Source organism: Ictalurus punctatus, chromosome 1 (genome assembly GCF_001660625.3).
Source record: "Ictalurus punctatus breed USDA103 chromosome 1, Coco_2.0, whole genome shotgun sequence".
In the NCBI taxonomy this organism is placed as follows: domain Eukaryota; kingdom Metazoa; phylum Chordata; class Actinopteri; order Siluriformes; family Ictaluridae; genus Ictalurus; species Ictalurus punctatus.
Window position 1 is genome coordinate 4,700,129 of NC_030416.2, and position 116,627 is coordinate 4,816,755.

The 116,627-nt window shown below is 40.3% G+C and overlaps 6 protein-coding genes across 10 annotated transcripts; 5 read left to right on the plus strand and 1 right to left on the minus strand.

The window, feature by feature from the left end:
- Nucleotides 1–24,210: 24,210 nt before the first annotated feature.
- Nucleotides 24,211–35,290, minus strand: LOC108278538 (terminal nucleotidyltransferase 4A). The gene is made up of 13 exons (XM_017492020.3): nt 34,321–35,290; nt 32,619–32,742; nt 30,530–30,576; nt 29,939–30,059; nt 29,728–29,835; nt 28,349–28,477; nt 28,001–28,214; nt 27,474–27,600; nt 27,023–27,126; nt 26,786–26,934; nt 26,578–26,706; nt 25,309–25,455; nt 24,211–24,992 (listed from the first exon to the last, which is right to left on the minus strand). The coding sequence occupies exons 1-13, from the start codon at nt 35,010–35,012 to the stop codon at nt 24,822–24,824; spliced, it is 2,262 nt and encodes a 753-aa protein (XP_017347509.2). The 5' UTR covers nt 35,013–35,290; the 3' UTR covers nt 24,211–24,821.
- Nucleotides 35,291–41,355: 6,065 nt separating this feature from the next.
- Nucleotides 41,356–56,745, plus strand: prpf3 (PRP3 pre-mRNA processing factor 3 homolog (yeast)). Of its 3 annotated transcripts, none has more exons than XM_053679509.1 (18): nt 41,356–41,581; nt 42,083–42,529; nt 43,077–43,232; nt 43,426–43,556; nt 43,741–43,896; nt 44,501–44,569; nt 46,273–46,544; nt 46,800–46,918; nt 47,525–47,712; nt 47,894–48,060; nt 48,293–48,375; nt 49,033–49,176; nt 49,282–49,381; nt 49,960–50,073; nt 50,617–50,735; nt 51,165–51,242; nt 51,660–51,721; nt 52,612–56,745. In XM_053679509.1, the coding sequence occupies exons 3-18, from the start codon at nt 43,088–43,090 to the stop codon at nt 52,759–52,761; spliced, it is 2,097 nt and encodes a 698-aa protein (XP_053535484.1). In that variant the 5' UTR covers nt 41,356–41,581; nt 42,083–42,529; nt 43,077–43,087; the 3' UTR covers nt 52,762–56,745. The 3 variants fall into 3 exon arrangements, with proteins under 3 accessions (XP_053535484.1, XP_053535487.1, XP_017336780.1); XM_053679512.1 differs by having other exon boundaries at nt 42,184–42,529; XM_017481291.3 differs by lacking the exon at nt 42,083–42,529 and having other exon boundaries at nt 41,358–41,581.
- A 7,116-nt stretch (nt 56,746–63,861) lies between these two features.
- Nucleotides 63,862–72,257, plus strand: LOC108272974 (C-C chemokine receptor type 8). 2 transcript variants are annotated; one of them, XM_017481885.3, is made up of 3 exons: nt 63,862–63,955; nt 70,325–70,398; nt 70,747–72,257. In XM_017481885.3, the coding sequence occupies exons 2-3, from the start codon at nt 70,346–70,348 to the stop codon at nt 71,768–71,770; spliced, it is 1,077 nt and encodes a 358-aa protein (XP_017337374.1). In that variant the 5' UTR covers nt 63,862–63,955; nt 70,325–70,345; the 3' UTR covers nt 71,771–72,257. The 2 variants fall into 2 exon arrangements, with proteins under 2 accessions (XP_017337374.1, XP_053535502.1); XM_053679527.1 differs by lacking the exon at nt 63,862–63,955 and adding an exon at nt 67,356–68,275.
- Nucleotides 72,258–82,466: 10,209 nt separating this feature from the next.
- LOC108272986 (C-C chemokine receptor type 3) lies at nt 82,467–86,565 on the plus strand. Its single transcript, XM_017481905.3, has 3 exons — nt 82,467–82,680; nt 84,531–84,604; nt 85,070–86,565. The coding sequence occupies exons 2-3, from the start codon at nt 84,552–84,554 to the stop codon at nt 86,076–86,078; spliced, it is 1,062 nt and encodes a 353-aa protein (XP_017337394.1). The 5' UTR covers nt 82,467–82,680; nt 84,531–84,551; the 3' UTR covers nt 86,079–86,565.
- Nucleotides 86,566–96,717: 10,152 nt separating this feature from the next.
- Nucleotides 96,718–100,673, plus strand: LOC108261821 (C-C chemokine receptor type 1). 2 transcript variants are annotated; one of them, XM_053679515.1, is made up of 3 exons: nt 96,718–96,844; nt 98,629–98,700; nt 99,151–100,673. In XM_053679515.1, the coding sequence occupies exons 2-3, from the start codon at nt 98,648–98,650 to the stop codon at nt 100,181–100,183; spliced, it is 1,086 nt and encodes a 361-aa protein (XP_053535490.1). In that variant the 5' UTR covers nt 96,718–96,844; nt 98,629–98,647; the 3' UTR covers nt 100,184–100,673. The 2 variants fall into 2 exon arrangements, with proteins under 2 accessions (XP_053535490.1, XP_053535494.1); XM_053679519.1 differs by having other exon boundaries at nt 99,166–100,673.
- A 9,986-nt stretch (nt 100,674–110,659) lies between these two features.
- LOC108254854 (C-C chemokine receptor type 4) lies at nt 110,660–114,796 on the plus strand. The gene is made up of 3 exons (XM_017450269.3): nt 110,660–110,760; nt 112,634–112,707; nt 113,178–114,796. The coding sequence occupies exons 2-3, from the start codon at nt 112,655–112,657 to the stop codon at nt 114,190–114,192; spliced, it is 1,068 nt and encodes a 355-aa protein (XP_017305758.1). The 5' UTR covers nt 110,660–110,760; nt 112,634–112,654; the 3' UTR covers nt 114,193–114,796.
- The last annotated feature ends 1,831 nt before the right edge of the window (nt 114,797–116,627 follow it).

Below are 116,627 nucleotides of genomic sequence, written 5' to 3' on the forward strand. Positions count from 1 at the left end.
TCAATCGATATGATAACGGACTGTTATATTAGGGTAACACTAACGTCCAGCTGCTCATTACAGATGGCTTATTTGATTGCTAAATAATTTGGCATCGGTTTTGTGTTGACAAAGGGCTTGTTTTTGAGAGACATTCAATTAGTTAGTTAGTTAGTTAGTTTCATTCCTCTTATACTTATACCACAGTGATTTGCCAAAAATTTTAACGTATTAATAAACATCATACTTTTTATCCATTTACAGTCACATTCAATGTCGTGGAACATCCACAAGACAAGTTCCTATTGTCATCTATAAAAAGTCATTCTCTCGTCACACTCCTCTTTTTGGTCTCTCTTTTGAAGTTCACAAACATATGAGAAGCCATGCATAGAAAACTTACTGACAGTAACAAAGCACCGGCACTATAGACTCCTTCCATAAACGCTAAATAAACGTGTCCATACTGAAAACTTCACCACATCGATGGGGTTTTTCTTGGTTAAATAAAAATCAGACTTTTTAATCTGTTTATTAGAAGTCCCTCTGAATGATAACCATGACGTATCAGAACAAGCACCTTTAATATATAAACCCGATCATTTGAATTGCAGCCAAGCTCTGTTATTATAGAAAATGAGTCAACACTTTCTGAACAATCAGATCTGAGATTTGCACAGTGCCATGGTATGAATCATTATAACGCATTAACATAATTAAAATACGGTGCTCATGTTGAACTACACTTGCTCAAATTGTTTTATGACTTATCTCGTGATTTATTTTGACTTTTAGATTAGTTAAGTGCTCCCACATTGCATTGCATTCAACTGAGGTCGAATCTTAACTATTTTGCTACAACAACAACAAAAAGTTATAAATAGGTCAAACGACTCTCCTGAGAAGTGAGTATGAGCAGAGGTTGTTGTTTTTTTCCCCCAGTCAAATCATTTTTATTTGTTTCCTTCTATTGAGATATGTTGCCTTGTAAAATCTAAATGAAGCCTCATCTTTCCTTCAATTGTGTGACGTATTTCCATAGTGTGTGTGTTTTTATGCATAAAAATTAAAGCACAAAAAAAATTGGTTTAAAAAAGTCTAATTATGTGTAGAATTTTGAATTTTGATCCACAGGAATGTCACAAGTAGCAGTCCATAAAGTGGTCATGGATAAACAAACAAACAACGAGAGGCTCGTTGTCATCCTCTGTTATTCCACGCAAAGATAAGTAGAAGCACAAATACATAATCAAAGGGACAAACTAAAGTACACACACATAGAGAAGTGTGTATGAATACAAGGAAACCCTCAGGCACCCAAAGAACTCTTGAGGAACCCATTTTTTTTAAAGAACTCAAAGAATTTATCACACTAGGCTGAACTTTATGAGGTGGGTCATGAAAACTGGAGTTGATGATGTCTGGTATAGATATAAATACGCCTCATGATGTGGCTTAACCACTAACCACTTAACACACATCAATTACAGTTAGAGATTTAGCTCAGCTGCTGTGATTTCAGCCTTCTCCCCGTCAGGTGCACCAGAGCTCTGTTCTTCCTTAACAGACCATGTCCATCCTGGATATAATCAGCAGCTAGCTTGTAGCTGTTCGGTGTAGCCCTTTAGGTGTTCAAATTCGAGAAGATACTGTTCTAAGATATACGGTGGACACCTAAAGTCTTCACATGCACCGTAAAGTGGTGGAACTAGGCTTGTAAAATGAGAATGGCTGTAACAAATATCGTTTGGCAGTTGTTCCTCACAGCTTCGTTTTTTCATATAATATAAACGTAGAAACAAAACTTAACATTGACGGACTGTTTCCCCACTCTATGGCTCATCTAATGATATAAATAACAAGCAATTAAAAGGATGAATGAGGAATTTTAATAGGGAATTTATGTGAAATTTAAAACAGCACAAGGAACTGGAAAATTTTGCATTTAAATGGATCGTAATCACTGCATATTTATCTAAATTGCATTAAATCACATTAATATTAACCAGCCGAAATGAAACATGCTGAATATTCAAATTTAAACTTAACCAGCTGGAATAAACTGTGAAACTTGCTTTTAATGCTCTACTTCTTTTTTATTATTATTTTTTAAATTTATTTTTTAATGAAGCTATGTGTTATATGTTTTGCTTATTTTATTCCTCTCCCATTGTTATCAGGCAGTGGTGGATTGGTATACTGTCTAGAAAACTAATGCAGATGAAGAATCGCGACTGAGTCACCATCGATGTTGATAAACTGTATTTTAAACCACGATATCTCAAATGCAGCCTGTATGAACAGTTAACCTAGCTCTTCTGACCACAAATACCGTAAGTCTACAGCCGACCAAGATTGACTGAGAGATGGATTTCTGGAAGAGGTACTTTATTTATGTTGCTTAAGTAAAGATTAAAACACTTGGGGTCATTCTGTTCTAGGAAAATAATCCATAATGGTTTAGTATGATATAGACTAAAGCTACTGTTGACAGTTACTGTTACCACATTGAATTTGATTCTGTAAAAAAAAAAAAAAAAAAAAAAAAAAAAGGCAAATAAATAGCACCTAGCAGAAAACAGCAACCTATCAAAGATTCTTTTAAACACCTTTTTTAAAATGTTTATTATTAGCCCTGGATTATGTAGCTTGGTCGCCATACAAGTCCCAGTGAATAAGCTGTTATTATAGAAATTAATGCATTAATGTTAACCTCTGATTTGAATAACAGCCGGAACTACTGTTAGACTTGCTGTTTTAAAAAAAACACCTTCTGACCAATCCGAAATACTGTAAGAATTCAACAGCACTGTGGTATAATTACGTTGTTGTGAATTATTCTTACATATAAAGACAATATGGTCTATTTTCTTTGGTGAAATTGGGTAGGGAAAGAAAAAAAAAACAGTAGATGTTCTCCATCTACAGTTTCCATGTGGTAGTGCAAAAAGTGTTACAGTTAAAGGGTACAAGTATCACGAGTCTATCCTAACTCATAACACCCACACTTCGTTATAAGGTACTATGTTGTACCTTAGGTATTGTATTTACCTTTTACTTCAAGTTTTAACACATTTGCATAGACACTTATGAGAAACTCATTCAAACTGTATATGCTATATCTCTGTAGCAGATGGTGATTTTTAATATTGCCCCACTTATACAGCGTTGAGAAACAAAGCTGTAGTCAATTGGGTTTAATATTCGCTGTGCGACTCTGTAAAGTGCACATTAACGTCCTCAGCAAACAAACATGTCTGATGGGAAGGAAGTATCTCTCTGTGTTTGGTACGCTTCAGCAAAGTTAATCATCGACTTGGAGGGCACGAGACAGACGTTCAGGGACCGCACCGCCGCCTCGGCTCTATTTTTACCTCATTACAATGACATCGCTTAGGAATTCTGTTTGCTTTCCTTTTTAATTAAGCTTCTAAAGTATATTGACCTCCGTCATGAATTCGAGATTAATTAATCTTCCTGATGAGTTTGGTTCCGAATCAAGGATCCTAGAGTGTGATGGCTTTGCATTAAAGCAATTTACCACACATTTAAATTTAATTACAGCCTCTGCACACGCAACTGAAGGCCGTTTATGATTAATGTTAAGGAAGGATTGAAGACCTTACAAGCCGATATCAGGGTTCTCAGCATGTCATCGTATCTGGTTATGAATTGAAAGAAAAAAAAACAGAACATTAAACACCACATAACGGTGCAGCATGGATTCAATTACTTTGATTACAGAACTTGCTAGAATTTTTTTTTTAACGGACTGATTGTTCTGAGCCTTCAGTGTAATGAAGTAAGAAAGGTCACCTGATATTATATTTGATTACGTATTATTACATGTTAAGAAATGTGAATAAGCACTTGATCACTATGAAACAAATGTCACATTTTTCCATTTAACCTCCTACTGTTATTCATTACAGAAGTTGTGAAATGAATAGAATATACAGCCAAGACACTGACAAGGTCGGAAATAATGTTTTCTGCTTGAAATGACAATTTAGTTCAAAGAATCCGTCATTTGCAGCAGTTACAGTCTTGCGGAACTTCTAGCTGAGGTAATTTCCCTCCATGCTTCCTCAAGTTGGATTGGCTGGATGGACACTTTATGCGTACCATTCGGTCAAGCTGCTCCCACAACAGCTGGATCGCGTTGCGTGATTGTGCTGGCCAATCCATTACAGACAGAATTCCAGCTGAATGCTTATTCCCTGAATAGGTTTTGAATTGAATTTTGGAGCAGTGCCTTGGGTCATTGTCCTGTTGTAGGATGAAATTGGTTCCAATCAAGCACCGTGGCATGGCATTTCAATATGGACTGATAAGCTTATTTGGTCTAGACAGATGGTGTCAAGCACTCCTCTGGAGGTGTATTTGTTTTGCACCTCACAAATGTTCTTGTCTATGATACAAACACCTTAAACTTAGATTTGCCTGTTTATGACATCCAGTCATGTCTGTTTTCCTTTGCTCACTTTAACCTTTTCCATCTATTGGCCAGTCTGCCTAGAAGACCAGCATCCTGGAATCACCTCTTCACTGTAGAAGATGAGACTGGTGTTTTGCTGGTAGTATTTAATAAAGATGCTAGCTGAGGGCCTGTGAGGTGTCTAGTTCTCAAACTAGAGACTCTGATGTATTGATCATTTATCATTCACAGTCTGGCTCCCACTTCTTTTTCTATCCTAGTTTGAGCCAGTTTGTGATATTCTGTATAGGGAATGGTGCACACTTTTGTTGGATATCTTCGATTTCTTGCACACAATGGCCTTCTTTTCTCAAAACAAAAACAGACCGTTGAGTTTTGGAAGTAAGCTCTTTCCTTTCTGGCCATTTGGGGATTAGAAGCGATCCCAAAAATGCTGATGCTCCACATACTTAAGTAGCCTACAAGAAGTCCACAAGGGTGCAGTTGTGTTAACACACGATGACTTAGACTTTTAATATGATAACCTAAGAATAGCTAACACAATGTGCCATTGGAACACAAGTGTGATGGCTGTTGAAAATGGGTCTTTGTATGAATACATATTCCATTCAAAATCCAGCTGTAATAGTGATTTACAACATTAACAATGTCTTGCTGTATTTCTGATCAATCTAATGTTATTTTAATTGGGGGGAAAAATGTGATATTCTTTCAAAAAACATGGCCATTTATGAGTGATTTGTGGTTTAATCCTCAACTCTCCCATTGGTTTAGAATTATATTTGACTAGATTTGCATTAAAGGTGTCCTGATAAATGACTCACCTTTAAGGTAATTAGAAATTTTCTGTGGATGTGAAATAAACGTCCTTTTTTTTTTTGTCCACGAAAAAAATATGCCAATTATTAAACATTAGCATGTGATAATAATCTGTTATGGCATCAGACATTATGGTAGCTATCATGACAATTACATGTAATGATAAAATGATGTCAAGTTTATAGCCTGATTATAGTCATGGATCAGGCTTCAGGTTTTATTAAATAAAACTTGACGAGTGTTTCTATTTGTTTCTTTTTTTTTTATTTATACATGCATGTTTTGATTGTTTACAGAAGCCTGAATATAGGCCTAGGCAAATTTTTCATTTATTTATTTATTTTGTTCTTTTGTTTGTTTGGTGGTTCATAATTTTTGCCAATTTAATTCACATATGTTTTTCAGTCGAATAACACAAATTTTAGACATTTTTATGTTGCATAGTTGAACTGTAGGATGCAGCTGTTCAAACAGCTCTTCGTTTTGCTACGTGATTGTGCGTACTCCCATATTACCCACAAGGCTTTTGGGAGATGATTTAGGTATAATTATCCGGTATGCACCTTCTGTGAAGCCTGTATTCATACATCATTATAATTGTGTTGATGATGCACTCAATGACTTTTAAACTATTTACAGTTGCAATCAAAGTTATTCAACCCCCATTGCAAATCACGTTTATTGTCACAATTTACAGTCTTTCAGCTGTTTGCAATGAACACATGAAACAAAAGCAGTTGAAATAGTTCAACACGACGAATGCTTCATGCGGTTTCCCCAAATTCAACTGAAAATGCAACTTATAATGACTTCGCCAGTTCCAAAATTATTCAACCCCCTCATGGCAACGCTGCCTTCACAATAAATAAAAATAAAGACTTTGTATGGAAAAAAAGTAATGAGGAACAGCATGAGGCACCAATTACAAGTGTCACGTCAACATCCCTTTTTCGAAACCAAAAACATTTATTCCTTCGTTTTTCAAAGCAAGGACTAAGAACACAATTAATTAAACTATGAAACAAGGAAGTAGAATTAATGTAACCATTAAGGTAAAGGCAGAAGTATAAGAATTCCACTTGTCACAAATTGCAAGACATCTGAGACATTTAACTAGAAACAGGTGTGAACACTGATCAAGGATTGTGGACAAGATGGGGTCACTGCAGGAATGTGTTCATGAAAACAGTCTATCAGTGATGGCGTAATGAAGTAGAGCTACTGTTACCATGGCACCCATGGTGATGAGTATGTACCATGTGCGTGTATTTGTATCCATTTATGTTTTGGTCCTGTTTCAACCCCTCGTCATGCCATTGGTTTAAATCCCAAATACTATGTGCAACCTTTTAAGAAAGGGAAGATTAAAGTCAATTAAATTGTACTTACAGTGCCCTCCACTACTATTGGCACCCTTGGTAAATATGAGCAAAGAAGGCTATGTCATTGCTTTGTGCTAACTCCCTTTAGATTATAGCTGAGTCTTCTCCTATAATGCCTCATGAGGTTGGAGAATACAGTGGGGGAAATAAGTATTGAATGCGTCAACATTTTTTTCAGTAAATATATTTCCAGTAAGGTTACTCACATGAAATTTTCACCAGACTTTGGTATTAACTCAAGAAATCCACACATATAAAGAAATCCAAACATTAAAGTCCATAAATAAATTTAAGCGTAATAAAGAGGAATGAAACAGGAAAGAAGTATTGAACATGTTAACTGAAATGTATTTAATACTTAGTGGAGAAGTCTTTGTTTGTAATGACGGCTTCAAGACGCTTCCTGTATGAAGAAATTAATCAGTCGCAGTATTCAGGTGTGATTTTGGCCCATTCTTCTAAGCATATTGTCTTTAACTCTTGTTCAATTGGATTCGAGTCAGGTGATTGACTGGGCCATTCTAACGCCTTGATTTTTTTTTCTCTGAAACCAACTGAGAGTTTGTTTTGGATCGCTGTCCTGCTGGAAGTCCACCCACGTCTCATCTTCATCACCCTGGTGGATGGCAGCAGATTCTTCTCAAGAATCTCCCGGTATAGGGCTCCATTCACTGTTCCTTCAATTATATGAAGTCTGCCAGTACCATGTGATGAAAAACAGCCCACACCATGATGCTTCCACCTCCAAACTTCACTGTTGGTGTAGTGTTTTTAGGGTGATGTGCAGTGCCATTTCTTCTCCAAACATGGTGTGTAGTATGACAGCCAAAAAGTTCAGTTTTGCTCTCGTCTGACCAGACTACACTCTCCCAGTATTTCATGGGCTTGTCCAAATGAGTTGTAGCAAACTTTAAACAAGCTCCGACATGCCTTTTCTTTAGTAATGGAGTCTTGTGGGGTGAGCGTGAGCAGTGGAGTGCATTGCCTATTGTTTTCTCTGTGACGATGGCACCTGCTGCCTCCAAGTGTTTCTGGAGCTCTTTCCGAGTGGTCCTTGGCTCTTGGGCTACTCTTCTGACTATTCTTCTGGCTCCCCGGTCAGAAATCTTGCAAGGAGCTCCTGTGCATGACGACGGAGTGATGTTACTTCCACTTGCAGATAACGACCCCAATGGTGCTTACAGGAGGATTCAGAAGTTTTGAAATATGTCTGTATCCAATTCCATCAATATGTTTCGCAACAATAAGGTTGTGAAGGTCTTGGGAGAGCTCTTTGCTTTTACCCATCATGAGATGTTTCTTGTGTGACACCTTGGTAATGAAAAGCCTTTTTATAGACTATCAATTTACTAACCCAGCTGATATTAATTTGCACAGATAGGGGGTATAATTACTTTCTAACTACTTACAGATTTCAGCTGGTTCCTTGCCTTACCTTGCCTTGAAGAGCTGCTTTTCTTAGCGTGTTCAATATTTTTTTCCTGTGTCATTCCACTTTATTACACATAACTTTATTTATGGATTTTAATGTTGTGAATTCTTTATATTTATGGATTTCTTGAGTTAGTACTGATGTCTGGTGAACATTTCATGTGAATAGCATCATAGGAAATATATTTACTGAAAAATTGTTAACACGTTCAATACTTATTTCCCCCACTGTACATGGCAAGGGATCTGAGAGCGTTCCTCCATACAGAATCTCTCCAGATCCTTCAAATTTCAAGGTCCATGCTGGTGGACTCTCCTCTTCAGATCACCCCACAGGTTTTCTATGGGGTTCAGGTCAGGGGACTGGGATGGTCAGGGCAGGACCTTGATGTTGTGGTCAGTAAACCATTTTTGTGTTGATTTTGATGTATGCTCATGCTCATTTTCCTGCTGGAAAATCCAATCACAGCCCATTTTAAACTTTCTGGCAGAGGCAGTCAGGTTTTCATTTAATATCTGTTGCATTTAATATCTGTAGTCCATGATGCCATGTATCCTAACAAAATGTCCAGGTCCTCTGGCAGAAAAACAGCCCCAAAATATTAAAGAGCCACCACCATATTTAACCGAGGGCATGAGGTACTTTTCTATACGGCTACCTCTCTGTGTGCACCAAAACCACCTCACCAAATTACCAAAAAGCTCTATTTTGGTTTCATCTGACCATAGAACCCGATCCCATTTGAAGTTCCAGTAGTGTCTGGCAAACTGAAGATGCCCGAGTTTGTTTTTGGATGAGAGTAGAGGCTTTTTTTCTTGAAACCCTTCCAAACAACTTGTGGTGATGTAGGTGACTTCAGATTGTAGTTTTGGAGATTTTCTGACCCCAAGACACAACTAACATCTGCAGTTCTCCAGCTGTGATCCTTGGAGATTTTTTGGCCACTCGAACCGTCCTCTTCACAGTGCGTTGAGACGATATAGACACGCAGCCAATTCCAGGTTGATTTATAATATTTCCAGTTGACTGGAACTTCGTAATTATTGCCCTGATGGTGGAAATGGGCATTTCCAATGCTTGTGCTATTTTCTTATAGCCACTTACCATTCTATGAAGCTCAACAACATTTTGCCGCACAAAATGTCTGTTAACAGTACACCTGACCTGATCACACCCATATGTGTTTCTTCCCCACACTGTTGCCACATAGTTGGAAGCACACAATTGTCTACTATGTCTTTGTAGGTAGCATTGCAATTTCCCAAATACTGCCCAAATATGTTCCAGCATGACATTGCCCTTGGTCACAAAGCAAGCTCCATGAAGACATGGTTCACCAAGGTTTGGAGTGCAAGAACTCCAGTGTTCTGCACAGAGCCCTGACCTCAACCCTATTAAACACCTTAGGGATGCATTGGAACACTGACTGTGCCCCAGGCCTCCTCGGCCGACATCAGTACTTGACAGTAGTTGTTTGTTCACTCTAATCCTTCAGGATGCCTGGACATCCAATGCGGTTACGAGCAAGCACTAATTGTGAGCTAAAGGGTCATACAGGTTTATGGGTCTCATATAGCCTAGATATATGAATGGCATATATAGACCAGCTGGATATATGTTCAACAGCTCAGTATAAGATTAAAACATTGGACAGACTGAGCAGTATTTTTGCTACAAATTGGGTCTGAACAAGATAAACATGTTCCAGTTCCATATGTGGAAGCTCAAAAAGCTGTCGGAGTTCTGAGCGGAGACCGTGGTCCTAACAAGAGCACTCGTGCCTTGCTGGAATTAAATAGGAGGACATTACTTAGTAGCCAATGTCTAATGTCCTTTACACATTCCTCAACTTTATTTAATTGGTGTCTGCCATCTGGGTTTGCTGAAACTCACAGTCATGTGCCATTAGCATAGCAGTCTATAGTTTGAAAACTGACACCATGTTTTCAAATTAATGAACCCAGCAGTAGCATACAGTGCTGCTAGAAAGTTTGCGAACCCTTTACAGTTTTCTGTATTTCTGCATAGATTTGACCTAGATTTCATCTAACCCGTTTAAAGAGAACCCGTTTAAACAAAGGACACAAAAGCGTTTATTTATTTATTTATTGATATATTTATTGAGCGAAGTGATCCGGCATTAAATATCTTTGTCAGAAAAAGTATGTGAAATTTATGCAGGAAAGCAGAAGTATTGATTTAGAGAAATATAAACGGTATATGGCGTATAAAGGCTTGTTTAAAGTGTGTGTTAATGAGGTACCTTACGGCTTGAACATAGGAACAGCATGGCAGTGACAAAAAGAGAGAGAAAGAGAGAGAGAAGAACTGCAGAACTGCAGCTGTTTCACTCCGACACCTTCGACAAAAACCTAGCGGCGGAAGTTGACTTTCATGACTTTCGTTATGGGAAGTGTAAAACACGGTCATCCTGACAATAAAATCTGGGGAAAGGTATGATGGTGTCTAGACTGTACAGAACATTTCCATGTATTCGAGAAAGGAGCATGTATTTCTGTCCGATTCCCCATTCTTATTCAGACAGGAGACAGGAAATACAAAACTGTCTCTGAATCAAAGAGGTGTCTCTTTGATCAGGACTACATAGGATTGTCAAATCACATATCGATCGACAGCGCTGTCATTGTGGTTCTTGTACACGTCACTACTCCCTTCCCCCTCCTCCCAAATTCTAGTGCTACTTTTCCCTTCTCAGCGTAGCTTATTAAACTTCCCGCAAGCTAGTTTAATAAGCTACAGTAATCAGCCGAGCACGTCACTTCAACATGCAGAAGCTACATGCATCAGGTTTAATAAAATAGATTAAATATTAGCTTTACCGCCCTCTCATTTAACTGCCAAATATCACGCAGTGGCTTATTAACTGTTTAGGGTAGAGGTATTCAGACTGTGTGTGTGGGTGGGCATAGTGGTGCAGAGGAATATCAAATTCTTTATTTTAATATTTAAAAAAAAAAAAAGGCTTGAAATATTTCACTTTATGTGTAATGAATCTAGAATATATGAAAAGTTATACTTTTTGAATTAAAATACGGGGGAAAAAATGAACTTTTCCCTGACGATATTCCAATTTTTTTGAGATGCACCTTTATATATCAATGTTATTTGTTATATATATGTTATTAATGTTATGGTTGATAAAGATTTCTAACGTTTGTCCTGGAAAAGTGGTTTTTGAAAAAATATCTCCAGTTACCTTTGGCAACTGGACATAACCCTAACCCCTAACCATAACCACTAACCCTAATCCCTAACCGCTAACCCTAATTCCTAACCCCTAAACCTAATCCCTAACCCTAATCCTAACCCCAACCCTAATCCCCAACCCCAATCCTAATCACTAACCACTAACCATAACCTTATATTTTACTGATAATCCTGAATATACTGTATGGACACGGTTTGTGGAAAACTGTGGGAAATGGTCACATTTGGTCATGACGGGTGGCAATTAAACCATTTAAATCTCTTCCATGCATGCATGCTTACACGCACACACACAAAAGCACTTGTCTGTGCTACTCATTTCAGCACTTCATCAGCATGTTAACTTTTATTTCATGGCTTTCAAATCGTATCGTGAACCAAATGTGGAAAAGATCGAAGAGGGACGTGTTTCTGACCTTCATGCCAACTCTCTGGGGATGGACACACACACACACACACACACACACACACACACACACACACACACACACACACACACACACACACACACTGTTTTAGAGTTTTAGAAACCAGAGATGCACAAAATCCAAGGAGCCTTAGGTATAACAGAAACAATATCAACGGCAAAATAATAATACGAATACAAAGAAGAAGAAGAATGGGAGAAATTCCGATTTATTTATATAAATGCTCTTTTTTATTTCTTTGTATTTATAAAAAAAAAAAAAAATTAAAAAGATGTGCAGACACTTTTTACAAGTCTCTTTTATGTCCTTCTCATCTATTAGTAATGCCTTAACCAATGTCAGAATTCACTGATTATTTTCCGATAATATTACATCCTCTTAGACCACAGCAATTTCCCAACAACTGTACATTTTAATTAAAGAATGGCATTTTGCGCTTTTTTTTTTTTTATCCTTTTATAGTTACATTTAACATTGTGGAGCGCCTGTGAGAGGAGTTAACAATATCTATAAGCAGTCCTTCCTTCGGCATCCATGCTTTTTTCTCTCGATCGCTTAATACAGACCTGCAAACTCGCAAGAGAAGAAAAAGGTGACATGTTTACGAACTAAATCCCTATAGGGGGGTCTGGGGGAAGCATTCTGGTGCACTCTGACAAAACAATAAATGGAGAAGACAACACTTGCTTCTGGAAAAGAACGGTCCAGATATCATCTGGGCTTCAGAGCTAATTTTTTCATCGTCATAAATGTTTGTTAAGGCTGATCCCAACTGCATCCGTCAACTTTAAATAATTCCGCCAGAGCCAGTGTTTTCGTTTAAAGCAAAGACTCCAGAACACTCACTGATCGTAAAATAGGTCCTCTGTCCTACACGACACGTGCAGTGGCAGCTAATAACATGATATAGGACCAAGGTGAAGCTCATACGCTAATATTAAAAACCCAATTGTTGTTTTGCGACTTTGAAGCCTAAAGCTGAAGAAGAAAAAACGCTTCACTAATTTTACATAGCTAAATTGAATACGTTAGCAAACAACACCGATCGTGTCGACACGTCACCACGGTCATTAAAACACAGTGGGTCTTGTTTGATTACGTGTTCGTTTTTACTTCCCTTGTAACTTTCGATAACGACAGACGTTAAAATCCAGACAGAAATACGGATGCAGTGGGAGTTGGTCTTAAACTCAGCAAAAGTATTCCCATTCATTCTGAACTGACTGAAGTTAGCTTACGTGCTAACAAGCTCACCAGCAGGTTGGGAAAAGTTTGATGGAGTAACCTTAGGGAAAAATGTCTCACGACACACCTGACTTACTTACTAACTAACCGACAAAGTAACTCGATTTGACACAACCGAAAAGACGTCTGTTGTCTCTCAAAAATTAGCCCATTTACGATTCTTGTGAGGTTTATTGTGCTTGCATGACCGCCATCTTTACACTGGAATACTCTGGCGAGGAGTTTTAGCAAGGGAAGGAGTCGCAGAACCTTTTCCGCCTCCAGCCATCCGCACGCAGCTGCCGCATGCTTGAGGAGCTCCAGGAAGGTCTCCGGATCGTCTGTGGAGGCCATCTTCATGAGCGTCACGTGTGGTACAGTGGCAGGGGATACAGCTGAAGATGCGTTGGGCCGCAACAGCTTTTGGAGTCCCGCCAGCTCTTTCCCTTCTCCTGAGCAAGGGCAAAGAGTGCTTGGTGTCAAGTTTGGTGGATGGTGGAAGGGAACTGAACGATCTCAGTTTCCATGGCTGCGTCGGAGGATTCAACAGATGCCGGGTTTCAGCACTAGAGTAGAACCCCGGTGCGTAAGGGTGTGGAGGAAGATTCGAGAGACAGGTGGAATCTTAACTGAGCTCCAGGCTCACGTTTATTCAGACTGCGCTTATCAGCACTTATTCAAAACTCAACAGAAAACATTTTAAAAAAAACATGCGGCCTCCACTTCATCAGGTTCAAGTTCACGTTTCTCGTTGTGTGTAAGTGTGTGAGTGCGTCTCGCAAGTTCTGCCAAGTGGCCTCGGACTCCGTCTCTCTCTCGCGGGTTATAAGAGCAACTGAAAGCACAAAGAGACGAAAATAAGTAGACTGCCAATCATGAGACACAGGTGAGAATCATGACACATTACCTGCTAGTTCAACCCGCCCCCTCTCCATCCACAACTGACTCTCGACCACGCCCCCGCCACCACACTGACACATCATTATGTTATTTTGACAAGACATAAGGAATTTCCTTCAAGGTTTGGCTTCTCTCATATTTTCAAACTAACTGACCACAGACATTTTCCCCCATAACCTTTTTACCCATCTTTCCTAAGGGTGCCAATAATTGTGGAGCTGATTAACCATTTACAAGTGCTCTACCATTGCTTGAACGCTTATAGATGTTATAAAGATCAAATGTTTGCCCCTACTTCCACTTTTAAATAACGTGTCCCAGAATATTCCCTAATAATTTCTGTGTCAACCCCCCCCCGCCCCTTATAACCGCCTCCAGCCTCATTCATATCCTCTGAATAGCTTTTTATATCCTCTTAGATGTAATGTTCTCCTTTTAGTCCTCTAACATTTTAAGAATGGAGCCTTACCTAAGAAGCAAGCAATACGTAGGACTGAGCATTATATTTTCGAGTCCACATCTTGAGGTACTTATTATCTTCCCTTTTCCGGAGTATTCTCTCAGCCGTTCCTTCTGAATCGAACTGAAAAGAGCTCTTTTTTTCCTATTGAAAAATCATTGACTCTCCCACCTTCCTTTTTTTTTCTTTACTACAAAACGTTCCAATTTCTTCCTCTACTAGACCAGTATATAAGGCTGGACAGCGAAATTGGTTGAGGCAGTTCTGCACTCTTTTACTCTGAAGTAGAAAAATGTATATGAATTGTTTCTGACAAGCTGACCAGATGGGAGAAAATTACATTCGTGAAGCTCAAGACGTTAAAAAATAATAATAAATAAATAAATAAATAAAGTGCATGAGAAATTGCATAATTAGTTCATTTTCACAGTCACAGGCAGTCTGTGTAAATGTGTTTCGGACTATATTAACAACAGGATATTCTTTTGTTTATTTGACAGAATCCAATCATTTAGGCAGGGCACAATACAAGCATAGACGAGGGTTGAAGGCCATGCTCAATGGTGCAAACTTGGTTTCTTGACAGTTTCTGGTCTTAGACCTTTGACTGCAAAAGTGTTATAATTAAATTCTTGTATTTTATTTTCAACTGTTGGTCAGTTAATTATCGATATTATCAATTAGCGATCATTTCTTTCTAAAAACAAAAAAAAAATTAATTGCTTATTCTACCGCAGGTTACGAGTCCATCTAAGACTGTCATCACATGCCTGCTGCCCCAACTGGTATTGCAACTGACCTCAGCCCTTCATCCAGCAAGTGGTAAGCCCAAAAGTTATTTCCACGTTGACATTTCAGGAGTAGTATGCTCAAGACATTACCTTGGTGAAAGAGTTTAAATACATTGGGACTGACAGCCCAATCGAGTTGTTGGCAGCAGTATTACAGTTGCTGTCCAAGTCTGTGATGGTAAAGCAGGAGCTTGATCCTTGGAAAGAGCTCTATGTTTCCTGGTCAATCTACATCCCTGTTCTCACATACAGTCGTGATCTGTGGGTAGTGACCGAAAGAATACGGTCACTCAACACAGTTGCTGGGATTACCCTCTCTGATAGGGTGAGGACCTTGACACTCCAAAAGAGATGCGGAGTAGAGCTGCTGCTCCTATGAATTAAGGTGGTTTGAGCACCTTAAAAGGATGCACCCTAGTCAGCTCCCACTGGAACTGTATCAGGCACATAAGACTGGACAGAGACTCAAGGGTAGACCTAGGACCCTATGTGATATAGAGTCTATATATCACAGTTGGCTTGAGAACATCTGGGGATCCCTCAGGCTCAGCTGGAATCTGTGGCTGGGGATACAGAAATCTGAGCTGACCTTCTCAGCCAAGTGTCAATATGACCCACAGCAGGAAAAGCAAAAAGGACAGTGACTGAATAAGGAGGGAAATGTTTAGAAGGCCTGCTTGTGTGCTAGTCTTTATACATTTCTGTAAAGCTGCTTTGGGACAATCTCCATTGTTAAAACGCTATACAAATAAAATTGAATAGTCTGGGAAAACCCATCGGATATTACTGTTGTTGAATTCTGGAAAAGAGCCAAGAACGACGAAGGTCAAATGTTCGGCTTTTTGACCCAAAAGTCTCCATACATAGGGGACTATGCATGCCAGCACCATACCAGTTGTGCCTTTGTCAGGGGATGTTCGTGGACATCCACTCCTCGGTTGGTCCATAGCACTTCCAGTCTTTTTGGACTTGTTAATGAGTTCGGCAGCAGCGTCGTGTGTGATGCGATTGCCATGTTTCTTGTTCAAGTCCGTCGCAACCTTGTGACAGCTTCCCGATCCAGCCATGAGAGCGATTTCAATACGTTCCTCTCCTTTCTTCAAAGGCGTTCTTAAAAGCTATCTGAAAAATATATATATATATGTAATATAATATCAACTAAGTATGAAACATTTTATTTGGAAGACTTTTTGCTAAAAAGTGTTCATTTCCCCTACGTATGGAGACTTTTGGGACACGCTGTAACATGACATGGAAATGTTATTGTTTAGGCTACTTTACCTCCGACAGAGACTGATGCACATAAGGATGATAATCAATGTGAGAACTTACAGAACTTAATCATTCTTTCAAATTGAGCAGTAATGCTGTTTTTCACCGAAGTAGATTCAGTTCTAAATGTTGATGTGGGTGGGGATATCTTTCAGTGAAACTGGAATGAAAACTTTTTACTTTAGGGAGTAGACATTTTTAAAACGTTACTGTCTAATTGACATAGAACAAAAACATCAACATTTCACCATGTCAAGGGTTTCGGATGATGTTGTCCCACCCCTAGTGGACCGTCTATTATTTTCCCATCACATTACTACTGCTGTAATTCAAAAACAAAGGCAATGTTTACGCTCATTTATGTGTCAAAAACTCAAGAATCTATTAAGAGCTTGCGTGGCTTGCAATTGTGCTAGCATGCACGCCTGCGTGTTTAAAAACGGAGCTTGATGAGGTGAGGGTCCCACATTGAGGATGAAAATCGAGAGCTGTCTGGAGGTCTCAAACTGAAAAGTCTGCTGGGATGGAGCGTAATACCTTGCGAAATCGAAGCTGGCAGGCCATTACGTGCAGAGAATTTGCAGAAGACATAGAGGCACCATTACACAGGGCGCAGGTGGCCGAGGGAGCTTGCAGGTAAAAGAAACGTGACCTGAGAAGCATGTTGTGACTGTAATGACTTTACAAGACACTGAATATCCGGCTGAAACACTGTGTGTCATTCATAAAAAATAAATTAAAAATACAAATAAAAAAAAAAGGATGACTAAGTCAAAAGTAGGACACACACCACCTCGGTCATGCCTGGAAAATATGTGTTAAAAGTCACATCATTCGATATTTTTTATTACATATATTTTTTTTTAAATCATCTTAAGCAAGAAAAGATCGATTGATTGAGCTTATGAGATTAGTATAAAAAATAATTTCCAATCATTTAGCCTATATCTAGACATTGTACCAATTTAAAGTAACATCATGAAGGGAAAATAGATCGTACTACTTCTTCAAGAATTTAGCCGATATCTCAAAAGAAGCAACATGATTGGCTGCTTCAGTAAGATTTTAACTTCGACTTTTAACCTAATTTAAAAATCACTACATAAACATCTAGATGTAGCTTCATAGTCATTGTAGAACAAATATACACATCCATATATATACACACATTATATATATATATATATATATATATATATATATATATACACACAACTGTACATTCAAAAAATTTTGTTTTTTTATTCATTTTTATATATAGCAATATTTAATGATTAAATTCAGCTTATAGGATTTTTTTCTTTTTTGGTCAGATGCTAATTTAAACTAACATGGCTAAAATGTTTATATCACATCACATGTACATTGGGGAAGAATAGACATATATATATAATAATAATAATTCGTCTTAATTCTATATTATAATATTAATATAATTTCTATTATAATCTAAATGATCATTTGTGACCTACGGAATAATCAGTTATGTGACCTTTTGGATTAATTAGGTTTGAGTTCATCTCTTCTTCATTTTTTTTTTAAAGGGTTTAAGGGTGAAAGTCTGACTTTTATTAATAGCTGGTAAAGCAGCTGATGTGAATTTATTGAATGCATGGGTTTCTTTTGTGCCCTTCATAAAGTATCATTTACTAGCTGATAGGAAGCAGATATTAAAACCATTAGACCTTGAACAAACAATCTTGGATTTAAAAAGACAGTTCTACCGAGGTCACGCTGATTAACTGGCATTAAGGAAGCATTAAATAGGCACACAAATGAAAATGTACCTGTGAAAATGGACTCGTCTGGCTTCCTTAAGTTGCAAAAAGTTGGCAATGAGAGTTCATTTACGGGAACAATTCAGAGGCTCGGGAATAAACTATTCATCTTCGGTAACCGCTTTGTCCTGCTCAGGGTTGCTCTGTATCCGAGCCCTGCCGGAAGAAGAAAGGAAATTTTTACCACAAAAACACAAACACAAGGACGCTTCCATATGCTAACAGAGTAAATGATGTTGGTAGAACTCGTATTTAACTACAGTATGTGGAAATGTTTCGATTTCTAAGCAACCAGGTGACTCGATAAGTTTGTTTTTATAAATATAAATCATTTTATAAACTTTTTTTGTGTAAAAGGTAGTTTCATGTATGCTCTGCAGTCTGGTTCATTTTCATACCATGTTGCACATAACTATAGTGAAAGATATTTAATGACTTTAAAAAAAAAAAAAAAAAATTTTAAAATAAAATACATTCATTCATCACATCCTTTCCCCATCAGTGAATTACCTTTTGAAAAATCAGAAAAGTCTACACACCCCTGTTAAAATGGCAGGTTTTTGTGCCGTAAAGTCAAATTAAACCAAGATAAAACACATCATTTCACCTTTATTGTGAAGTTTATAAACTAAAATGAAAAACATTAAGAATTTTTTTTTTTTTTTTTTTGGGGGGGGGGGTTTAAAAATGAAAAAATGTACAATAACCTGGTTGCATAAGTGTGCACAGTCCTCAACGAATACTTAGTTAATGCACCTTTGGATTTTAAACACAGCATTCGATCTTTTTGGGAAAGAGTCAATCAGTTTGGCACATCTTGACTTAGAAATATTTTGCCATTCCAACTCTATGTCAAATTGGCTGGATGTCTTCTGTGCACAGCGCTCTACCTTGAACTTGTTTCGGTAAAGCCATTTGTTTGTTGATCTGGAGGTTTGCTTCGGGTCATTGTCGTGCTGAAAGCTGAAATTCCTCTTCATCTTAAGTGTTTTAGCAGAAACCTTAAGGTTTTGTGCCAAAATTTACTGCTAGTTGGAGCTATTCATGATTCCCTCCACCCTGATTAAAGCCCCAGTTCAAGCTGAAGAAAAACAGCCCCAAAGTACGATGCTGCCAAAACCGTGCTTCACCGTGAGGGTCGTGTTCTTTTGGCTGTGGGGTTTGTTTTTATTCACGCCAAACATATATTTTGGCCAAAAATAAAACTTCGATCGGACTATAACACATTATGCCACATGGTTTGAAGAGATTTGAGGAGTGTTTGTTTATTTATTTTTTGGTTTAAAAAAAGGCTTCCATCTTGCCGCTCTACCCCATAGCTCCGCGATACTAAGAATTCGGGAGATTGTCGACACGTGCACGGAGTAACCAGTACTTGTGATGTTGCTATAGGCCTCTTTGCAGCCTCATTGACCAGTTTTCTCCTGATCTTCTCATCAATTTTAGATGGACGTCCTGTTCTTAGTGGTGTCACTGTCATGCCATATTTTCTCCACTTGTTGATCTTTACAGTGTTCTATGGTATATCAAATGCCTTAGAATTTTTGTGTGTGTAACCCTCTCCTGATTGATATTTTTCAACAAAGAGACTCCGTACCTGCTGTGTAAGCTCTTTGTGGCCCATGATTTTTCCAGTTAGATGTTACTGAGAGGAACAGCTGTACTATTTGAGGGTAATCTTTAAACTTTAACTGATGGCAGGTGTATACTAATTAATGTTCAACATGAGTTTGAATGCGATTCTGAATACCTATGGACATTTTTTGTTTTTCCTTCCAAATAAATCAAATAAACGCAGCCTTCTCCTGCACCGTTTCACTCCTCATAGGTAACGTAAGTACGATCTGAGCACATAAAACGATACAGAAGTCTCAGTAGTGTGAAGAACGTGAAGGGATGCTGCAGCAGGAACAGCTTCAATAGCACAACAAATCTCAGAGCACCTCCCAGTGGACATAAAGGGACTTTACAGCTTTCGCCGTCGAGAGCAGGGAACACATCCATACTGTACACAGGAACAGTATACACCCACAGTTAATGGCAGGTTTTTGTGCTGTAGAAAATAAATAAATAAACCAGGATAAATCCCGTCAGAACTTGTTCTACCCTCAGAATGAAATTACAATGTATATAAAAAAATAATAAAATACATTTTAGAGAAAAATAGGAACACCCTTTTATGATTGAGGATGTGGTTGTGTTAATAATGAATCAAACTCAATCTTATGTTCAAAAGAAATGATCATACAGCAGTCATCAACGAAATTATTCTGATTAACCTCAAATAAAGACTGTTTCTACAGGATTTTCTTCACATCTCAGTTTCATCTGACTGCTTAAGCCTTAAACAAGCTCACAAAGCATGCACCGTATCTCACTCGTTGAAATGTATCGCTCAGGAGAGGAGTATAAAAGAATTTCCAGAACATTAGATGTACCATGGAACACCATAAAGGCAAAATCATTGAGTGGAGAAAAATGGGTCACCCTAGTGACATTACCAAGAACGGGACGTCCCTCCGAAACGTACAAAAGGACAAGGCGAAAACGTATAAGAGAGGCTGCCGAGAGACCTACGGCAACGTGAAAGGAAGTGCAGGAATATCTGACAAGTATTGATTACTCTGTGCATGTGAAAAGCAGCTCTCATTCTTCACGTTTGGGCAATGGAGCAAGGTGGATACACATAAGCCCCTTTTCACCAAAAAAAAAAAAAAAAAAAAAAAAAAAAAAAAAAAAAAAAAAAAAAAACATTCAAGCTCAATTAAATCATTTACATTTATTCGTTTAGCGGACACTTTTATCCAAAGCGACTTATAAATGAGGAAATACAAGCAAAGTGATACATCAAGCAGAGAACAATACAAGTAGTGCTATTATACAAGATTTATAATTGAGTTCTAGAAAAGCAGAGTAGAAGTGTAAGAATTTTTTTTTTTTTTTTACATTTAAAGGGGGGTGGGGCATGTGTTCACAGAAGACGGGGGTTTTTAGCCTTTTTTGTTTGTTTGTTTAAAATATTGACCGATTCTGCGGTCTGGATTGAGGTTGGAAGTTCATTCCACCACTGAGGAACAGTGAGTGTGAAGGTTCTGGAAAGGGACCTTGAGCCACGCTGAGTAGGCGCTACTAAGCGTCGGTCATTAACCGATTGCAGATTGCGTGAGGGAACGCAAGCCTTCAGGAGAGTGTTAGGAGGTAGGACGGTGCTGTTCCAGATAAGGTCTTGTATGTGAGCATCGAGGCTTTGAATTTGATACGGGCGGCTACAGGAAGCCAGTGGAGGGAGATGAAGAGGGGTGTGACATGGGTTCTCTTGGGCTGGTTGAAGACGAAGTGTGCGGCTCAATTCTGAATCATCTGAAGGGGTTTGATGGAGCTGGCTGGGAGGCCCGAGAGTAGTGCGTTGCAGTAGTCCAGTTCAGATATGACAAGAGCCTGGACTAGTAGTTGTGTAGCCTGTTCGGTGATGTATAGTGTCTGATTTTCTTGTTATACAGAATGAACCTACAGGACTGTGCAGTTGTTGAAATGTGGTCTGTAAAGGTCAAGCGGTCATCAAGAGTCACTCTAAGGTTCCTGGCTGTCCTGGTTGGCTTGAGTGTGGTCGAGCAGAGCTGTACGATGAGGTTGTGGATGATTGAGGGGCAGGCCGGGATGACGAGAAGCTCCGTTTTTGCCAAGCTGAGCTTAAGGTGGTGTTCCCTCATCCAGATTGAGATGTCAGACAGGCAGGCGGAAACGCGTGCTGAGATGGATGGATCACGAGGTTGGAAGCCAAGCCATGTGGCAGAATGTGTTATGGTCTGATGAGAGCAATTGCAAGAGGTATGCTTGGTGCAAAAATTTTTACTTTTTTATTTTTTAAAAACACACCACCGATGGGAACACCATATCTATGGTGAAGCATGGTGGTGGTAGCATCATGCTTTGGGGCTGATTTTCTTCAGCCAGAACTGGGGCTTTTATCCAGGTGGAGGGAATCATGAATAGCTACAAATAGTCAATTTTAGTGCAAAACCTTCAGGTATCTGCAAGCAAGCTTAAGAAGAAAGGAAATTTCATTTTTCAGCATGACAATGACCCAAAGTATACATCCAAAAATCAACAAAAGGAACGGCTTAACCAAAAGATCACCGTTTTTGAATGGTCTATCCAGAGTCCAGACCGGAATCCAACTAAAATTCTGTGGGGTGACCTGCAGTGCGCTGTGCACAGGAGATGCCCTCACAATTTGATGGATCTAAAAATATTACTGCAAGAAAAGAGTGAGAAAATATTGCCAAGTCAAGATGTGCAACACAAAAAGACTGAGTGGTGTAATAAAATCCAAAAGGTGCTTCCAGAAAGTATTAGTTTATGGTGTGTACACTTATGCAACCAGGTTATTGTAAGTTTTGTGGTTTTTTCCCCCTAAAATGTTTGTTTTTCACTTAATTTCTATACATTGTAATTTCACACTGAGGGTGGGAAAAAGTTCTGACATGATTTATCTTGGTTTCTTTTTTTAACATCACAAAACTTGCCATTTGAACAGGGGTATGTAGACTTTTCATATCCACTGTATGTACATACTGTATGTTATACTTATGTCAACATTATGTTACAATGTCAATGCTGCGACGGGGGGGGGGGGGGAGATTATGTACAAGAGAGAAAAAACAAGAAAATAAAATGCAATTAACAAAATGTAATATTTCATGTTAAAATATTAGGAACGTTAGAAACCGTACATACAAGTATATGACAGAATCGGAGGAATGTGGCAACAAAAAAAAAAAAAAAAAAAAAAAAAAAAAGGGAGCTAAAATTCGTTCATAAAAATAAAGATGCATGGTAAACTGTAAACAAACTCCGAAGCAAAATATTGAATGGGACATTAATACAAAATGATTTACACCATCAATTAAATAACCTTCAGGAAAGGAAAGACCCGATAGCCATTTGGTCATTTAAGATATTTATTTTAAAAAATAATTGGTAGAAAAATATTTACATAAAAATATTCATGAACCAAAAAAAGGCAATAACCCAAAAAAAAAAAAAAAAAAAAAAGTTTACATTCATAAATCAGAAATGATTACCGTGTGTGTGTGTGTGGGTGGTGCCGGTGCTCTCCATCACCATCTTTGGGACAAAAATGCTACAAGAATGACCTTTCCCCGAGAGAGATCATGATGACTTCTCATGTTGTACATGGATGAGCACTCGCTATGTGAAATATATGTCAGGAGGAAGCCCCGTTCCATTGTTTAAAAAAAAAAAAAAAAAAAGAAAAAAGAATAGGAAAAAAAAAGAAAAAGTTAAAAAAGTGATCACATAATTTGGCTAAAGATCATGTGTGACCAAATAGAAGTTACAAGTCGAAGTAGAATTACAGTGACGAAACAATAACAATGACGATGACGATAACGGCCAACCGGCCGCCAAGACATTTGCATAGAACAGCGATGGAAACGCTGGATGTTTTTGGGCCTAGTGGTTCTGAGGGACACTGGTACAAGACGCACTTTCATCCTGGTGTACTAAAGGTTCGGTCCAAATCACACTGCGCATTTTTTTGGCACAAAATGAATAAAGGAATTGTACAGCACGAATCTTTGGTGCCACCTGCTGGTGTGGTATTGGAGAAGTTGTAATCCGGAAAGCCAATGGGAGCAAAATTACTGGAGTTAAAAACTACTTTTCAAACGGTCTGCCAGGCTAAAGTGAAAGCAATGCAACCGTCACAAAGTGGGTATCTTAACCGATAAAATGAAAAGAGGACTCACGGCTAGTGAATTATTCGCACCACCTACTGGTGCGGGAAAAATATGAAAAGCCAATAGGCTAACATGTCAGGGATGCAACCTTTTCAGTGTGTGTAATTCTACCTACGAACGCTCAGATTTGCCATTATTTCATTGTGTCGCAAATGCAAAGGGGTGGGGGGGAGGGGAGGGGATGTTACAGAAGAAAGGAGATGAGATTATCAATCACCTTTTGCAGAAACATTCAAACCAGTCTGATGCAGAAGATAATCATGGTTATTCAGGTAAACAAATAAAATCAAACAAGACTTGGCATGTTGTTGGCAAAAAAAAAAAAAAAAAAAAAAAAAAAAAAAAAAAAAAAAAAAACACACAACATAAGGTACAGGCTAATGTGACGTAAGGAACACTTTGGCCCGGGATTTTGGCACAGAGATTTCATCTCGGTGGCTCCACCTGCTGGTACAGAGTTGAACTACAGCAATCTGGCAAGCCATTGAGTGCAAAAGTTAAATTCTCAAACACACTTTGGATTTAAACATGATAGTATAGCAGTGTAGTAGAGATGAAATGTCACACACCCGGCCTTCATCGGCTTACATTCATGACAACACAAAACACACAAAAATGTAAACACTGAAGAGTAGTAGTAAAAATTAAATTAAACTAAAAAAAAAAAAAAAAAAAAAAAAAAAAAAAATGTAACAAATTATATAAAAATACTCATATTGCACGAGTTGTACTAAATTCCAAATACAGCTTGGCTGCAATGAGAACATTTAGTGTTTGGCACAAACAGGGGGGGAAAAAGGGAGAATTTTAAAATAATAATAAAATAAGAGTACATTAAAAAATAATAATAATAAAAAAAAAAATAAAAAAAAATGGCAGTCACAGACGACACTGAGCCGCAGCTTGGACTGTGCGTAGACAGGAAGTGCTACCTTTGACCTGTGGCAGTTCTATCTGCTGAGGCTGGAGGGCGCCGTTTCCCTCCTCCTCTGTGCCATGTGTTTCGGTTGTGCTGTGGAAGGCTGGCGCGAGGCGCAGGCATCGAAGCAGGCTCGAAGACACCGGGAACCTTCGGGCCAAACCTCTGAACATTATGAAACTAGAGATGATTCAAACAAAAAAAAACAAAAAAACAAAAAAAGAACTAAGTAAATAAATAAAATGCATTCCTTCTCACTTACCTGAACATGACAATGAGAACATATTTAGCAGTGTACTTAACATAAGAAAAGTGCTATATTTAATATTGTATTTAATTTAACGATCAATATTATGGTTAAAAAAAAAATTTTAAAGTTCAATTTCATGGTGTAAATAATATTTAATGTCATATCTAACAATATTTTGTACTCGTATGTAATATGTAATATATAGATTTATGATTACAGCTGTGAGAAGCCCGAGTGAACGCTTACCTTGGGCTGGTTCTGGAGGCCAGCAAGCGGGCCGAGGTAGATGGGCGAGGACAGCCGGTAGCCGTTGCTCAGTGCCACACACCCCTCCACACACAGTGGTCTGCCTGGTACAGGTGGGGGTAGAGACATGGGGAGGGGCTTCCGCACCTGGGACACCAAAAGGAAGCTATAAGGGTCTTGCAAACCAGACATCTACAATTAGATAAAAGTTGTTCATCCATGAATGTAGCCAGGAACCCGAGGTGGTGGTGGTGGTGGGGGGGGGGTTGACCGATGGATGACAAACCACAGACACTTTCCAGTAGCCTATGCCACCCCTGGCAGAAATTATGGAATCACCACACTTGGAGGACGGTGATCACCCGGCTTCTTTACTTCACAGCAAATAAACAACTCATAATATGACGAAACAGTTTTTGTTTAAATAGCTGAACATTCTGGCTTTGTGAAATATCCTTCAAACAAATTTAATTAAATTATTTTAATTAATGGCATATTTTTTTTCCCCCAGATCAAGTAGAGGAAGAAATAATAAATAAATAAAATAAAGTATGGAGTCACCTTGTAATTTGCATTTCTAAAAACAAATACCAGAATGCAAATGCAAAAATTAGTCTAAAAAAAATGCTAATTAGTCTGCAGTTACAGTGGCATGCAAAAAAATAAAGATATTCACCCCACCCTTGGCATTTTTCCTATTTTGCTGCATTAAAACCTGTAATTGAAATGGATTTTATTTGGATTTCATGTAATAGACATGCACAAAATAATCCAAATTGGTGAAGTGAAATGAAAGTGTTAAAAAAAAAAAATTCTAAGAAAAATTTTAAATAGAAAAGTGGATACGTTTTCACCCCCTTTGCTATGAAGCCCCCAAGTAAGATCTGATTCAACCAATTACCTTCAGAAGTCAGATAAATCATTCAGTAACTTCGACATCTGTTGCGTTTTTTTTGTTTTACCCGAGATTTTCCTTCCACCACAACCCCCCCCCCCCGGGACGACTGTACTGTAAGTTCCAGCGATATGAAAGATGCGTCTACTCTGCTTAAAAATGAAGCAACACCATACTGCAGTAATATTGTGCTTTATCAACAACCTCTGGTGACTTACTGGAATAGTCTAAAATAAAAATAAAACACTCTACTATCAGATCGCAAGAAGGACATCGCGAACATGCGATTTTATGACCGGACACCTACAATATGTAGGAAAGTGCACCCTGCTGTCCTTACTGCAGAACTCTGAGAGAACACAACACAATCCTACCTGTCCGTTAGAGGAAGCGGTTTCAGGCGGACTTGTCCCGCTTTGTGGCCTCGGCAGAGTGCTGGGCACAGGGTATGCTGGGAAAGTTTGGTGCGGGGCTTTGTGTCCAGATTGAACGGAGTCAGAGTCCTGGGGGAAATAAAGACATTTAATGTGGGTATATAAGCAGGCCTTTTTGGATTACAACCATGCAGTAGTGGCAACGTACGATGTCACTTCCTGAGAGCGAGGAAACAGAAGAGGCTGAAGATGATGAGGAGTGCTGCTGGGGACTGGATAGTGACATGAGGGAATCGGCACTTTGTGGAGACACAGAGTCCCTTTGCTGCTCCTCGGAGTCACCGCCGAACTGGACGACTATTAAACACAACACACGTTACTGTATTAAAATCAAAGCATTCTGTGTGACGTCAAAACACTGTCAAGTCTAAAACTTTACACTCACTGCAGCGGTTGATTCTGGCATTGTGTCTGTCCCCCCACTTCTGAATGATCCACTCCCTGTAGTTAATCACTTCCTGGGTCAGTCGGAGGATCCGGCTGAGTGTGCTGAAGGAGACATTTACGCATTCGTGTTTGTCAATGAGGACGTGTTACTGGAAATTTATTCCTTTCAGCCAATCGCTGCCCTTGGAGGTCATTAATATGCAACTTCGAATACTTCTTCCACCCACTCGCGAGCTGCTTGAAAAATCCCCCGCTCACCCAGTGCTGACAACTCTGTGACTTTGTTGCTAGACCTGGCAACTTTTTAAAACAAGTTAAAAAAAATATTTATTTTTTTTTAAAAACGCGAGCGAAAAACTCGAATTTCTTTAAACGTGTGCGCGCCTTACAACAGGAATGCAGATAAACAAAGTGGCTCTGCTATCTCTATTACTCTGCAAAATACTGACCTGTCGTTGTCCTTGTTGGGATAAGCGCGGGCGAGAGGAGACACGGCGTGACTCAGGACGATGTAGGCGTAATCGAACACGCGCTTCACCTGCAGGGCGCCGTAAGAGCTGCGGCCCACGTCGTTGCCTTAAAAACACAAACCAAGATCCAAAAAATTAAGTCGGTTAAGTATGTAGCCTACTTAAATCCTACTTACTATACATTCTGTTCAACCATCTTTAAAAAAATAAATAAATAATTAATAACAATACTAATAATACTAATAATAATAATAATAACAACAACAACAACAACAACAGCAACAACAGCAACAACAGCAACAACACCTCATTTATTTGTATTGCATATAGCTTTATGTATATTTAACATCTAATAAAATTATTCATTGATATATTTTTTATTAGCATGTGCTTGTTATTTAACTACTATTAAGTACAATATTGCAATATGTTATTTATTTATTTACAGTAACCCTTTGCTTAATTTTTTTCATCTCTATCAAAATAAACATGTACGTCCTCCGTACCCGGTAAGTTGGGATCTTCGATACACAACATGGAGGGTCGGTGGCCACTGCTCATGGCCTTCATCATCTCCTCCTTGGCGAGGTACGCTCCTCCGTTCTTCACACGGATCCCCGTTTTCAGGTAGTTGAAGTGGCGACCGTACAGCTCGAAGAACTCGATCAGCAGGATGCCCAGGTTTATGTTGGTCGCCCGGCAGTCGATCCGGGGGTGGAGCTAAAATGCAATTCGGACCAATCACACAGACGTTAATAAAAAAAAAACATTATATTAAGCATACAGCATTAGTTTGTGAATTCCCCCACCACACTTATGAAGATGCCATTGCTAATTTCCGGGTGTTCTTTTACCTGAAGGAAGCTGATGGCCATTAATATGAGACAGTAGGAGCTGATGCCTCCTGTGAACACCTCGTTTAATTCCCACTGCAACAGAAACTGCTTCAAAACGAAGATCAGGTACGGCAGCACGGTGTACTTCTGCAGATGCGAGAACGAGCAAAGGGATTTCGATCATCAAGCACAATGATAAAGGATGAGAGGCTAAAACAAAAGTTGATTTCTGCCTTCTTAGTTTTAGTATCATCTCTTAGTTTGATCATTTCTGACGTTATTAGCATATTAAAAGGGAAAGAAGAAGAAAAAAAAAACTAATTCTGAAGCCATTAGAACACATGTGTGTGTTCATGTATACAAATGCACAGACACTAATGCACTCAAATCCCCACACTAATAACCGTCTGGTAGATCTACAGGCTGTGAGGACAGGTAGTGGTGGAAAGGTTCAATGAGAAACCAGAGAAAATGGTGTGTGTATGTGTGTATGTATGTATGTGTATATATATATATAAAACACATACATATATACATACACGCATGTAGTAGGGGAAATAAGTGTTGAACACGTCAACATTTTTTCAGTAAATATATTTCCAGTAAGGTTACTCACATGAGATTTTCACCAGACTTTGGTATTAACTCAAGAAATCCACACATAAAGAAATCCAAACATTAAAGCCCATAAAGTTAGTTATGTGTAATAAAGAGGAATGACACAGGAAAAAAGTATTGAACACGCTAACTGAAATGTATTTAATACTTAGTGGAGAAGCCTTTGTTCGCAATGACTGTTTCAAGATGCTTCCTGTATGAAGAAATTAATGGGCCACAGTATTGAGGTGTGATTTTGGCCCGTTCTTCTAAACATGTTGTCTTTAAATCTTGTTCAAATGGACTCAAGTCAGGTGATTGATAACTAACACCTTGATTTTTTTTTCTCTGAAACCAACAGAGTTTCCTTTGCTGTATGCTTTGGATCGTTGTCCTGCTGGAAGCTCCACCCACGTCTCATCATCATCCTGGTGGATGGCAGCAGATTCTTCTCAAGAATCTCCCGGTAAAGGGCTCCATTCATCGTTCCTTCATTTATATGAAGTCTGCCAGTACCATGTGATGAAAAACAGCCCCGCACCATGATGCGTCCACCTCCAAACTTCACTGTTGGTATAGTGTTTTTAGGGTGATGTGCAGTGCCATTTCTTCTCCAAACATGGTGTGTAGTATGACAGCCAAAAAGTTACAAATTTTAGACTTATTTCCTCGCCACATATACACGTTTATACATATAAATGATGTCCAGTGCAAAACATAAAGTAAAAAAATAATAATAATAATAATAAAAAAAAGTTAAGAGCAGAACTAAACCTGCAAGCCTTAAAGCCATGCTTCACCTTTAAGTGGTCTTTGATGAAACGCGCCGCTTTCACAGCTGTCTCGACGTTAAAACTTATGTCCACCTTCACCTCAGTCTCTCGGTCCGTCAGCTTGATTATAGGAACCTGAGGACACAGCCAGACAGGTGAACAAAACAAACAAAAGAAAAGAAAAGAAAAAAAAAAAAAAAAAAAGACAAAAAGCGCACAAAGCTGTAAAGTGGCGTACCGTGGCTTTGTCCAGTATTTTAATGGAGAACGGTTGGGCGAGGTTCTGCTGCCTCAGAGCCTGATCGAGCTGCTGTAGAGGAGGACGTTCCCACTTTCCAAACACCACCAGGTCAATGTCACTACCACACACACACAATATAATTTATAGCTTCATTCCCGTTTAGTCCCAGTCCTCAGATTTTTATTCTATGGCCAGTTGTGCCATTAAATAAATCTACATATCATGCATTCAAACCTGCTTTCACTTTTTCTTCCTTTTAGTCACCCCCATAACTCATTTGTAGCTTTTCCTTCCCCCCCCCCCCCCCCTTCCTCCTCTGTCCTCCTTCTTTCTATTCATTCATGTTCTCCACTTTCGTCCTCTATTCTCCCCCTTCTCATTACTTTTCCCTTTATTTTACTGATTTTTCAACCCGCCCATTTCTTTCTTTCTTTTAATCTTATTCTCGTTGCTAATCCCCCCCCCCCATTTTCGTTCTCTTAACGTTCCTACTTTTCACTTTCTTTTTCCTTTTACACAGTTTCCTTTTTCTTTCCTTCTCTCCATAAGGCCATATTTTTTGTGGAAAATAAAGAAAACGCTCCTCACCTTGTTGGGAGATAAAGTCCGGTACTGAAGCTGCCGAATATTTGGACCTGAAAAACAAAACGCAAGATATTAGGACATTGCAAAATCCAAACCAAAGAAGGCGCTGATTAATTTACTACAGTGGTTCTCAACACGGCTTTTTAAAAGAGACAGGGCATCATTCGGGTACTCTGAGTATTTTATTGCTTTTCAATAAAAGAAAAAAAGAAAAAAAAAAAAGACCCTTTTTTTCGTTTTGCTGGGGAGAGGCAGAGTTTAGCCTGCCTTTCATCTAGCAGTCAGTGCAGACCAGTGTTGCCAACTTAAAGACCTTTCAGACCCCTTTAGCAACCTTTTCGTTGCAAAAAAATTTATAAAAAGCACCTAGCGACAAATCTAGCAACTTTTTGGACAAACCTTAGCAACTTTCCAAATGTCTCCAGTACTGTCCGGCAAGTGTGAGGTCTTGCATTCCCACCTCTCTCTGAGACTGCTCTGTTCGGTGAGGGGCTGAGATCCGGAGATTTAACAACGTCATGGATAACGAGACGCGACCTTCGTCCCAATTTACATCGTTCTTATGCGAATGTTTTAGAACGTAAGACAAATATAACGCAACATGTTTTCCACGTAAAATAGCCTAGTTGTCTTGTTCACAGTAGGTACAGCGTTCAGAAATTGATCATTTTTGATTGATCATGTTACATATCGGTCCGTTATATAGTTTTATAAAAGTCATAAAAGTTCTTTTTTTAAGTCACAAAAGTTCTGAAAAGTAATTAAAAAGAAATAAATCTATCAAAAATAGATTATAGATTAGCTTAATACTGAGAATCATTATACCTGGCCTCCTCCAATATTGGGAGGGGTCATATGGTAGGGGAGGCTTGCGGGGTAGGCTTTAGTTACAAAAGGTTGAGAAGCTCTGCTTCATTATGTCCAAGTATGTACGTTCTTTAACAACAAATTGTTCACAGTGGCAAAACGCTGTGGAATAAAACGCTTCAAGACGTGCTGCTCTAGTAAACATATTACAAGCTTTAAAAATCTAAACGTGAAAAGTTAAAATTAAATTTGTTTAGTAATATATTGTTCACAAACAACTGTGATTTATACATACAGTTTGCACAGTGCTACGACGACATAATTTGTATACTGTGATCAATTATGCAACGACACGTTTGAGATATCGTTATTATTCTTTACAAATTGACTGGGAGGAGCAGGTGTGATGTCAACTTAAATTTTCATTTAAATCATGAAAATTGTAAAAGATTTTTACAGCTTTTCTTTTGAGTGTTAAATGTTTGTTTATTTGATGATTGAAATATTAAAACGATATAATCTTAGATTTTCTTTTTAAATCTATATACACCTATATATTGCGATACATCGTGAGTATGCTAAAGCTGCGTTTTAGTATCGTAAAGTTGCTCCCATACACTTATAGTGCTAAGAGTTTTATCGCAACAGTACAAAACTCAAACAAACCAAACCAATCTTGGCTGACATTGAGGGTAAATGAGGGGCGTTGTACATGGTTCATATTTAAAGCATTACCTTACACACGCACTCAAACGGATCGTACGTACATCTGGAGAATCAAAAGCAACGTCCACGTCAGTGTGAAAACATCCCAGCCTGTCTGCTGTATTATACGTCAAACTGTAATGTTCCACAACGCCATGCAAAGCAATGATAAACACACTGATAAACTTTCTTCTGTCTGGGCGACTGACTGAGGTCCACAAGCGTGGTACTCCAAACAGACCAAAGGTAGGTTTTTAAATACTCCGACACTAACTGTAATAGGAAAACCGGTTCATTTGGGCACTCGATAACGATCTAGAACAGTACAGGGTTTGAGATGCGACAGTACAGGGTTTGAGATGCGTTATGTTAGTTTGTTCATTCAGTTGTGGGCGCACATCGCGCGACCTGGTCCCAACGATTTACGTCTGTATCACGCCACGTCTGATGATATGCACAAGCGACGCAGCAAACGAGCGCAGGATACACGCAGCAGCCTTCTCGCGTACACGTAGTTAAAAGCAAGCATGGTGTCGTTTAGAGGCTCGGTTTGGTTCTGAATCCCAGTGATGTTACCCACGTTAGCTGCAGGCCACAGGTTCTTGATCACGCTCTCGATGCGGTTCACCACGTCCCTCCTCATGGCCTCTTCCTCAGGACGCGGGGACATGAAGGCATAGAAGTCCACAATTTCTTCATGAAGGCTGTAAGAGAGGAGAAAAGAAAATTTATATTTATATATAGAGAGTGCAAGAGAGAGCATAAAGCTGAATAAAGTGCATGGGTTAACATGTATCAATGAGAGCATGAAAACCAGAATGACCTGGAGAGATTAAATAAAATAAAAATAAAAAAGCAGTCATATTTGATTTTTTTTGTGGGGCAGTGGTGGCTTAGCGGTTAAGGCTCTGGGTTACTGATCAGAAGCTCAGGGGTGCAAGCCCCAGCACTGCCAAGCTGCCACTGTTGGGCCCTTGAGCAAGGCCCTTAACCCTCTCTGCTCCAGGGGCACGGCATCATGGCTGACCCGCCATGCACTCTGACCCGAACTTCCTAACATGCTGGGAGATGCGAAGAAAAGAATTTCACTGTGCTGTAATGTATATATGATTAATAAAGGCTCATTATTATATTATATTATATTATTTTGGTGTCACACCAATATTAGCATGAAATGCCATGATGACAACAAAATCCTAACAAATAATTACACATTCCTGAAATCATCAGCTGTAGTTATAGGTTTTGTGTTGAATATGCAATGCTGTAATTGTGTAAACTATCAGGGAAAATGTGTATATGCATGTATGTATGTATGTATGTATGTATGTATGTATATATATATATATATATTATGTTTAAAATAGCATATGTTATTCATCACTTGCAGATTTTGGTTGAAGTTCCACGCTCAAACTTGGGAACTAAGTTGGGTAGCCTAACGATCCCGAATTGATCCAAGGATGAAAATAACTAGCCGAGCTGAATCTAAAATGCGGCATTTCGCATACGTAAATGGTCTGCACTTATATAGTGCTTTTATTAACCTTAGCGGTTCTACAAAGTGCTGTACACTGGTTCTCATTCACCCATTCACACGTGCAAGGCACTAGCTTGTCATCAGGAACAACTTGGCTTTCAGTGTCTTGCCCAAGGACACTTCGGCATGTGGAGTCACATGGGCCGGGAATCGAACCACCGACCCTACGATTAGTGGGCAACCCGCTCTACCACCTGAACCACAGCCTACGTTTAAAGACCCAGACGAGATGTTTATCTAAAACTGCCTGAATAAAACTATGCTTAGGGACCGGAGAACGTTTTTTTTTTTTTTTTTTTTTTTCTCCCTTTCACACAGCAGAATCACAGCGTTCTCTACTTTTGTGAAACGACCGACACAAAAAGAAACAGTGTAAAAAGCACTGATTTTCAAATCAAATGGTTGTTCAGGTCAGCGATGTAAAATACCACGGCGACACGACGAAAACGCCACTTTTATTCATGTTTCGAGATTAAACTGGGTCTTAAGCCGCATCTGCAAATCCACGTTCCAACGCTGAAGAACTGGATATGATTTAAGGAACCCCCCCCCCCCCACACACACACACACACACACACACACACACACACACACACACAAACTCACCCCACCCCCTAAGATGAAAACTGAGCCATCCGTATTCCTTTACACACCTGTAGACATCCCCACTCCAAATTAAATCAGAAATCTCAAAAATGTGCCATACGCAATCAGAATCAGAAATACCCCACCACTTCATTACCCGTTCACCCCTGGACTGTATCTCCTGGTCTTCCATGGTGTCCCAGTGCAGAAGAGGTTCCCATTGGAGTTGGAGAGCAGGTAGTTGACCCCGTAAGAGCTGGCCTTGTTCTCACCCTTCTTTTTGGCTGGATGGTGGTGATCAGGCGCTTGAGGGAAGTGCTGGGAAGGATGTCGGTGATGATAATGGTGATTATGATGATGGTGTAGATGTGCCTGGAGATGCAAATGCTGCTGTTGGTGCTGATGCAAGTAGTCATTGATGTTGTGCAGCTGCTCATTGAAGCTGAAGAAGAGTCTGGGATGGGAGTGGTGCGTGCTTGTGCTGTCACACGAGTCCGATTTGGGACTGTCCGTCTCAGAGTCCAGCGAGGAGGACGATGGAGACAGGGAGCCATTTTTGGGAGAAGCACTCGGCTTTGCTGCTCCTGTGCAAGTGCCGTTCAGTGCCGTGATAGAAGAGTGATCAAACGGAGGTGTGAGAATGAAGCCCGGAGAAACCTGAAGGGGATGGGGGCTGATACAACTGGAGGAGCTGGTTTTCACCAAGCCTGGCGCCATGGCCGGGTTCAAACGAGGGCTCTGTGAGGTATTAGTAGTCCGTAAACCGTGTGAGGTTTCCCAGATGTGCATCCACAACGCGTTGGCTGGTCCTTTCTGCTCGGGCTGGATCCAAGCCACCCTGGGGTCCATTTACGCTTACACGCTCCAAAACGAAGCAGATTTTTTTATATATATATATATAAAAAAAATCTAATAAAATAACGAACAAAAACACGACCCCCCCTCCCCTTTAGGAAAAACGTCTCATCTGGACAAACCGATGCATTTGAGAGCGGAAACGTACGCGATTCGATTCACGAGCAAACTCCCCCAGCGAGTCGGGAAACTGCGCGTCCGTCCAGCGAGACCGTTACCGTGAAGCCGCTCCGCTCCGTCGGCATTACAGTGTGGCGCAGTGTGGGTGAAGAAAAGCCTCCAGCGCGCATGCGTGTGGGATTTTAAATCCAGCCACGCGCATGCTCCGTGGGGCTCGTTTTCAAACTCGAAGTGCGCATGCGCGTAGGATTTGAACGCAAAGAAAAACCCAACCGCTCTCTGGAGCTCGTGGAAATTTGCTTCCTCTTAATATTATTTATTCGTTTATAATATACACTCACACGACCATTACATTATGTCGAAGAACGTTATAAATATACATTTATGTAATTTCCATTTCATTACATGTTGTTCTTTTTTTTTTCTTTTTTTTTTTGGTGGAGTAATTGTAGGACGTTGAATGAAGTGCGCATGCGTGGGATTTTTAAACTCGCTCTGAGACACGCCCCACTAAAACACACACACACACACACACACAGACAAATTTGATCCTTGTGGGGACATCTGATAGAAATACATGCTGACAAAAATCAGACTGAAAAAAGAGACGCTGACTATGTTGACATGGACAGCAGTAATCTAATTATTGACCTTATTCTGAATAAGACGTATAATATTCTGATTAAGGTGTTTACATGAGTCGCTTTTAGAATATTCCTTTCATGTTCCCCTTTTACGTGTTAAACAACGTAGACCAATTAACGCCACACGTCATTACGTCCCTACGCCACGCCGTCCGACGTTCCCTCCAGAATTTCACGTATCAAAACAGAGTCCGTCTTCGTTATGGGACCGTATACAGTTTTGGGTGTTTCGTTTTTAATTTTACGAAAGCGTTGAGTGCAGTTAATTATTTGTCATGCTATACGTGCAAATAGATGACTGCTTGAAGCCATGGGCTGCATCCGAAACCGCATACTTACCTACTATATAGTAGCCGAAATACGTGCAAAATTAACATTAGACATCTTGGGATTGGTGTTTTCTGAGATTTTGGTTGCATCAGCCAAGTGTTCAGGATCAGCCAAAGCTCATTTCTGGTCAATAAAAAATATATATATATTATTATTGTCTTATTTGAATCTGTCTCATTTGTAAGTCCCCACAAATAAAATAAATAATCTTAGAAAATTGAGAATCATGTACTTTGAAGGATTTTTGTATTCAGTAGCGTATAATATTGGCATAAGTCCATGTCCAGCCCAGTTGTGCACACAAAAGATCCAGGCTGAAGAGATATTCCCAGGCAGCAGGGCAGAGGTCATCACCATACCCAATTGTTCTTCTTGAACGTCAGACTGCTCTCCTCGAGAAGAGCCTTCAGTATACTGGTGATCGTTTTTTGGATGTCGCCTGGAGGCCTCTGGCAGAAAATACCATTTTTCTTTAATACCCAAGTCAATAAAATGCTGTTTTCAACAATCTGGTGATAACTGAAAGCTGACAACCAATCAAATTGCAGATCTTCAAAATACTGAGGGAGTGCTATAAAAGTGCATTCTGTCATATTTTTTTTAAAACCTCTGTTTATCAAACCAAACGAAAGTAGGAGTCAGCAGGAAACCACAAACCACGGACTTAAAAGCTGCCACTCAAAATGGCCACCAGGCAACCCCATGATTTTAAAATACAGTAGATATGCAAAAAAGATATACAACCCCAATTCCAAAAAAGTTGGGACATTGTGTAAAATGTAAATAAAAACAGAATGGAATAATTTGCAAGTCTCATAAACCCATATGTTATTGACAATAGAACACAGAAAACATATCAAATGTTTAAACTGAGGAAATGTACCATATTAAGGAAAAAATAAGGTAATTTTCAATTTGATGGCTGCAACACGTCTGAAAAAAGTTGGGATGGGGCAACAAAAGGCTTCCAGTAAACTATAAAGAAACAGCTGGAGGAACATTTTGCAACTAATTAGGTTAATTGGCAACAGGTCAGTAAGATGATTGGGTATAAAAACTGTATCTTAGAGAGGCGGAGTCTTTCAGAAGTAAAGATGGGCAGAGATTCACCAATCTGCGGAAAACTGCGTCTACAATATGTGGAACAATTTCAGAATAATGTTCATCAACGTAAAATCTCATCATCTACAATACATAATATCATCAAAAGATTCCGAGAATCTGGAGAAATCTCTGTGCGCAAGGGACAAGGGTGAAAATTAATATTGCATGCCCGTGATCTTCAGGCCCTCAGGTGGCACTGCATTAAAACAGGAATGATTCTGTAATGGAAATCTGCATGTGCTCAGAAACACCTCCAGAACTCATTGTGTGTGAACACAGTTCGCCGTGCCATCCACAAATGCTGGTTAAAACTCTATCATGCAAAGAAGAACCCATATGTGAACATGATCCAGAAACACCACCGTGTTCTCTGGGCCAAAGCTCATTTTAAATGGGCTGAGGCAAAGTGGAAAACTGTTCTGGGGTCAGACGAATCGAAATTCTTTTTGGAAACCATGGACGCCACGTCCTCTAAACTAAAGAGGACTAAAGAGGAGCGGGACCATCTGACTTTTTTTATCAGTGCTCAGTTCAAAAGCCTACATCTCTGATGGTATGGGGGTGCATTAGTGCCTATGGAATGGGCAGCTTGCACATCTGGAAAGGCATCATCAATGCTGAAAGGTATATACAGGTTTTAGAGCAACATCTGCTTCCATCCAGATTCCACCCCATCTTTACTTCTGAGAGACTCCACCTCTCTAAGATACTATTTTTATACCCAATCATGTTACTGACCCGTTGCCAATGAACCAAATTAGATGCAAAATATTCCTCCAGCTGTTTCTTTAGCGTTTCAGAAAGAAAGTGTTCTTACCATATATATCCAGCAGAGGGCCATAGAGAGCCATTCATTTTTTTTTTTTGAAATATTGACCCCGAACACCATGAGTGGACTTTTTTTTTTTTTACACACCTTCAGAACAACCGAATCAAGCCCTGTGTGTGTGTGTGTGTGTGTGTGTGTGTGTGTGTGTGTGTGTGTGTGTGTGTGTGTGTGTGTGTGTAGATAGATAATGTAGAAAAATTGACAAAATCTTATGCCACTAAGATGAAGGGAACTATGTTTTTTAACCAAGGAAAGTCCGAATGGGGTCATATTAACCCAGAACACCGATAACACAGAAACCCAGAGTTATTGTAGGAAATTTAGAACTGTGTACATGTTTCCGTGACAGGAACCGGGTCGATTGGGACTTAGTTCTAGGAACCTTTACTGCTTCAGAGTCTTTCTGCAGTTCAGAAAGTACTAGGGGCAGGGTTCGAACCACACTGAGCAAGAGGAATTTATGCCAGGAACAAGGAAAGGATGCAGAGCTGTTGAAGCTGGTGAGGGGCCGAGGCTGGCTTAATCGGACACGTACTTACTTTTCATTAGTTTAGAATTCCTAACTGGGTCACCTTTTTGATATTTGAGCTGTAATTAAACTATCTTAGCAACATTAACAAGCGCAACATCAAATGTTTGATTTGGATAAAGTAGAAACCCAAATTGCTCCATTTGAGAAAACATAGTAATGCTGTTGATGGCACTCACAGCAACCTTCATGCTGGTCATTTTTGCGTGATAATCCTCTGGAGAAATAAACGACTTTATTCTTATTTCATGTGCAGTTTGAATGACCCTATCAATAAACATAAGGTGGGATCTGGGTAAATGGCGTGAATGTAAGTCATTGAAATGTAATCTAGCTCGTATTGTATTGAAGTGCTATCAAGAGCTGTAAGACATTAGTAGAGCAAACCATCTCATCCAAGCAATCCTTATTTAAAGGTTTGAGGTAGTTTCTACTTTTAAGCTTTTTTCAGAATCATTTTTTATATCTGTTTGTTCACAAGTGTACATTGAAATAGGCGAATGAGCGGTGATATCTGCCCTATATGTCACTGTTGGTTAATTTTCTCAACCTTCTGAACCTTTTTAAACTCCACATGTTTTTTAAACAACAAATTTATAGCATAAATTCATTTTAATCCAAAACAAGTCTGTTAGTCTTACTATCTCAGAATATCGACTTATTATTGTCTCAAATGATTTGCAGAGTTTTTTGTGCAGTCGCAATTTCGAAATTCTTCTGCACTGCTTTTCACTGTGATGTTTGTTGGTAAATAAGACCTTTTAGCTGCAGTCATATTTTGATGCAAGTGAATTGAAGAGGACTTTGGCCGAATGCTCGTTGTGATGACATCGCATGATGCACCCAAATCTGCGAAAGGTCTGCGGTCGAAAAGTTTCATCCTGGAGGGACTGACTATTGACTTTTCGACTGATATTATCAGAGTCAAAACTTTCCTTTCCACAAGGAGGAAATGGGCCACCACAAGAACACTACAATGAACTGGGGCCTTCAGGACTGATGGCTGACATCACTCAGGGGTAGGGATGCACCGAATGTTTGGCAACCGAAATTATTCGGCCGAATAAGTGAAAAGGCCGAGTAAATTTGACCGAACAATGACGTTTTTGATGACGCGACCAAATAGCCTAGCAACCAGAGTGAGACGCGCTAATGTCACGACCTCGATGAGGGGGCGCACGCGTGCACGAGCTACGTGCACGAGCTACGTGCTCTTTCGGATATTTACTGTGGACACGTGCGTTTGTTTTGTTTCTGTTCTGGAGTATTCTGTCACGTCGTGAGACGTAAGGGAGTAGAGCACGGAAGCAGGTAAAGACGTATTTATTTAAGGGCAGGCAGACACATCCAAATCGTAATCCAAAAAACTTAGTCAAGACAGGCAAAGGGAATCAAAGTCGCGGTCACAGAAAACCGAGTCAAAACAAGAAACATGAACTAGTACTATGGACTGGAAGCAGAAAAACCAGTGTGGACTAAATGTACTAATCTATAGTTTAAACTAACTAAATCTATCAAGGAACATAACATTTACAACGTATCTAATTATACCATATCTACTCTAATACTCCGCGAGGTGTACAGGGAGGCGAGCGGTATATATCCCCAATATAATCAGCCGTATAGAACCCAATAGAACCATTTATCGCACTCTTGTCAATGCACTTTTTAATGCACTTTTTAGTTGTAGGCTACAGAGTGTTCCATTCTTTCAGCAGTCAGTTATATGCCTAACATCGGCTATTCAAGGGGGGCTCAAAGATGCTAAAATATTTTTATTTTACTCATTTATTTATTTAAAGTTATATTGTGCCTTGTTGGTAGCCTATGCCTGCTGGAATGAAAAAAAAAATGTTCAGTGTTAAATACATATTTTGAAATGATAGTTTTTGTAATTGATTTTTTTCTTTGAAAAGCAAGACAAACTAGTAAAAAGCACATTTTGACTATTTCATTTATGCAATGGTGAAAAAAAAGGTAAAATAAATGGAAAAAACACGAAAAAACGTGTGCGGTATTCGGATTCGGCCAAGTCTGTCATTATATTCCGTTTCGGCCAAGAATTTTCATTTCGGTGCATCCCCTACTCAGGGGCTGTAGCAGTGATTGTTAAAACCATAGTGAAGCATGCATAGTCACAAATATACACTATATGGCCAAAAGTTTGCAGACACCTGACCATCGCACCCATATGTAGCTCTTCCCCAAACTGTTGCCATAAAGTTGGTGGCATACAATTGTAAAGCATGGCTTTGTACACCGTAGTATTACAATTTCCGAACATGTTCCAGCACGACTCTGTGTGCAACGTGACGATCATGAAGACCTCACTTCTTCATGATACCAACACCAGGGCCCGACCTCACAAATGCTGAACGGGAACAGAGTTCAGCTACAAAATCTAGTTGTTATAACAGCAAAGGGACTGGATCTGGAATGGGATGTTCAACAAGCACACATGGCTGAGATAGTCAGGTACCCACAAACTGCAGAACTGTGTTTTCATTTTTTTATTTTTTTTTTATTTTTTTCTGTGTGTATGTGTGTGTCACGGAAGCAGTTAGTCCTTTATACTTCCGGTTTCTTCATTTTACCACCAGGACAGTAGGTGGCAGCACTAACATCACTTCCTTATTTTTAATTTAATTTTATTTTTTAAAAATAATAATTTGACCGTAACGGAAGCAGTTAGTCATTTATACTTCCGGTTTCTTCATTGTACCACCAGGACAGCAGGCGACAGCAACATCCTTAGGTTTTTTATTTATTTATTTATTTATTTTACTGTAACGGAAGCAGTTGGTCCTTTGTACTTCCGGTTTCTTTCTGCAGTGCCTGAACGTTTTTTGGACGCCGCGCGAACCTAGAAAGTTCGCTAAATCTGTTTCTGCCTTATTGTTATTTTTTTTCACTCAGAATTGCGTTCTGCAAACGCTTATTAATCCACGAAGCTGATATCTGAGGAAGAGGATTTGTTTGGCGTTAAGACTGGGACGGAAATTAGCTGGTAAGTTTCCGCGAGCGTTTAAATCTAAAGGCAGCGTTAGCTAGCAACTTAGTTTAGCATCAAAACGTAGCGTCTGTTTACTCGAGTATGAGAAAACAGTCGGGGCGGGGCTAAATAATGTTACAATTAGTATGCAAATTAGGTGGTATGTTTACAGCGGGCATTCACACTTGTATACAAACACTGTAATATACATGTATACAGCTGCATCTCAAAAGCATTAGGATATCATGGAAAAGTTCTTCCACCCCCGCGTAACTCAAATCCCCCCGTAAATCAAACATCCAGTATCTCAAAATATCAGAATAAACAACTTAATACAGAAATGTCGACCTTCTGAGAAGTATGTTCGTTTATGTGCTTAATCCTTACTTTATAAATGCGGCGTGGCATGGAGGCGATCAGACTGTAGCACTGCTGAGGTGTTTGTTCTGGAAGCCCGGGTTACTTTGATAGTGGTCTTCAGCTCACATGTATTGTTGGATCTGGTGTCTCTCGTAGATTCTCTATGGGGTTCAGGTCAGGCGAGTCGGCTGGACAATCAAGCACAGTAATACCACGGTGAGCAAACCAGTTACTAATAGTTTTGGCACTGTGGGCAGGTGCCAAGTCCTGCTGGAAAAGGAAATCAGCATCTCCATAAAGCTCTTCAGCAGATGGAAGCATGAAGTTCTCTAAAATCTCCTGGTAGACGCTGCATCGACTCTCGACTTGAGAAAACACACTGGACCAACACCAGCGGATGACATGGCAACCCAAATCATCACCGACTGTGGAAACTTCACACTAGACTTCAAGCAGCTTGGATTCTGTTCCTCTCCACTCTTCCTCCAGACTCTGGAACCTTGATTTCCAAATGAAACGCACCATTTACTTCCATCTTCCCCGTGATTGTGGTTGTGTACTGGAACCAGACTGAGAGATTAAAGGCTCAAGAAACCTTTGCAGGTGTTTTTAGTTCATTCGCCAGTTAGAGCTCTTCTCAGGTCGACATTTCTCTATTAAAAATTCTTTATTCGAATAGTTTAAGATACTGTGTTTTTTATTTCCGTGAGCTGTAAGCCACACTCGTCAAGATGCAAACTCAAACAAACAAAAAGGCTTGAAATATTTCGCTTCAACGCATCTAGAATATATGAACGCTCCAGTTTTTGAATTATGTCCCTGCTTACAGAGAAAAGACAGGAAATTAGCATTTGCACCGTTCTGGGGAAAAGACTGATCGGTTAGATGTATGTTGGGGTAGTAATTCATACTGTATCTGGTGATATAATCAGAGTAAACACAGCTGGATGTTGTGGCAGTGTCACATCATGTAGAGACGGGCAATAGGGATTTAAAAACAGGTTAGTCAAAAGCAGCAAAACGAAGCCAGTGCAAAACATAACAGTGGGCTTACTTATAGCCGTAAACTATTCATTCGAATGTAACTGTTGTGAGCAGAAAGAAATGGTCAACACGCATCTAAAAATCTTTTCCCTCACCCCCCCGTCAGATCTCCCCAGCATGTCTTTGCCCAAGCGGGAGGTGGAGGAGCTGCGTCCCTGGGTGGAGCGCACCGTGAAGAAGGTGCTGGGTTTCTCGGAACCCACCGTGGTCACTGCGGCCCTGCACTGCTTAGGGAAAGGTCTGGACAAAAGGAAGACAACAGGTACAGGCACACATCTTTTGCATTATCTAAAATTCACAGTATGGTGGGGACAGTACCGAGTCCAATACGGATTAACCCGGCGAAGTTGGGTTAGGATGTCAACCCTGTGTGTGCGTCGTTGTTGTGCAGCACACAGTGTGGTTCTGGGTTTTAGTCGAGATAATTGTGTCACTCAGCTCTCTGTGTGTCTCAGACCAGCTAAGACCGTTTCTGGATGAGTCGGCGGGCAGCTTCGTAGAGCGGCTGTTCGAGGCGCTGGAAGAGAGCAGGAGTTCCCGGGGCAACAAAGGCACAGCCGAGAAAAACCGCAAGAGAGAGCTGAAGGTCAGTCTCACCCTCACTCACATGGACGTCGAGGCTCCGTGAGCTTCTGTTACATCAAAGCATGCATTTAAAACAGCTTGTGACCTTAGTTCACTCGCGAGAGCCGTGTTGTCAGTCAGCATCACATATGTACAGCACGAAAATGTCACTAAAGCCACCTAGCTCACTCATCGACTCTCTACAGGATGTGTTCGGCGATGAGGTGGAGGCACACAAAGATCTAGAAGGTGGTGAATCTGCGGCGAAGAGGAAGAGAGTACCCCGATTCGAGGAGGTCGAAGAGCCAGAAGTTCTTCCCGGGCCTCCTGTGGAAAGTCCTGGCATGCTCACCAAGATGCAAGTGTGTAAATTTAACATTCATTTCGCTCGAAAAGCCTTAACATTCACAGTGTCACAGCATTCAAACACTACAAGCTATGCAACTACAGCTTGCGCAGTCATCTCTGTAGGTTATATAAAGCAATAACGCAGCATATAGAAAGCGCGGCACGCGTTCTTGGTTTCAGACAAGTGGATTTTTTGACACAGGAACCAAAGTGTAGGCTGAGAACCATCGCTTTTGTGGTGGAAAGGTGCATAACAGTTCCAGTTAAAGCACTGGCGTCATGTCTAGGAGCAAAAGCAGCGTAAGCAGACGCGTCCAAATTCCGCTGTAGCGATATGTTGACGTCCCGGTGATCACCTTGTTTGTCGGGTACGCTGCAGAATATTTCTCAGCCTCAAAATTGCACAACAATCAGTAAACAAGAGTGCGTTGTGAGTTTTTCTAGCACAGAGTGGTTACTGTAAATCCCCATATACTCTGTATATACACACACTGTTAATGCATGATCGACGTAGAAAAGGTTTCCCTTCCCCATTGTGACTTGTGCAACTGAAAAAGTAGCGTAATTGCATAACTTTTTTACGTTTTCCTAACAAATCATGACCTGTTTCTCCTGCAGATAAAACAGATGATGGAAACAGCCACGCGTCAGATCGAAGAGCGAAAGAAGCAGCTTAGTATCACTCAGGTAACGATTTCAACGAGCCGGGGGGTGTATTTAAATAAGATCTACAGCGAATATAAAAAGTTTACACGCACCCTGTTAAAATGGCAGGTTTTTGTGATGTGAAAAAATAAATAATAATAATTAAGTTAATTCATGTCGGGACCTTTTTCATCTTGATTGTGAAATTGGAACATACAAATATCAAGTGAGAAACACCCAGAAAAAAAAACTTCCAGTCCCCAGCTTGCTTAAGTGTGCACACCCTTTTATAATTAGGAAAGTGTCTGTGTTCAGAATCAACCGATCACATTCAAACTTGTGTTAAATATTAATTAGTATACACCTGCCATCAATTAAAGTGACTGATTAACCCCAAATAAAGTCTAGCTGTTCCTATAGGATTTTCCTGACTTCTTTGTAGCATCCAATAGGAAAAGCCATGGGCCACAAAGAGCTTACAAAGCAGGTACGGGATCTCATTGTTGAAAAATATCAAACCGGAGAGGGTTAGAAAAAAATTCCAAGGCATTGGATATACCATGGGACACTGTAAAGGTCAACAAATGGAGAAAATATGGCACGACAGTGACATAGAATAGGACGTCCATATACAATTGGTTAGTTCAGGAGAAAACTGGGCCGGGAGGCTGCCAAGAGGCCTGCAACCTTAAGAGAATTGCAGCAGGTTCTGGCAAGTTCTGGTTGCTCCCGATACATGACGACAGTCTCCTCGAATTCTTCTTATCTCAGGACTATGGGGTAGGAGGGCAAAACCGAAGCCTTTTTTGACCGAAAAAATAAATTAAAAAATTCTTTAAATCTCCCAAAATCATGTGGAATGTGTTTGTCCTGATGAGACCAAAGTTGAACTTTTTGTCCGTGGTACCAAAAGATATGTTTTGCACAAAAAAAACAAAGAACACTATCTGCACAGTGAAGCATGGTGGTGGTAGCAGCGTCATACTATGGGGCTGTTTTTTTTTTTCCCCCCTGCCGGAACCGCGGCTTTAATCAGGGTGGAAGGAATAATGAATAGCAATTTTTAGGCTTCTGCTGAAACACTAAGATAAAGAGGAATTTTGCATTTCAGCATGACAACGACGCAAAACAAACCTGCTGATCAACAAAAGAACAGCTTCACCGAATCAAGTTCAAGGTTTTGGAACGGCCCAGCCAGAGTCTGGACCTTAATCCAAACATAAATCTGTGGGGGGACCTGAAAAGGGCTGTGCACAGGAGATGCCTGGCCAATCTGACTAATTTAGAATGCTTGTTCAAGAAAGAATGGCAGAATATTGCTAAGTCAAGACGTGCCACACTGATTGATTCTTACTGTGAAAAAATCTAAAGGTGCTTCAGTTAAGTATTAGTTTAGGGGTGCGCACACTTATGCAACCAGGTTATTGTCCTTTTTTTTTTCTTTTTTTTTTTTTCTCCCTCCCGCACAAGTAATTCTTATTGTTTTTCTCCTTAATTAATAAGTTAAAATTTCACAATAAAGGTAGAAAAGGCTCTGGCATGATTTATCTTGGTTTCATTTTTTTTTTTTTTTCATCACAAAAACCTGCCATTTTAACAGGGGTGTGTAGAATTTTATTTATTTTTAATTTTTTGATCCACTATAGATTCATTCCTCTGGTCAAGTCATTTGTGTTAATGACTTCACGAACCACTTCACTTGCCTGCTTTATGGAATCAAATGTAACTCTAGTTTTAATCTCTAGCCCAGACTGCCCCTGCCTACCCCCCAGCCAGCAGCGTCCAGCATGCGCCCTCTCCTGCCTCCTGCTCCAGGCCCAGCTCAGTCCATTGCCCCCTCACAGGCTGCCAGCTTCATGAACGACGCCATCGAGAAGGCACGCAAAGCTGCTGAGCTCCAGGCCAAGATCCAGTCCACGCTGGCCATGAAGCCAGGCATCCTGGGAGCCATGAACAACACGGGGCCACACAACCTTGTGGCACTTGCTAACCTGCATGCCATGGGCATTGCACCACCGTGAGTGTAGCAGCAAATCTACATGCACACACAAGCGCGTGTTCCCTAGATCAGGGTGCTTTATGAAAAATCTGTCCGAACCCTGCTAGATAAAAGCAACGCTTGTTTTAAGGTTTATTAATATTTGATTGTTTCACATAATGTTTATTCTTAATGTTGGGTTTATTGAGCGTAAGTCATTTGTGCACCTACGTGGTTCTGATCATGGTTTGTGCTCACACTACACGCTGAGTGTGTATGTTTGTGCCTTTACAGTAAAGTGGAGGCCCGTGAGATCACCAAGCCGACGCCGCTCATTCTGGACGAGCTTGGGAGAACCGTCGACGCCAGTGGAAAGGAGGTGGAGCTCACGCACCGCATGCCCACTCTGAAAGGTAACCCTGAAACCTAGTCAACTATCAGCCATGTTTCTGCTAAAGGTTCCCGAACCTTTTGAGGGACTACACAGTTTGCAACTTTTTCTTAAGGAGCGTTCCCTGAGGTCCCCCTGAACCGCAGGAACCACGACTTTTACGTTATGTATGACGGATACAGGCTTTCGGGCTGAGATTACAGCAGTGGCATGCCTGTAGCATGAGCGTAATGTTGTTATGCACCAGATTTAACCTGCGTTATATATAACCCACTGTTATAATTCACGCTTTAGCAACGACAACTTGGTGGCACTTATTTATATACGGCTCGCCGATACATTCTTAACAAAAGACTGGGTTAGGGTTTACGGTTTACTAGTGTGTACTCTGAAGATAAGGTCGCCAAAATTAAAATCAACCCTCGTTCGTGTGGAGGAAAATTCGCCTGCGGTTTGAGAAGTGCTGTCGTCACAGATGATCTTTTCAGAATAACGTTTCAGGTGACAGTGAACGCTATTTACAACAGCAGTGGCAGTCAGATTATTTATTCATTTATTTGGTTTTGCAAAATTAATTTGTAAAGATACCTGATTTTCTCTCCCTTTCCCTCTCGCTCTCTCTCTCTAGCTAATATCAGAGCAGTTAAGCGAGAACAGTTTAAGCAGCAGCTGAAGGAAAAGCCCAGCGATGACCTCGAATCCACGTCCTTCTTCGACCCCAGGATGGCCATGCCTCAGCCACAGAGACAGAGGAAGGCATTTAGGTTCCACGATAAGGGCCGCTTTGAGAAAATAGGCCAGCGGATACGCACCAAGGTGACAATAACCTTTTGTCCTCTCCCAACTGAAATGTATTTTTTATATATAATTGTCATATTATCTATGTGTAATAAATACGGTATAAGGTGTAGAAAAGGATATGAAGGACAATGATGGTTGGTGTTTTAGTCAGAGTATGTTTTTGGCTCATGTTATTGACCCTCCTGTTCTCCATCAGGCTCAGCTGGAGAGGTTGCAGATGGAGATTGCACAGGCGGCCAAAAAGACGGGCATCCAGGCGTCGACCAAGCTGGCTCTGATCGCCCCTAAGAAGGAGCTTGGTGAGGGTGACGTGCCTTCCATAGAGTGGTGGGACTCCTTCATCCTGCCCAACAACATAGAAATGTAAGATGGAAAGCAGCTTAAGAACGAGTGCAGTAAATCTGTGTTCACGTTAGAAAGTCCCCAGCGCTTTAGAATGATCGACCCGTACTAAGCCCTGGCCTGATTTACATTCTCATAATATCACACCCTCAAAGTATTATGTTCTAATGTGAACGTAGATGTTCTGCAACCGAAAATTTCTGAAATTTGTTTTTTCTTCTTCTGAGATTTTGTCTCCTTTTGTCTCTCTCAGCTCTGTTCATCCTGTATTTGATAACCTGGACTTCCATGGAATCACCAATCTGGTGGAACACCCTGCCCAAATGGCCCCTCCAGGTATTCTGAGCATTGGCCACAGTTTTCCAGAACTTGTTAGTTTAAAAATAATCAAGCTTGTAATTTGAAATTTATCACGAAAGTCGCAAGTAGAGCTAAATAAAACGTGACTGAGTAGGCATAATGCTCAGTAGGTTATTCATTTTGGGATCTGTATTGACGAGTACCAAAAACATGTATTCATACTCTGCTTAAAACATTTTTAAAAAATAAGCTATCGCTGCATCCCTAGGTTGTAATTTTTTTTTTTAAATGCATAACTGCTGATAGTGCTTGTTCTATTTTTTTTTATCAAATATATGCCAAGTTATTATTCAGCTGTATTTTTAAATAGTAAACTTTTTTTTTCCTTAAGTGAATAAGTATTTCATGTACTTGTTTAAACAGCCTTAGACAGTTCTGTGTTTCGTGGAGCTCTTGTCTGGTGAACAAAATCCCATAGATGCCATTTCACATTCCTGATTTAATATATATATATATATATATATATATATATATATATATATATATATATATATATATATACATACACACACACACACACACATATACACACACAGGATTGTCGTCCTGTATAACCAGTTATTGGCACACGCTTGGGTCTAATTTGTAGCGCTTGGATACCAGCTAATGTTTCTGTCTCTGATTCTGTCTCAGTGGACATGGACAAGCCGGTGACTCTGGGTGTGTATTTGACGAAGAAGGAGCAGAAGAAGCTGAGGCGGCAGACACGGCGTGAGGGACAGAAGGAGCTGCAGGAAAAGGTCCGACTCGGCCTCATGCCCCCTCCGGAACCCAAAGGTAAAGCAGGGGAATACCCAACAACCTGCGTGCTGACGTTCTCATTCTTTACATTGATTTAAGATAAAATGGGTTTCTTCACCATGCATGTGTTTTTCTGTGCAGTGCGGATCTCTAATCTGATGCGTGTGCTGGGTACGGAAGCGGTGCAGGATCCCACGAAAGTGGAGGCCCACGTCCGAGCGCAGATGGCCAAGAGACAAAAGTGAGTGCCACCTGTACGCGCCCACGCCTGGTTGCAGAGCCGGTGCTAAACGTTGTTGTATAATGATTTTCTGGTAAGGGTTTGTTTAGGGAGGGGCTTAGCGGTTAGCACGTTCGCCTCACACCTCCAGGATCAGGGGTTCGATTCCCACCGTGGCCCTGTGTGTGTGGAGTTTTCATGCTGCAGGGGTTTCCTCCGGGTACTCTGGTTTCCTCCCCCAGTCCAAAGACATGCATGGTAGGCTGATTGGCGTGTCTAAAGTGTCCGTAGTGTATGAATGGGGGTGTGAGTGTGTATGTGATTGTGCCCTGCGATGGATTGGCACCCTGTCCAGGGTGTACCCCGACTTGTGCCCGATGCTACCTGGGATAGGCTCCAGGTTCCCCGTGACCCTGAAAGCGGTAGAAGATGGATGGATGGTTTGTTTAGGGACAGATGTTTTGACCCTCCTAACCTAGGAGTCACCATGGTTTACATAGCACTGATCTACGGCAACATCGTTATACAGAAAATAGTTATTCAAATGAAGTGAAAAATATGAAGGTTCCTGTAAATATTTTTCCTCTGTGTCTATGCAGAGCTCACGAGGAGGCAAATGCAGCACGCAAACTGACAGCGGAGCAAAGGAAAGAGAAGAAAGTGAAGAAGCTGAAGGAAGATCTGAGTCATGGTGTTCACATCGCTGTCTACAGGTAACACATTTATACACACTGTTGCATTTTATCCGTAATAGGAGTCCGTTGCAGCGCAGCATCGTGATTAGCCGATTGCAGGTTTTGCACTTTAAAGATAACGATGGGGTCAGTGATTTTGAAGTTACCGCGTATACCCTGCTGAATATATTACGATTGAATATCCTGCGTTGTTGAATTGTGAAGTATCGTGATAGCGTATATTTTTAGTCATTTTCAAACCTGCTGAATTCTGCTTTAAAAAAAAAAACCCAGCGAGATAAGTCATCACTTTCTTGATGTCGCAGTTTTACTGTTGAGGTTGAGAAAGAGCTGAGGTTCAGGTATTTATTTATTGTATTTTGAAATGTCTCAGATTTATAGCGGCATTTGTGCTGATTTTTAAAAAAATAAATAAATTAAAAAAAAACTCTAATGCATCGGGGGTTCATTGTTTTGGTTTTTTTTTGGAGTTTGAAACCTGAGAAAAGTGAATGTTTCGCAAATTTAAAAAAAAAAAGTCGTCGCCGTGCAAGATTTTAGCCTTTTGGTGTTTGTTCTCAGGATCCGAAACCTGCACAACCCGGCCAAGAAGTTCAAAGTGGAAGCCAACGCAAATCAGCTGTATCTGACCGGCACCGTGGTGCTGCACAAAGACGTCAACATCGTCGTGGTGGAAGGAGGTGAGAGAGAGAGCGAGAGTCCACAGTCATCAAACTGCTGCCTTTTCATGCATTTGTCAGGTTTCCCTCACAGCACATCCAGAAGGGTTTTATTCCTCTTATACCACAGCTACTTGCCAGTTGTAGGCCTTCTTGTAGGGAACTCTTACAAAGTGCTGACACTGGAGACTCCTTCCTTAAACACTAAATAGATGCCTACTTATTGACAACAGCATGTCTTTCTAGTCTAGTTGTTATAAATTCCAAGGATCATCTCCCATACAAGACCGTGTGAACGAGCAGTTAGTATAGACACAATAACGTGTTGGGTCAAGCACGTTCACGTGTAAACCTGCGGGTTCTGTGAATACTAATGTTGCAGTAGAGGACAAACAAATTGCTGTCATCATTCGTATTTGTGTCCGGCACTGAAATGTCGTTTCCTTACAGGACCCAAATCACAGAAGAAGTTTAAGAGGTTGATGCTGAACAGGATTAAATGGGCGGAGCCTAGCTCAAAGAGGGATGGTAAGAGAAGTCATGTTCCTACGTAAAAATAAAGAAAGTACTTAAGTCATGGGAAGAAGACTATCACAAGTTAACAAAAGTTGGCTGGTCCAAAGTGATTTTATGAATAAATGCCTGCTTAACACTTATGTTTACCAGGGTTTCCCCCACACCCTCTTTTAAAGTAAACTATTTTAATTATGCAATCGGTTTACTAAATATTATCTCAAAAGTAGCATCTAGTTGTGTATTAATTTTAGCCATGGCCCAATCACAGCGAGTCATTTATGTAAACAAATTCTGTTATGACATATCTAAGTCAGAGGTGACGTTTTCTCAGTGTTGCTGCAAAAACACTAGAACTGTTGGGTTTTTTTTTGTTTTTGTTTTGTTTAAAATAAAACAGCTCTAACATCTGACCCCTTGTGTTCCGCTCAGAACCTGATGGCTCGGACGACGAGGGATCGAAGAAGCCCAACAAGTGCACTCTTGTTTGGGAGGTAAGCACCTGGGCGACTTTTTGTACGCGATGGACGCTCCATATAATCTAAGACAAAGTATATATCGTTTAGAGCGGCAACAACTATTCGATAAAATTGATAATAGTCGATTATGAAAACCGTCGTCAACGAATCTCATTGTGGATTAGTCGGTCTGCGCGCGGCACGGGGGAGATTTACTCGTTACGTTACTTCTGTTCAGAAAATACGCTTCGTAGAGTAAATACTAAATTTGTGTCCCAAATGAAGTACTCTACACTTACACTATGCACTCTGCACTACCATCTAGTGTGTGGATTTTGGAAAGGTAATATCTTCTCAAATGGAACACGAGTGGGTTTTTTTTTTTTACTAACCGGAAGTAAAAGCCACTTCCTACCCACTAGCTTTAGCCTAATATCCAGAATCACTGACAATGACTTTCTTCAGTTTGCTGTTTATAGCTTTAGTTATATACTTATATATTTTATATATATATGTATATTTGTATGTATATTTATATATATTGTATTTGTAACGCTCATTTCGCAGACTTTATTTTAAATAAACGAAAAAATGGTGCTGAAAGGGCGTCCCCCCCCCCCCCCCCCCTTCCGAATAATCGAAAAAAGTAATCAGCCAACTTATCGATTATGAAAATAATCATTATTTGCAGCCTTAATATCGTTGAAAGTTTTCGGAAGGCGTTATTACATGTTTGATGAGCAAACGATGCTCCAGAAACTGTACCCACTTGAACGACTTGATTTGATCTGTGATTTAGTGTGTGTCGAAGAAAATTAGACACCGATGGTTCTCTCTCTCTCTCTCTCTCTCTCTCTCTCTCTCTCTCTCTCTCTCTCTCTCTCTTTCTCTCTCTCTCTCTCTCTCTCTTTCTCTCTCTCTTACAGGGCACAGCGATGGAGCGCAGCTTCGGTGACATGAAGTTCAAGCAGTGCCCCACGGAGAACATGGCGCGCGAGCACTTCAAGAAGCATGGTGCAGAGCACTACTGGGACCTGGCCCTGAGTGAGAGTGTGCTGGAGACGGCTGACGACTGAGAGAGAGGGAGAGAGCGAGCGAGAGGGAGAGGACGCATATGTGATGTGGTCCGAGTGACACAGGCAGCCATGTTTTGGTTCGTTATAGGAGGAGAGAAGCGGACTGGATTGAATCTAACGTGCTTCAGCCTGGCAGTCGTGTGTGTGTGTGTGCGTGCGCTCGCGTCTGTTTTGATGATCTGCACTGCTGCTACTCGTGGATATCGGATTCCTGTGATCATGGCAGGACGTTTGCAATAGAGAATCTAGCGCAAGGACGCGTTTCTCCCGTGACTTGTGCAGAACGTTGAAGACGGCTGCTTTGATTCCATCGTTCCGTGGACATAGGATCCTTTATAGCCAAAGTGTAACTTTTTTTTGTTTGTTTTTGTTTTTTGTTTTTGTTTTTTGATTCCCCTTCCCTTTTTTTTTTTTTTTTTTTTTTTTTTTTTTTTTTTTTTATTTTATTTTATTTTATTTTATTTTTTTATTGTTAAGTGTATGTGAGATTATTCACCTGCTGGTCTCTTTAGCTGTGTACCCAGGCTGTTACCAACTGCACACACTGAATGATTTGATTGATTAAAGCTTTGGAGGGAAAACAGTTGTTGTTCCTCGAGGTATCAAAGATTTAATTCAGTTTTATCGATTTGCTCAACACGGACCACAAGAGGATCAAATCAGCCCCTTTCCTTTGATGCGCCTTGTGTTCAGGCTTTCATACTGTAGCGTTAGGCTGTACATTGTGGCTGTTAAAGAATCTAAAGAATCGTCTCGGGAGAAAAGAAATAAATAAATAAAATCTCCCAAGACGTTCATGCAGATTATAGGAAAGTGCAATTAAGAGAGCATTCAGTAGATTGGTAATTAAATACTAATCAAGATACTGATGTGTAAGGCTATTGAAATGTTTCAGAATTTAGGTTAATGTTTTTTGGGGATTTTTTTTTTTTTTAATCAGTTAGTCAGTCGAGCAACCCCTTAAACCAGTGACCATGGCTTTGTGCCTTGTGTGTCAGGTAGACTTTATAATCCCAGAAGCAACCATTAGCAACGTTTCCTGTCAAACATAAACCACTCTGATTGGCTGTACCTCAACCTAATAGAGCAAAAACTGATCTGTATAATAATTCGTGCCAGGTGGAAAAAAGTTCCGCGTTGAAACATCAAACAGACATTACGCCTCATTTATCAATCTTTTAATGAAGCTGTATAAATGTTTGCAGAAACCAAACAGGACGGTTCTGATTTTCCTTCGAATTCACATGTGTACGACGTTCTGCGCGCGCACAAAATTCAACATTGTTCTTTTTATCTGGACGACTAACCTTATTCATCTTCATTTGTGTGTTTTGTGTGATGGAAGTATTTTGACACTGTTATTTTTGTTGTTTTGATATCATTTCCACTGCATGTATCCGCTTCAAATTTATACACGTTATGAGTTTGTACTTTATAAATTGGAACAAAAAAAAAAAAAAGTATTCCGACACCACAGATTAACTACGTTAGTACTTTGCTGCAAATCTCTTGTTGGAAGTTTCAGCTATGAGATGTCTACGGTAAGAAGTAATTAGCATTAAACAACCCCTGGCAGAAATTATGGAATCGCCACACCTTGGAGGATGCTCAATTTGTAGCAAATAAAAAAATCACGCACATGGCACCAAACAATTTTTGTTTAAAGTTTAGCTGAACATTCTGCCTTCATGAAACATGCCTCAAAAAAGTTAACTGTAATTATTTTAATTAACAGCATTTTGTTTTTTTCTTAAATAATTTATGAAAAATTAAAGCATCATCTTGTAATTTGCCTTTCTAAAACAAATAGCACTAATCATGCAAGTCTAAACATGCTAATTAGTCTGCAGTTAAAAGAAAGTGTTTGCAGACCTTAACCTTGGACTTTTTGAAAGGAAACGTGACCCCAACAAGAGAGTCGTCAATTGAAACAATGGAAAGGATTATAAAACCCCTTCGAGAAGGAAGTCCAACATGGAGTGTGGCAAAAGATGTCCATTGTTCCCGGTCAGCTGCGTCTAAAATTTGGTGCAAGTGTAAACAAGATGGGAACGGTTATAAAAGAAAAACATCAAAGCGTTAGGATAGAAAACTCAAAGCAGTTCGCCTGGAAAATAGAAACTGCACAACAAATGAGCTGAAACAGGAGGCAGTGTTCTTACAGTGGATCTGCTGAATGAAATGGGATCTACGTAATGAAAAGCCTATGGAAAACCAGCACTAACACTTAAACAGAAGAAAAGAAGGTTAGAGTGGGCTAAAGAGGAGAAATCATGGAGGATCGGATGAAAGGTAAAGGACCAGGAGAGACCTCAACAGACAATGCACAGATGTATGTTGAATTTTTGGACCCTTTCTTTTTTTCCTCATTCATTGATGGGTTTGGTGATGAAGTCATTTTTCAGGATGATGATGCCAATCTTGCTACAGAGCAAAGAGTGTTGAAGCTTATCTTGAGGAAAGGCAGATCATCTCAACGACCTGGCCAGCAAACAGTCCAGATCGCAATCCGACTGAAACTTTATGGTGGAAATTTAAAATAAATTGGTCCATGACAAGGCTCCATCCTGTAAAGCTGATCTGTCCACCGTTATCTGAGAAAGTTGGAGCCAGTTTGATGGAGAAGATTGTTTTTCATTAGTGAAGTCCACACCTCAAAGAATTCAGGCCGTCATAAAAGCCTGACGAGGAGCGACACAGTACGAATTGTGATTTTTTTTTAAAATTCTTTCGTTGATTATTCCTTATTTTTTTCCTTTACTTGATATGTGGGGAAAAAAAATATGCCATTAATTAAAACAGTTTAATTTGTTTGAGGTATTGTTGACGAAGCCAGAATGTTCAGCTATTAATCAAAATTGTTTTGTGTCTCATCTGTGATTTGTTTATTTGCTATGAAGTAAAAACCCCGGGTGAGCATCCTCGAAGTGTGGTGATTCCATCATTTTTGCCAGGGGTTGTATTTCAATTTTGGCCCATTCATCTTGGCAAATTATCTTCAATTCCCCAAGGTTACGAGGGTCCCTCTGATGGACTTCCATAATTTTTCAATGGGATTCATGTCAGGAGACTAGGCCAGTGGTTGCCAAACGTTTCCAGGGCAAGGCCCCCCAATTGACATTAACATTTGACCGAGGCCCCCCTTTTGCAAGATGTCTTTAAAACACATTAAAAATACAGACTTCTGAATATATCCCCTTATTTTAAATTAATAACTACATCTTGCATCTTTACATTACATTAGATTAGGAATTGATTGTGTGTGTGTGGATCATGAAAATCATGTATTTATTTATTTTTCACACCAAGTTGTTGAGGCCCCCCTGGCAGCCCCCACTTTGAAAACCACTGGGCTAGGCCATTCAAGACCTTTGTTTGTGGTCATTGTCTTGTTGAAATGTCTCTTTTCCCCACATTCGTTTATTTTTAGCAGGTGAGATTAAATCTTCTGTTATAACCCGCTAGCTTTGGGATGGGAAGTTATTTTGTGTGCACGTCTGGACTCCCGCCCTGAGTTTCCAGCCTGCCCTAGCCTGCCTTGCTCCCGCCTCCCAGGACAACATCACTGAGCGCGCGGCCATATCTGAAAAGGAAGAAGATATATTCTATATTCACAACTCTATATTCTGACTGCTGTTCTGGGTTTTGACTCTTGCCTGGGGTTTTGGTCTGTGATTTTGGTTGTTCCTGTATCTGGTTGTGTATACTCTTCACTAGTGTATACACGTTCACTGGCGATAGGGGTGGGGCTGCCATTTCTTTTGGGAGAGGGTACTTTTGTCTCTGTTTTTGGCTTAGGCACTTAGGGAAGTATTTGTCTTTTCTTTGTTTTTTGCTTTTTAGGTAAGCTAGCTAACAATAGAATCCTTTTGTTTATTATTTTGGCTTTGGCCCACCCTGAAGTTATGTCTGGTTTGGTTCTTCGTAGAGTGGTATGTATATAATTCTGTGTTTTACAATACACCACAATTTTGTTTTGAAGAAGCTTGTTGTGTTGTTATTCCTGGCTCCCTCATTTTTAAAGGTCAAATTCCATTGAATCCCAAGCTGGTTACTCTGTGCGGCCTAACCTAGACTGGGCCGTAACAGATTTGGGGGCTCATCTGGGACGCATTCTTTATCTTTTCTTTCATGGTGAGTCAGGTTGTGTTGGTGTATTGTGCCTTTTGTAAGTATGGCATTTGATTTGATTACGTTTACCTTGTGTCCTTCGTTAGAGGACTTTGATAGGTGTAGGAAGGATGATCTGCTTACTTACTGGAGACTTTTTTCATGTGGCACGTCCCCGTACAGCTAGCAAAAAGGTGGTTAAAGCGGCGTTGTATGAGACACTCGTGGATCAACAGGTCCTACCGGAGCGCAAAGCACTTCCGGGCGTCGTCACGCAGCCTACGCAGTTTACACAGCCTACCCAACATCTTCTGGTTACCGGCAGGGTGGAGGCCATGACTGAGCCGGAGGATAAGGTTGTTGCAGGTCATGAACAGCCTGAGGCCGGCGCAGTGGACCCCGATTGGCAACTAGCGCTAAAAGTGCTTGAGTTGGAGATTTAAGCGGCAAGAGTACCAGACACAGCTACTGCGAGTTCAGGAGCAGAAGTTGGATGCTGAAGGGAGAAAGCTCGACCTGGCAGTTCAGCAGTGGAAGCCGGTGCCACTGCTAGGGAAGCTTAACTCCCCGAGAGCAACCTCCCCGTGTTCCGTTGACACAGAGCACTCCAGCCCGCAGCCGGCTCCAGGTCCGTCCTCATCGGTGCGTCCACCTAACTTTGATATTAGCCGACACATTTGGCTAGTGCCTGTATTTAGAGAAGATGAAGTAGATGCTTATTTTGCTGTGTTTGAGAGAATAACCACGACATTAAGTTGGCCAATAGGTTTGTGGACGTTGTTACTGCAGTGTAAGTTATCTGGTAAAGCACAAGAACCATGTTCCGCCCTCACCTTAGAACAGAGTTTGGAGTACGATACTGTTAAGGCTACGGTTCTCCGAGCATATGAGCGTGTGCCAGAAGCCAACCGGCAAAATTTTAGGAACACGGTTAAGTTCGTGCACCAAACCTATGTGGAATTCCCAAGTGAGAAAGCCATGCTATGTGATAAATGGTGTTAGGCTAGCGCTGTAAGGAATTTTCAGCAGTTTAGGGAAATGATATTGTTAGAGAAATTTAAGTCATGTTTGCCAGAATCACTGGTGGTACAATTGAATGAGCAAAGGATTGATACGCTGTCCAAAGCTGCTATTTTCGCAGATGAGTTTGTTTTGACCCATAAAGTTGTGTTCAGTCCTCCTTCGTCTCAAAAAAGATGTGTCCGCATGTTCATCGAAGCCTGTGAGTAAAACCCGTACCTTTTCTAAACCCTCAACTGTGTCTTATGAATGTTTTTATTGTCATGAGGCAGGCCACATCGTTGCAAATTGCCCAGTGTTAAAGCGAAAGCAAGCGAGGCAACAAAGGGAGGTTAAAAAGGTTAATGCAGCCACGGCTTCACAGAATGTTTCTGAAGGTCTTTGTCAAATTGAGCCAGAATTTGAAACTTTCGTATATTCAGGATATGTGTCTTTGGGTCCTAACGAGGTAAAGAAGCCTGTACGTGTGCTGAGAAACACTGGGGCTGCTCAGTCGTTTGTGCTGGAAAAGGTGTTACCCTTCTCTGAAGCCTCGTAAGCAGGCAGGGATGTGTTATTCCAAGTCATTGAACTGGCTGTGATTTGTGCGCCCCTGCACACGATATATTTGGAAACCGAGGGTTTCTCAGGTCTGGTGAAGGTGGCTGTTCGCCCAGCTTTGCCAGTCAGTGGAGTTTTGGTCATTCTAGGGAATGATATAGCTGGTAATAAAGTATTTTCCTTACCTTAAGTAGTTTCAGAATTTTCCTTACCTTAAGTAGTTTCAGAACCTGTGAGTGTTAACTGTCAGCCTGGTGACCAGCACTCCTCTGTGTTTCCTGTTTGTGTGTTAATGCGGGCCCAACAAAAAAAAGTTGGGTGATGTAGTTGATCTATCGGCATCCTTCCTATCTCAAGAGGAGCCCCTTCAGGAACTTGACAGTGCCTATGAAATACCACATGAGGTAAGAGGTCCGTCCTTTTCCTGAGATAGATCTACCTGTGTCTCGTGACCAGTTAGGGGCTGCTCAGAAATTAGACTGGTCAACCTGAATCTGAACCTGGTCAGTCATTATATTTTATTGAAGATGGGGTGTTAATGAGGAAATGGTCTCCTCCTAGTTCCAGTGATGATTGGTTGGAAACATTTCAGGTGGTGGTTCCTAGCCCAATGAGAAGTCATGTTCTGTCCTTAGCTCATGATCATCCTTGTTCTGGACATCCCAGGGTCCGTAAGACTTACCAGCGTGCCTTACGTTATTTTTATTGGCCCGGTATGAAAAGTGATGTAAGATACTGCAGGACTTGTCATACTTGCCAGTTAGTGGGCAAACCTCCTGCTCCCTGAAAACCAATAGTAGTCAGCACAGACCCTTTTGAGCAAATTATTGTTGATTGTGTTGGACCATTGCCAAAAGCTCGCTCCGGCAACTGTTACTTGTTGACAATTATATGTGCTGCCACCAGGTTCCCTGATGCCATTCCCCTACGCACACTTAAATCGAGAGTAGTGGTCAAAGCCCTCATTAAATTTTGCACTACATTTGGGCTCCCCAAGTGCATACAGACGGATCGTGGGACCAACTTCACGTCACAATTATTTTCACAAGTAATGCGTGAGTTGTGGATTTCCCACCAAGTTTCCAGTGCCTATCATCCTGAGTCTCAAGGTGCCTTGGTGCGCTTTCACCAAACATTTAAAACTATGCTGCGCATGTTCTGTGTGGAAACGGAGAAGGATTGGGATGAGGGGGTGCGCCTTCTGTTATTTGCTGTACGTGATGCTGTGCAAGAATCTCTTGGCTTTAGCCCATCGGATCTGGTGTTTGGTCATACTGTGAGAGGCCCCTTAAAGACCCTACAAGAACAGTGGTTGGCAAAGTCTTCTCCCCCTTCAGGAAAGACTATTTTGAAAGAGGTTCAAGTTCTTCGTGAGCAGTTGGAGTTAGCGAGAGAAATGGCAGGTCTCGCATTGTGTTCTGCCCAAAAGTCTATGAAGGAGAGGTATGACCGTAAGGCGGTCTCTCGATCCTTGTGTGTTGGTGACCTCGTATTAGCATTATTGCCTGTGCCAGGATCCTCTCTGTCTACCCGGTTTGCTGGACCGTATGAGGTTAAACAAAAATTGACTCCTACTAATTACGTTCTCAGTACGCCTGGTCGTAGACATAAAACCCGCATGTGTCACTTCAATCTGTTGAAAAAGTATCATGCGCATCCTTCACTGTCTGAGTCCAAACCTATTCCTGCTGTGATGGCAGTTGTTACACTTCCTGTTGAAGGTCAAAGTTCTCCTTCTGAATATTTTCAATATTTCAATATTTTAGCCAATTCTGAAGGCGTAAAGTGTTTGCCAGAGAAGTTGGAAGGGTTGTCTCCATCATTTCAGCAGGACATTAAATCATTAATAAGTAGGTTTTCTAATCTATTTTCAGATGTTCCCTGGCGTACCACCAACCTGATTCGTTTCCTCTTCCCAGAATGGAGGATTGTGTTGATTCTGTTGGTGCAGCTAAGTTCACTAGTAAACTGGACCTTCTTAAGGGTTATTGGCAAGTTCCCCTTACCCCACGAGCAGCTGAGATCTCTGCTTTCGCTACACCCGACAACTTCCTCCAGTATACAGTCATGGCTTTTGGTCATCGTAACGCTCCAGCGACCTTCCAGCGCCTTATGAATCAGGAATTAGGGGATGTTCAGAACTGCGCTGCATATCTCGATGATGTTGTAGTCTACTCAGATACCCGGAAGCAACACCTTGAGCTACTAGAGCTGGTTTTTACTCGTCTCTCAGACGCCTCTCTAATTTTAAACTTGGATAAATGTGAATTTGGAAAAGGAGTGGTCTCCTATTTGGGTAAAAGGGTAGGACAAGGGGTGGTTACACCGTTAACTGTCAAAATTGAGGCGATCTGCATGTTCCCTGCTCCTACAATGAGGCGGGACCTGCGTCACTTTTTAGGGATGGCCAGCTACTACCGGTGTTTCTGTAGGAATTTCTCCGATGTGGTTCTACCTTTGACTAACCTGTTGTGTAAAAACATGGTGTTCAAATGGTCACAAGAGTGTCAGGCTGCCTTTGAGTCTGTTAAACTCCTCCTGACTAGCTCTCCAGTTTTGTCTGCCCCGGACCTGAGCAGACCATTTAAGTTAGAAGTTGATGCCAGTAGCACAGGTGCAGGAGCGGTGCTTCTACAAGATGATGATCAGGGGATAGAACACCCAGATTGTTATTTCTCTAAGAAATTCTTAAAACATCTGCTTAACTATAGCTCCATTGAAAAGGAAGCTCTTGCCTTGCTACTAGCCATCCAACATTTTGAGGTTTATCTTGGTGATAGTGCTAAACCCATACACGTCTTTACTGACCATAACCCCCTAGTCTTTTTACACCATATGCGTAATACCAATCAAAGGCTCATGCGATGGTCTCTTATTGTGCAAGGATTTAATTTAGTGATTGCCCATAAGAAGGGTGCCCAAAATGTGATTGCTGATACACTGTCACGAGCTTGATGTCATTGAGGTGGTGTTGTTTTTTTTTGTTTTGTTTTGTTTATTTTGTGTTGTGTTGTGTTGTTGTTGTTGTGAACCCTTTTAGGTTCACACTTAGGTGGGGGGAGTGTTACAACCCGCTAGCTTTGGGATGGGAAGTTTTTTTGTGTGCTGTGCCATATTTTGTGTGCAGGTCCGGACTCCCGCCCAGTGTTTCCAGCCTGCCCTAGCCTGCCTTGCTCCTGCCTCCCAGGATGACATCACTGAACGGTAGCCATATCTGAAGAGGAAGAAGATATAATCTATATTCACAATTCTTATTCTATAGAGTATTCAATACTCCATGTCCAATTCGCACAAGAACATTTTTGTGGCATTTGTCAGTTTCATATTTTATATTTTCATTTCATATCTTTATCCTTATGAATAATTTCTTTATCGTTCATATTTGTAAGTACAAAGTCAAAAGACGTGTATTTACATAACACTAACGTCACCTTGCAGCTCTGACCCATCGAGGCACGGATTCCACAAGACCTCTGATGTGATGTGGTATCTGTGGCACCAAGACGTTAACAGCTGTAAGTTGCTAAGTCCTGTAAGTTGCGAGGTGGGGCCTCCGTGGATCGGACTTGTTTGTCCAGCACATCACACAGATGCTCGATCCGATTGAGAGCTGGGGAATTTAGAGGCCAAATCAACACCTTGAAATCTGTCATGTTCCTCAAACCGTTCCGAACAATTTTTGCAGGGTGCATCATCCTGCTGAAAGATCCACTGCCATTACAGAATGTCGTGAAGGGGTATACTTGGTGTGCAACAATGTTTAGGTAGGTGCTGCGTGTTAAAGTAACTTCATGAATACCAAGATCCAAGCTTTCCCAGCAGAACATTGCATGAGAACGCATGAGCCTTGAGTGCCCTTGACCATGTTTCTGGTTCTCCGGTTGTCCTTCATTGGACCACTTCTGGTAGGTACTAACCATTGCATACTAGGAACACACTTTGACAAGACCTGACGTTTCAAAGATGCTCTGACCCAGTCATCTAGCCATCACGATTTGGCCCTTGTCAAAGTAGCTCCGATCTTTACACTTGCCCATTCTTCCTGCTTCCAACACATCAACTTGTTGTCTAATAAATATATCCCACCTCTTGGCAGGTGTCACTGTAACGAGATAATCAATGTTATTCACGTCACCGATCAGGGATTTTAATATTATGTCTGATTGGTGTATATGCACTAGAAATATATTAAATAAGCAACAAAAGTCTCTGAATAGTTATTTCCCCTCACTGTATTTAATTCATTTTTAATTAATACCATTGTTACCAAGACACTACAAAACACTGCTGTATTATTATCAATAATAAACAACTTATGACCAATCAGATTTGAGTGAGATTAAATCAGTAGACCATCTGACTGTTTCTTCGTATTATGCTAAGCCACTTTGCTTTGTATTTACTATTGGACATGCCAATCAGCCTACCATGCATATCTTTGGACTGGGGGAGGAAACCAGATTACCCAGAGCAGAACATGCAAACGCCGCACACACAGGGCTGTGGTGGGAATCAAACCCCCAACCCTGGAGGTGTGAGGCGAACGTGCAAACCACTAATCCACCGAGTGCCTGACACACGTGATCATCCTTTTTAAATGATGCTGAGTAACTTACTTCAATAAAATCAATAGGCCTTTTGAACAAAAGCAAAATCCATTTTGTTGACAATTCTTCTCCATCATCTAAAACTCCATCCTCTTCTGCACAAGACACAAGGTACCAGAACTTTTTTTTTTTTTTTTTTTTTTTTTTTTTTTTTTAAATTAGGCTATGATACCTTAATAATATAAAACCAGAATACATAAAACATAATAGGAATTCATATATGTTTCATGACATGATCCATGATGTGATGGCTCAGAACAGTATAATAATCAATATCATAATCATAATTCATAACACTGGCTTAAAAAAAAAAAAGTGTCCCACTTGACCTTTGAATTCACAAAGAATTCAATGCAAATTTTGCAACAATACATATATATTTTTTTTTATTATTATTTTTTAAATAAGCTAAACAATTGACCAGCCAAGAATCATTTAAAAAATATAAAAGTTTTCTTCTGACGATTTCTATTCTTTATAAAGGTTTATATTTAAGAAGACTATTCTCATTCTCATGCGTCAGTGGGCCACGCCCACAAAGACCCTTGTGGTAATTATTCATGCATATTAAAAATTGATTGGCTCCTGACATTTAAAGGGCTAGCATGAAACCTATTCGTCCCAGTTTATCAGATGTCTCACTTTTGCTGAACTCGCCCAATACGCCGTTTTAAATAAATAAATAAATAAATAAATAATATACCAGTCAATATCTATATGAGTTCCAAGTGCCAGTATGTGAAGATGAACAGAACACAAGGAGAGATTTTACTTTGCATGGCAGTGTAACAGTTAAAACCCTCCAGGGGAGGCAATAGTCCTGCCTCCCCTTGGCTAGGGACACCAAACCGATTGGAGCCAAAAAATAAAAAGTTTTTCTCCTTTATATCGGACTGGTGGTCCTAATAACACCCGAGGTAAGTCCAATTTATTTAACTTGTCCAATATTCACCTTTTTTAAAAAAAATTTTTTTAAAAGCAATTCGCTCTCACTTGAAAGAAAAACATGCCTGGAAGCAGTCTATTTAGAAGTACATTTTAGAAAGTTTTGTTGCTGGAGAAGAATTTGGGCAACGCCCCTTAAAAACAGTTATTATTTACAGACTTCACTGAATGTCGGAAAGTTTTTTATTTGAATAATGTTACCGCATAAACGTTATCACATACATTATCAATCTGTCCCTGTTTTTTTTTTTTTTTTTTTGGGGGGGGGTTAGGGGGAGTGTTGTAAGTAGCTATTCGATTTAATAATAATAATAATAATAATAATAATAATAATAACAACAACAACAACAATATCACTATTATTGTTATTATTATTATTATTTCTATTAATAATTATAATAATAATAATAAAAGTGGTTTTTGATCATTCCAAACCCAGGCTTCTTGCGACCCAGTGCTAAAACTGAGACGCACGTAAACAAACGAATAAATAAATAAATAAAATGTGTAATTCTCTTTTGGTTCGGAAGGACATGTGATATCTCAGAAGGGGCTCTTTTTTTTTTTTTGACTCAACCTATTGTACTCACGGGGGCTGTGTGTGTCTGGGGGGGGTCATGATGGTGCCTTATTAAGACTATGTTTCCAGAGCTCCTGACCAAGCTCGACTGTTTCAGAAAGGCTAGCTGTATCTACATATTACTTTGTAACGTTTGCTGGATCAGACAAATGACATCAAATTACCCACGTGCGCTGCAAACATGCCGAAGTCTGAAAAGCGCACGGAGCGACTGGACACTGATGCCCACATTAGTGTGGATGTGCGAGGTCGATCTGTGCGCGACAGCGCTCCCGGTCACTCCAAACAATCCAGCTGTTCATAAGACAGGTAGATGTTCAGGCTGTCGTTTCCACACTCTGCTCGCTGACCAGTACTCGGTCTGACGCGCTTGAAGAAATGATTAGCGCCAACAAGATCTAAAGAAACACGTGAAAGATGTAGATGCCAAGCTTAAAGCTGAAGAAGGTCTCGCGCGCACGTGTGAAACACGCATTTCTGATCTGGAGAGATAGTCTGTTGACTCTGAGCGTCGGATGGAGAGGAGAGGTGACCGCGCAAAACTCTGCGTTATCATGCAGTTCACCTCAGGGGCTGTCCGTGATGCCTTGTGGAAAGCTGCCAAGAAGAGTCCTTTAAGATAACAACTTGCACTTCGCAGAGGATCTGACTTCATCAGACCGGGAGAGACGGAAGAACTTGTGGCCAAGAGTAAAAGACCTCACGCGAGGGCTGCTGGGGAAAAAACCCCCTGCTGATTACATTGGAGCGCGCGCGTTTATTGAAGGTGTGGCGATCCATCCATACATCCATCCATCGATATTCTATACCACTTAATCCTTTTCAGGGTCACGGGGAACCTGGAGCCTATCCCAGGGAGCATCGGGCACAAGGTGGGGTACACCCTGGACAGGGTGCCAGTCCATCACAGTGCACAATCACATAAACACTCACACACCCATTCATACACTACGGACACTTTAGACACGTCAATCAGCCTACCATGCATGTCTTTGGACTGGGGGAGGAAACCGGAGTACCCAGAGGAAACCCCCGCAGCACGGGGAGAACATGCGAACTCCGCACACACAGGGCCACGGTGGGAATCGAACCCCCGACCCCGGAGGTGTGAACATGCTAACTACTACGCCATTCTTGTGAATTCCGTCAAGAGTGACGTAAAAATAAAAATAAAAAGGTGACAGGTAGCTGTCACTGTGGCATTTGAGCTTTCGTCATATAACAGCTGAACCTTTTAATTTGGTCATTTTAAATGATCAATCTTATATAAGCTCTGTTCTTTTCAATTTTCTTCTTATTAGCCTACCAGTCAATTTTGACTTTTTTTTTCTTGTTAATAATTGTTCTTTGTTGTTCATTTATTTATGTCGATATCGTTCATTTCTCTCAATGCCAGGGGATTAAGAAACAATGTGAAACGCAAAGGCCTTTTCTCTGTTGTTTGTTAAACACCACGGATCAGATTTTTGTTTTGTTTTTCAAGAAACCCATTCCACACAGGATGTTGCTAAATTTCAGAGGTCCCAGTGGGGGAAAATAAGTTTGCTGGTGAAATATGTCATGTCAGTGACCCTAAGGGTAATTTTCTTTTGCTAGTGGTTTTACTTGGCCAGACCATCACAATTCTATTAAATGTGTATGGATATAATATTTCTAAGGAAAATACCACCTTAATGGAAGAAATTAGTGATAATATACAGCAGGGGTTCCCAAACTTTTCCAGGGCAAGGCCCCCCAAATGGCATTAACATTTGACCGAGGCCCCCCTTTTGCAAGACGTCTTTAAAACACATTAAAAATACAGACTTCTGAATATATCCCCCCCCCCCTTTTTATTAATAATTACATCTTACATCTTTACATTACATTACATTAGGAATTTATTATGTGTGTGTGTGGTTGTCTGAGAGTGAGAATTTATTTTTCACACCAAATTGTTGAGGTCCCCGGGCGCCCCCTGGCGGCCTCCACTTTGAAAACCACTGATATACAGTACTGGATAAAAAAAAAAATAGGCTACCCCAATGCTGTTCTTATTTTGGGTTGGGATTTTAATATGGTATTAAATAATGATTTGGATAGGTTTCCTTCTAGTGCTGCTCCTGTAAGTACAATTATGAATACTTTTATGATGCGATTTATATGTTGTTGTTGATATATGGAGAGAAACATATCCACGATAGAGACTCTATACCTGGAGCAGCAAGGACCATCCTAAGCAGTCTCAAATAGATTATTGGTTTATTTCTCAAAGCCTAGCAAACAGTTGTAACTCAGTCAGCCTTCACGCTACACCTCTTACAGTGTATCACAGTGCTCTCTCTCAGCATCCCTTGATTTCAGCGCAAGTCCTTCTTACTGGAAATTGAACAATTCTCTTCTCCTGTTTAAAGATGTTAAAGAGCATATCACATTATTGATTGAGCAGTATTGGAGGAGAGCTTTAGCATTAGATTCATATTGTTGCCAGTCGGAGTGGTTGAAGTTTGAAATCGGTAAATATCTTAGAAAATTCAGTAGGAATTTAGCTAAACTTAGAAGAGCAGAAGAAAATAAGTCGGTGTCTAAAATCGCATTACCCTCATTCATTGAAACTTTAAATATTGATGGGACAGTCACCAATAATCCTCCAGGAATGACACGTTTCTGCGCTAATTTTTACAGTAATCTTTACCATCGAAATTATTCTGAAGAGGCAGCCTGTACTTTTCTGCAGTCTGTTAAACCCTGCAAGACTACCTCAAGAAATGACAGAAACCTCTGCGATAGTGAAATTATTTTTATTAGAAGTTAATAACTCAGTTATAGAACTTCAAGCAATAACTCACCCGGAACTGATTGGTTTACCACATAGTCCTACACACAGTTTTCTAAAGAGTTATCCCCTTTTTTTTTACTTAAGATCTTTGAAGAAAGCATACAGAATGATAATTCTATTCAGATAATTCAGAATAATAATTACTTTAATCCCAAAACCCAAGAAAGATTTACTTTTAATCGACAACTGGCATCCTGTATCTCAGTTTAACAATGATTACAAAATGTTAGCTCTTATATATGCTAAAAGATTAAAATGTGTATTGGATTCTGTAATAGATGAGACACAATCTGGTTTTATAAATAAAAGACCTTTTGCAATCATGGAAACTGCTCGAGTAAATTAAAAGTGTGCCACTTCCCCAAGGCTTAGGTTATCTAGAGGAGTCAGACATGGGTGTCCCATCTCTCCTTATTTATTTCTACTTGGTGTGCAGCTACTTTCAACGTTTGACTGTGGAAGCGGTATTCGGGGTATCCGTATTGCGGAGCGGGAAGTTATTGTTCGTCGATTAGCGGATGACACCACCTTATTTTTAAGAGACGCTTCCCAAATCCCTATAGCAATCGATTATATGAAACTGTTCTCTGAAGCTTCAGGACTTAATCTAAACATAAGTAAATGTGAGTTCATGTCTATTAAAGATTGCATAGCAGCCTCTCTTTATAATATTCCAGTTAAATCTGAAGTCTTCGTGAAAAGTTATCATGATCACTAAAACTCAAGATAATAGATGTACCTTGAACTTTGACCCTGTTATAATAAAAGCCCAAAAAAGATTTAATGCATGCTTGCAGAGACCTTGAGAGGAAGAGTATTGCTTGCTAAGGCTGAGGGAATCTCCAGGTTTACACGCGCTGCACTCTCTCTGTATCTGGACAACAAAATATGTAGGTCAGTTGATTTCAATTTTATTTGGAAAAACAAAATACTTTACGTTAAGATACATACAGAGTATGGTGGGTTGAACTGTCTGGATTTCTCATCTCGGAACAACACTCTCAAAATGAATTGGATTAGACAGTTTACGTGTAAACGTGTAAAATTCAATGTGGAATTTTATTCCTAATTACTTATTTTCCAAATTAGGTGGTCTCCCTTTCCTATTGATCTGCAATTATAATATTGCTAGAATCCCTTACAACTTGAGACTCCTTGCAAAATATCACATTCACCGCAGTAAATTCACTCATCAAAATCCCTTATTCATTGTTTTTAGAAGAGAGGTCCAACAGTACATCCAAAATGTTGATGTAATCATCTAAGAATCCTAAAGCTCTCAAGACAATAAACTTGTTTCACCTTTTAGATTTTTTTCAGTAAAGTTTTCTGTTTTTTTATGTATACATGTATATGTATATATATGTGTGTATATATATATATATATATGTATGTATGTGTGTATATATATATATATATATATATATATATATATATATATATATATATATATATATATATGTATATGTATATATGTATGTATATGTATGTATAAAATATACATACATATATGTGTATAAATGATGATTTGCTTTCACCATTATTTCATTGTATGTCATTTTTGCATTTTGCTATGTATCTGTATTTCTGATAGCTTGGCATTAATAAAATTAAAAAAATAATAATAAAATAAAATAAATCCTATTTTACTTTCACTTTTCAACCACAGTTTGTTTTACTGTGCATATACACTGCCCAACATTATTATTGGTGCCCTTGGTAAATATGAGCAAAGAAGGCTGTGAGAAATTGTCTTTCTTGTTTAACCATTTGTTTAAAAAAAAAATCACAGAAATACTGTGCTCTCATGGATAATTGCAGAAGACTTTGTTGTGTTTGTTAACTTTGTTAAATATGTGTGCGACAGTTATCTGCACAACTACGAATTCACATGAGAAAAATATATTTGAAGTATATTTCCACTGATATGTTACTTCTTTTTTTATTAGTACACCAGGATGTCTAGGAACAGGAAAATTGTTCAACCATGACTTCCTGTTTCACAGGGGTATAAATATGAGGTAACACATACCTGTAGGCCAAAGTTCCTCAATCATTCATAACAATGGGTAAGACCAAGAAATATAGCTGTGAGGTGCGGCAAAAGGTTGTTGAGCTTCACAAAACGGGAAGTGGCTGTAAGAAAACAGCACAAACGTTGAAAAATACCAGTTTCCACCATAAGGGCAATCATTGAGACGTTCCAGTTTCCAAACTGACCTCTTTTTTTCTTTTTCTGCTTTGCAGAGGAACGATAACGCTGTCTATCACACTCGTCTTTGTGCACGCAAATGCCCAGGACAGGAGAGCGTTTCAAGAGCTTAAATAACTGATCAAATGATGTGTATTTGCATATCATTCGTGTGGATTTCCGTTATTGAGTGATAAGCAAGATCTGTTTGAGAATATTAAAGCAAGACTTTATTTTATCTTTACAAGAGGCAAAGTGGACAAACCCTAACAATATATCAGTAATAATAGGCTAATTACAATAATAATGAACATACAATAAGGTAAACACATGTAGCCGAGTCTTGGCGGACTCTTGCGTACTCTTATGAATACGACTTTCGGCCAATAAAACGAACAAAGTTTATTATATATGCATGGCAACAAGTAAATACTTTATAACTGGGCATGAAACATCCATAATCAATAGTTATGTATCCATTAAAAACGACTTTTGGTACAGCATGTCACAGAGTTGTGATTTATTTATTTATTTATTTTTGGCCATCCCAATGAACTCACTGGGCCTTACCTGGCCACCCCTGAAAAAAAAAACGCTACGCCCCTAATTACAAGCACAAGATTGCAGTACATGGTCACAAACTTTTACTGCAGTTCAGAGTGCTTATCCAAGTGGTGATGAATTTTTTTATTTAATCCAAATGCCATAGAAAACTGCTTTTAACTTCTTTTTTTTCATATCTTTAACCCCAGGGATAACTGTTGTAATATCTGATGGCAACAATGTTGAACACCAGCACAGGTCTTTGGGAATTCACAACACCGAGGTGAGAACATCCAACATCTGCACAAACCTTTATTAAATCAGTTCTGAAGATGGCGATCACATTTGCGTTTATTTATAACGCTGTTATGAATGTCTGATTAAAATGCTCTGTCTCCTCCAAAGTGCTCGGTGTGAAATGGACTTTAAAGGGATGTTACTCTTAGTTAATGTATACGTTAATATTTAATAATGTCCTCAAATAGCATTAAAAATAAATAGCATTTCTCTGTGTGTGTATTTACAAGCCATAACATCAATTTCAGCATGAGAATTCTGGTATTAAATCTTCACTGTACACTAACTCAGCTTCTCGTGTGCTGAAATTCTCTTGCACTAACTCTCTCCTTAGTGTTTTCAGCACAACACCATATGATTATTCTGATGTTGTGTCTTCTCAACCGTGTGATTATGGAACCCATGCAAGCCGTATTCTCCCTGTGCTTTACTCCCTGTTCTTCGTGGTGGGCTTCCTGGGAAACATGCTGGTGCTGTGGGTGATCCTGAGGGGCCCTCAGATAAAAAGCATTACTGATGTGTCTCTCCTGAACCTGGCCATCGCTGACCTTCTACTAATCTTCTCTCTGCCCTTCCTGGCTCACTACGCCAGGGATACCTGGGTTTTTGGTAGAGCCATGTGCACTCTGGTCCTCAGCGTGTACTACATTGGATTTTACTCCAGCATTTTCTTTATTGTGCTGATGAGCATCGACAGATACTTGGCTATTGTCCATGCTGTGTTTGCCTTGAGAATCCGAACCAAAACTTGTGGGATTTTAGCCAGCCTGGTAGTCTGGATTATAGCTATTGCAGCATCATTTCCTGAGCTGCTGTATCTTGGAGTTGAAGAGACTGGGACTGAAGTAGTTTGCAGTGCTTATCCAAAAAATCAAGAAAGTCACAACGATGTGAGAAGTGCAGCTTTCTTTAAGATGAATATTTTGGGAATGCTGATTCCACTGAGTATTGTGGGATTTTGCTACTCGATGATTCTACAGAAGCTTCGGACTGTTCGTAAATCAGGGAAATTGGCCATTCGTCTTGTTGCTGTGATCATGGTGGTGTTCTTCTGCTGTTGGACACCGTACAACATTGCAGCATTCCTCAAAGCACTGGAAATGAAGCATATCCTGCCTCCAGGGTGTGAGCTCAGCAAAACAATCCAGCTCATGCTGCAAGTCACTGAAGCTATAGCATACTCACATAGCTGCCTCAATCCATTCTTCTATGTGTTTGTGGGTCAAAAGTTCAGGAGGAACCTCGCAAAGCTCTTCCTCGAGACCCCATGCATCCAAGTGACACCATGCAACACCCGGTCCACAGGCTCGCTGTGTTCCCAGACCACACATGTGGACGAACGCACAGTTGGGATCTGAACGGAGGAACATGAAGTCTTTTTTATTATATATAAATTACTTCCATTTTATACTGTATGTACTATTGGAAATACTGTTGAGATAACTTGTATTTGCATGTGTTATATATCCCTGTTATTAGGTAAAGTTTACCATAATGTGCTCTTTTTTAAAGTTTTGTAAAGTCTCAGAGTGATATCATTACCTTTTGTACCTTTAATGTATATCCTGTAAATGCATACATAGTGTACCTTTTAAAAAAGATTTATAGTTCATAATTGTACTGTAATTATGTAATTCGATTATACTTGCTTTTAACTATGCATACTCATATGCAAGATAGCTGCCACATGGTTGTTTGGAGCCTTATTTGTGCAGGTCCTTAGAATTCTGCTACTGTAGGTGACAGTGTGGCGCAAAACCAGATAAATAGTGGGGGTAGTGTATCTTGTGACCGACTAAACAAATGATAACTGTGTCTGAAATTATTCTAGAAAGTGATTGAGTACGAACATTAACCATTTTGCACTTGACATTCCAGCATACCCACTTTGAATAGCAATGATGATATCATGTATGAGCCATTCCACCATACGGGTACCGTTTCTGTCCCCAGGACTATATATATATATATATATATATATATATATATATATATATATATATATATATATATATGTATATAATTGAAATAATATTTTTTTATTAATAAGCAAAGTGTCCTGCACATAAATATCTGAATAAATAGAATTTTTCATTCAATCTTTAAAATCCTTCAGAAACTTTTTTTTCTTTTCATTTTTTTGCATTGTTGTGTGCCTCCATATCCACTCTATGCTTTAAAGGGGTCATATGGTTCTTTTAAAAAGTTTTTAAAAGTTCATTATTTTGTTTATTGGGTGTAATAGAATAGGTTAACTTGCTTTAACGTTCGAAAAGCAGTATTTTTCACATACTGTACATTGTTGCAGTATCTCTATTCCCAGGCTGCTCCGATTGTGTTCTGGTTTCTCCCATGCCCCTCCTTCCGAAAAGCTCACACTGTAAAAAATGATTGAGTTTTAGTTGTTCCCAAGTAAATTTTTAAGTTGACACAGCAAATTGTTTTTTTGTTTGTTTGTTTGTTTTTCAGTCAACTTAACATGTTAAGTTTTCACTGTCAACCCTAGTTTGTAAGTTGAATTAACGACAGTATCTGTCACCTCAAAGTAAAAAAAGTATATGTTGAGTCAATACAACAGTGATGTCACGTTCTGAACATTCATTACGTGATCTCACGTGAAGCGCGAAGCAGACAGAAGACGATAGATGTTGTAGGCCAAGATTGAAATCTTCCACCATTGTCAAATTTGGTAAGTAAATATTTGTCCATATTGATTTAATTACTTGTAAAAACCACATGTAGTATATAATAGTGTATTGTTTATAATAGTAAGCAATACAATTATTGTTTACGTCATTTCTACATCGACTTAAACCGCGGCTAATTCACACATAGCCTGAGGAAGAAATTCACATGCGACGATATAAACTATCCTCAGAGATATTGCCCCATATCACAATATGTAAATATGTGTGTGTGTTTATTTATCTATTTAATTTTATTTATTTATTAATGTGAATGCGAGAATACAGAGTGGGAAGTGCGTGGTGTTAAAAGAGCAAAAACTGTGAGAGAACTTAAGTGCTCGCGCACTGTGTAGTGATGTGTCGTTCATGAATGATTCGTTCATTTTGAACGGATCTTTAATATGACTCGGGAATAACGAGTTGTCTCAGAGAGTGATTCGTTCATTTTTGAACACGCATGCGCAGCAACATCCCCATAGGTTCTGTACCGGACACAGAAATAATTCGTTCACCTCTGGAGTCTTTGGTTCGAGTCGTTCGTTCATCACTTCACAGCCCCACTGCATTCAGAATATGAGGCAGTGACGTGATGAATGAATGCCTCGAACTTGAAGACTTGAGATGTGAACTAATCAAATGTGACGTGACAAAAGAAGAACGACTCGGGAAGTGAGGTGAACTAACAGACTGCATAGCCTAATGCCAAGCAATTAATCAATCATTTCTGTTTCTCATAATACTGCCTTGGCTGTATTAGCCTATAGTTTATTTGTTATTCCAAATGTGCGTAAGTACTAGAGGTGTTGGGGAATTTAACATGTAACATTTTAATTGTATTCTGCTGAAATGAACGAAATGACTCAAAAAAAGATTCGTTCGTTTTGCTGAACGAGATTCAAAGATCCGAGTCAGTAAAATGATCCGAACTTTCCATCACTGAACTGTCTGACTCGGGCACGCGCATGCTTTCTGTGTGGGCGCGTGCTCTGTGATGTGTGCTTGCGTTTCAAATACACAAATTTACAGGCCAAGTCCTATCTTAAGTGGATGAAAACAGTCGTATACTACAATGCATCGCCTATAATATCGTTAAAGTTAATAAAACAACAAAGAAAAAAGATAACTCATCATTGCTCTGAGTTACTTTACTCTTGAATGGTTGTGTTAATATTTGTTGCTATGCTTGCACTTATTAGATTTTAAGCCGTTTGTTTAAGTATGCAAGACTTTAAATGCAAAATAAAATAAAATTGTATATATATATATATATATATATATATATATATATATATATATATATATATATATATATATATAAGCTTGTCATTTTCTGATGCTCCTGCTTCCACTGTAATTCTCCCTCATTAGCTTTGCTTACAATATCAATATGTATATGAACCGCTGGCCATGAAATATATCAAGAGATTTGCTGAGAATCTATTACTTTGGTCCTGATCTTGCTTGTGTACACTGTTTATTAAATTTTTGAATGACTTTTTTTCTTTTCTTCGTAGAATTACTTCAGGCACTGAAGTAACTGTCTTTTTTGTTATAACCAATATGAAAAAATTATTAAACGTTCTTTGACATTGTACAGCGGTGCTGTAGTACTTTGGAATGGAACCTCATGACATTTGACCTGCACTGTGAAAATTCAAATGACTTTTTTGCAGTGTTGTTTAACATGTTTCTGTGTTATGTTTGTTTGATGTTCTGTAATGACTAAAGATCAGCACAGAATTCACCAGACTTGTGTCGATGAACCTGAGCAAGTGCTTTTATGAGGGTCTTGACAAACATGTTGTCGTATCTCAGCCCAGCCACGACTCGGTTTCCCGGGAGGCACCGCTAACTACAAGCATGGCCGCTGAGGACTACGCTTCACACACACGCATGCGCCCACCTTCCCCGGAGTTCTAATCACACACACCTGCATCCCATTCAAACACACTCAGACCAGAGCATAAGAGAGACTTTGGAAATTTAGACTTTGCAAAGTAATGTTCTGTTGACTTGTTTCTCAGCCATTCTCTACGCTTTTTTCTCGTGCGTTTACTAAATTACCTTTGACCAATGTTTCCGTCCCCGACCTCGATTTCTGCCTAGCCCCATTTTGTTTGTTTGCCTGATCGCCTGACCCTCGCCTGTTTATCGACCACGAACTTTGTCTTTTCCCCTTGGATTATTCTGCCTGATTCTATCCCGTTCATCTACTTCCGTCTCCATCCACGGTACGTGACAGATTACTTCGTCTTCCTACGGAATCAGTGGGTGATCCATTGTGGTGCCAAGCCATTGAAGGCCACGGTAGAATGATTAGTGACCAGAACCAGCAGCTAGCCAACCTCACTGCGCAGGTGGCTAGGCTAGTTCAAACCATGCCGGTCGCTACACCGATGCCTGCGCAGTTTTTTCCTATACCGGCGCCGGAAAAATATGCCGGGGATCATGCAAGCTACCCAGGGATACCGGAGATTCTGAGAATTACCCACTTCATGGAGCTGTTGACCGGGAGAGCTTTACTCTGAGCCACCGCTGAATGGGAGCAGGAAAGCAGCACCATCACCTCCCTGGAACAGCTGACAGATCGCTTTTGGGTGGTCTTTGATCATTCTCCAGATAACGAGGAGACAGGGGAGTAACTGATTACCCTAAAGCAAGGTGCACGGTGCATGGTGCAGGAGAGCATGGTGTTTTACGTCACGGTGTCCGCCAGACAGCCAGTGATTCTAGGCCTCCCCTGGCTGGAACAACACAACCCAGGTATTTCATGGGCTCACAAAGAGATCATGCACTGGTACACCCACTGCATAATACATTGCCTACAGACACCAGTGATCGCACTAGCGACCACCTCCATCGAGAGCCTGGATAAATCCACATTCCACCCGAATACCAAGACCTCAGTGAGGCGTTTAGCAAGGAAAGGGCTAGTGTATTACCACCTCATCGGCCGTACGACTGTGCCATAGATCTGCTTCCCGGAACTACGCCACCCCGAGGAAGGGTGTATCCATTGTCACAGACTGAGCAGAGAGCTATGGAGGAGTACATTCAGGAGGCACTGCAGCAGGATTACATAAGACCTTCTACATCCACCGCCTCTGCAGGATTTTTCTTTGTGGATAAGAAGGGAAGAGGTCTCAGGCCATGCATCGACTACAGGGGTCTTAATCAGTGTTGTATCAAGTATCGCTACCCTCTCCCGTTAGTACTGGTCACCCTAGAACTCCGTGCTGCCACCATCTTCATTAAACTGGACCTCCGTAGTGCATACAACCTGGTCCGGATCAGAGAGGGAGATGAGTGGAAGACAGGGTTCAGTACCACCTCAGGCCACTATGAATACTTGGTAATGCTGTATGGGCTCTCTAGCACCCCCTCAGTCTTTCAGCGCCTAATAAACGACGTCCTAAGGGACATACTGGGATGTACCTGATCACATACATCGATGACATCTTGATCTATTCCACTTCCCAGGAGGAGCATGTCCACCATGTCCGGAAGGTCCTACAAAGACTACTCCAGCACCAGCTTTACATCAAAGCCGAAAAATGTGAGTTCCATAAGGACACCATTTCGTTTCTGGGGTACATCATCAGCCCTGAGGGGGTTACCATGGACCAAGGTAAAGTTCAAGCAGAATGGTAGTAGAATGGTGGTAGAATGGCCCATGCCAGTAATCGTGAAGGAGTTACGGAGATTCCTGGGTTTTGCAAACTTCTACAGGCGGTTCATCAGAGACTTCAGCTCCATAGCACACCCGTTGACGTCTCTGCTGAGAGGAAAGCCCAAACACCTGCCCTGGAATCCAGCTGCCCAAGCAGCACTAGAGCAACTCAAGAAGGCCTTCAACCTTCATCAAACACCTAGACCCGTCCAAGCCGTTCATGGTGGAGGTTCAAGGCTCAGTACGAGACTGCCGTAGGAGCCGTCCTCTCACAACGTTTCGGAGAGAGGCCCACGCTCCATCCTGTGGCCTTCTTTTCCCAAAAACTATCACCAGCAGAATGAAACTACGATGTGGGCAATAGAGAACTATTGGCTGTAAAGCTAGCCCTGGAGGAAAGACACCCTTCGTCATATTCACTGATCACAAGAACCTAGAGTACCTACATACCGCCAAACAGTTATCACCTCGTCAAGCCCGATGGTCACTATTCTTCGCCAGGTTCCAATTCACCCTGTCGTACAGACCCGGGTCCAAGAACACTAAGGCTGATGCCCTTTCTCGTCTGGACAGCACTGAGGTTCTGAGGAACCACGAGGACTACATCATTCCCCCTTCCTGTATTATTAGTGCCCTGGAGTGGGAGCTGGATCAAACCTTAGCGAACATTCCCCAGTCACAGTTTCCAGCAACATGCCCCTCAGGACGACGATTTGTGCCTGAGCGGCACAGACAGGAACTCATTGTCTGGGCCCACATGGCGGTTGCCACAGGTGACCCAGGTGCACACTGCACCTACCATCTGTTGTGGGCAAAGGTACACAGAGAAATGGCGTCATGTTCATCGTGTGCCCAATGTAAAGTTCCACGGACATTCCCGGTCGGCAAGCTCAAGCCCCTACCTGTACTGGAACGTCTCTGGTCCCATCCTTAACTCACGGTGCAGGAGGGGTAAGCTGGAGTGTTTAATCGAGTGGGAGGGCTACGGGCCAGAGGAACAGTGCTGGGTGCCGCCGCAAGACACCCTGGACCCGCAGCTATGTAAGGACTCCCACGCATCACAACCTGAACTTCCAGGACCACGACCCCGGGGGAGACCCAGAAAGGACTCTTCTCCCGGAGTGAGCCCTTTGGGGGGGGGTTCTGTCATATCTCAGCCCTGATGCTGAGATGCTGCTTGAAGCTGTGGGCTGCGTCTCTAATCGCGTAGTTACCGTCTATATAGTAGCTGAGATACATGTATTTTTCCCCACTACAGACCTATAGTAGGAAAGTATGCGGTTTGGGATGCAGCCGAACTCTCTTGTTCGCCGTAAAACGTAAAACTGCCGTGTGTGATCGTGTAGTGTCACAAAATGCAGTGAAAACTCCCACATCACGCTCATAATGTGATTAAGGTGTTTACATGTCTGTAATACACGTCCATAATGAGTACTCCACCTGTCTTAATTAGATTATTGCTTACTTCGATTATGATCTTAATTAGATTAAGGTAAGTAAAAATTGCTGTTTACATGGTAGTTTCTTAATTAGAGTATGGTCTTAATCGGATTAAGAGGGGATTACTGACTGCGTTTACATGGACAATAATAATCCACTCTTAATCTAATTAAGACCATAATTTGATTAAGAAACTACCATGTAAACAGCAACATTAATCTAATTATGGTCATAATCTAATTAAGCTCTAATGGAATTAAGACAGGTGGATTACTCCTGTTTTAATCGTATTATGGACGTGCATTACAGACATGTAAACACCTTAATCACATTATGAACGTCGTGTGAGCATTTTCACCACATTTTGCGACAGGACACGATCACACACGGCAGTTTTACGCTTTACGGCGAACAAGAGAGTTCGGCTGTGTTCCCAAACTGCATACTTGCCTACTATAGGCCGGTAGTGGGGAAAAATACATGTATCTCGGCTACTATACAGTAGGTAAGTATGCGATTTGAGACGCAGCCCATGGCTTCAAGCAGTCGTCTGTTTGCACGTATAGCATGACTAATAATTAACCGCACTTGAAGCGTTCATAACAAATTTAAATAAAAACACCCAAAACTGTATACGGTACCATAATTAGGACGAACTGTATGTTGACACGTGAAATTCTGGAGGAATGTCGGACGGCGTGGCGCTGTGACGTAATGACGCAGGCTCTTAATCTAATTATGATCAATAACATGTAAAACGGATATCGTTTACAAGGAAAATGGATAGGATAATGGATAGGAAAATGGATATCGGATTCCTGTGATCATGGCAGGACGTTTGCAATAGAGAATCTAGCGAAAGGACGCGTTTCTCCCGTGACTTGTGCAGAACGTTGAAGACGGCTGCTTTGATTCCATCGTTCAGTGTTTATATAAGTCCACTGGACACACATGAGCACTCTAAGTGTTAATTCAACACTAGCGATTTTACTGTGTACCTCAAACGGTGTTAAGATAGATAGACATAGATAGATAGACAGATAGAGATGGATATATGGATAGATAGGTATATCGAGATACATGTGTGTATATATATATATATATATATATAGAGAGAGAGAGAGAGACAGAGCGAGATAGACGTTTCTTGTAGTTGGCCACCAGGTTTGCACACATCTCAGGAGGGATTTTGTCCCACTCCTCTTTGCAGATCTTCTCCAAGTCATTAAGGTTTCGAGGCTGACGTTTGGCAACTCGAACCTTCAGCTCCCTCCACAGATTTTCTATGGGATTAAGGTCTGGAGACTGGCTAGGCCACTCCAGGACTTTAATGTGCTTCTTCTTGAGCCACTCCTTTGTTGCCTTGGCCATGTGTTTTGGGTCATTGTCATGCCGGAATACCCATCCACGACCCATTTTCAATGCCCTGGCTGAGGGAAGGAGGTTCTCACCCAAGATTTGACGGTACATGGCCCCGTCCATCGTCCCTTTGATGCGGTGAAGTTGTCCTGTCCCCTTAGCAGAGAAACACCCCCAAAGCATAATGTTTCCACCTCCATGTTTGATGGTGGAGGTGGTGTTCTTGGGGACATAGGCAGCATTCCTCCTCCTACAAACACGGCGAGTTGAGTTGATGTCAAAGAGCTCCATTTTGGTCTCATCTGACCACAACACTTTCACCCAGTTGTCCTCTGAATCATTCAGATGTTCATTGGCAAACTTCAGACGGGCATGTATATGTGCTTTCTTGAGCAGGCGGACCTCGTGGGTGCTGCAGGATTTCAGTCCTTCACGGTGTAGTGTGTTACCAATTGTTTTCTTGGTGACTATGGTCCCAGCTGTCTTGAGATCATTGACAAGATCCTCCCGTGTAGATCTGGGCTGATTCCTCACTGTTCTCATGATCGTTGCAACTCCACGAGGTGAGATCTTGCATGGAGCCCCAGGCCGAGGGAGACTGACTGTTCTTTTGTGTTTCTTCCATTTGCGAATAATCGCACCAACTGTTGTCACCTTCTCACCAAGCTGCTTGGCAATGGTCTTGTAGCCCATTCCAGACTTGTGTAGGTCTACAGTCTTGTCCCTGACATCCTTGGAGAGCTCTTTGGTCTTGGCCATGGTGGAGAGTTTGGAATCTGATTGATTGATTGCTTCTGTGGACAGGTGTCTTTTATACAGGTAATAAACTGATATTAGGAGCACTCCCTTTAAGAGTGTGCTCCTAATCTCAGCTCGTTACCTGTATAAAAGACACCTGGGAGCCAGAAATCTTTCTGATTGAGAGGGGGTCAAATACTTATTTCCCTCACTGTATATATACTTATAGATAGATAGATAGAGATGGATATATGGATAAATAGATATATCGAGATGCATATATATAGAGAGAGAGTGAGAGAGAGAGAAAGATATATGTATATACATATAGATAGATAGATATAGATAGAGAGATAGAGATGGATATATGGATAGACAGATATATCAAGATACATATATATATATATATATATATATATATATATATATATATAGAGAGAGAGAGAGAGAGAGAGAGAGAGAGAGAGAGAGAGATACATAGAGAGTTAGATAGATGGATAGATAGATAGATTTGCCCTGCATGACTCATTCCCTTCAGCTCACTGTCATCGAAGGCATATCAAGCCAGTGAAGTGTGACAGGATTGGTCAGTATGTGTAAAGATTGGAGGCCACTTTAAACACTCGCGACTTTCTTCTTCACCTCTACAGTCTATTCAGACACTGATGGATCTTCCACTAAAGACACTTAAGCAGGATGTTGCTACGAGGTGGAATAGCACCTTCTATATGATGGAAAGTTCTGGATGATGAGCTACCTGTCCCACTTCATACGCAGCAGTGGGCACTGATGGAAAGCATAACGACACTTCTCTCACCGTCTCAACAAATAACCAGAGAGATTAGCAAAGAGGCCGACAGTGAGTTAAAACAACAACAACAACAACAACAACATTACTGGAGGCAGTACAAAAACTACAGTGGCCGTGAACTGCAAAACACATTAACAGATCAAGTGGAGAAAACACTCTAGATGTTTTTGTTTGTGAAGAAGAATTTACCCCTTCCTCTTAAATAAGGGAATTGAATGATGAGTGGTTGTGAGTCTAGGTGTTCAGAACTGCTAATGTTAATGTTAAAGTCGTTTAAGAACATTCAAAACAAGTCTTAAAATCACCAGTTTGATGTTCGATGATGAACCGGAAATGCTTGTTTTTGAAGAAAGATTGTATTAATGTTAATATGAATGAATAATAAGTTAACAAATCTTAATTTAATCTTTAGGCTTTATTTAATGTGTCCATATTCATTTGGAGTAATTGTTGAAATGGAGAGAATAAAGTTCTTATTTGCATTTCTTTCAGAATTGTGAAATTAATTATTATTCATTTAAAAGAAGGCGTAAAAGTCAGAACCAACAAAATCGGTATCGGTTATCGTTATCGGCTGAGAAATTTGGTATTGGTGCATCTCTAATATAGATAGATAGATAGATAGATAGACGTGTGTGTGTGTGTGTATATATATATATATATATATATATATATATATATATATATATACTGTACATAAAATATATATTATATTATAATATATATATAAATTTTAATTAACCAGCTAAGAATCATTAAAAAAAATACATAAAAGTTTGTTTATGATGATTTCTAATCTTTATGAAGGCTTATATTTATATTTGTCAGTGGAACACGCCCACAGTGATGTCGAAAACATCTGACCAAAGACCCTTGTGTTAATTATTCATGGGTATTCAAATTTGATTGGCTCCTGATATTTAAAGGGCTAGCTAGCACTACATTTACATTACATTTATTCACTTAGCAGACGCTTTTATCCAAAGCGACTTACAAATGAGAAGAAAATACAAGCAAAGTGATACATCAAGCAGAGAACAATACAAGTAGTGCTACCATACAAGATCCATTAACTGAGTTCTAGAAGAAGCAAAGTGCACATTTGAGAGCACAGAGTAGAGGTGTAAGTGTACATTATTTATTTATTTATTTATTTATTTATTATTATTATTATTATTATGAGTTGATTAGGTGTTCACAGAAGAGGTGGGTCTTTAGCTGTTTTTTTTTTTAAGATGGTGAGAGATTCTGCGGTCTCGTAGCATGAAACGTATTTGTCCCAGGTTATCAGATGTCCCACTTTTGCTGAACTCGCCCAATACGCCGTTTTTAATATAAAAAAAATACCAGTCAATACCTATATGACCTCCAAGTGCCAGTATGTGAAGATGAAATGAACAGAACACAAGGAGAGATTTTACTTTGCATGGCAGTGTAACAGTTAAACCCCTACAGGGACCGTAGTCCTGCCTCCCCTTGGCTAGGGACACCAAACTGACTGGAGCCAAAAAATAAAAAGTTTTTCTCCTTTATATCGGACTGGTGGTCCTAATAACACCCGAGGTAAGTCCAATTTATTTAACTTGTCCAATATTCACCTTTTTTTAATTTAATTAATTTTTTTTTAAAGCAATTAGCCCTCACTTGAAAGAAAAACATGCTTGGAAGCAGTCTATTTAGAAGTACATTTTAGAAAGTTTTGTTGCTGGAGAAGAATTTGGGCAACGCCCCTTAAAATATTATTTACAGACTTCACTGAATGTCGGAAAGTTTGTTATTTGAATAATGTTACCGCATAAACGTTATCACATACATTATCAATCTGTCCCTGTTTTAAAAAAAAGGGGGGGGGGGGGGGGGGTGTTGTAAGTAGCTGTTCGATTTGGTGATAATAATAATAATAATAATAATAATAATATTAATAATAAAAGTGGTTCTTGATCATTCCATACCCAGGCTTTCTGCGACACAGTGCTAAAACTGAGACGCACATAAATAAATTAATAAATAAATAAATAAACGATTGTGTAACATTTCCCATTTGGTTCGGAAGGAAATGAGGAAACTGGAGGCAGACATGTGATCTACTTTCGCTTTCCAGCCACAGTTTGTTTTCCTGTGCATATACACTGCCCAACATTAATATTGGCACCCTTGGTAAATATGAGCAAAAAAGCCTGTGAAAATTTGTCTTTATTGTTGAATCTTTTGTTCAAAAAATTCACAAAAATACTCTGCTGTTATGGATAGAAAACAATTGCAAACAAAACACAGGTATATGAACAAAAAACAATAACACATCTTTTGTTCAATATATGTGCGACAATTATCAACACCCCGGTGAATTCATATGAGAAAAATATATTTGAAGTATATTCCCATTGATGTGTTACTTCTTTTTTGTTTTTTTATTACACAGCGGTGATTAGGAACAGGAAAATTGTTCAACCATGACTTCCTGTTTCACAGGGGTATAAATATGAAGTAACACACAGGTCAAATTCTCTCAGTCATTCATAACAGTGGGTTAGACCAAGGAATATAGCTGTGATGTGTGGCAAAAGGTTGTTGAGCTTCACAAAACGGGAAGTGCCTATAACAAAATAGCACAAGCATTGAAAATTTCCACCACCAGGGCAATAATTAAGACGTTCCAGTTTCCAAACTGTTTCCAGTTTTTTCTGCTTTGCAGAGGAACGATAACGCTGTCTATCACACTCGTCTTTGGGCACGCAAATGGCCAGGACAGGAGAGCGTTTCAAGAGCTTAAATAACTGATCAAATGATGTGTATTTGCGTATCATTCGTGTGGATTTCCGTTATTGAGTGATAAGCAAGATCTGTCTGAGAATATTAACGCAAGACTGTATTTTAATTTTACATGAAGCAAAGTGGACAAACCCTAACAATATATCAATAATAATAGGCTAATAACAATAATAATGAACATACAATAACGTAAAAACATGTAGCCGAGTCTTGGCGGACTCTTGCGTACTCTTATGAATACGACTTTTGGCCAATAAAACGAACAGTTTATTATATATGCATGGCAACAAGTAAATACTTTACAACTGGGCATGAAACATCCATAATCAATAGTTATGTATCCATTAAAAACGACTTTTGGTACAGCATGTCACAGAGAGTTGTGATTTATTTATTTACTTACTTACTTACTTACTTACATATTTATTTTTGGCCATCCCAATAAAATCACTGGGCCTTACCTGGCCACCTCTGAAAAAAAAAAAATGCTACGCCCCTAATTACAAGCACAAGATTGCAGTACATGGTCACAAACCTTTACTGCAGTTCAGCGTGCTTGTCCAAGTGGTGATAGTTTTTTTTTTAATCCAAATGCCATAGAAACCTGCTTTTAACTTCTTTTTTTTTTATATCTTTAACCCCAGGGATAACTGTTTTAATATCTGATGGCAGCAATGTTGAACACCAGCACAGGTCTTTGGGAAATCACAACGCCCAGGTGAGAACATATTACAATCCAAATATTAAACACAGTCAAAGCCTCTCGAAAATGGGGGGTGGGGGTGGGTTATTTCTTCCATAATGGAGGTTAACCCTTTATTTGAAGGGACTTACATAGCACATTTATAAGCTCTGCACAAACCTTTATTAAATCAGTTCTGAAGATGGCGATCAGATTTGCGTTTATTTATAACGCTGTTATGAATGTCTGATTAAAATGCTCTGTCTCCTCCAAAGTGCTCGGTGTGAAATGGACTTTAAAGGGATGTTACTCTTAGTTAATGTATACGTTAATATTTAATAATGTCCTCAAATAGCATTAAAAATAAATAGCATTTCTGTGTGTGTGTATTTACAAGCCATAACATCAATTTCAGCATGAGAATTCTGGTATTAAATCTTCACTGTACACTAACTCAGCTTCTCGTGTGCTGAAATTCTCTTGCATTAACTCTCTCCTTAGTGTTTTCAGCACAACAGAATATGATTACTCTGAGATTTCTCAACCGTGTGAGTATGGATACCATTCAAGACGTTTTCTCCCTGTGCTCTACTCCCTGTTCTTCGTGGTGGGCTTCCTGGGAAACATGCTGGTGCTGTGGGTGATCCTGAGAGGTGCTCAGCTGAAAAGCATGACTGATGTGTCTCTCCTGAACCTGGCCATCGCTGACCTTCTACTAATCTTCTCTCTCCCCTTCCTGGCTCACTACGCCAGGGATACCTGGGTTTTTGGAAGAGCCATGTGCACTCTGGTCCTCAGCGTGTACTACATTGGATTTTACTCTGGCATTTTCTTTATTGTGCTGATGAGCATCGACAGATACTTGGCTATTGTCCATGCTGTGTTTATCTTGAGAATCCGAACCAAGACTTGTGGGATTTTAGCCAGCCTGGTAGTCTGGATTATAGCTATTGCAGCATCATTTCCTGAGCTGCTGTATCTTGGAGTTGAAGAGACTGGGACTGAAGTAGTTTGCAGTGCTTATCCAAAAAATAAAAGCCACAATGATGTGAGAAGTGCAGCTTTCTTTAAAATGAATATTTTGGGAATGCTGATTCCACTGAGTATTGTGGGATTTTGCTACCCGATGGTGTTCCGGAGGCTTCAAACGCTTCATAGACCAAAGAAACTGGCCATTCGTCTTGTTGCTGTGGTCATGGTGGTGTTCTTCTGCTGTTGGATACCGTACAACATTGCAGCATTCCTCAAAGCACTGGAACTGAAGCTTATCCTGCCTCCAGGGTGTGAGCTCAGCAAAACAATCCAGCTCATGCTGCAAGTCACTGAAGCTATAGCGTACTCACACAGCTACCTCAATCCATTCCTCTATGTGTTTGTGGGTCAAAAGTTCAGGAGGAACCTCGCAAAGCTCTTCCTCGAGACCCCATGCGTCAAAGTGCAGTGTGTGAATCGCTACCTGACCCGGGCCGCAGCCCCAGCGAATGATGATGAAGGCTCAGTTGGAATCTGAACGGAGGAACATGAAGTCTTTTTTAATATGTATAAATTACTTCCATTTTATACTGTATGTACTATTGGAAATACTGTTGAGATAACTTGTATTTGCATGTGTTATATATCCCTGTTATTAGGTAAAGTTTACCATAATGTGCTCTTTTTTAAAGTTTTGTAAACTCTCAGAGTGATATCATTACCTTTTGTACCTTTAATGTATATCCTGTAAATGCATACATAGTGTACCTTTTAAAAAAGATTTATAGTTCATAATTGTACTGTAATTATGTAATTCGATTATACTTGCTTTTAACTATGCATACTCATATGCAAGATAGCTGCCACATGGTTGTTTGGAGCCTTGGTTGTGCAGGTCCTTAGAATTCTGCTACTGTAGGTGACAGTGTGGCGCAAAACCAGATAAATAGTGGGGGCAGTGTATCTTGTGACCGACTAAACAAATGATAACTGTGTCTGAAATTATTCTAGAAAGTGATTGAGTACGAACATTAACCATTTTGCACTTGACATTCCAGCATACCCACTTTGAATAGCAATGATGATATCATGTATGAGCCATTCCACCATACGGGTACCGTTTCTGTCCCCAGGATTATATATATATATATATATATATATATATATATATATATATATATATATATATATATATATATATATATAATTGAAATAATATTTTTTTATTAATAAGCAAAGTGTCCTGCACATAAATATCTGAATAAATAGAATTTGTTTCATTCAATCTTTAAAATCCTTCAGAAACTTTTTTTCTTTTAATTTTTTTGCGTTGTTGTGTGCCTCCATATCCACTCTATGCTTTAAAGGGGTCATATGGTTCTTTTAAAAAGTTTTTAAAAGTTCATTATTTTGTTTATTGGGTGTAATAGAATAGGTTAACTTGCTTTAATGTTCGAAAAGCAGTATTTTTCACATACTGTACATTGTTGCAGTACCTCTATTCCCAGGCTGCTCCGATTGTGTTCTGGTTTCTCCCATGCCCCTCCTTCCGAAAAGCTCACACTGTAAAAAATGATTGAGTTTTAGTTGTTCCCAAGTAAATTTTTAAGTTGACACAGCAAATTGTTTTTTTTTTGTTGTTTGTTTGTTTTTCAGTCAACTTAACATGTTAAGTTTTCACTGTCAACCCTAGTTTGTAAGTTGAATTAACGACAGTATCTGTCACCTCAAAGTAAAAAAAGTATATGTTGAGTCAATACAACAGTGATGTCACGTTCTGAACATTCATTACGTGATCTCACGTGAAGCGCGAAGCAGACAGAAGACGATAGATGTTGTAGGCCAAGATTGAAATCTTCCACCATTGTCAAATTTGGTAAGTAAATATTTGTCCATATTGATTTAATTACTTGTAAAAACCACATGTAGTATATAATAGTGTATTGTTTATAATAGTAAGCAATACAATTATTGTTTACGTCATTTCTACATCGACTTAAACCGCGGCTAATTCACACATAGCCTGAGGAAGAAATTCACATGCGACGATATAAACTATCCTCAGAGATATTGCCCCATATCACAATATGTAAATATGTGTGTGTGTTTATTTATCTATTTAATTTTATTTATTTATTAATGTGAATGCGAGAATACAGAGTGGGAAGTGCGTGGTGTTAAAAGAGCAAAAACTGTGAGAGAACTTAAGTGCTCGCGCACTGTGTAGTGATGTGTCGTTCATGAATGATTCGTTCATTTTGAACGGATCTTTAATATGACTCGGGAATAACGAGTTGTCTCAGAGAGTGATTCGTTCATTTTTGAACACGCATGCGCAGCAACATCCCCATAGGTTCTGTACCGGAAACAGAAATGATTCGTTCACCTCTGGAGTCTTTGGTTCGAGTCGTTCGTTCATCACTTCACAGCCCCACTGCATTCAGAATATGAGGCAGTGATGTGATGAATGAATGCCTCGAACTTGAACACTTGAGACGTGAACTAATCAAATGTGACGTGACAAAAGAAGAACGACTCGGGAAGTGAGGTGAACTAACAGACTGCATAGCCTAATGCCAAGCAATTAATCAATCATTTCTGTTTCTCATAATACTGCCTTGGCTGCATTAGCCTATAGTTTATTTGTTATTCCAAATGTGCGTAAGTACTAGAGGTGTTGGGGAATTTAACGTGTAACATTTTAATTGTATTCTGCTGAAATGAACGAAATGACTTAAAAAAAAAAAAGATTCGTTCGTTTTGCTGAACGAGATTCAAAGATCCGAGTCAGTAAAATGATCCGAACTTTCCATCACTAAACTGTCTGACTCGGGCACGCGCATGCTTTCTGTGTGGGCGCGTGCTCTGTGATGTGTGCTTGCGTTAACACAGGTGAGTATTCAAATACACAAATTTACAGGCCAAGTCCTATCTTAAGTGGATGAAAACAGTCGTATACTACAATGCATCGCCTATAATATCGTTAAAGTTAATAAAACAACAAAGAAAAAAGATAACTCATCATTTCTCTGAGTTACTTTACTCTTGAATGGTTGTGTTAATATTTGTTGCTATGCTTGCACTTATTAGATTTTAAGCCGTTTGTTTAAGTATGCAAGACTTTAAATGTAAAATAAAATAAAATTGTGTATATATATATATATATATATATATATATATATATATATATATATATATATATATATATATATATATAAGCTTATATATAAATAAGCTTGTCATTTTCTGATGCTCCTGCTTCCACTGTAATTCTCCCTCATTAGCTTTGCTTACAATATCAATATGTATATGAACCACTAGCCATGAAATATATCAAGAGATTTGGTGAGAATCTATTACTTTGGTCCTGATCTTGCTTGTGTACACTGTTTATTAAATTTTTGAATGACTTTTTTTCTGTTCTTCGTAGAATTATTTCAGGCACTGAAGTAACTGTCTTTTTTGACATATCCAATATGAAAAAATTATTAAACGTTCTTTGACATTGTACAGCGGTGCTGTAGTACTTTGGAATGGAACCTCATGACATTTGACCTGCACTGTGACTTGTGTCGATGAACCTGAGCAAGTGCTTTTATGAGGGTCTTGACAAACATGTTGTCGTATCTCAGCCCAGCCACGACTCGGTTTCCCGGGAGGCACCGCTAACTACAAGCATGGCCGCTGAGGACTACGCTTCCCACACACGCATGCGCCCACCTTCCCCGGAGTTCTAATCACACACACCTGCATCCCATTCAGACACACTCAGACCAGAGCATAAGAGAGACTTTGGAAATTTAGAGACTTTGCAAAGTAATGTTCTGTTGACTTGTTTCTCAGCCATTCTCTACGCTTTTTTCTCGTGCGTTTACTAAATTACCTTTGACCAATGTTTCCGTCCCCGACCTCGATTTCTGCCTAGCCCCATTTTGTTTGTTTGCCTGATCGCCTGACCCTCGCCTGTTTATCGACCACAAACTTTGTCTTTTCCCCTTGGATTATTCTGCCTGATTCTATCACGTTCATCTACTTCCGTCTCCATCCACGGTACGTGACAGATTACTTCGTATTCCTACGGAATCAGTGGGTGATCCGTTGTGGTGCCAAGCCATTGAAGGCCACGGGAGAATGATTAGTGACCAGAACCGGCAGCTAGCAAACCTCACTGTGCAGGTGGCTAGGCTAGTTCAAACCATGCCGGTCGCTACACCGACGCCTGCGCAGTTTCCTCCTATACTGGCGCCGGAAAAATATGCCGGGGATCATGCAAGCTACCCAGGGATACCGGAGATTCTGAGAATTACCCACTTCATGGAGCTGTTGACCGGGAGAGCTTTACTCTGGGCCACCGCTGAATGGGAGCAGGAAAGCAGCACCATCACCTCCCTGGAACAGTTGACAGATCGCTTTTGGGTGGTCTTTGATCATTCTCCAGATAACGAGGAGACAGGGGAGTAACTGATGGTGCATGGTGCAGGAGAGCATGGTGTTTTACGTCACGGTGTCTGCCAGACATCCAGTGATTCTAGGCCTCCCCTGGCTGGAACAACACAACCCAGGTATTTCATGGGCTCACAAAGAGATCATGCACTGGTACACCCACTGCATAATACATTGCCTACAGACACCAGTGATCGCACTAGCGACCACCTCCATCGAGAGCCTGGATAAATCCACATTCCACCCGAATACCAAGACCTCAGTGAGGCGTTTAGCAAGGAAAGGGCTAGTGTATTACCACCTCATCGGCCGTACGACTGTGCCATAGATCTGCTTCCCGGAACTACGCCACCCCGAGGAAGGGTATATCCATTGTCACAGACTGAGCAGAGAGCTATGGAGGAGTACATTCAGGAGGCACTGCAGCAGGATTACATAAGACCTTCTACATCCCCCGCCTCTGCAGGATTTTTCTCTGTGGATAAGAAGGGAAGAGGGCTCAGGCCATGCATCGACTACAGGGGTCTTAATCAGTGTTGTATCAAGTATCGCTACCCTCTCCCGTTAGTACTGGTCACCCTAGAACTCCGTGCTGCCACCATCTTCATTAAACTGGACCTCCGTAGTGCATACAACCTGGTCCGGATCAGAGAGGGAGATGAGTGGAAGACAGGGTTCAGTACCACCTCAGGCCACTATGAATACTTGGTAATGCTGTAGGGGCTCTCTAGCACCCCCTCAGTCTTTCAGCGCCTAATAAACGACGTCCTAAGGGACATACTGGGATGTACCTGATCACATACATCGACGACATCTTGATCTATTCCACTTCCCAGGAGGAGCATGTCCACCATGTCCGGAAGGTCCTACAAAGACTACTCCAGCACCAGCTTTACATCAAAGCCGAAAAATGTGAGTTCCATAAGGACACCATTTCGTTTCTGGGGTACATCATCAGCCCTGAGGGGGTTACCATGGACCAAGGTAAAGTTCAAGCAGAATGGTAGTAGAATGGTGGTAGAATGGCCCATGCCAGTAATCGTGAAGGAGTTACGGAGATTCCTGGGTTTTGCAAACTTCTACAGGCGGTTCATCAGAGACTTCAGCTCCATAGCACACCCGTTGACGTCTCTGCTGAGAGGAAAGCCCAAACACCTGCACTGGAATCCAGCTGCCCAAGCAGCACTAGAGCAACTCAAGAAGGCCTTCAACCTTCATCAAACACCTAGACCCGTCCAAGCCGTTCATGGTGGAGGTTCAAGGCTCAGTACGAGACTGCCGTAGGAGCCGTCCTCTCACAACGTTTTGGAGAGAGGCCCAAGCTCCATCCTGTGGCCTTCTTTTCCCAAAAACTATCACCAGCAGAATGAAACTACGATGTGGGCAATAGAGAACTATTGGCTGTAAAGCTAGCCCTGGAGGAAAGACACCCCTTCGTCATATTCATTGATCACAAGAACCTAGAGTACCTACATACCGCCAAACAGTTATCACCTCGTCAAGCCCAAGATGGTCACTATTCTTCGCCAGGTTCCAATTCACCCTGTCGTACAGACCCGGGTCCAAGAACACTAAGGCTGATGCCCTTTCTCGTCTGGACAGCACTGAGGTTCTGAGGAACCACGAGGACTACATCATTCCCCCTTCCTGTATTATTAGTGCCCTGGAGTGGGAGCTGGATCAAACCTTAGCGAACATTCCCCAGTCACAGTTTCCAGCAACATGCCCCTCAGGACGACGATTTGTGCCCGAGCGGCACAGACAGGAACTCATTGTCTGGGCCCACATGGCGGTTGCCACAGGTGACCCAGGTGCACACTGCACCTACCATCTGTTGTGGGCAAAGGTACACAGAGAAATGGCGTCATGTTCATCGTGTGCCCAATGTAAAGTTCCACGGACATTCCCGGTCGGCAAGCTCAAGCCCCTACCTGTACTGGAACGTCTCTGGTCCCATCCTTAACTCACGGTGCAGGAGGGGTAAGCTGGAGTGTTTAATCGAGTGGGAGGGCTACGGGCCAGAGGAACAGTGCTGGGTGCCGCCGCAAGACACCCTGGACCCGCAGCTATGTAAGGACTCCCACGCATCACAACCTGAACTTCCAGGACCACGACCCCGGGGGAGACCCAGAAAGGACTCTTCTCCCGGAGTGAGCCCTTTGGGGGGGGGTTCTGTCATATCTCAGCCCTGATGCTGAGATGCTGCTTGAAGCTGTGGGCTGCGTCTCTAATCGCGTAGTTACCGTCTATATAGCAGCTGAGATACATGTATTTTTCCCCACTACAGACCTATAGTAGGAAAGTATGCTCTTTGGGACGCAGCCGAACTCCCTTGTTTGCCGTAAAACGTAAAACTGCCGTGTGTGATCGTGTCCTGTCACAAAATGCAGTGAAAACTCCCATATGACGCTCATAATGTGATTAAGGTGTTTACATGTCTGTAATACACGTCCATAATGCGACTAAAACAGGAGTACTCCACCTGTCTTAATTAGATTATTGCTTACTTCGATTATGACCTTAATTAGATTAAGGTAAGTAAAAATTGCTGTTTACATGGTAGTTTCTTAATTAGAGTATGGTCTTAATCGGATTAAGAGGGGATTACTGACTGCGTTTACATGGACAATAATAATCCACTCTTAATCTAATTAAGACCATAATTTGATTAAGAAACTACCATGTAAACAGCAACATTAATCTAATTATGGTCATAATCTAATTAAGCTCTAATGGAATTAAGACAGGTGGATTACTCCTGTTTTAATCGTATTATGGACGTGCATTACAGACATGTAAACACCTTAATCACATTATGAACGTCGTGTGAGCATTTTCACCGCATTTTGCGACAGGACACGATCACACACGGCAGTTTTACGCTTTACGGCGAACAAGAGAGTTCGGCTGTGTTCCCAAACTGCATACTTGCCTACTATAGGCCGGTAGTGGGGAAAAATACATGTATCTCGGCTACTATACAGTAGGTAAGTATGCGATTTGAGACGCAGCCCATGGCTTCAAGCAGTCGTCTGTTTGCACTTATAGCATGACTAATAATTAACCGCACTTGAAGCGTTCGTAAAAAATTTAAATAAAAACACCCAAAACTGTATATGGTACCATAATTAGGACGAACTGTATGTTGACACGTGAAATTCTGGAGGGACGTCGGACGGCGTGGCGCTGTGACGTAATGACGCGGGCTCTTAATCTAATTATGATCAATAACATGTAAAACGGATATCGTTTACAAGGAAAATGGATAGGATAATGGATAGGAAAATGGATATCGGATTCCTGTGATCATGGCAGGACGTTTGCAATAGAGAATCTAGCGCAAGGACGTGTTTCTCCCGTGACTTGTGCAGAACGTTGAAGACGGCTGCTTTGATTCCATCGTTCAGTGTTTATATAAGTCCACTGGACACACATGAACACTCTGAGTGTTAATTCAACACGAGATTTTACTGTGTACCTCAAACGGTGTTAAGATAGATAGACATAGATAGATAGACAGATAGAGATGGATATATGGATAGATAGGTATATCGAGATACATGTGTGTATATATATATATATATATATATAGAGAGAGAGAGAGAGAGACAGAGAGAGATAGACGTTTCTTGTAGTTGGCCACCAGGTTTGCACACATCTCAGGAGGGATTTTGTCCCACTCCTCTTTGCAGATCTTCTCCAAGTCATTAAGGTTTCGAGGCTGACGTTTGGCAACTCGAACCTTCAGCTCTCTCCACAGATTTTCTATGGGATTAAGGTCTGGAGACTGGCTAGGCCACTCCAGAACCTTAATGTGCTTCTTCTTGAGCCACTCCTTTGTTGCCTTGGCCGTGTGTTTTGGGTCATTGTCATGCTGGAATACCCATCCACGACCCATTTTCAATGCCCTGGCTGAGGGAAGGAGGTTCTCACCCAAGATTTGACGGTACATGGCCCCATCCATCGTCCCATTGATGCGGTGAAGTTGTCCTGCCCCCTTAGCAGAAAAACACCCCCAAAGCATAATGTTTCCACGTCCGGGTTTGACGGTGGGGGTGGTGTTCTTGGGGTCATAGGCAGCATTCCTCCTCCTACAAACACGGCGAGTTGAGTTGATGTCAAAGAGCTCCATTTTGGTCTCATCTGACCACAACACTTTCACCCAGTGGTCCTCTGAATCATTCAGATGTTCATTGGCAAACTTCAGACGGGCATGTATATGTGCTTTCTTGAGCAGGCGGACCTCGTGGGCGCTGCAGGATTTCAGTCCTTCACGGCGTAGTGTGTTACCAATTGTTTTCTTGGTGACTATGGTCCCAGCTGTCTTGAGATCATTGACAAGATCCTCCCGTGTAGTTCTGGGCTGATTCCTCACTGTTCTCATGATCGTTGCAAGTCCACGAGGTGAGATCTTGCGTGGAGCCCCAGGCCGAGGGAGATTGACAGTTCTTTTGTCTTTCTTCCATTTGCAAATAATCGCACCAACTGTTGTCACCTTCTCACCAAGCTGCTTGGCAATGGTCTTGTAGCCCATTCCAGACTTGTGTAGGTCTACAATCTTGTCCCTGACATCCTTGGAGAGCTCTTTGGTCTTGGCCATGGTGGAGAGTTTGGAATCTGATTGATTGATTGCTTCTGTGGACAGGTGTCTTTTATACGGGTAACAAGCTGAGATTAGGAGCACTCCCTTTAAGAGTGTGCTCCTAATCTCAGCTCGTTACCTGAATAAAAGACACCTGGGAGCCAGAAATCTTTCTGATTGAGAGGGGGTCAAATACTTATTTCCCTCACTGTATATATACTTATAGATAGATAGATAGAGATGGATATATGGATAGATAGATATATCAAGATACATATATATATATATATATATATATATATATATATAGAGAGAGAGAGAGAGAGAGAGAGAGAGAGAGAGGGAGAGAGATACATAGAGAGTTAGATAGATGGATAGATAGATAGATTTGCCCTGCATGACTCATTCCCTTCAGCTCGCTGTCACCGAAGGCATATCAAGCCACTGAAGTGTGACAGGATTGGTCAGTATGTGTAAAGATTGTAGGCCACTTTAAACATTCGCGACTTTCTTCTTCACCTCTACAGTCTATTCAGACACTGATGGATCTTCCACTAAAGACACTTAAGCAGGATGTCACTACAAGGTGGAATAGCACCTTCTATATGATGGAAAGTTCTGGATGATGAGCTACCTGTCCCACTTCATACGCAGCAGTGGGCACTGATGGAAAGCATAACGACACTTCTCTCACCGTCTCAACAAATAACCAGAGAGATTAGCAAAGAGGCCGACAGTGAGTTAAAACAACAACAACAACAACAACAACAACATTACTGGAGGCAGTACAAAAACTACAGTGGACGTGAACTGCAAAACACATTAACAGATCAAGTGGAGAAAACACTCTAGATGTTTTTGTTTGTGAAGAAGAATTTACCCCTTCCTCTTAAATAAGGGAATTGAATGATGAGTGGTTGTGAGTCTAGGTGTTCAGAACTGCTAATGTTAATGTTAAAGTCGTTTAAGAACATTCAAAACAAGTCTTAAAATCACCAGTTTGATGTTCGATGATGAACCGGAAATGCTTGTTTTTGATGAAAGATTGTATTAATGTTAATATGAATGAATAATAAGTTAACAAATCTTAATTTAATCTTTAGGCTTTATTTAATGTGTCCATATTCATTTGGAGTAATTGTTGAAATGGAGAGAATAAAGTTCTTATTTGCATTTCTTTCAGAATTGTGAAATTAATTATTATTCATTTAAAAGAAGGCGTAAAAGTCAGAACCAACAAAATCGGTATCGGTTATCGTTATCGGCTGAGAAATTTGGTATTGGTGCATCTCTAATATAGATAGATAGATAGATAGATAGACATGTGTGTGTGTATATATATATATATATATATATATATATATATATATATATATATATATATATATATATACTGTACATAAAATATATATTATATTATAATATATATATAAATTTTAATTAACCAGCTAAGAATCATTAAAAAAAATACATAAAAGTTTGCTTATGATGATTTCTAATCTTTATGAAGGCTTATATTTATATTTGTCAGTGGAACACGCCCACAGTGATGTCGAAAACATCTGACCAAAGACCCTTGTGTTAATTATTCATGGGTATTCAAATTTGATTGGCTCCTGATATTTAAAGGGCTAGCTAGCACTACATTTACATTACATTTATTCACTTAGCAGACGCTTTTATCCAAAGCGACTTACAAATGAGAAGAAAATACAAGCAAAGTGATACATCAAGCAGAGAACAATACAAGTAGTGCTACCATACAAGATCCATTAACTGAGTTCTAGAAGAAGCAAAGTGCACATTTGAGAGCACAGAGTAGAGGTGTAAGTGTACATTATTTATTTATTTATTTATTTATTTATTTATTTATTATTATTATTATTATTATTATTATGAGTTGATTAAGTGTTCACAGAAGAGGTGGGTCTTTAGCTGTTTTTTTTTTAAGATGGTGAGAGATTCTGCGGTCTCGTAGCATGAAACGTATTTGTCCCAGGTTATCAGATGTCCCACTTTTGCTGAACTCGCCCAATACGCCGTTTTTAATATAAAAAAAATACCAGTCAATACCTATATGACCTCCAAGTGCCAGTATGTGAAGATGAAATGAACAGAACACAAGGAGAGATTTTACTTTGCATGGCAGTGTAACAGTTAAACCCCTACAGGGACCGTAGTCCTGCCTCCCCTTGGCTAGGGACACCAAACTGACTGGAGCCAAAAAAAAAAAAGTTTTTCTCCTTTATATCGGACTGGTGGTCCTAATAACACCCGAGGTAAGTCCAATTTATTTAACTTGTCCAATATTCACCTTTTTTTAATTTAATTAATTTTTTTTTAAAGCAATTAGCCCTCACTTGAAAGAAAAACATGCTTGGAAGCAGTCTATTTAGAAGTACATTTTAGAAAGTTTTGTTGCTGGAGAAGAATTTGGGCAACGCCCCTTAAAATATTATTTACAGACTTCACTGAATGTCGGAAAGTTTTTTATTTGAATAATGTTACCGCATAAACGTTATCACATACATTATCAATCTGTCCCTGTTTTAAAAAAAAGGGGGGGGGGGGGTGTTGTAAGTAGTTGTTCGATTTGGTGATAATAATAATAATAATAATAATAATAATATTAATAATAAAAGTGGTTCTTGATCATTCCATACCCAGGCTTTCTGCGACACAGTGCTAAAACTGAGACGCACATAAATAAATTAATAAATAAATAAATAAACGATTGTGTAACATTTCCCATTTGGTTCGGAAGGAAATGAGGAAACTGGAGGCAGACGTGATCTACTTTCGCTTTCCAGCCACAGTTTGTTTTCCTGTGCATATACACTGCCCAACATTAATATTGGCACCCTTGGTAAATATGAGCAAAAAAGCTTGTGAAAATTTGGCTTTATTGTTGAATCTTTTGTCCAAAAAATTCACAAAAATACTCTGCTGTTATGGATTGTTATTGTTCAATATATGTGCGACAATTATCAACACCCCGGTGAATTCATATGAGAAAAATATATTTGAAGTATATTCCCATTGATGTGTTACTTCTTTTTTGCTTTTTTATTACACAGCAGTGACTAGGAACAGGAAAATTGTTCAACCATGACTTCCTGTTTCACAGGGGTATAAATATGAAGTAACACACAGGTCAAATTCTCTCAGTCATTCATAACAGTGGGTTAGACCAAGGAATATAGCTGTGATGTGTGGCAAAAGGTTGTTGAGCTTCACAAAACGGGAAGTGCCTATAACAAAATAGCACAAGCATTGAAAATTTCCACCATCAGGGCAATAATTAAGACGTTCCAGTTTCCAAACCATTTCCAGTTTTTTCTGCTTAGTAAAGGAACGATAACGCTGTCTATCACACTCGTCTTTGGGCACGCAAATGGCCAGGACAGGAGAGCGTTTCAAGAGCTTAAATAACTGATCAAATGATGTGTATTTGCGTATGATTCATGTGGATTTCCGTTATTGAGTGATAAGCAAGATCTGTGTGAGAATATTAAAGCAAGACTGTATTTTAATTTTACAAGAAGCAAAGTGGACAAACCCTAACAATATATCACTAATAATAGGCTAATTACAATAATAATGAACATACAATAAGGTAAACACATGTAGCCGACTCTTGCGTACTCTTATGAATACGACTTTCGGCCAATAAAATGAACAGTTTATTATATATGCATGGCAACAAGTAAATACTTTACAACTGGGCATGAAACATCCATAATCAATAGTTATGTATCCATTAAAAACGACTTTTGGTACAGCATGTCACAGAGAGTTGTGATTTATTTATTTATTTACTTACTTACTTACTTACTTACATATTTATTTTTGGCCATCCCAATAAAATCACTGGGCCTTACCTGGCCACCTCTGAAAAAAAAAAAATGCTACGCCCCTAATTACAAGCACAAGATTGCAGTACATGGTCACAAACCTTTACTGCAGTTCAGCGTGCTTGTCCAAGTGGTGATAGTTTTTTTTTTTAATCCAAATGCCATAGAAACCTGCTTTTAACTTCTTTTTTTTATATCTTTAACCCCAGGGATAACTTTTAATATCTGATGGCAGCAATGTTGAACACCAGCACAGGTCTTTGGGAAATCACAACACCCAGGTGAGAACATATTACTATCCAAATATTAAACGCAGTCAAAGCCTCTCAAAAATGGGGGGTGGGGGTGGGTTATTTCTTCCATAATGGAGGTTAACCCTTTATTTGAAGGGACTTACATAGCACATTTATAAGCTCTGCACAAAGCTTTATTAAATCAGTTCTGAAGATGGCGATCACATTTGCGTTTATTTATAACGCTGTTATGAATGTCTGATTAAAATGCTCTGTCTCCTCCAAAGTGCTCGGTGTGAAATGGACTTTAAAGGGATGTTACTCTTAGTTAATGTATACGTTAATATTTAATAATGTCCTCAAATAGCATTAAAAATAAATAGCATTTCTGTGTGTGTGTATTTACAAGCCATAACATCAATTTCAGCATGAGAATTCTGGTATTAAATCTTCACTGTACACTAACTCAGCTTCTCGTGTGCTGAAATTCTCTTGCAGTAACTCTCTCCTTAGTGTTTTCAGCACAACAGAATATGATTATTCTGATATTGTGTCTTCTCAACCGTGTGAGTATGGAAGGCATGCAAGCCATATTCTCCCTGTGCTCTACTCCCTGTTCTTCGTGGTGGGCTTCCTGGGAAACATGCTGGTGCTGTGGGTGATCCTGAGGGGCCCTCAGATGAAAAGCATGACTGATGTGTCTCTCCTGAACCTGGCCATCGCTGACCTTCTACTAATCTTCTCTCTCCCCTTCCTGGCTCACTACGCCAGGGATACCTGGGTTTTTGGTAGAGCCATGTGCACTCTGGTCCTCAGCGTGTACTACATTGGATTTTACGCTGGCATTTTCTTTATTGTGCTGATGAGCATCGACAGATACTTGGCTATTGTCCATGCTGTGTTTATCTTGAGAATCCGAACCAAGATTTATGGGATTTTAGCCAGCCTGGTAGTCTGGATTATAGCTATTGCAGCATCATTTCCTGAGCTGCTGTATCTTGGAGTCAAAGAAAATGGGACTGAAGTAGTTTGCAGTGCTTATCCAAAAATTCAAGAAAGTCACAACGATGTGAGAAGTGCAGCTTTCTTTAAGATGAATATTTTGGGAATGCTGATTCCACTGAGTATTGTGGGATTTTGCTACTCGATGATTCTACAGAAGCTTCAGACCCTTCGTAAATCAGGGAAATTGGCCATTCGTCTTGTTGCTGCGGTCATGGTGGTGTTCTTCTGCTGTTGGATACCGTACAACATTGCAGCATTCATCAAAGCACTGGAACTGAAGCGTATCCTGCCTCCAGAGTGTGAGCTCAGCAAAACAATCCAGCTCATGCTGCAAGTCACTGAAGCTATAGCGTACTCACACAGCTGCCTCAATCCATTCCTCTATGTGTTTGTGGGTCAAAAGTTCAGGAGGAACCTCGCAAAGCTCCTCCTCGAGACCCCATGCGTCAAATTGCAGTGTGTGAATCGCTACCTGACCCGGGCCGCAGCCCCAGCGAATGATGATGAAGGCTCAGTTGGAATCTGAACGGAGGAACATGAAGTCTTTTTTAATATGTATAAATTACTTCCATTTTATACTGTATGTACTATTGGAAATACTGTTGAGATAACTTGTATTTGCATGTGTTATATATCCCTGTTATTAGGTAAAGTTTACCATAATGTGCTCTTTTTTAAAGTTTTGTAAACTCTCAGAGTGATATCATTACCTTTTGTACCTTTAATGTATATCCTGTAAATGTATACATAGTGTACCTTTTAAAAAAGATTTATAGTTCATAATTGTACTGTAATTATGTAATTCGATTATACTTGCTTTTAACTATGCATACTCATATGCAAGATAGCTGCCACATGGTTGTTTGGAGCCTTGGTTGTGCAGGTCCTTAGAATTCTGCTACTGTAGTGCAGTACAGTGTGGCGCAAAACCAGATAAATAGTGGGGGCAGTGTATCTTGTGACCGACTAAACAAATGATAACTGTGTCTGAAATTATTCTAGAAAGTGATTGAGTACGAACATTAACCATTGTTGTGTGCCTCCATATCCACTCTATGCTTTAAAGGGATCATATGGTTCTTTTAAAAAGTTTTTGAAAGTTCATTATTTTGTTTATTGGGTGTAATAGAATAGGTTAACTTGCTTTAATGTTCGAAAAGCAGTATTTTTCACATACTGTACATTGTTGCAGTACCTCTATTCCCAGGCTGCTCCGATTGTGTTCTGGTTTCTCCCATGCCCCTCCTTCCGAAAAGCTCACACTGTAAAAAATGATTGAGTTTTAGTTGTTCCCAAGTAAATTTTTAAGTTGACACAGCAAATTGTTTTTTTGTTTGTTTGTTTGTTTTTCAGTCAACTTAACATGTTAAGTTTTCACTGTCAACCCTAGTTTGTAAGTTGAATTAACGACAGTATCTGTCACCTCAAAGTAAAAAAAGTATATGTTGAGTCAATACAACAGTGATGTCACGTTCTGAACATTCATTACGTGATCTCACGTGAAGCGCGAAGCAGACAGAAGACGATAGATGTTGTAGGCCAAGATTGAAATCTTCCACCATTGTCAAATTTGGTAAGTAAATATTTGTCCATATTGATTTAATTACTTGTAAAAACCACATGTAGTATATAATAGTGTATTGTTTATAATAGTAAACAATACAATTATTGTTTACGTCATTTCTACATCGACTTAAACCGCGGCTAATTCACACATAGCCTGAGGAAGAAATTCACATGCGACGATATAAACTATCCTCAGAGATATTGCCCCATATCACAATATGTAAATATGTGTGTGTGTTTATTTATCTATTTAATTTTATTTATTTATTAATGTGAATGCGAGAATACAGAGTGGGAAGTGCGTGGTGTTAAAAGAGCAAAAACTGTGAGAGAACTTAAGTGCTCGCGCACTGTGTAGTGATGTGTCGTTCATGAATGATTCGTTCATTTTGAACGGATCTTTAATATGACTCGGGAATAACGAGTTGTCTCAGAGAGTGATTCGTTCATTTTTGAACACGCATGCGCAGCAACATCCCCATAGGTTCTGTACCGGAAACAGAAATAATTCGTTCACCTCTGGAGTCTTTGGTTCGAGTCGTTCGTTCATCACTTCACAGCCCCACTGCATTCAGAATATGAGGCAGTGACGTGATGAATGAATGCCTCGAACTTGAAGACTTGAGATGTGAACTAATCAAATGTGACGTGACAAAAGAAGAACGACTAGGGAAGTGAGGTGAACTAACAGACTGCATAGCCTAATGCCAAGCAATTAATCAATCATTTCTGTTTCTCATAATACTGCCTTGGCTGTATTAGCCTATAGTTTATTTGTTATTCCAAATGTGCGTAAGTACTAGAGGTGTTGGGGAATTTAACATGTAACATTTTAATTGTATTCTGCTGAAATGAACGAAATGACTCAAAAAAAGATTCGTTCGTTTTGCTGAACGAGATTCAAAGATCCGAGTCAGTAAAATGATCCGAACTTTCCATCACTAAACTGTCTGACTCGGGCACGCGCATGCTTTCTGTGTGGGCGCGTGCTCTGTGATGTGTGCTTGCGTTTCAAATACACAAATTTACAGGCCAAGTCCTATCTTAAGTGGATGAAAACAGTCGTATACTACAATGCATCGCCTATAATATCGTTAAAGTTAATAAAACAACAAAGAAAAAAGATAACTCATCATTGCTCTGAGTTACTTTACTCTTGAATGGTTGTGTTAATATTTGTTGCTATGCTTGCACTTATTAGATTTTAAGCCGTTTGTTTAAGTATGCAAGACTTTAAATGTAAAATAAAATAAAATTGTATATATATATATATATATATATATATATATATATATATATATATATATATATATAAAAGCTTATATATAAATAAGCTTGTCATTTTCTGATGCTCCTGCTTCCACTGTAATTCTCCCTCATTAGCTTTGCTTACAATATCAATATGTATATGAACCGCTGGCCATGAAATATATCAAGAGATTTGGTGAGAATCTATTACTTTGGTCCTGATCTTGCTTGTGTACACTGTTTATTAAATTTTTGAATGACTTTTTTTCTTTTCTTCGTAGAATTACTTCAGGCACTGAAGTAACTGTCTTTTTTGTTATAACCAATATGAAAAAATTATTAAACGTTCTTTGACATTGTACAGCGGTGCTGTAGTACTTTGGAATGGAACCTCATGACATTTGACCTGCACTGTGAAAATTCAAATGACTTTGTTTCTGTGTTATGTTTGTTTGATGTTCTGTAATGACTAAAGATCAGCACAGAATTCACCAGACTTGTGTCGATGAACCTGAGCAAGTGCTTTTATGAGGGTCTTGACAAACATGTTGTCGTATCTCAGCCCAGCCACGACTCGGTTTCCCGGGAGGCACCGCTAACTACAAGCATGGCCGCTGAGGACTACGCTTCCCACACACGCATGCGCCCACCTTCCCCGGAGTTCTAATCACACACACCTGCATCCCATTCAGACACACTCAGACCAGAGCATAAGAGAGACTTTGGAAATTTAGAGACTTTGCAAAGTAATGTTCTGTTGACTTGTTTCTCAGCCATTCTCTACGCTTTTTTCTCGTGCGTTTACTAAATTACCTTTGACCAATGTTTCCGTCCCCGACCTCGATTTCTGCCTAGCCCCATTTTGTTTGTTTGCCTGATCGCCTGACCCTCGCCTGTTTATCGACCACGAACTTTGTCTTTTCCCCTTGGATTATTCTGCCTGATTCTATCACGTTCATCTACTTCCGTCTCCATCCACGGTACGTGACAGATTACTTCGTCTTCCTACGGAATCAGTGGGTGATCCATTGTGGTGCCAAGCCATTGAAGGCCACGGTAGAATGATTAGTGACCAGAACCAGCAGCTAGCCAACCTCACTGCGCAGGTGGCTAGGCTAGTTCAAACCATGCCGGTCGCTACACCGATGCCTGTGCAGTTTTCTCCTATACCGGCGCCGGAAAAATATGCCGGGGATCATGCAAGCTACCCAGGGATACCGGAGATTCTGAGAATTACCCACTTCATGGAGCTGTTGACCGGGAGAGCTTTCACCGCTGAATGGGAGCAGGAAAGCAGCACCATCACCTCCCTGGAACAGCTGACAGATCGCTTTTGGGTGGTCTTTGATCATTCTCCAGATAACGAGGAGACAGGGGAGTAACTGATTACCCTAAAGCAAGGTGCACGGTGCATGGTGCAGGAGAGCATGGTGTTTTACGTCACGGTGTCCGCCAGACAGCCAGTGATTCTAGGCCTCCCCTGGCTGGAACAACACAACCCAGGTATTTCATGGGCTCACAAAGAGATCATGCACTGGTACACCCACTGCATAATACATTGCCTACAGACACCAGTGATCGCACTAGCGACCACCTCCATCGAGAGCCTGGATAAATCCACATTCCACCCGAATACCAAGACCTCAGTGAGGCGTTTAGCAAGGAAAGGGCTAGTGTATTACCACCTCATCGGCCGTACGACTGTGCCATAGATCTGCTTCCCGGAACTACGCCACCCCGAGGAAGGGTGTATCCATTGTCACAGACTGAGCAGAGAGCTATGGAGGAGTACATTCAGGAGGCACTGCAGCAGGATTACATAAGACCTTCTACATCCCCCGCCTCTGCAGGATTTTTCTCTGTGGATAAGAAGGGAAGAGGGCCCAGGCCATGCATCGACTACAGGGGTCTTAATCAGTGTTGTATCAAGTATCGCTACCCTCTCCCGTTAGTACTGGTCACCCTAGAACAACTCCGTGCTGCCACCATCTTCATTAAACTGGACCTCCGTAGTGCATACAACCTGGTCCGGATCAGAGAGGGAGATGAGTGGAAGACAGGGTTCAGTACCACCTCAGGCCACTATGAATACTTGGTAATGCTGTATGGGCTCTCTAGCACCCCCTCAGTCTTTCAGCGCCTAATAAACGACGTCCTAAGGGACATACTGGGATGTACCTGATCACATACATCGACGACATCTTGATCTATTCCACTTCCCAGGAGGAGCATGTCCACCATGTCCGGAAGGTCCTACAAAGACTACTCCAGCACCAGCTTTACATCAAAGCCGAAAAATGTGAGTTCCATAAGGACACCATTTCGTTTCTGGGGTACATCATCAGCCCTGAGGGGGTTACCATGGACCGAGGTAAAGTTCAAGCAGAATGGTAGTAGAATGGTGGTAGAATGGCCCATGCCAGTAATCGTGAAGGAGTTACGGAGATTCCTGGGTTTTGCAAATTTCTACAGGCGGTTCATCAGAGACTTCAGCTCCATAGCACACCCGTTGACGTCTCTGCTGAGAGGAAAGCCCAAACACCTGCCCTGGAATCCAGCTGCCCAAGCAGCACTAGAGCAACTCAAGAAGGCCTTCAACCTTCATCAAACACCTAGACCCGTCCAAGCCGTTCATGGTGGAGGTTCAAGGCTCAGTACGAGACTGCCGTAGGAGCCGTCCTCTCACAACGTTTCGGAGAGAGGCCCAAGCTCCATCCTGTGGCCTTCTTTTCCCAAAAACTATCACCAGCAGAATGAAACTACGATGTGGGCAATAGAGAACTATTGGCTGTAAAGCTAGCCCTGGAGGAAAGACACCCTTCGTCATATTCACTGATCACAAGAACCTAGAGTACCTACATACCGCCAAACAGTTATCACCTCGTCAAGCCCGATGGTCACTATTCTTCGCCAGGTTCCAATTCACCCTGTTGTACAGACCCGGGTCCAAGAACACTAAGGCTGATGCCCTTTCTCGTCTGGACAGCACTGAGGTTCTGAGGAACCACGAGGACTACATCATTCCCCCTTCCTGTATTATTAGTGCCCTGGAGTGGGAGCTGGATCAAACCTTAGCGAACATTCCCCAGTCACAGTTTCCAGCAACATGCCCCTCAGGACGACGATTTGTGCCCGAGCGGCACAGACAGGAACTCATTGTCTGGGCCCACATGGCGGTTGCCACAGGTGACCCAGGTGCACACTGCACCTACCATCTGTTGTGGGCAAAGGTACACAGAGAAATGGCGTCATGTTCATCGTGTGCCCAATGTAAAGTTCCACGGACATTCCCGGTCGGCAAGCTCAAGCCCCTACCTGTACTGGAACGTCTCTGGTCCCATCCTTAACTCACGGTGCAGGAGGGGTAAGCTGGAGTATTTAATCGAGTGGGAGGGCTACGGGCCAGAGGAACAGTGCTGGGTGCCGCCGCAAGACACCCTGGACCCGCAGCTATGTAAGGACTCCCACGCATCACAACCTGAACTTCCAGGACCACGACCCCGGGGGAGACCCAGAAAGGACTCTTCTCCCGGAGTGAGCCCTTTGGGGGGGGGTTCTGTCATATCTCAGCCCTGATGCTGAGATGCTGCTTGAAGCTGTGGGCTGCGTCTCTAATCGCGTAGTTACCGTCTATATAGCAGCTGAGATACATGTATTTTTCCCCACTACAGACCTATAGTAGGAAAGTATGCGGTTTGGGACGCAACCGAACTCCCTTGTTCGCCGTAAAACGTAAAACTGCCGTGTGTGATCGTGTCCTGTCACAAAATGCAGTGAAAACTCCCACATGACGCTCATAATGTGATTAAGGTGTTTACATGTCTGTAATACACGTCCATAATGCGACTAAAATAGGAGTACTCCACCTGTCTTAATTAGATTATTGCTTACTCCGATTATGATCTTAATTAGATTAAGGTAAGTAAAAATTGCTGTTTACATGGTAGTTTCTTAATTAGAGTATGGTCTTAATCGGATTAAGAGGGGATTACTGACTGCGTTTACATGGACAATAATAATCCACTCTTAATCTAATTAAGACCATAATTTGATTAAGAAACTACCATGTAAACAGCAACATTAATCTAATTATGGTCATAATCTAATTAAGCTCTAATGGAATTAAGACAGGTGGATTACTCCTGTTTTAATCGTATTATGGACGTGCATTACAGACATGTAAACACCTTAATCACATTATGAACGTCGTGTGAGCATTTTCACCGCATTTTGCGACAGGACACGATCACACACGGCAGTTTTATGCTTTACGGCGAACAAGAGAGTTCGGCTGTGTTCCCAAACTGCATACTTGCCTACTATAGGCCGGTAGTGGGGGAAAATACATGTATCTCGGCTACTATACAGTAGGTAAGTATGCGATTTGAGACGCAGCCCATGGCTTCAAGCAGTCGTCTGTTTGCACGTATAGCATGACTAATAATTAACCGCACTTGAAGCGTTCGTAAAAAATTTAAATAAAAACACCCAAAACTATATACGGTACCATAATGAGGACGAACTGTATGTTGACACGTGAAATTCTGGAGGGACGTCGGACGGCGTGGCGCGGTGACGTAATGACGCGGGCTCTTAATCTAATTATGATCAATAACATGTAAAACGGATATCGTTTACAAGGAAAATGGATAGGATAATGGATAGGAAAATGGATATCGGATTCCTGTGATCATGGCAGGACGTTTGCAATAGAGAATCTAGCGCAAGGACGCGTTTCTCCCGTGACTTGTGCAGAACGTTGAAGACGGCTGCTTTGATTCCATCGTTCAGTGTTTATATAAGTCCACTGGACACACATGAACACTCTGAGTGTTAATTTAACACTAGAGATTTTACTGTGTACTTCAAACGGTGTTAAGATAGATAGACATAGATAGATAGATAGATAGAGATGGATATATGGATAGATAGATATATCGAGATACATGTGTGTATATATATAGAGAGAGAGAGAGAGACAGAGAGAGATAGACGTTTCTTGTAGTTGGCCACCAGGTTTGCACACATCTCAGGAGGGATTTTGTCCCACTCCTCTATGCAGATCTTCTCCAAGTCATTAAGGTTTCGAGGCTGACGTTTGGCAACTCGAACCTTCAGCTCCCTCCAAACATTTTCTATGGGATTAAGGTCTGGAGACTGCCTAGGCCACTCCAGAACCTTAATGTGCTTCTTCTTGAGCCACTCCTTTGTTGCCTTGGCCGTGTGTTTTGGGTCATTGTCATGCTAGATTACCCATCCACGACCCATTTTCAATGCCCTGGCTGAGGGAAGGAGGTTCTCACCCAAGATTTGACGGTACATGGCCCCATCCATCGTCCCATTGATGCGGTGAAGTTGTCCTGCCCCCTTAGCAGAAAAACACCCCCAAAGCATAATGTTTCCACCTCCATGTTTGACGTTGGGGATGGTGTTCTTGGGGTCATAGGCAGCATTCCTCCTCCTCCAAACACGGCGAGTTGAGTTGATGCCAAAGAGCTCCATTTTGGTCTCATCTATATATCATCATGTATATGTGCTTTCTTGAGCAGCGGACCTTGCGCGCGCTGCAGGATTTCAGTCCTTCACGGCGTAGTGTGTTACCAATTGTTTTCTTGGTGACTATGGTCCCAGCTGCCTTGAGATCATTGACAAGATCCTCCCGTGTAGTTCTGGGCTGATTCCTCACTGTTCTCATGATCGTTGCAACTCCACGAGGTGAGATCTTGCATGGAGCCCCAGGCCGAGGGAGACTGACAGTTCTTTTGTGTTTCTTCCATTTGCGAATAATCGCACCAACTGTTGTCACCTCACCAAGCTGCTTGGCAATGGTCTTGTAGCCCATTCCAGACTTGTGTAGGTCTACAATCTTGTCCCTGACATCCTTGGAGAGCTCTTTGGTCTTGGCCATGGTGGAGAGTTTGGAATCTGATTGATTGATTGCTTCTGTGGACAGGTGTCTTTTATACAGGTAACGAGCTGAGATTAGAAGCACTCCCTTTAAGAGTGTGCTCCTAATCTCAGCTCGTTACCTGTATAAAAGACACCTGGGAGCCAGAAATCTTTCTGATTGAGAGGGGGTCAAATACTTATTTCCCTCACTGTATATATACTTATAGATAGATAGATAGAGATGGATATATGGATAGATAGATATATCGAGATGCATATATATATAGAGAGAGTGAGAGAGAGAGAAAGATATATGTATATACATATAGATAGATAGATATAGATAGAGAGATAGAGATGGATATATGGATAGACAGATATATCAAGATACATATATATATATATATATATATATATATATATATATATATATATATAGAGAGAGAGAGAGAGAGAGAGAGAGAGAGAGAGAGAGAGGGAGAGAGATACATAGAGAGTTAGATAGATGGATAGATAGATAGATTTGCCCTGCATGACTCATTCCCTTCAGCTCACTGTCACCGAAGGCATATCAAGCCAGTGAAGTGTGACAGGATTGGTCAGTATGTGTAAAGATTGGAGGCCACTTTAAACACTCGCGACTTTCTTCTTCACCTCTACAGTCTATTCAGACACTGATGGATCTTCCACTAAAGACACTTAAGCAGGATGTTGCTACGAGGTGGAATAGCACCTTCTATATGATGGAAAGTTCTGGATGATGAGCTACCTGTCCCACTTCATATGCAGCAGTGGGCACTGATGGAAAGCATAACGACACTTCTCTCACCATCTCAACAAATAACCAGAGAGATTAGCAAAGAGGCCGACAGTGAGTTAAAACAACAACAACAACAACAACAACATTACTGGAGGCAGTACAAAAACTACAGTGGCCGTGAACTGCAAAACACATTAACAGATCAAGTGGAGAAAACACTCTAGATGTTTTTGTTTGTGAAGAAGAATTTACCCCTTCCTCTTAAATAAGGGAATTGAATGATGAGTGGTTGTGAGTCTAGGTGTTCAGAACTGCTAATGTTAATGTTAAAGTCGTTTAAGAACATTCAAAACAAGTCTTAAAATCACCAGTTTGATGTTCGATGATGAACCGGAAATGCTTGTTTTTGAAGAAAGATTGTATTAATGTTAATATGAATGAATAATAAGTTAACAAATCTTAATTTAATCTTTAGGCTTTATTTAATGTGTCCATATTCATTTGGAGTAATTGTTGAAATGGAGAGAATAAAGTTCTTATTTGCATTTCTTTCAGAATTGTGAAATTAATTATTATTCATTTAAAAGAAGGCGTAAAAGTCAGAACCAACAAAATCGGTATCGGTTATCGTTATCGGCTGAGAAATTTTGGTATTGGTGCATCTCTAATATAGATAGATAGATAGATAGACAGACGTGTGTGTGTGTATATATATATATATATATATATATATATATATATATATATATATATATATATATACTGTACATAAAATATATATTATATTATAATATATATATATAAATTTTAATTAACCAGCTAAGAATCATTAAAAAAAATACATAAAAGTTTGCTTATGATGATTTCTAATCTTTATGAAGGCTTATATTTATATTTGTCAGTGGAACACGCCCACAGTGATGTGGAAAACATCTGACCAAAGACCCTTGTGTTAATTATTCATGGGTATTCAAATTTGATTGGCTCCTGATATTTAAAGGGCTAGCTAGCACTACATTTACATTACATTTATTCACTTAGCAGACGCTTTTATCCAAAGCGACTTACAAATGAGAAGAAAATACAAGCAAAGTGATACATCAAGCAGAGAACAATACAAGTAGTGCTACCATACAAGATCCATTAACTGAGTTCTAGAAGAAGCAAAGTGCACATTTGAGAGCACAGAGTAGAGGTGTAAGTGTACATTATTTATTTATTTATTTATTTATTTATTATTATTATTATTATTATTATGAGTTGATTAGGTGTTCACAGAAGAGGTGGGTCTTTAGCTGTTTTTTTTTTTAAGATGGTGAGAGATTCTGCGGTCTCGTAGCATGAAACGTATTTGTCCCAGGTTATCAGATGTCCCACTTTTGCTGAACTCGCCCAATACGCCGTTTTTAATATTAAAAAAATACCAGTCAATACCTATATGACCTCCAAGTGCCAGTATGTGAAGATGAAATGAACAGAACACAAGGAGAGATTTTACTTTGCATGGCAGTGTAACAGTTAAACCCCTACAGGGACCGTAGTCCTGCCTCCCCTTGGCTAGGGACACCAAACTGACTGGAGCCAAAAAATAAAAAGTTTTTCTCCTTTATATCGGACTGGTGGTCCTAATAACACCCGAGGTAAGTCCAATTTATTTAACTTGTCCAATATTCACCTTTTTTTAATTTAATAAAAAAATTTTTTTAAAGCAATTAGCCCTCACTTGAAAGAAAAGCATGCCTGGAAGCAGTCTATTTAGAAGTACATTTTAGAAAGTTTTGTTGCTGGAGAAGAATTTGGGCAACGCCCCTTAAAATATTATTTACAGACTTCACTGAATGTCGGAAGGTTTTTTATTTGAATAATGTTACCACATAAACGTTATCACATACATTATCAATCTGTCCCTGTTTTAAAAAAAAAGGGGGGGGGGGTGTTGTAAGTAGCTGTTCGATTTGGTGATAATAATAATAATAATAATAATAATAATAATAATAATAAAAGTGGTTCTTGATCATTCCATACCCAGGCTTTCTGCGACACAGTGCTAAAACTGAGACGCACATAAATAAATTAATAAATAAATAAATAAACCATTGTGTAACATTTCCCATTTGGTTATGAGGAAATGAGGAAACTGGAGGCAGACATGTGATCTACTTTCGCTTTCCAGCCACAGTTTGTTTTCCTGTGCATATACACTGCCCAACATTAATATTGGCACCCTTGGTAAATATGAGCAAAAAAGCTTGTGAAAATTTGTCTTTATTGTTGAATCTTTTGTTCAAAAAATTCACAAAAATACTCTGCTGTTATGGATAGAAAACAATTGCAAACAAAACACAGGTATATGAACAAAAAACAATAACACATCTTTTGTTCAATATATGTGCGACAATTATCAACACCCCGGTGAATTCATATGAGAAAAATATATTTGAAGTATATTCCCATTGATGTGTTACTTCTTTTTTGTTTTTTTATTACACAGCGGTGACTAGGAACAGGAAAATTGTTCAACCATGACTTCCTGTTTCACAGGGGTATAAATATGAAGTAACACACAGGTCAAATTCTCTCAGTCATTCATAACAGTGGGTTAGACCAAGGAATATAGCTGTGATGTGTGGCAAAAGGTTGTTGAGCTTCACAAAACGGGACGTGCCTATAACAAAATAGCACAAGCATTGAAAATTTCCACCACCAGGGCAATAATTAAGACGTTCCAGTTTCCAAACTGTTTCCAGTTGTTTCTGCTTAGTAAAGGAACGATGACGCTGTCTATCACACTCGTCTTTGGGCACGCAAATGGCCAGGACAGGAGAGCGTTTCAAGAGCTTAAATAACTGATCAAATGATGTGTATTTGCGTATCATTCATGTGGATTTCCGTTATTGAGTGATAAGCAAGATCTGTCTGAGAATATTAACGCAAGACTGTATTTTAATTTTACAAGAAGCAAAGTGGACAAACCCTAACAATATATCAATAATAATAGGCTAATTACAATAATAATGAACATACAACAAGGTAAAAACATGTAGCCGAGTCTTGGCGGACTCTTGCGTATGAATAATACTCTTATAATACTCTTATGAATACGACTTTCGGCCAATAAAACGAACAAAGTTTATTATATATGCATGGCAACAAGTAAATACTTTACAACTGGGCATGAAACATCCATAATCAATAGTTATGTATCCATTAAAAACGACTTTTGGTACAGCATGTCACAGAGAGTTGTGATTTATTTATTTATTTACTTACTTACTTACTTACTTACATATTTATTTTTGGCCATCCCAATAAAATCACTGGGCCTTACCTGGCCACCTCTGAAAAAAAAAAAAAATGCTACGCCCCTAATTACAAGCACAAGATTGCAGTACATGGTCACAAACCTTCACTGCAGTTCAGCGTGCTTGTCCAAGTGGTGATAGTTTTTTTTTTTTAATCCAAATGCCATAGAAACCTGCTTTTAACTTCTTTTTTTTATATCTTTAACCCCAGGGATAACTGTTTTAATATCTGATGGCAGCAATGTTGAACACCAGCACAGGTCTTTGGGAAATCACAACACCCAGGTGAGAACATATTACAATCCAAATATTAAATGCAGTCAAAGCCTCTCGAAAATGGGGGGTGGGGGGTGGGGGGGTTTTTTCTTCCATAATGGAAGTTAACCCTTTATTTGAAGGGACTTACATAGCACATTTATAAGCTCTGCACAAACCTTTATTAAATCAGTTCTGAAGATGGCGATCACATTTGCGTTTATTTATAACGCTGTTATGAATGTCTGATTAAAATGCTCTGTCTCCTCCAAAGTGCTCGGTGTGAAATGGACTTTAAAGGGATGTTACTCTAAGTTAATGTATACGTTAATATTTAATAATGTCCTCAAATAGCATTAAAAATAAATAGCATTTCTCTGTGTGTGTATTTACAAGCCATAACATCAATTTCAGCATGAGAATTCTGGTATTAAATCTTCACTGTACACTAACTCAGCTTCTCGTGTACTGAAATTCTCTTGCATTAACTCTCTCCTTAGTGTTTTCAGCACAACAGAATATGATTATTCTGATGTTGGGATATTTCAACTGTGTGAGTATGGAACCCATGCAAGCCGTATTCTCCCTGTGCTCTACTCCCTGTTCTTCGTGGTGGGCTTCCTGGGCAACATGCTGGTGCTGTGGGTGATCCTGAGGGGCCCTCAGATGAAAAGCATGACTGATGTGTCTCTCCTGAACCTGGTCATCGCTGACCTTCTACTAATCTTCTCTCTCCCCTCCCAGGCTCACTACGCCAGGGATACCTGGGTTTTTGGTAGAGCCATGTGCACTCTGGTCCTCAGCGTGTACTACATTGGATTTTACTCTGGCATTTTCTTTATTGTGCTGATGAGCATCGACAGATACTTGGCTATTGTCCATGCTGTGTTTATCTTGAGAATCCGAACCAAGATTTATGGGATTTTAGCCAGCCTGGTAGTCTGGATTATAGCTATTGCAGCATCATTTCCTGAGCTGCTGTATCTTGTCAAAGAAAATGGGACTGAAGTAGTTTGCAGTGCTTATCCAAAAATTCAAGAAAGTCACAACGATGTGAGAAGTGCAGCTTTCTTTAAGATGAATATTTTGGGAATGCTGATTCCACTGAGTATTGTGGGATTTTGCTACTCGATGATTCTACAGAAGCTTCGGACTGTTCGTAAATCAGGGAAATTGGCCATTCGTCTTGTTGCTGCGGTCGTGGTGGTGTTCTTCTGCTGTTGGATACCGTACAACATTGCAGCATTCCTCAAAGCACTGGAAATGAAGCGTATCCTGCCTCCAGGGTGTGAGCTCAGCAAAACAATCCAGCTCATGCTGCAAGTCACTGAAGCTATAGCATACTCACACAGCTGCCTCAATCCATTCCTCTATGTGTTTGTGGGTCAAAAGTTCAGGAGGAACCTCGCAAAGCTCCTCCTCGAGACCCCATGCGTCAAAGTGCAGTGTGTGAATCGCTACCTGACCCGGGCCGCAGCCCCAGTGAATGACGATGAAGGCTCAGTTGGAATCTGAACGGAGGAACATGAAGTCTTTTTTTATATGTATAAATTACTTCCATTTTATACATTTTATGTACTATTGGAAATACTGTTGAGATAACTTGTATTTGCATGTGTTATATATCCCTGTTATTAGGTAAAGTTTACCATAATGTGCTCTTTTTTAAAAGTTTTGTAAACTCTCAGAGTGATATCATTACCTTTTGTACCTTTAATGTGTATTTTTTAATGTGTACCTTTAATATATATATATATATATATATATATATATATATATATATATATATATATATATATATATATACAGTATCTCACAAAAGTGAGTACACCCCTCACATTTTTGTAAATATTTGATTATATCTTTTCATGTGACAGCACTGAAGAAATGACACTTTGCTACAATGTAAAGTAGTGAGTGTACAGCTTGTGTAACAGTGTAAATTTGCCGTCCCCTCAAAATACCTCAACACACAGATATTAATGTCTAAACCGCTGGCAACAAAAGTGAGTACACCCCTAAGTGTACATATATATATGAAAATTAATTGAAACATACATTTTTATTATTAAGCAAAGTGTCTTGCACATAAATATCATTAAAATCCTTCGGAACTTTTTTTTTGCGTTGTTGTTTGACTCCATATCCCATCTATGCTTTAAAGGGGTCATGTGGTGCTTTTTAAAAGTTTTTTTTTTATTTCGTTATTTTGTTTATTGGGTGGAATAGAATAGGTTAACTTGCTTTAATGTTCAAAAAAACACATTTATTTTAACATACTGTACATTATTGCAGTACCTCTATTCCTGGGCTGCCTGAAACGCTCCAATTGCGTTCCGGTTTCTCCCAAGCCCCTCTTTCCAAAAAGCCCAGAGTGCTCTGGTTGGCCAGCTGACCCGTTGCATTGTGATCGGCCAAAAAGCTCAAGCGTGTGTCGGAAACATAACACCCCTCACCATAATGGCAAGCGTCAGCTTCCAAGGCTTCTAAAGCAGTTCTAAGTGACACAGTTAATAATGTCGCCGGTTTTACCGTATCAGTTCGAGCCCAGGTTAGATTCGGAAAACGTGGATGATCGAGCGGATCAATCAGAACCGACTTTGCAAGCACGACTTGAACACAGCGTTTCATAGTGGTAATTTTTTTTATCTTGTAACTCTCTTACCTTTCAGATACGATGTTATAACGGGTTCATTTTGCTCATGGTAAATGTTAAATCGCGCACTTATATAGTGCTTTTATCCAAAGCACTTTACACTGTTTCTCATTCACGCATTCACACACACACTCACACACCAATGGTAGCAGAGCTGCCATGCAAGGCGCTAACTTGCCATCGGGAGCAACTTGGGGTTCAGTGCCTTGCCCAAGGACACTTCAGCATGTGGAGTCATGTGGGCTGGGAATCGAACCGCCAACACTACGATTAGTGGACGACCCGCTCAACCACCTGAGCAACAGCCGCCCCGAAATCATGAAATCATGAAAAAAAGACAAAAAGACACAAAATACAGGCAGGTAACTGTGTCATGAGACTGTGCGTTATTCTGCACATTTATAGGTAAAAAAAAAAATTCACTCAAAACTATTTCAACACAATAACTTTAGCTAGCACATTAGCAGAGGTCTGCTACAACTGAGCCCTGGGTCACAACCCAAAACGCCGCATTTGAACAGTCAATAGCAGACACTTCTGCTTATAAAATAATCAATACACACTTACAGGTTCTGATTCAAAAGCGCAAGATTGTGGGAATCGCCCCATTTTTTCAGACGTAGCATTCGTGTGTAGCCTGCGTCATACTCGCCCAGGTTCAGGAAGCTGTCCTCTGTAAAATGCGCTGTGCACAAGTAAAGGTTTGGGTTGTACTGTTCAGGAACCCAGTTAGAAATATACATTAGCTGCTGATTCCTAATTCCGTCCATTTTCGGAAGGTCAAACAAAGAGGTTTTGCTTTCGCATCGAAACACACAGCCCACGGCTTCAAGTCTATTTGCACACATAGTATGAAAATAATGAATACCAATACCATACAATACCATAACGAAGACGAACTGTATGTTGATACATGAAATTCTCGAGGGAACGTCGGACGGCGTGGCGTCGGAACATAATGACGTGTGCCGATAATCCATCTACGTTCTATAACATATAAAACGGGAACATGAAAGGAGTATTCTAAAGGCAAATCATACAAACACCTTAATCACAATATCGTCTTATTCAGAATAAGGTCAATAATTAGATTACTGCTGTCCATGTCAACGTAGCCTATAATGCGACTAAAACAGGAATACTCCACACGTCTTAATTTGATTTGTGTTTACTCTGAGTATGACTTGAACCTGGATTACTGTCATCAGAAATAGCTGTTTACATGCTAGTTTCTTAATCGGGTTAATATGGGAATATGGTTGTACTGTGTTGGCTCAAAGATACAATATGATTA

Excerpts from the sequence above, each read along its gene's own strand:
- prpf3 (XM_053679509.1), top strand. The coding sequence starts at position 43,088 with ATGTCTTTGCCCAAGCGGGAGGTGGAGGAGCTGCGTCCCTGGGTGGAG. Across the intron at positions 43,557-43,740 it reads ACCGCAAGAGAGAGCTGAAG|GATGTGTTCGGCGATGAGGT; the intron begins GTCAGTCTCACC and ends GACTCTCTACAG. Across the intron at positions 48,061-48,292 it reads CTGCCCAACAACATAGAAAT|CTCTGTTCATCCTGTATTTG; the intron begins GTAAGATGGAAA and ends TGTCTCTCTCAG.
- LOC108261821 (XM_053679515.1), top strand. The coding sequence starts at position 98,648 with ATGGCAGCAATGTTGAACACCAGCACAGGTCTTTGGGAAATCACAACA. Across the intron at positions 98,701-99,150 it reads TGGGAAATCACAACACCCAG|TAACTCTCTCCTTAGTGTTT; the intron begins GTGAGAACATAT and ends ATTCTCTTGCAG.
- LOC108254854 (XM_017450269.3), top strand. The coding sequence starts at position 112,655 with ATGGCAGCAATGTTGAACACCAGCACAGGTCTTTGGGAAATCACAACA. Across the intron at positions 112,708-113,177 it reads TGGGAAATCACAACACCCAG|TGTTTTCAGCACAACAGAAT; the intron begins GTGAGAACATAT and ends CTCTCTCCTTAG.
- LOC108272974 (XM_017481885.3), top strand. The coding sequence starts at position 70,346 with ATGGCAACAATGTTGAACACCAGCACAGGTCTTTGGGAATTCACAACA. Across the intron at positions 70,399-70,746 it reads TGGGAATTCACAACACCGAG|TGTTTTCAGCACAACACCAT; the intron begins GTGAGAACATCC and ends CTCTCTCCTTAG.
- LOC108278538 (XM_017492020.3), bottom strand. The coding sequence starts at position 35,012 with ATGGACCCCAGGGTGGCTTGGATCCAGCCCGAGCAGAAAGGACCAGCC. Across the intron at positions 27,601-28,000 it reads CGAAGATCCCAACTTACCGG|GCAACGACGTGGGCCGCAGC; the intron begins GTACGGAGGACG and ends TGTGTTTTTAAG. Across the intron at positions 24,993-25,308 it reads GCCTCCAGAACCAGCCCAAG|TTTCATAATGTTCAGAGGTT; the intron begins GTAAGCGTTCAC and ends AATCATCTCTAG.
- LOC108272986 (XM_017481905.3), top strand. The coding sequence starts at position 84,552 with ATGGCAGCAATGTTGAACACCAGCACAGGTCTTTGGGAAATCACAACG. Across the intron at positions 84,605-85,069 it reads TGGGAAATCACAACGCCCAG|TGTTTTCAGCACAACAGAAT; the intron begins GTGAGAACATAT and ends CTCTCTCCTTAG.